Source organism: Xenopus laevis, chromosome 4S (genome assembly GCF_017654675.1).
Source record: "Xenopus laevis strain J_2021 chromosome 4S, Xenopus_laevis_v10.1, whole genome shotgun sequence".
NCBI lineage: Eukaryota > Metazoa > Chordata > Amphibia > Anura > Pipidae > Xenopus > Xenopus laevis.
This window is the reverse complement of record NC_054378.1, coordinates 105,770,347-105,877,952: the sequence shown is the minus strand read 5'-3', so window position 1 is coordinate 105,877,952 and position 107,606 is coordinate 105,770,347. Positions and strand designations below refer to the sequence as shown.

General features: G+C 41.3%; 1 protein-coding gene across 1 annotated transcript; it reads right to left on the bottom strand.

Annotated features, from left to right (window-relative positions):
* Window positions 1–12,715: 12,715 nt before the first annotated feature.
* gnai2.S (guanine nucleotide binding protein (G protein), alpha inhibiting activity polypeptide 2 S homeolog) lies at window positions 12,716–81,104 on the bottom strand. Its single transcript, NM_001097056.1, is given in 9 exon segments — window positions 12,716–16,122; window positions 18,182–18,380; window positions 18,533–18,686; window positions 21,270–21,399; window positions 22,905–23,033; window positions 30,589–30,749; window positions 34,258–34,399; window positions 36,052–36,094; window positions 80,824–81,104. Coding segments are annotated over 8 exon segments (1,068 nt in total). The 5' UTR covers window positions 80,942–81,104; the 3' UTR covers window positions 12,716–16,122; window positions 18,182–18,189.
* Between the last annotated feature and the right edge of the window lie 26,502 nt (window positions 81,105–107,606).

Here is a 107,606-nt window from a genome sequence, read left to right as displayed (position 1 = left end):
AGTAGTAAAACATTAACATTGTGCCATTCACTGAGAAAGGAAATAGCGATTCTTATATTATTATTAGTACTAGTAGGATTTGTGTTATTATCATACAATGGGAGCTAATAAGTAAGATGTGCTATAAAGTATTAAAGATTCTGCAAGAGGAGTTTACAGCACCTTCATACATACTGGGGAGCATAGGATAAAAGAAGAACAATAAATTATTATAATAGGTAGGGGATCCTTTATCTGGAAACCCATTACCCAGAAAGCTCCGAATGATGGAAAGGCTTCATTTATAGACTTCATTTTATTGAAATAATCCATATTTTACAAAAATGTAATAATAAAACAGTAGCTTGTACTTGATCCCAACTAAGATATAATTAATCCTTGTTGGAAGCAAAACCAGCGTATTTGGGTTTATTTGGGGCAGAGACACGCTGCGATTCGGGGAGATTAGTCGCCCAGCGACAAATCTTCTATTCGGGGCGACTAATCTCCCCAAACTGCCTCCCCTGCCTTCCCGGTGGCTAAATGAAAATCCCCGGCGGGATGGCACTCGGAAAGCTTCGTTTTCCAAAGTCGCCTCACTATTATTATTATTGTTGTTAATCTAGTTAAGTCTGCTTTGTGCAGGGGACAGGCCCCACTCCCGTCTCATTGTGATTGGTTGTTGGCAAGCAGCCCCTGGTTTATTTGACAATTTGGCTCCCACGGCCATGTCCAGCAAAACAGAGTAAGCTGCAATCCTGTGTCATCCACTGTCAGTGTTGTTGACCTTTGGATTCATTAACAGATGGTGCCACTTGTGTATGTTTTTGCACTGATAATGCCACACTTAGGGTAAGTCCACACAGGGCGTTTTAGGGAGATTTGGTTGCCTGGCGTCTAATCGCCTCGTTTTTGCGGCGAGCAATCTCCCCAAATGCCTTCCCTGTTCCTGCGCCGGCTAAAATGAAAAAAAAAAACGCCAGCGCTAATCACACGCAGCGTTTTGTTTTCTGAAGTCGCCCGAAGTCGAGGAAACTTCGGGCGACTTCGGAAAAAGAATCGCCGTGTGTGATTAGCGCCGGCGTTTTTTCATTTTAGCCGGCGCATATTCAGGGAAGGCGTTTTGGGGAGATTGAAATCTCCCCAAAACGCCCTGTGTGGCCTGACCCTTAAACAGTAAATAAGGTCCTGCCTATTGTTTTCAGCCAGAAACACAAATGTAATTCTTAATGGCAGTAGGGATCATTTTATTACAGCTCCACTAGTGAGGGAGTACTAAGGTGTGCAAAAGTGTATGTGCCCGATACATATAGGGTTGCCACCTTTTCTGGAAAGAAAATACCGGCCTTCCTATATATTTATCTTTTTTCCCTATTAAAGGGGTTGTTCACCTTCCAAAACACTTTTTCAATTGAGTTTATTTCAGATTGTTCGCCAGAAATAAAGACTTTTTTCCAATTGTTTTCTATTTTTTTACCATTTTTCCAAAATCTAAGTTTAAAGTTGAAGGTTCCTGTCTCTGGTGTTTGAGTCTGGCAGCTCAGTAATTCAGGTGCAGATTCTGAACTGTTACAATTTTAGCAACATTTAGTTGATCCATTTCTCAGCAGTATCTCTGGAATATTAGCAACTATTGTATCACTTCTAACAGCTGCCTGTAATGAAACTCAGGGATTCTGCTCAGCAGGGACAGAGATAAGAAATGTATAAACAAAATTTATCAATTTAGAGCGGTTTAGAGGGTCGGCGACCCCCTTCCCCAAGCTAGTTTTGAAAGTTGAAAAATAAGACTTACATTTCAATATTACAAAATGGTCACACATAAAAAATAGAAAGTAATTGAAAAAAGTCTTTATTTCTGGTGAACAATCTGAAACCAAATGAACTGAAAAAAGTGTTGGAAGGTGAGCAATATTCAACCAGCTAGGCCAGTAAAATAGTGGGCAAGTGGCAACCCCAGGGCTGCCATCAGGGGGGGACAGGGGGGACAAGTGTCCCGGGCCCGGGCATGAAGGGGGGCCCAGCAGTGCTGCAGTTTTGAAAAGAATCGGGCCCCCCTTGCGAGCGCTGAAGCCGTGCATGAACAGCCGAAGGACCCGAAGCCACGAAAACAACCGAACTCCCGAAGTGGTGAAAAGACCCTAAGTCACGAAAAAACCCGAAATTGAAGTCCTGAAGCGGCGAAAAGACCCAAAGTCACAAAAGGAGGCGAAGTTGAAGTGCTGAAGCCACAAGTTCAATTTTACTGAACACCAATGTTTTTTTTTTTTTAATCCCCTGGCCACCAATGTATTATTTTAATATTCTATAGGCCCCTGCCACCAATGTTTTTTTTTAACTTATAAGGGGGCCCTGACCATCAATAGATTTTTATAACTTGTGTGTGGGGTTACTTTTTTAGTGCTAATGTCTGTGTGGTATTTGGGCGGGATGGAGTAGGCGGGATCTGGGGTGGGGCTTGGGCGCTAGTGTGGGCGGGGCCCAGGGGGCCCCGTGATTTCTAATGATGGCCCTGGGCAACCCTATTGTGTAGCGTTAGCGAGTTCAAGGCAGCCCTGCCCTTATGGTTCACTGTGCTCCATAATGTGCATATCTGAATGATGACACCAACCTCTCATGTATATGGAGCTGACCTATGCATGGGAGGGTGATACAGTTTTGGAGCTCAAGGACCTGTGGTGCAAAGAAAACATGGTGGATGGCACCTATTTTCTGCCCTTTGCACCCTGCCCTGCACCTAATAAATTACCCCTGTGTATCTTGAATGAATCAGTGTGAATGGAGCCTTGCAGTACAAAATAATAGGGCCATGGGGGCAGCGTGGCGGTTGTGCAGGAGAGATTTCACATAATATATATATATATATATATATATATATACAGTATATAACCAGATTCAGTGAGAGAATGTTGCACTAAATCATCACTGGGGTGAGATAGTGTTTTACATGGAAGCTGTTAATAATTAATGAACATTTTTGTCATACAGCTCCCATTATGACATAAAGAGGACGTTATTAAACTATCAGAGTACACTATAGGACCCTCATTAATATGACATTGTGTATCACGTACAAACACACAACCGGTTCAGTTCTCACATTTGTGCAAGCGGATCACAATAAAACTATAATGCACCGAGAGTTCCATGCATTCCCTTCAGTCTCCATTCTGGGTGCCCCATGTCTCATATCCTTGGGAGTGTATATATATGTGTGTGGGGAGAGTGACAATAGTTTCTTTTGTTCTTTCAGATGGCTCTGTTCCAAGAGGCAGAGAATAACCCCTGTCCAAGTCTGGGGACAGAGCTGCCCATTGTCACCCTGGGCATGTGACTTTGAACTGCCCTCCCCCACTAGCCTCTTGTCTGAAGGGGAGGTCAAACAACTCTGATAGTGATCAGCACCGTGCCCATATACAGCACTGGGAAACTTATATCCTGCTTGGTGTCAATAACGATAGCCGGACATGCGGCAGCATTGCTAGGATACATACTTTGATCTCCAGACCGACTTATAACATAACAGAAATAATTGCTAAATACTGAAATTGACCAGCTGCACAAAGTAAACTGTATTGGTATTTAGAAAATAGAGCTGGAACCTGTGCATCTCAGCTGTTGCCAAGCTCCTCTCATCCCTTATAGCAGAGTTCTCTTTAGGGGTGGGGAGTAGCGGAGGCTGCCCTCGGTCACAATCTTCATAAGGTCAGAGGGAACTTTGCACCGAGTGCAAAGATTTTGGCAGCACGATGCAACCTAGGACACAGTACTTTCGCCAAACTCCAGCTGTGCTGGAGTTAGGGTTGCCACTTGGCCGGTATTTTACCGGCCTGGCCAGTAAAAATGATGGTTGATCCCAATGTTATTAAAAGGGAAAAAAGATAAATATATAGGAAGGCCGGTATTTTTTTTCAGAAAAGGTGGCAACCCTAGCTGGAGTCTCTTATTAGTTTGGCTTTTTCAACATTTTGAGACACCCTTATGATTTTCAGGTAACTGGAGCGAGGCAAAGATATTAACCAGATCACTAGGCTCCACCTGGATTTATATATATATGTCACAATTTTCCATGTGCTGCCCGCCATTTTGGAGTGTTTGGGCAAGGGTGCAGGATTTCTCAGTAAAGCTACAGCTTTCTTTCCCATTATTCCCACCCATACCCCTGTCTTATGATATCATCCAATGTTGCTAACAATTTCTCGTCTTTCAGGCTTACAACGTGGGCAGGTATGGGATCTCTCCAGAATTATGTCATAGAGAATGCCACCCTGAGAACGCAAATTTGAAAAATATTATTAGTAGTTATTAAAACAATTTATTATATTATTAGAGAACAAACATTTATGTCAAAATGTAGCCATGCAAACTGATATGCCCAGATTAAATGATGCAGATCCCATCATTTTGGCCCCAAGCAAATGATTAGATGACACAGGAGGCTTGTGCAGACCCATGAGGAGTAGTGGACAGCACCCATGGATGTATTCAATCCTCACCCAAGGGGATTTGTCAGCCAAGCTGGGCCAGTATTTGTAGACTTGATCAAGAGTTGGCAGCCAATGTCAACCACGTATGGTTACTGGGAGGTTTCAGCACTGATAGGAGAAAAGCAAGCCTACTGAGTAACCATCATGGCTATCCATATGATGGGTGAGAAAATACAGGGAGAAATATAACTGACTACTTGCTAGTGTTACAAAGTATAAACATTAGTACAGACTGCCTTTATACGATGCATCTATTATGCTAGAACTCATTAGCCAAGTAGTAATTCTAGCCAGGCATGTGATTCTCGGACTGGGTTGTGTTTGCATTCCTTTAATTTCCTTTAGTCTGAAGTTGTAAACCCAGCAGTAAGAAAGAAATGTCTGTTTACCTGGGTGGATTTCTTGGGGATATCAGTTTCCTTGCATCTCTAGTGGAAGAAAGATTTTATCAGGAAACGTCCCCTCTCTGAGTGTAGCGTTCTCAGTTCATTCTGGAATTCATGTAAGATCATTTGTAGAACTTTCTTGCTGCAAAAACTCTGAGGCTAAAACAGTAATAAAACAGTAATCTTGTTCCTTTTCCTTTTGCATGTAAGTTCATGTAAGAAAAGAAGCTCAGTCCCCTGTCCTCTGAAATTTAGGAGACATTTTAAGGGCACGTAAAGGCAAAAAAACAAAAACCCATTTTCACTTTCTTTAATGAAAAAGAAACCTATCTCCAATATACTTTAATAAAAAAAATGTGTACCGTTTTTATAAGAAACCTGACTGTATGCAGTGAAATTCTCCCTTCATTTACTGCTGTGGATAGGAATTGTCAGACGGTCCCTTACTGCTGAGCAGGGAAACAATCATACTTATGTACAGCAGGGGGAGCCCCCGCCTTACTTCCCAGCCATGCAGAACTCAAGCAGCTTTGTTTGTGACGTTCCCTAAGCAGCCCAGACCACACTGAGCATGTGCACAGTCTTAGTCTTGCAAAGATGTTTAACAAAGTTACAAGATGGTGACCCCCTGTAGCCAACTTTGAAAGCATAAATTATTTGTTTGATTAGGCTTGTGGTGCAGTAAGTTCATGTTTATATTTAGTATACAAAATACAGCATTTCTAGCCTTATTCTACTTTAGACTTTACATGTCCTGCCTGAGATGCGCTACTCCTTAATCTCTCTCCCACCCGATCATTAGGGTTGCCACCTTTTCTGGAAAAAAATACTGGCCTTCCTATATATTTATCTTTTCTCCCTATTAATAACATTGGGATCAGCCATAATTTTTACTGGCCAGGCCAGTAAAACACGGGCCAGGTGGCAACCCGATAACAGATAAACAGGTATGTGTTGAGGGGGCCTAGGGGGGGTTGTGGGCCCCTGATGTGAAAGACCGTGTGGGCCTGGATACCCCCATTCCGACATTGAGAACATATAAGGGCTATTTACTATTGCAGTTATGCTAAAATGGAACCAAATGTTGTCCTAAAGCAGAGTGTTGGACTGGGACAACAGGGGCCCACCCAAAAACCTTAGACCAGGGGCCCACTATAAAACCTTAGACCAGGGGCTCACTCTCAGTACTACTATTCTTCATCTCCGAATCAACCTCTATTCTCCTAGTTTATTTTCTTTACATACTATAATCTATCATTCCATCTATTTAGCCTCTTTGTTCCCATATAATAGGGAATGGACTTGAAATAGGCCAAAAGTTTAGCAACATGAGGGCCCACTGACACCTTGGCCCACCGGGAGTTTGCCTGGTATCCCGGTGGGCCAGTCCGACACTGCTACAGCGGCCATATCGAGTGTATCTGATTGTTTGGCCCAAGTGCAAGGGCCAAGGACTTTTTCACTTGATGGGATTTTTAAACCTGATTTTTGGCCACATATCAGTTGGGGAAGCCCCTTGGAGGGCCCTATACATGAGTCAATCATTTGTTAACACTGTCTGCTGGTAACTTTTATTGGCCCATGTATGGCCACCTTTACTGATGCCATTCATATTTGTGTCCAAACACAATTCTTGCACTTTTGTACAGTTGCCTCTTCTGCTGAATTGTGTGCTAATATACCTGTGTGCAAATGCAAGTGCAACACTGGGGAATCCTGGAGTTAATGTCACCCTGAACATGACGGACACATCTCCAGGTTCCCAGACACAGCACACACACAACTTACAATTTACATCTGATTTGAGACAACACTCACGTGCACTTGCATCCCCTTTGACCATTGGGTGCAATTGTATGGGCACAATTCCCTGCTTGGTTGCGATTACACTGGAATTAAGTGGAAAACACTGATTTATAAGAAAAAACACAGCAATTTGTATCTGAAATTACACTCCTATGAGGCCATAAATGACCCTTTATGTACATACTTTCTCTGAGCAATGTCACAAAACATTCAGTATTGTATCATGTTATTAGAACAAGAAGTTCATATTGTCTGCTCCAATATTATCTAATCCATTTAACAAGAAACATTATTTTTTCATTGCTTAATAACATTTGGATGTCTCCTTCCGTATGGAAATTCTCTGCAACAGATTCTCACATCTGTGTAACTGGTGCATTTGCCAATGGGCAAGTTTACATGTAAGTGTTATTGCTTAATCTCTGCATTATCTGAATGATTGTTGTCACTTTGGAAACTGTAGGAATGTGCTTTAATTGTAGAGGAATCTGTGACCTGGTTTGGTTCAAGTAACCTGAAAGAGGTGTTGTCTCTAAGTGGCTTTGTGATGGCATTGTGTTTGCTCACAGAAGTTTCCCTTTACTTTTTGTCTTGGATTTTTTTATTGTTGTAGAAAGGAAGATCGTAAGTCACTGTCTGAATACTTTGGTTTCCTCTGTTAAGGGCTAATCATCTGAATTTAATTGTTCTCATTGTGTATATAATACAAGGCTTTGAGTGTTCCCGGTGAAACTGAGAATCAACCAATGCAATGTGAAGCTCAGCAAAATATTGTATCAAAATTATGTTTAGCAAAATGAAGTTTAGCAATTAGTTTTCAGCAGTCTGGTTGCTAGGGTCCAAATTACCCTAGCAACCATGCACTGATTTGATTAAGAGACTGGAATATGAATAGAGGAGGGTCTGAATAGAAAGATGAGTCATACAAGGTAGCAATAACAAAATTATTGTAGCCTTACAGAACATTTGTTTTTAGATGGGGTCAGTGACCCCCATTTGAAAGCTGGAAAGCTGAAAGAGTGACATGAAAAAGGCAAATAATTAAAAAACTATAAAAAATAAATAAGGCAGATTATAATCAGCCATTCTATAACATATTTAAAGTTAACTTAAAGGTGAACCACCCCTTTAATATGTAACTGCAAACCAATATTCGACTAAGAGAACTCAACCCACACCACATATGTGTATGACATGGTCAAAAAGGGAAGCATAAAGGCCTAATTATAGTCACTAAATAGTATGTAATCATTATCAACAGCAAAGCAGTAATCAGTTCTGCTTCTTGTCTGAGCTGGGATACAGTGGCATATTCTAGTGCAGAGCACCCCCTGCTGGTCTTGATAGAAAAATACAATTATGTCACAGAAACATTGATTTAAGGAACACTAATCTGTTGGAAAAAATTGAATTTGGACGCCAATGACAACTTTTTCACGGCAAATCCGCAAATTTGCCAGCGCCGAAATTTGATGCGAATTCGTGCCTGGCAAAAAAATTCGCCAATCACTAATTATCACTAGTCTATCTGTAGTGCAGTTATGGGACCTGTTTTTCAGAATGCTTGGGACCTGGGTTTTTCCGGATAATGAAATCATGTTAAAATTAAATAAACCCAATAGGCTGGTTTGCTTTCAATAATGATTAATTATATATATATATATATATATATATATATATATATATATATATATATATATATATATATATATTACCCAGGTACAGGGGACCAATTCAGTTGAGGGCAGTGGGGGTGATATGGAAGAACAGGTGTAAACATTTAAAAATCTTTAGGAAAGGGGCAGAGGGTGCTGCCCTCTCTTAAAAATAATCTTTCTGACGGGAGTATCTAAACCCCATTTACCAATCAGCATGTTACATTTAGGCTAAGGAAATACTTAGGGGTTATTTATCAAAATCCGAATTTTTAAGATTTTTTAAAATATAAATGTCCAACCAAATTAGAATACACGATTTGAATTTTTTTATTATAAAAAAAAAACAAAACACGATTTAATCGGATTGGGGAAAAACTCGATAACATTGAGTAAAAACCCGAATCGTATGATCTTTTTCAGAGCTTTTTCCCATTTTTGGGCTAATTCCAGTGCAGACCACAGAAAATTCCAAATAGTTACATAGTTAAATTGGGTTGAAAAAAGGCAAAGTCCATCCAAGTTCAACCCCTCCAAATGAAAACCCAGCATCCATACACACACCCTCCCTACTTTTACATAAATTCTATATACCCATACCTATACTAACTATAGATCTTAGTATCACAATAGCCTTTGATATTATGTCTGTCCAAAAAATCATCCAAGCCATTCTTAAAGGCATTAACTGAATCAGCATCACAACATCACCCGGCAGTGCATTCCACAACCTCACTGTCCTGACTGTGAAGAACCACCTACGTTGCTTCAAATGAAAGTTCTTTTCTTCTAGTCTAAAGGGTAAAAAGGTTCCCTGCTATTTGTCTATAATGTCCTCTAATGTACTTGTAAAGTGTAATCATGTCCCCTCACAAGCGCCTTTTTTCCAGAGAAAACAACCCCAACCTTGACAGTCTACCCTCATAATTTACAGTAAGTCTTCCATCCCTCTAACCAGTTTAGTTGCACTTAGTCTCTGCACTCTCTCCAGCTCATTTATATCCCTCTTAGGGACTGAAGTCCAAAACTGAACTGCATACTCCAGATGAGGCCTTACCAGGGACCTATAAAGAGGCATAATTATGTTTTCATCCCTTGAGTTAATGTCCTTTTTTATGCAAGACAGAACTTTATTTGCTTTAGTAGCCACAGAATAACACTGCCCAGAATTAGACAACGTGTTATCTACAAAGACACCTAGATCCTTCTCATTTAAGGAAACTCCCAACACACTGACTGCCATTTAGTGTATAAATTGCATTTATATTATTTTTGCATAGGGACCTCTCCCATTGACTTATACACAACCTTGGCAGGTCTGAGATGCCGGATTTAGGATTCTGACTTTTTGCTGCCTCAGGGTATAATAAATCTCGAAAAAAAGTTTTCCCACTAAAAATTAGGATTTTATATTAAAAAAAACCTTGAATTTTTTGAGTTTTTAGCATTTGGACTAAATAAATAACCCCCTTATTTAGCATTTGGACTAAATAAATAACGCCCTTAGCATTAACACATTGTCCATCTTTAGACAATGAATAATCTGAGAATATTTGCAATTCTGTTTGTTTGTGCTATTTTTCAGTTCACATTTTTGTTCTGCCTCTCAATTGCACGCTGGACATGGTGCCCACTGGTAGAGACCATTGCTGGTCAGCGCACCCTTATCTGCCTCTCAGCATTACAGTATTAGTGTTAGTAAAGGAATGGGGTAGTATGGTGTAAGACAACTTGCAGTAACTATTTTTTCTTATTAGATAGATAGATAGATATACACATAATTTCTCACGGCCCATCAGCAGTCGCAATTATATCACATATCTTGGAAACCAGTACAAAGTTACACAACTTGCACAGCTGGTAGAATTGTGTAACATAATTCCTTCCCTATTTCACAAACGCCACTGGTTCCCAAGTGTACTAAACTTGTGCTGTTCTGTTCCCATACACTGCTGGTGGCAGCCCATTAATGTGTGCACTTCTGGTGTTAATCCTGCCATAATCCCACAGTCCGGGAGTTATTTTTGTGTATTTGGAGAGGCTCATTGAAGTCATTTTCGAGACAGATTCATACTACCATCATACTACCCCGGGGTCAGTTCCACAAACAATAGCCCGGAACATACTGCAGGATAATCGCAGTGGCAATTTAATGTACAATGAAAACTCCATTTTATATACCCTGATTTTAAGTTTTCCCATATTTTACATAGTTTCTTTTATGGTCCCACCAATTTATAATGCATTTCACTAGGTGTTTTTCCTGGAGTTTACATATATATATACATATATATATATATATATATATATATATATACTGTATATCATCCTTGAAAAAGGTCCCAGTGGTAGATACTATGTAATAATAAAAATTACATTTTTTCACTTAAGGGAGTGCTGGTTTGGAAACTATTGGTGTATGCAAAATTACCGTGCACCCCTCTTTTCTATATTGCCTTGGAGTGCGGATACTCATTGGAGAATTATATATATATATATATATATATATATATATATATACACACTCTGTCCTAATGCTAAAATGCTAACCAGAGGCATACTTTACACTTCATACAGTATTGCACCAATCACTCTGGTGCTTATGAACTTGAAGAATAAGTTGTTTTACACGTTTCCCAGATTTTACATCATTTTTTCCTGCTCCCCTGAAAAATGTAAAATAAGGGTTCTACTGTGTAATATAACAGAACATAACAAGTGAAATTCAGTGCCAGTTCCTTGTAGAATGTCCCAAGAATGAATGGAAGGAAAAAGGCAGGGCCAGCTTTATGTATAGTAACCCATGGAGACATGGCAGGATAAATACAGTGCCAGGTTCATGGATAATACCTCCATCCTGCTTGTGGCAAAAAATGAATTGGTGGTGGTCTGGGGAGGCTAAAGTTGGCCCATACACGTAGAGATCCGCTCGTTTGGCGACATCGCTCCCCGATACACCCACATTGGGCTGATCCGAGCGTGGGCCCTAGGGCCCAATGACCAGATCATAATGTAGCCAACACGGGCGGTCAGAACGCAGGACCACATCAACGAATCGATGCAGGATTTTTAATCCGACTTTCGGGCAGATATCGATCCGGAAAGCCCGTTGATTCTGGCATATGCAGGACTATATTTAGCTTGGATCGCAAGCTCTGGACCCCCATCCAAAGCCCCCTGAAGCAAAACCCTCTTTAACCCATCATGTTATCCATTCTAGATTAAACTAGCAATGATCTTATGATGTTGATCAACCAGTGGATGTACACTCTCTCCTTAACCGCTCGTCTTAAAAGCAGTCACTCACTCACTGGGGAAAACAATATGGAGATGTCCCATGATGCACAGTGGGCTCACTGCACTTAGAATGGATTCACTGCATTCACAGTATTCTTTCATCAGGACTTTTTTTCCCCTTAAAGTTGTATTGAGCATTGCAGCAGCTTGACAACTTGCTGTCCCAGGCCCGGGCATATGTATTTTTATAACAGTGCACACAGAATTTATGCCAAGAGGGGAAGCTTGGTAGCTGCAGCTTTATATACAGATATTTAATTCCGCACATTTGTGTAAAATAAATGACAAACTTTTTTATTTATGCCCCAAAGTTCTAGTGCTGAAGTCACTGTGGCTCATTTATAAACACTGGGCAAATTTGCTACTGGGCAATAACCCATGGCAACCAACATGTTTTCAGTATTCAACGTGCAGCTGACTAATAACAGCTAATCACTGATTGGTTGCTATGGGTAACTGCCCAGGTGCACATTTGCCCAGTGTTTATAAATGACCCCCACTGTCATGGATATGGTTTCAGTTCCACGGTTTGAATTCCCTGTACTTCCGGCACCAAATGCACATTGTAGGCAAACAGACCATGAGCCGAGTATAATTTGTAGTGCCACATAAGAACAGAAATGGTGATACAGGTATGGGATCTGTTATCCAGAAAGCTCCGAATTACGGAATGGCTGTCTCCCATAGACTCTATTTTATCTGAATAATCAATCTTTTTTAAAAATGATTTCCTTTTTCTCTGTAATAATAAAAACATTACCTTGTACTTGATCCCAACTAAGATATAATTAATCCTTATTGGAAGCAAAACCAGCCTATTGGGTTTATTTAATATTTACATGATTTTCTAGTAGACTTAAGGTATGAAGATCCAAATTACAGAAAGATCCGGTATTCCGGAAAATCCCCAGGCCCCCGAGCATTCTGGATAACAGGTCCCGTACCTGTGATAAGAAAATAATAATACAGGTACCATTGCAATCCATTTTCCTGCTGAAATGCTGAAGCTGTAGATAAGGAATCCCACTCCAATGTTCTCCAATGTGTAGCCGGAGAGGAGAAGGAACTGACGGACAAGGAAAAACAAACAGACAGAGAACCAGAGGCAATTTCTACATTTTATTATTTAAAATGTGAACAATTTTAGAGAAAAAGACTAGTGAGAAAAGATACAGGCTGTGGTCCTTGCGAGGGAGTTAAAAAGCAGTTTACATCAGGCGCCGCCCATCACCACAGGACGAAGGCTAAGCTTGTTTCCCCAACAAACCTAATCTGGGAATGATTGGCTTAACAAAAGCAAGTCTACCTGCTGTTCCTCTGCCTCGACGGGCGCTGTTCCCATGGATATGTGTCACCTTTGCTCTGTTACATGTTCCCTGGGTGTGTGTTTTATTTCTCAAACTCTATGAACCATCCCCCCCAAAAAATCCGTAGGGTGTCTCGTAAGACAATGCGAGAGTTAAGAGGGACTTTGTGTCTTTGTGGATATAGCTATTTAAAATTCTATTTTTTTTTTTAGGTTTGTGATACACAGACTAATGATAACAGAACAAAGAAGCCATAGCCAGAAGGCAGTCAATGGAGCAAAGATGAGTTAAAGAGATCCGGTCATGATTTTTATGGTGTAGTTTTTATTTCTAAATTACACGTTTACACTGCAAATAATTCACTCTACCGTGTAAAATGTCATTTCTAACCCAATAAGTGTATTTTTTTGTTGTTGTAATATTGGTATGTGGGCAGCCATCTTAGCTAATTTTGCCTGGTCATGTGCTTTCAGAAAGAGCCAGCACTTCAGGATGGAATTGCTTTCAGGCAGACTATTGTTTCTCCTACTCAATGTAACTGATGGCGTCTCAGTGGGACTTGGATTTTTAATATTGACTGCTGTTTTTATATCTACCAGGGAGCCGTTATCTGGTTACCTAACCAATGTCAGGCCCGGATTCCAGTCTTTGCCGCCCCAAGGCCAATTCGCACCGCAGGGGCTTAGTGCCCTGGCAATGGCGTGCCACGGACTCTTAACCCCCGTTAACATCGCACACAACCCCATGCAGATTAACGCCTTTTAGAATGCAGCTGGATGGCATGCCGCCCCTATCGTCTTGCCACCCTAGGCCTGGGCCTGCCAATTGTTCTGCTGATAGGCTGCTGGGGGGGGGGGAGATCACTCCAACTTGCAGTGCAGCAGTAAAGAGTGACTGAAGTTTATCAGAGCACAAGTCACATGACTGGGGGCACCTGGGAAACTGACAATATATCTAGCCCCAGTGGCATAACTACCGTTAGTGCAACTAGGGCCAGCGCCCGCACCCCCGCATGGCCCCCCCAGCAGATCGTGCGCGCTGCAGCTGGCCGGAGTCGGCTGCAGCCGCAAAGAAAATGCCCACGACGAGGGTGGGTGGGGACGTTTGCCCGGCTGCACGGCACGACCCACCTAGTGTTCTGTTACTGTCTAGCCCCATATCAAATTTCAAAATTAAATATAAAAGAATCAGTTTTCCCATGACAATATCCCTTTAAATCTCCTTACTGCATTTTATTGTTATGGTGATGGAAGGACAAGCGAGTTCTACTCTGTCTGCCGATGGCTTTTTCGCATGGACGAGATAATTAGACTAATTATACAATAAATACAATTCAATGTGCCACTCGAACTGCCTGAAATTTGCTGCTGTGCTTATTAGGTGTGTGAGTGCCATGGAGGTCTATGTTATTTGGTCTTTGAGTAGCGCTGGCAATTGTTACTGTATATGCCCTTTATCTTTATAGAGGACACAGTCCATGTATTAATCTGGCATAGGGAATGACAATAGGAACAGTATAGGCCAGAATAATCACAGCTAAATCAGGCAGAGTCACTGAATACATGTGTTTTATAGAGATCAATACACATCAATATATATAAGAATTTGTTGCAGGGAGCTACAGCTTTAAGAAATTATAAATCACATCAATTGTGTCTGTGTTGTTGCCATGACAGAGAGGCTCAGGATTATGTGGCCTCTCTCTTTTGCAGGACAAACTATATCCAATGATGGGAAAGGTAAGGGCCTGTGGGCTATTTTCGATGGGTTAGGACCACGGACCTGCCATTGCCCCCTCGCCACTATCTTTCTTTTGGGACCTAACAAATCAAATGGGTTTTCTCACTCTGAAGGAAGGAAGGGGGACAGTAAGCGGAACTCAGCATTACATTTTCATTGTTACAAAAATAATTTAAACCAATAAAAATAAAGTTTCCCACATCTTTAGAAACAGTGCGGTCCACGATAATGAGAGGACGGGACAATTTTAACTCCTTTGCTGCCACAAAATCACAGCAGTTTATGTTGGCGGGCGGAAGTGCTTATGGGAGAGAAAAGAAGGAGAGAGTGGAGCCGTAGCGTATTTAGAAGAACAGAGAAAGGAGAATAAGTAGGAAATATAGAAGTAGGAGAAGAAAAAAGCATTAATAAAGAGCTTAATATTAATGAGTTTTTGTACTGAGCTAAAGTTACAATAATTAATAAAACAAAAATAAAATATAATAACACACAGATCAGCCAAAGGCACAAAAAGCTACTGGTGGAAACCTTCTGGGACGGGACCCTCCGTATATCCCCCCACTTTACCAGGTAGAAGGTTCCACCCTCAGCTAATTACTCTACTTATCATTTGCATTTCATGGTTTCCTTATTTATATTTCTCTCTCTCTGAAAAGGAATGTAAATCAGCAGAGAAGAGTTAACCCTTCATACTGTGCCTTCTCCTGCTCTCTCGTGTAGCATTTGGGCAAAAACAAGAATGGAAGGAGTCCTCTGCTGCAGACAATTGACGCTGAGCTGGAGTCTACTCTGGCGGCCAGTAATCAAGTAGAATGTTATGAAGGTAGGAACGCTGGTGGCCAAAGGCTTTTATTGTACTGGATTACTGAAGGCCCAACGAGCAGGGAAAGCCTGAAGTATAGAATCAGATGGGGGGGGGGATCCTTTGCCACTGGTTGGGCCTGCAGATGTGAAGTCTTTGTGACCAAGGAGCTAACAATCACCATTAACCAACTGCATGCACATGCACAAAGAGGCATCAAAAATCAAAGGCTGGTGCTTTTATATAAGCAACATGAACGTGTCCAAAACAGCCCCTGGTTTAAAGGATGTAGGGGTATCCAGAAGTGATATGAATTGCCCACCAGAGAAATAGCATTGGCTGCTGGGATTCAGGAATGATTCAGGATGGCCTTGGACTTCTTTAAAAGACACTGGAAGTTTCCAAAATGCTCCCCCCCCCCCCGGCAGCACAGGCAACATTCCAGGTTTATAAAAAGTGAAAATCGGTAAGAACTGTACACTGTCCAGCACAGGGCCTGAGAAGAACAGCTTTTGAAAAAGTATTGCTCCATTCAGCACACTTTGCTCCAGCAGGAGAAAGGTTAAATTACCAAATGCAACAAACTTGGAATAAAAACTATAAAATCCACAGACGCCTGGAAGGTGCTTCCCTCCCCAATATGCACACATCAATGGCTCAACCCTGCGGAGGCAAAAAAACAGAGATAATAAGCATAACCGGTTAGAATCCCATACCTTGAGGGTTAATCGTAACAGTACAACTGGATCATGCTCAGCAAACAGAGGCATTTCAAAGGGCAAGCATTTGCAGTTTTCTACATGGAGTGTGTATTAACCCTTTCTTAGGGGGTATTTCAAAAACAAAAGAGCAATTTGAATTGTCTGAGTGCTATTTAAAGGGATACTGTCATAGGAAAACATGTTTTTCCCCCGAAATGCATCAGTTAATAGTGCTGCTCCAGCAGAATTCTGCACTGAAATCCATTTTTCAAAAGAGCAAACAGATTTTTTTATATTCAATTTTGAAATCTGACATGGGGCACATTGTCAGTTTCCCAGCTGCCCCCAGTCATGTGACTTGTGCTCTGATAAACTTCAGTCACTCTTTGCTGTACTGCAAGTTTGAGTGATATCTCCCCCCCCCCAGCCTAACAAAAGGACAATGGAAAGATAACCAAATAGGAGTTCTCTAAAGCTGGCCACAGATGCAAAGATTCCGATCAAATAAAGTACAAAAGAACAGATCAGCCAATGTTCTGCCCCTGACAGCAATCATATGAAAGTTATGTCCAACCAGTCTCTCGCTGAAAATCGTACGATCGGCAATACATGCAGAGATATTACTCGACCAAACGACTGATCTCCGCCAGACGAAAAATGACGGTCCGAAAATCAGACGAATCCTCGATTCGTACGATCAGATCTTTGCATCCATGGCCAGCTTAACACAAGATAACAGCTCCCTGGTAGATCTAAGAACAGCACTCAATAGTAAAAGCCATGTCTCACTGAGACTGAATCAGTTACATTAAGTAGGAAAGATAACAGCCTGCCAGAAAGTAGTTCCATCCTAAAGTGCCGGCACAAGTCACGACTGGGGGCAGCTGGGAAACTGACAATATGTCTAGCCCCAGGTCAGATTTCAAAATTGAATATAAAAAAATCTGTTTGCTCTTTTGAGAAATGGATTTCAGTGCAGAATTCTGCTGGAGCAGCACTATTAACTGATGCGTTTTGAAAAAAAACAAAACATGTTTTCCCATGACAGTATTCCTTTAAATTCATTTTATGAAGTTTTAAGTTTACATTTAAAGGAGGTAGCTCACCCCTTTAATTATTGTAGACATACATGTGCCAAGACCATCTGCAATTGGCTTTCATTTAAATTCCAAACCTGATAACTGCAAAAAAAAAAAGAAAAAAAAAAGTAAACTGGTTACTAGGACATAATTACCCCATCAACTACGCAACAGCTTGGTGATGAATAGAAGCAGGTCCAAAAAGCAATAAAAAGTAAGATTAACAATGAAGTTAAGCTTCACAGTCAATCTGTTTTTGTTGCCAAGGTCGGTATGTCAATCCATCAAATATTAAAAGTTCACTTTTAAGTTATGGATTAGGGATGAAATCCTAGCAACTTTTCAATTGGTTTTAATTTCTTTGTATAGATTGTAAATGATTTGCATTCCTCTTATGCTAGCAATTAGTTGTTTTTTTTTGCAGGGGGGGGGTCACAAACCCTGGAAGTCAGAACACAATTTCTCTGTGAGGCTACAATTGTATTGTTGCTATATTAACTAATTTATTTTGAAGATTTAGCTTTCTATTCAGGCCCTTTCCTATTGGTCTTCAAGTCTCTTTCATTTGCTAGGGTAAATTGGACCCTACCAACCAGAATTATAAAAACATGAAAATAAATGACCAATTGCAAATTGCCTGTACACGTGTGCCAAAATCAGTCCTATTGTTATCTGCAGTTGTTTGTTGAATGAGAAATAGGACATTCTATACAGGTATAGGATCTGTTTTCTGAAAACCTGTTATCTAGAATGCTCAGAATCATGGGAAGGCCATCAACCATAAACTTAATTATAATCAAATAATTTAAATTTTAACACCTGGTTTGCTTTTTCTCTGTAATAGTAAACCAGTACCTTGTAGAATGTATCCAAAATGCCAAAAACCCCAGGTCCCAAGCATTCTGGATAACAGGTCATGTATATGCACAGAACATCCATTACCTGTTGGGTTAGAAAAGGCCACAGTCTTTCAGGTTATTCTTGATGATAACGTCCGTCACAGCATCAAACACAAACTGTACGTTTTTCGTGTCGGTGGCACATGTGAAATGTGTATATATCTCCTTTGTGTCACGCCTTTTGTTTAAATCCTCAAATTTAGTCTGGATGTAACTAGCAGCCTCATCGTACTGATTGGCACCTGAAGGGGATACAACAAAAAAAGGAGTGAGGGACATGGCAAAGAATAAAGCAACCAAGGCGAGAGAGGAATTTTACAGCTGTAACAGAGAAAAATGTAATAAAAGAGAGGAAAGGAAATCATATTGTTGAGACCAAACCACAGGCACTTACCAGAGTACTCAGGGAAGCAGATATTCAGAGGGCTGCGGGTGATCTTCTCCTCAAAGAGATCCTTTTTGTTGAGGAAGAGGATGATGGAAGTCTCAGTGAACCATTTGTTGTTACAGATACTGTCAAATAATTTCATGCTCTCGTGCATCCGATTCTGAAAGGGGAAAGTGCATGGGATTAGTAGCAACAAACATGTAATTCTAAGTAATCAATAGTTTTAGAGTTACTTTTAAATGCATTTGTTATGTTTGTTTATCCCTTTCTCAACTCCTGGCTCCGACTTTTCAAACAATTTTCCAAAAGCCAGGTCTCCTCCAGCAAAGACAGGTCTGGTAATCTACTGGCTTGTGCGACATTGTTTTGAAGTCAGAACCAGAAGTGCAGAGAACAGAAAGGGACAGACAAATGATCAGGGGCCCACTCTCAGTACTATTATTCTTCCTCTCCTCACTTAACCTCTATTCTCCTAGTCTCTTTTCTTTACATACTATAATCTATGATTCCATCTATTTAGCCTCTTTGTTCTCAGAAATAGGGAATGACCATGAAATAGGCCAAATGTTAAGCAGCATGAGGGCCCACCGGGAGTTTTCCTGTGGGCAAGTCCAACACTGGTCATCAATGTGTATTGAAAAGCTGCTTAAAACTCTTACTTTCATTATTTCTTTCCTTAGGCATAATTTATTTTTGAGTTAATATCCCCATTGAAAATCAGTGCCAGCAATTTCATATAGCAGGCAGACTCATTAGAAACATATATGTTAGTTGCAGTCAAGCGGGAGAGTTTATAGATCATCTGATTTCTTGCCTGTGATGTCATATTCCAACAGCTCAGCCTTCCAGCCACTGGCCAAGTCTGTTTTAGCTTTGTGTATATACAGCGACTGTCTGTTGGTCTCACTCCTACTTAAAAGTGAATCAGATGCAGGTTCAGTGATGCTTGCTTTAATGGACTTTTACTTGTGTTACAACACCAAAACATTAGAATCACCTACATCATCTTCAATGAACTGGATATCAATTAACATCCCAGTAGAAAAAGCCAATACATTATTTTGGAATTGTTTAAAGACTCTATGGTACCAATTTACAATCTAATATGTGCATGTTCAGGTGTGCCCTATGCCAAGTTAGAAATGTAAATGTTCCAGATGCACCTTGTGAATAATACTTGTAATTGGCATCCACCTACCCACCTATGTGCAAGCCCTTGTATTGAAATGTGTGTGTCTGACAGTGGCAGGTACAAAAGAGCAGGGACCAGGAGCAATGTGGATACAAAACATGGTGCTCTGTACCAGTTCAAATTGGGGAGAAGAATTGGCAAGCACTCCGGACGCCACTCATAGGGTAAAAGACAACTTTATTTCAGCAAATTAAAAACATCTATTGCTGACGCATTTCATATCTCAAGATTAGGGTTGCCGCCTTTTCTGGATAAAAATACCGGCCTTCCTATATATTTATCTTTTTCCCCTATTAATAACATTGGGATCAACCATCATTTTTACTGGCCAAGTGGAAACCCTACTTAAGATACGTAGTCATAGGCATATATGAGTGGTGTCCGGAGTGCTTGTTGATTCTTCTCCACAATTTGCACAGGCACCTTCTGCTACGGGTTCGGGGCGATGCACCCGGGCCACTCGATACGCTGGGTGAGTGCTTTTCCTTTCAATGTCTCAGCTTTTTAAAGATTTGTTTAATACAAAAGTGTCGGACCTGGGGTTTACACACCCAGGTCACAGCAATTACAGGGTGAGCGCTTTTAAGTTTGAGGCTCAATAGCTACAATAAATTGATTGATTAAGTAGCAACCCATTTGAGTAAGGGGTATTTGGCACTGAGCAGCTTTTATTCACAATTTACATTGCTCTGTACCAGTTGTTTACTCTTTGCTCCTTCCCCCACTCCAGTCAATAAGCTACATGCTGTAGTGCAGGGGATCAACCTTTTTAACCGACCCTAACCCAACCCCTGAGAACCTGCACCCAACCCTAACCCTTGGTATGCTCGTAATTATATATCCATGCCCACCCCGCTGTGTCATCACGAAAGGGGGTAGGGCAAGCCAGGGCACAAATATACAAAAGAAGCATGCCCTGCAGAAGTAGGGCACTAGGAGGTTGCAGCTGGGGTGGGTGCAGAGCCTATAACTAAGTATTTGTAACACGAAACAAAAAAATATTTTTCTTTGCTTCAACAACCTGGTGGAAGATTACCTTCATTTGAGTGCCTGCTGTAAAGTATTTTCGATTTATCCGCTCCCTATGCCGAGGGCTCAGGGCGGCACACCTGAGCCTCTTCCCTTAAGTGGCAAGTAACAACTTTAAGATTTGGAGAACACTATTTAAGTTTCACAAAATTTCAGCCCGGCATGCAAACTTTGTACAGCAGTCAACCCAAACCCATCGCTCACAAAAATTTTGTGAGCCATACAAGCATAAAAAAAAGTTCCTGAGGGTGTGATTGACTATTTGGTAGCCCCTATGTGGACTGTCAGCCTACAGGAGGCTTTTTTTGGCAGTACACATGGTTTTTTTGCAACCAAAACTTTAACCAAAACCCGGAATTTAAAAATAAGCACCTGCTTTGAGGCAACTGGGAGGAACATCCAAGAGCTTGGTGAGCAACATGTTGCTTACGAGCAACTGGTTGGAGATCACTGCTATGGAGTATTTGGACACAAGAGGTAAGGTAAATTCTATAATGAAAAGACCACAAAAGTTATTCTTACCATCTCCTCATCCTCTGCCAACACCAGGTCGTAGGCACTGAGTGCCACGCAAAAAATAATTGCAGTCACTCCCTCAAAGCAGTGGATCCATTTCTTTCGCTCAGATCGCTGTCCCCCGACATCAAACATTCTGGAAAGATGAAAGAGAGTCTGCTTCAGTTTCTGCGCAATTATCATTTCCACATAAAGTTTTCTCCTTTACGGCCCGACATAACCATTGACAGTAATATCTAAGTTTATTACTTAGGCAAAGATGGTGCAGCTGTCTTGTCTATAAGACAGGAGAATTGTTTTTTATAAGGAACAAGGATAGATGCTATGAAAGTCCCAAATACCCAGTTAGAGCTTAGAAAGGGATCAGGAGGAGATGGAAAAAGGGAAAACTCAGATTATAAGAAAGGTAAGGTGTTAAATAAATTAATAAATCAATGAATTTGTGTCTGTGCTTAGGCACGGGCCAGATTTTGGTGCTGAAATGCAAAGATTCGTGATGAAATCCGCCATGTGTGCCTGCACCCGGGCTGATGCAATGGTTCTGGTAAAGGCAGGGTAAGGGGCTGATTGCTGTGTAGGAACTGACACTAGGCCTGTGTTTTTCAGCATTTTTCAGCAGGCTGAGTTTCAGCCCCATGTGGCATAAGACTTTAAGTGTTTGTTTACTAATGAAGGACTCACTGGACTAGCATTATGATGTTATTGATGTTGCTTATTTGGAAGTAATTACAGAATGTTATACCCAGTGTAGGTGAAATGTAGTTAACCAAAAAGGAAGGGGAAATTTATGGAGCAGAACACCGTGTGCAGAAAAGGCAGCAATTGGATGATTTTGTTAGACTCTGCACACTGTGTTCTGCCTTTCCTATAATCTGCTGTTCTCTGTGACAGACCTGTAGCCCCTCCCACAAACACAGCACATAGTGCATTAGTGAGAGGCGTGCAAGGTTGGCATCCCACCCCCTACCTGTCCCCTAACTTGCATGTCATTCAGGGGTTGTCTGCACCTTCAGGCCCAGTGCTCATCTCCTTGCACCGGTTTTTCAGTCTGGCGCAAGGAGCAGGGCAGGGCCGGTTCAAGCCGACAGGTGCAAGTAGGCATGCACTATAGTAGAATAGCAGGGAGGGGACAGAGACAAAGGGAAGTGGAGGGACTGACGGAGGTAGAGGGGGGGGTGACGGAGGTGGGGGGGAGTGATGGAGGTAGGGGGAGTGAAGGCGGTAGGGGGGGAGTGAAGGCGGTGGGGGGAGTGACGGATGTAGTGGAAAGGGGGGGAGAGTGACAGAGGTGGGGGGGAATGACAGAGTTAGGGAGGGAGTGACGGAGGTGGGGGGGAGTGACAGAAGCAGGGGGGGAGTGATGGAGGTAAGGGGGTGACGGAGGTAGGGGGAGTGACGGAAGGGAGAGGAGGAGAAAGAAGGGAGGGGAGTAGAAAGAAGGGTGGGAGGAGCAGCTGGGGAGCGAACCACCCGAACTAGGGGTAGGCAGAAGTCCTTTGACCAGGTGCCTGCCCAGTTCCCCCACATCGTTACGCCCTAGGCAGGTGCCTCTTCTGCCTACCCCTAGTTCCGGCCCTGGAGCAGAGTTCAGCTTTACCCAGGGTACACTAAGGGACACCTTTGTGCCCTAAATCTACATACTTGAAGTGCAGGTCTTTGAAGGTGAAGTGGGTCTCCACAATCCCAGTAGTTTTCACACGTGTTCTCAAAACATCTTGCTGAGTGGGAACGTAATCAGACCGAGCAATGCGCTCCAGATCATTGAGATAACTGTGGTGGGAAGAAAATTAAACTAGTTTATACAATCAACAAGTACTAGGAGTAGCCCATAAAAGCATATACAAGTAGAAGTTTATTGGAATGCAGTAGGATCCCAGACTTTTTAGGGCCCTGCATACTATTAAACTAGTTATGCATTTTTTTGTTGTCTTGGCAAGGTCACCAAACAAGCGGATCTTTGCCCAATTTGTCCACCAACATCTGGGTCAAATCAGGCTGATCCATCATTTTAACCCCAGGGGCAATGATTGGATAACAATAGTCGTCTAGGAAGGTCCATCAAGAGAGGACTGCATCAACGCACTGATGTGGTCCTTGTTGGACTTTATTTTTAAAACCAAAATAAAATCTGTCTGGCCAGCTTAAATCTGCCTGTCTAGGGTAAGCTTAAGTTGGCCATACAGATCCTGATAAAGTCGGTATATGTATGGTAGCCCCTGTGATCCATACCAACATCCCTACTATAGCTATAGGTCGGATTGAAGATATCGGACAGTGTATGGTGCTTTGGCAGAAAAAGAAAGTGAACAGGAGTCACAGTACTATTCTGATTGTTCTGGCTGTCCTCCCAAACTAGTGGAAGAATAGAAAAGAAGCCATATTTTGTATGCACCCTCAAAAGGTATCCAACATGGGGATGGGGCCAGCCTGTGTATTGATTCATTGGGGACTTTGGGCAGGACTGCCCATATGAAAGGGTGCATGCAACCAAAGAGACAAAGGGATTGCCAAGGGATTGCTAATTCTTTGCCATTTTGGTTACAAGCAGTGGCAGCTGCAATGGGTTTTGGTAGCTGCACTGGCACTTATTCGGTTGTTTGGTTGTGTGTGTGTATATATATATATATATATATATATATATATATATATATATATACACACACACATACATACATACATACAGTGGTGTGAAAAACTATTTGCCCCCTTCCTGATTTCTTATTCTTTTGCATGTTTGTCACACTTAAATGTTTCTGCTCATCAAAAACCGTTAACTATTAGTCAAAGATAACATAATTGAACACAAAATGTAGTTTTTAAATGAAGGTTTACGTTATTAAGGGAGAAAAAAAAACTCCAAATCTACATGGGCCTGTGTGAAAAAGTGATTGCCCCCCTTGTTAAAAAATAACTTAACTGTGGTTTATCACACCTGAGTTCAATTTCAAAGGTTATAAAGCCATTTCTAAAGCTTTGGGACTCCAGCGAACCACAGTGAGAGCCATTATCCACAAATGGCAAAAACATGGAACAGTGGTGAACCTTCCCAGGAGTGGCCGGCCGACCAAAATTACCCCAAGAGCGCAGAGACAACTCATCCGAGAGGCCACAAAAGACCCCAGGACAACATCTAAAGAACTGCAGGCCTCACTTGCCTCAATTAAGGTCAGTGTTCACGACTCCACCATAAGAAAGAGACTGGGCAAAAACGGCCTGCATGGCAGATTTCCAAGGCGCAAACCACTTTTAGGCTAAGGGCACACTAGGCGATAGCGCCGCGATTTGACTCGCGGCGACTTTTCGCCGCGACTTTTAATCCGCAATCGCTGGGGAAACTTTGGCGCTGGCGTCTATGGGGAATCGCGACAAATCGCCAGCGTAAAAACACACGCGGCGATCTTTTTTCTATTGTCGCTCGAAATCGCCTCGCTAGGCGATTTCGAGCGACAATAGAAAAAAGATCGCCGCGTGTGTTTTTACGCTCGCGATTCCCCATAGACGCCAGCGCAAAAGTTTCCCCAGCGATTGCGGATTAAAAGTCGCGGCGAAAAGTCGCCGCGAGTCAAATCGCTGCGCTATCGCCTAGTGTGGCCTTACCCTTAAGCAAAAAGAACATTAAGGCTCGTCTCAATTTTGCTAAAAAAACATCTCAATGATTGCCAAGACTTTTGGGAAAATACCTTGTGGACCGACGAGACAAAAGTTGAACTTTTTGGAAGGTGCGCGTCCCTTTACATCTGGCGTAAAAGTAACACAGCATTTCAGAAAAAGAACATCATACCAACAGTAAAATATGGTGGTGGTAGTGTGATGGTCTGGGGTTGTTTTGCTGCTTCAGGACCTGGAAGACTTGCTGTGATAGATGGAACCATGAATTCTACTGTCTACCAAAAAATCCTGAAAGAGAATGTCCGGCCATCTGTTCGTCAACTCAAGCTGAAGCGATCTTGGGTGCTGCAGCAGGACAATGACCCAAAACACACCAGCAAATCCACCTCTGAATGGCTGAAGAAAAACAAAATGAAGACTTTGGAGTGGCCTAGTCAAAGTCCTGACCTGAATCCTATTGAGATGTTGTGGCATGACCTTAAAAAGGCGGTTCATGCTAGAAAACCCTCAAATAAAGCTGAATTACAACAATTCTGCAAAGATGAGTGGGCCAAAATTCCTCCAGAGCGCTGTAAAAGACTCGTTGCAAGTTATCGCAAACGCTTGATTGCAGTTATTGCTGCTAAGGGTGGCCCAACCAGTTATTAGGTTCACACAGGTTTGGATTTCTTTTCTCCCTAAATAATAAAAACCCTCATTTAAAAACTGCATTTTGTGTTTACTTGTGTTATCTTTGACTAATAGTTAAATGTGTTTGATGATCAGAAACATTGTGTGTGTGTGTGTGTGTGTGTGTGTGTGTGTGTGTGTGTAATACACAAGAGCTATTAATATCATGTAAATGATATACTTATAAACAGTGCTTAGAGATGTCATCGGTTGAATTGGAGCTTAGTGATGTCATTTCTGTCACATGACTCACTGAAACTTGTGTAATAATAATAAATAAAGTACCCCTTTTGCAAAATATTAGGATATTAGAAGTCATCTCTGAGTTCCATGGCCTGTATATATGGTCATGGAACTTATAATATCCTTATATGTTACAAGAGGGGGTACTTTATTCAATATATATCTTGTAATCAAATCCTGAACCAAGGGGATGTACCAAATCATTTACATAAATCTGATCCCAAACCATTTGGAAATTTGGTTATTTGGATCCAAACACAAGGGCAGATGTCAGCCAACATTTACCCTTATTTTCCCTCCAGTCAAAGATAAACCCTAACCCACATTTCTAATCCTTGGACATCTCACTAGTTCTAAACAAAGTCAACAAACCCTGTTTGGTTTAAATGAAGGACCTGTGTATGTTTCACTTATGTAGGCAAATGAATTGTGCACATTGGATAGTGTATGCGCTGGTGTGAGAAGCTTCAGCAAATAAAACAATTATACACAAGCGTTAGAATACTGTATGTAAACACTTAAGGAAATAATTAGAGAAATATTCTCTGGAGCCGTCACTGCCTAACAAGGTTCTGACTGTACAGTCCCTAAGCAGGTGAGAAAAATCTGCAGGTACCAGTCCAGGCCCCAACTTGTTTGGTATTCAACTGGGAAAACTATTTGCATCAGAGCATCATATCCCCGATGAGCCAATCACTTACTACTGTGCTAATTAATATTGATTTACTCTAATGAGGGAATTATGCAGCTGCTATCTGACTTTCTCACAAATGAAGTTGGAAAAAAATGTTAAGTACTTAGTGCATTAATTTGCAAACAAGACCTTGGGGATCATCTGAGCACTATTACCAGCTGTATAGAACTCTCCTATAGTTCAAAGGTTTCCTTTAAACTGGATGTGGGGGTATAAGAGGTGACCAGTGAATTCATATACTTCCTAGAACATTATCCAACCATTTGATCTTAACTGCTTGTCTATTAGCACCTTAAGGGCAGAGACACACCCTCAGATTCGGGGAGATTAGTCGCCTGGCGACAAATCTTCTCTTCTTCGGGGCGACTAATCTCCCCGAACTGCCTTCCCGCTGGCTAGAATGTAAATCGCCGGCGGGATGACACTTGGAGCGATTTGTTTTCTTTAGTCTCCCGAAGTTGCCTCACACGGAAAATTCCGGCGATTTCAGAAAACGAAGCACCGACCTCCCACTGTCGATTTTTCATTACAGCCGGTGGGAAGGTAGTTCGGGGAGATTGTAGCCCCGAAGAAGAGGCGATTAATCGCAGGGCGACAATCTCCCTGAATCTGTCTATTAGAAGCTTTAGGGCAGAGACACACGCCCAGATTCCGGGAGATTAGTCGCCCGGCAACAAATCTCCTCTTCTTCGGGGCGACTAATCTCCGAGAACTGCCTTCCTGCCGGCGGGTTTTCTGAAATCGCCCGACGAGGAAAACGAAGCACCGTGAGTGCCATACCGCTGTCGATTTTTTATTATAGCCGGCGGGAAGGCAGTTTGGGGAGATTGTCACCCCGAAGAAGAGGCGATTAGTCGCTGGGCGACTAAATCTCCCCGCATCTGCCCGTGAGCCCTTAATTGTCCACTAATTTGCATGTCATTCAGCCAAGAATGTTAGGGAGCACTGGCAGGAGTGCAGTCAGACTCTTTGAATGAATGAGAAGGAGTGAGCTTTTGTACCATGTACTGCTCTAGCACTTACACCCATAATATCAGTAAAAATAACCCCCAATAACTTTAGCCAAAAAATCAAACCTGTCCTGTTATAACCCTTTTTGCTTATACAGAATATCCCACTGGCACACTGCACACTGTAGGATTATTTGAGGCTACAAAGACAATATTTGCAAATGATTTAAGAGCAAAGGATTTCATAATTTTTTTTCACAATTTTAGAAACATAAACAGAGATTTTACAACAGGTAGAAAACAGGCAAGTGTGATTATTTTCCATGCTGCCACGCTGTGTATTTATAACACAGAGAGAGTATGCAAAAATATATATTCCACTGCACCAACTGGGGAGAAATTGCAAATTTTCATTATGGTTTTTTTTATATTTAAGAAGTCTAAAGACAGAACAGACTGGAAGATCCCTTACATGTAGGTCTGAAAACAAAGCTGCCTATGCAAAACTCTGCTTTACATGCCACTTAAGCATCATTCATCTTTTTTTGTTATTTTATGCACCCAAATAGGATGTACAATATTTGAATTGCGGAATCACAACTCATTTTCATTACACATAAATATGGTGATGAGATGGGGCTCTCTCAGGACACGTTAACCCATGGAAATATTGCAATATCTTTTATGGATTCCCACCTCTACAGATTGTAAGCCTTTCTTATCAGGACCCTACATACATTAATGCATTGGTTTGTCTTTAGGTCAGTTAATAATAATAAATAATAATAATAAAAAATCAGGGGTATGAAGCAAAGGACTCAGTATTCATCCAAATTTGCCTAAAATGATAAATATGGAAGACCCCTTTGTGTCCCTCCTGCCACTATCCGTATGTAACCTATAAGCTGAGTAATACTTTCCATTCACCTGCTAGGGAAGGGTTAAAGGTATGTGTATGCTGTTAGATGAAAGTACCCATGATGTGTTTGCAAGTAGAAAACCAGCCCATGCAAATCCACATTTAAATACTTCCCCCTACCTCCATCCAACTGTACACAAAGAAATCTGTGGGTAGCAGCCAGGACACCTGCTACCATTTAAGCTGGACTTAATTTACAATAAGTTTGAACCACAAAACCATAAATATGTACGTCTACATTTGCTGAAATCATCTCTGAAAGCACCGATTCTCCTTAGAAGGCAGAAGACAAAGAACTGCAACACAAATAAAGACAAGTAATTCTAGAAAAATATCTGCTTTCATTGATGTCAGCTTTATGGACTTCTGTTATGGGCCAAAAAAATGGGTCTATAGAAAAGGATTCCGGCAATTTTGATATTTTCCCCAGCAAATTAACAAATACAAACAGACATTATTGGTCCTGTAACAAAAAGGGGTAAGAAATTATGATCTATGCTAAAAATGCGTGGGGTGTGGTAGTAAATAGCCACCAGAGGGCGATGTTGTAACAAAGTCGTTCGTAAACCACTACCCCTGATAGAATATTCTTATTTTCTCCTTACAATTGTTCTACTACTACATTTATAGCCCCCCCCCCCACGTTTATGTTAATTTCTCTGCTCGTATCTCATGTATGTTGTTCTTTTCAGGTTCTAAATAGACAGCCATAGCTCATTACAACATTCAAGGATTAATAAACTTGTAAGCCTCTTGCCACCCATTTTCTGGAATTGGGACTCTGGCAACCTATGTTTTGAGCTTCTGTACCAGCCCAAGGCAACCACAGCCCTTTAGCAGTAAAGATCTGTGTCTCCAAAGATGTAAATCTCACCCTCCATCAAGCTTAGAGAGGCAATGAAAAATTCAGAATTATTCCCTGCTAAACTAAATCCATACTGTATTACTACATATGAGATAAATATGACTTTATCTCATTATTTTCTGAAATATATGCTGACCAAATCTGCACGGGTTATTTCCCCTTATTTATCAATACATTTTTCCCTAAAAATTAAAAAAAAACAACTTATGGAAAATTCAGATCTTACAAATTTTTTCGGATTTTCCGCACAAAACCATAAAATCTTCCGATTATTGCACGAAAACCAGCACAGATCAGGATATCTTTGGGACTTCTTCCATTGACTTATATACAACCTCGGCAGGTCTGAGATGCCGAATTTAGGATTCTGACTTTCCATCCTCAGGGTAATAATAATAATATTAATAATAAATCCCCAAAAAAATTGAGGTTTTTTTTTACTAAAAAATTCAGATTTTATAGTTAAAAACAAATCAAATTTAAATTAGGGATGCACCAAATCCAGGATTCGGCCTTTTTCAGCAGGATTTGTATTCGGCTGACTCCTTGTGCCCAGCCGAGTCAAATCCGAATTTTCTTATGTAAATTAGGGGCGAGTAGGGAAATCATGTGACTTTTCATCACAAAAGAAGAATTTTTTTCCACTTTTTCCTTTCCTGCCCCTAATTTGCATATGCAAATTAGGATTCGGTTCGGTATTCTGATGAATCTTTCACTAAGGATTCGACTTTTTAGATTTTTAGTGGTCCTTCACTGTTTAGGGCAGAAGAGAAAAACTGCAGCACCTCTTATTTGCAAAATGTGAAAATTTATTACAAGCCTGTTACTGACCAATTGTAATAAATTTTAACATTTTGCAAATAAGAGGTGCTGCAGTTTTTCTCTTCTGCTATATATTTGGCCCATGGCAAGGGCCTGTACGCTGCTTTGCACTCTGACCGAAAGGAACTTATATGAGGTGGTTGAAGCACACACATCTGTATACTTCACTGTTTAGGTTGTCCTCAACAGAGTAGCAGCCCCGTCCAGCGACAATACTTGTAAATCAGTCTAAACATAAACTCTGGTCTCCAGAGTTTATGTTTAAGCTGATTCGGCCGAATCCCAAATAGTGGATTCGGTTCATCCCTAATTTAAATAATTAACCCCCTTACAGTCAAGATACAGTCTGAGATCAGCTATGTGGGAATAATAAACAGCTCCAGTTGTATTGCTGCAAAGCCAAACACACATATACAGAGCAGCGGGTACTAACTCAGCCCTCTCATTCCCCTAATGGCCTTGCAGCTATGATTACCAGCATGAATATCATTGTCTCCTTTGAAACATAATGCCATGTAGAAAGGGATGAACATAATACCATGGATGACACTTACTATGCAGCGGAATCATTGAGCTGGTATTCTCGGGATCGGTTAAAGCAGGCCTGCACCCCTGGGTCGGCCCAGAGTCTGCGAATAACCCCAGCCAGGTCTTCCGGGAGTATACCCTGTTCTTCTGCAGTGCTGGAGAGAGCAAATAACTGTCTTGCATCGTCCTGCGGATACAGAGGAGCAGGTTTAGAATTGAGGATATTATGAAAGATAAATAGTAACACATTTCTATAAGAGTGAAACTAAATGCTTAGTTATAATTAATTTCCCACCACTATCTGAATAGAAAGACCAGAAACAAAAAAGTAGCGATAACAATAGATGTGTAGCCTTACAGAGCGTTTCTTTTTAAAGTGGGGTCAGTGACCCCCCATTTGAAAGCTGAAAGGAGTCAGAGTCAGAAGACAAAGAAAAATAATAATAAAAAAAAAACTAACAAATAAATAATGCAGACCAATTGAAAAGTTGTTTAGAACTAGCCATTCTATAACATAATAAGTGTTAACTTAAAGGTGAACCACCCCTTTAAATATTGCTGCCTACCTATCATCAATATTAAATACATAAATACATTATTATATCCAGAGCAAGCTTTGGTCTATGGTATGTATCATTTTACATAGCAACATGTTCACTATTGGTGTGTTAATGCTCTCTGTAATTACCTGTAGTTTATGCTTTATTTGTAAGGTGTTTATTATCAGTGGTTTGATTCTTTCTACAGCTTATACCTTGTATGACTATATAGTGCTGCAGGTTATAGAATGATGATTTATGATGATATAATTCATGATGGAGAAGAGAAGATCATAGAAGGAGCCAGCACTTCGGCACCACTGATTAGCCACAGATGCCGGGTGTTAAAGGGGTTTATTCACCTTTATATTAACTTCTAATACAATGTAGAAAGTGATATTCTTAAACAATGTGTAATTAGTATTCATTTTTTATTATTTGTGTTTTTTTTGTTATTTGGCTTTTTATTCAACAGCTCTTCAGTTTGCAATTTCAGCAATCTGGTTGCTAGGGTCCAATTTATCCTAGCAACCATGCATTGATTTGAATAAGAGACTGGAATATGAATAGGAGAGGCTCTGAATAGAAAGATTAGTAATAAAAAGTAGCAACAACAATACATTAGTAGCTTTACAAAGAATTCGTTTTTTTTAGATGGGCGGTTTAAAAGACGGAAAGAGTCAGAAGAAAAAGGCAAATAATTAAAAAAAAACTATAAAAAAAATAAATAACGAAGATCAATTGAAAAGTTGCTTATAATTAGGTATTCTAGAACATAGTAAAAGTTAACTTAAAGGTGAACCACCCATTTAATTCGATTTTACACTGGCCCTCTGTGCAGCTTGGTCAGCCTTTGGCTAATTGACTCTCCTATTGGATCACGTCTGTATCACCCTGTGCTAGGAAGATTCAAGAACAAGGAAAGTGGCTAAACCACAGCAAAGTGGGTATGTCACTATGTTGCACTAGTGCTGTGGGAACAGTAGGTGTGAATGCACAAAAACACAAATCACAATGAGTCACTGGTACAGAGTCTGTACAGAATTGTTACAGTGTCTATGAATGGAGTTCTTGTACACATGATGTTACCCAGCCCAGTACACCCAAAACATATCTAATGTGAGGCTGCACAGATTTCAGCACGGTTCTGTACAATCTGTTCTGTTTCCTATTCCTGGCATGATGGCATATATATTAAATTGGGGGGCTACATGCACTGGAGGATATATATATATATATATATATATATATATATATATATATATATATATATATATATATATATATATATATATATATATATATATATATATATATAGTATATTCGTATACATATTCTAGAAACACAATAATGCATATGTAGGCACTGGTTCATTGGGTCGTTTACAACCGTCAGGGCAAATGCAGTTGTGATAAATTCCCTGCATTTTGCATTTCTGTATGGTTGTGCTCGCCAGTCGCACCTTGAAAATTTCCAGCACACAATTGTGTTTGTTTTGATGCATCAGCTACAGCTGCGTCAAGTGCAAATGCCCCTGGCAGAAACAACACTGAAATTCTGGAAAAAAAACATGGCAACTGCATTTTGTTCACTGCACCCGTGGCTGCAAATTACCTCTTATGTATAGCTTTACTATACTTTTTATTTTATTTGGGTTATTAAGAGTTTCACTTTTTTTTTTTTTTTTTATAACTGTGTAATGGTAAACGGTTTGTTTCTCCTTTAAGTGGTTATACATGGCTCAATAACAGAGGCCATCTCAGGCCTGAACAAGCATTATGGGGCCAAAAATCAGCCAGACAACCTTGCATCGGGCAAGGAGTGCGATGGTGCCAAACAACACTACTTTCTGCTTTGCAGCTCTCTTAGTTTCCACTGATTGGTTACCAGGCAGTAACCAATCAGTGACTTGAGGGGGGTCATATGGGTCATAACTGTTGCTTTTGAATCTGAGCTGAATGCTGAGGATCAATTGCAAACTCACTGAATAGTTATGTCCCATGTGGCCCCTCCTTCAAGTCGCTGACTAACTCAGAGTTAGTTATTTTTGTATAACTAACTATTTTGAAAACATTTTTTATTTTACACAGCCTATCTATTAACCTCATTTTTATTTTTACACAGAACAATTCCTTTAAGGGGTGAACAATGGCACATATATTAAATTTAGGGGCTACATGCACTGGAGGATATACATATACATATTCTAGGAACACAAGAATGCATATGTAGGCACTTGTTAATACAGAATAAGGTAATTTACAACCGTCAAAGCAATTGCAGTCCAGTCACTCCAGCCTTTATACATTACATTTTTCGATAACTAACTTCTTTAAAAGAGATACGGACATCAGAAATTAAAATCTTTAATTATTTATCATAACATTATCTTTCAATGTTATTTATAATTTTGCCATAAAAGTATTTGCATGATGCTTTTAAATGACCTTTCATACCCTATTCCTCTATGAGGGGGCTGCCATATTTGTGCAGCAGTAGTCCGTTAGCATTAGAAACTCTTACTGACAGGTATAAGAAGGGACAGTCAGTTTGGCAAAACAGTCAGGTTTAGAAACTTCAAGTGACAATGAATTACAGAAGCAGAACTATCAGCGAAAAAAGATCAACATGACCTACAGGTAACTTTTAGTGTAGATTAATATTTTGAAAAGAAACTTTTTAGTGTCAGTATCACTTTAAGACTAATGGAACACAGGGCTGTGTATTGGCTTTTCTCCATCTGCATTTTCTTTGCAAGTGGATCAAAGCCAATATGCTCTCATGCGCTTCTTTCTATATATGCACTGACAGATAAATGTTGGGGAAAGTATGCATTTCCATACTCCATATGTCTGCACACTGGACAACACTGTGTCTGTGAGTGGAGATACAGAAAAGAGCACATGACAGCATACTGGTTTTGATCCACCTCCGGAGAAAACAGACTGAGAAAAGCAGATGCACAGTCACATGTGCCATTAACCTTACAGTATTTTTCTGTTAAGTAAATGAACTCCCTATTCCACGTAAGCAATACCTATGATCTGAATGTACACGGAGGTGTGCTTACACATAGCAATTAGTAATGTCTGTGTAGGATGGAAGGTATAATAGCTGCTCATATACATACATGTAGCACAGTACAAGACACATACCGCCCTGGCAGAGTCTCCAAAGTCTATCTTCAGGTTGCCCATAGCCTTAATAATTGCCATAATGGACTGAATGGTGTTGCTGAAGACCACGGCCCGATACTGGCGACACTCTTCTTCAGAATACCCATCCTCATGAATGATCCTGCAGAAACACCGTTATATTAGAAGACTAATAGATCATAGATAGTTACACTTGGAAGAACTGTATCCGAGCAGCAAAGACTGTGTTGGCTCTGGGTGCAACAGAGAAATGATCTATTATACGCTCAGTGTCTGGGCGCCTGCACCTCATGCACGGTAATACCTCTATATACAAACACTGCAACATGACAGGAGTCTGTATTCACGATTCCCAGTGCCAGATGCAAGATGAACCAATACGTTATACATAATACACAAGACATTGACAGATATTAATTTATTTATCTTGCACTATGAACTTAGCCAGCATCTTCCGACCATCTAAATGCCAAGTCTAGGGGCCAGATTCATTAAACAACATTTTGGATTGAGCAGGCCCGATGAAATTATTCTGGATAAATTTAACTCAGACTGGCCTGATTGGAAGGGGGGTCTGTGGTTTATATTTATACTGATCCAATGCATAAGAATCAAAATACATGTAAGCATTCTCCATAGACTACTGTGGGATTTGAAAGCTCAGACCAGCCATTCTTTGGGGAAAGGGGCCCCCAAGATACTGAATCCTTGAAAGCTAAAGCCAATATAAATTCATTTTAGATTAGGCTAATTTGACAAATTAGATCACAACTCCAGTAAATATCAAATAATTAGGAATCAAGATCTATATTTGATCCTTAAAGAGAACTAAACTTAAAAAAGTGTTGTTCACCTTCCACTTTTTTGCAGTTGAGCTGTTTTCAGATCACCAGAAATAAAGCCTTTTTTCAATTGCATTCCATTTTTTATTGCTTCCCCAAAAGTTTTATGTTCCTGTCTCTGGTGTTTCAGTCTGGCAGCTCAGTGATCCAGGAGCAGATTCTGAACTGTTACAATTTGCTACATTTAGTTGATACAATTAGTTGATACATTTCTCAGCAGTATCTCTGGAATATTAGCAACTATTGTATCAATTCTAACAGTTGCCTTTAATGACACTCCGGGATTTTGCTCAGCAGGGACAACAATAACAAATATATGGTCACCCCCCCTGTGACAAGTTTGAAAATCTGGATCATTGCTGCTATTGAGATGCTGAAGCTTTAGGCTGGTGCAATAAGTTCAGTATATAAAATATGGCAATTTTAGCCACATTCATTTTTAGGGTTTAGTTTTCCTTTAATAAATCTGCCCAGTGGTGTAACACAAGAATGCTATGCTGGTAATATGGAACTGAAAGAATGTTTTTTATAATGCTTTTCTGAAATGACTTAGCTTGGTAGGTCAGTTATTTCAGAACAGTACATTTTTGGAACTCATTTACCAGTGTGGAGCATTCAGTAAAGTGCCTTCAGTAATATTACTTCCGAGCAGGCTGCAGGTAGTAAGCAAGTGCTACGTGCAGCATACTACTTGTTTATGCATTGCCCACTAGGGCGTTAGGACAACCAGCAACAGTTTTTCCCTTGTGCTGGAAACATGCAGATCTTTTTCCTAAGGTGCAAGGCCAGGTGGTGTCCTGTATTTACCCTCCTATGAGAAAAGTATTACTAAATCAGGTTTAGTGAGTGATCTAAGGTGTGTTTGAGTTTTCGCTTCCACCTCTCCATACAGTTTCCTAATAACGACAATAAAAGCAATTTATAACAAATATTGTACAGTGTTGGTTCTTACTTCATCTGCTTGACAATCGTGCTCTTCCCAGATTCACCAGCACCTGATTGAAAACAAAAGCAAATGTGGATTATTACATTCCACTATACACCCATAATTATATGCAGGTAAGAATTAATTAATGCACAGGCTACCCTAGGTTATAGAGCAGGGATCCCCAACCTTTGTTACCCATGAGTCACATTCAAAAATAAAGAGTCTGGGAGCAACACAAGCATGCAAAAACCTCCTGGCGAGCCAAAAAAATTGGCTATTTGGTAGCCCCTACATGGACTGGAAGCCTACAGGAGGCTCTATTTGCAGGACTCTTGGTTTTTAAACAACCAAAACTCCAAGCCAGGAATTCAAAAATAATCTCCTGTTTTGGGGACACTGGGAGCAACATCCAAGGGGTTGGGGAGCAACATGTTGCTCGTGAGCTACTTGTTGGGGATCACTGGTCTAAACCCAATAGCATAATAGGGCCGGATGCCCCCCCAGTCGCAACTGAACAATGCTGATCTACATCTGAAGAAGTGATCATGTAAAGCTGAACATCTCCTTCAAATCGTTGTCTACATTAATCTTTCTCATATAGAAAATGAAACATAGCTGAACAAAAATGAATAGGCCATATGCTTGTAATAAAAGCCAGAGTCGGGAAACTGCTTGGGAAAATGTTCTAAGCTAATGGCTTTTGTGTGTAATTCAGTAGAATATAAAGCACCACTAGAAATTATTAACTGCCTGAATGGTTTCATTGAAGCCCTGAGATATATTCCTGCTGCATGATAATAAATGATAATGGGCTTCCAACGGCACAGCAGCAACATACAGTATATGTATCTAGAAAGCCTCCCTTTAGTGTTTAGCACCATTTTACTTACATCCTTTTATACGTTAATAAAAAACAACATATTTGATTTGTGCCAAGTATTTAAGAAAGTATGTCCTTTTTTTTCTTTTGACCATATTGAAATGGTTAACTACTCTTTGGCACGATTATCTGATAATTTAAAATGGCAAGTGATAATCTGATTATCTCTGATCAGCAAAAGCCTTCATTTCCTGCAGTATTATCTCCCCAAGCCATTTATCATCACTGCACGCAATGCCAGTAATTCCCTGTGCCACTGCTGATTAAAGGGAAAAAAAAGTTACTCACTTGGGAGTGCCAAGTTGTTCCCCAAAGGTATTCTAGTCGCTTAAAGGAAAACTTTACCCCCCAAAATCAATATTTAAGCAACAGTTTATATCATATTATGTGGCATATTAAAGAATCTTGCAAAACTGGAATATATATTTAAGTGAATATTGTTCTTTTACATTTCTTGCCTTGAACCACAATTTCATGATGGTCTGTGTGCTGTCTCAGAGATCACCTGACCAGAAAAACTGCAACTCTAACTGTAACAGGAAGAAGTGTGGGAGCAAAAGACAGAACTTTGTTTGTGTGCACCATGAATCTTACGATCCCAGGGGTGTCCCTTATTTTTTAAAATGGCAATTTTCTATTTATGATTACGGAACGGCACATACTACTAAAAAAAGTATATTATTGTGAAAATGGTTTATTTACATGAAGCAGGGTTTTACATATGAGCGGTTTTATAAAGACCTACATTGTTCGGGGGGGGGGGTATAGTTTTCCTTTAACTGCTACACTAGCCCAGAATATTGGTTGATGAGCAGCACCCTGTAAGTAGGGTCTAGTAGAGTGCATGTACAGTTGAGAGCACAGGGATCATAGGGTAGGGTAATAACACATGGGACACTATTGGGTGCTCTGACTGGCCTGTTTTTAAGAAGCTGAAAAGCATGGCACCAAAGCACCCAAAGCCTAGTTAAAAAAACGCACTTCTGACAAAATTGGTCTTATATAGCTATAGATAGATAATATACAGGTAAGAGACCTTTAATCCAGAATGCTTGGGATAACGTGTGAGAACGGATCTTTCGGTTATTTAAATCTTCATACGTTAAGTCTACTAGAAAATCATGTAAACATGAAATAAATCCAATAGGCTGGTTTTGCTTCCAATACGGATTAATTATATCTTAGTTGGGATCAAGTACAAGGTGCTGTTTTATTATTAAAGAGAAAAATTAAATGATTTGTAAACATTTGGATTATTTGATTATAATGGAGTCTATTGGATACATCCTTTGCATAATTTGGAACTTTCTGGATAACGGGTTTCAGGGTTCTACACTGTCAAAGGAACACTAGCAACGATTTACAAAAAAAAAATATAAAGAAAGAGCAATTATGTGCCATTATATTGTCATACAGATACACAACACAAGATTAGAATTGTGTATCTGTAGTAACAATACTCTATGTGTCTATGACATTAAATACTACTGCAAAAGAGACACCTAAAAGTAAATGGTACAAAAGGATATTGAGGAGGAAATACCCGTACTGTTATTAAAAATATATATATCATAGAAACATTGTGTATGTGTGTGTGTTGGCTGCAAATCTGTATCAGATTAGAGAAACACAATAGTGAAAACACGGATACATTTCCCTTCCAATAATCAGTTTTAGGGCCTACTCCTGAACCATTTGTAAAATGAATTGTCCTTTATTTTTTAAACAGGTTGGTTGGGGAGGTGGATCATGATCAATATGGCTGAAGATCACTTGGTACAGAGATGTTTATGTGGCAACAAAGCACAGGCCGAGTTATTGAGTTACAGAACAGTAAGATAAGAATCTAACAATGGAATTCCAATAGCGTACATACTACACGTACGGCTCTGGCACATGACACCGTTACTTGTGTCGGCAAAGAAAAAGCTTTATTGCACCCGTCAATCAATTGCCACGGACATGAAAGTGAAGCGGCGCAGGTCACACTCTACACAGGGGATTATAGTTGAAAATGTGGTGGCGGACTAATAGTCTGTGCATGGATCCTGCAGAACCTCATGAGAGTCAATGGGAGCAATCCACATCAGATAACAGGCAGTCTGATACCTGCTCATAATGTTCCATAGGCAGTCTGTGCAATGTTTCTATATACCCTTTATATAATAAGCAGCATGAGCAGATAGTACACAACTTGTGCACAGAGCATTATCACTTATCTGGTCATTCCTCCTACAAGGTGCAAGTTTTATTTTTTACCGCTCCAACTCGGTATCAGGTCCAAGGGGGGAGACCCGTTTTAGTAATTTACCTACCATATACCAGATCAGGGTTACTGGTTGTAAAAATTATGTTGAGCCCTTACTTTGAGTCTCCACTGATACCTACATAGTAATGACCTGCCTGACCTGACCTTGGATACTGCCTGTTTTGCATTTTCTCCTCTCAGCAAGATGGATTTTTTTACTGAGCCCAACAAACACCATAATACATACATTTTATATAGTATAAAAAATTAACTGTATGTCCCCTAATGTATTTGGTAGAGCCTGGGAAACCAGACAGTAATAAAAATTCAGCTGAATAAAGGTGGCCATACATGGACAGATCCAATCATTGGCAAAGGTTGCCAAACGAGCCCATCTTGCGCTGATATGCCCACCATGAGAGGGTGATATCGGGCTGATAGGATTGTGGGCCGCCAGGAATGCAGGTGGTGGGATTGAGGACAGTATCAACAAACCAATGTAATCCTTGATACAATGGGAATTTTAAACTTGCCTGTCAGTGGGCCCCATACACTGGCCAATAAGATGCCGATTTTATCTGTCGGCAGCTTTTTCTCGGCCGTGTATGGCCACCTTTTAGCAGAAAGAAGAACGTCTGATCTTGGTCACTACAGTGTAGATAAAAAACAGTGAAACAGGTGATCCAATACACTTATCAGTTTTTGCAAAAAAAATAGATTCATGGCTGTAGCAGAAGTCAGATATACAGTGATCAATGTGATCTTATCGCCCTCTCGCTTAACGTATATTTAGGTGTTTATATACAGAGATATCAGTTAATGGTGTGGTATTGATTGGCAGCTGGTCGTATGCCGGAAACAATGTATTTTTGAGTTGCTTTCTATTTTTTTTTTTCTATTGGTTTTTTAACATTAATTTGTTTAGTTCTTCACTATGTTCCCCAAAAAATATTGTCCCCAATACACAAACTGACCTTCAGGCTGAGCCCACCTTGGCAGCAGTGGAGAAACAGCCTGGGGTGCCATTGGCATTAAAATGTAAATTTAGAACCTTTCTTTGTGGGGGTAAACTGCCCTTTTACGTTTAACTGATTGGCTGAAAAACTCCTTGGTCTCAATAGTATTGTCAATAAGGCAGCACATCTGTAGGGAACACTTCACTAATCTCATACAATCCCAATTGCGTACACACATACAAATTTTATGGGAGCATTGTGAATTTGTATGTGAGTACTTATGTATAGGATTGTATTTGAGGCCTAAATGCACATTTCAAGGAGAAGGAAAGGTGGCGTTGCTTGGGGTCACCACATATTATGTGACTCCCCCATCGATTATAATCACTTACTTGGTACTCCGGGCTGGTGCACCTGTTAGCAAAAAACTGCACTCGCCCAGGTTTCCATTCTAATGTGTATGAGAAGAAGAAGTGCAAGAAGATCACATGCTGCTCCTACACAAGTAACCATTATTACAATCATCTTATAGTCCAGGCTGGTGCTCCTGCTTGCTGAAAACTGCGCTGCTCTGGCCTGGGGTATCCGGTAAATGACTAATTATTGGGAGGTGCCTAAACTTTGGCACCCTCCTAATGTTCACCTTTTCTTCTCCTTTAAGAAAGTATGATGCATGCATAATTTATTAGATTGTAAACTCTAACGAGTAGAACTCTCTGCCTCTTTATTGATCAGCATTTTTGTGCTGGATGTATAGACCTTTGTACGGTATAGCATTGCAGAATGTGCTGTACTCTACATGCTGGCACTTGTATATGTGTTTATTTATAATAATGGGATCAGGGACAGAACTTCCGGGGGAGCAGGGGGTGCAACTGATGCAGTATCAGCACAGCTGCAGTGCGGCAAGGAGGAGTTTTGGTCCATAAGGAGGGGGGGGACAGTGCAAATTTTGCAGCTGTTCTTAGTTTATTTTATAACGCTGGGATGGCTGGGTTATTATTTTATGTGTGTGTGTAAATATATATATCTCATCATATGTAGTCAGTAAGCATCCGCAACCCCCCTTGGTTAACTCTAAGAACCAGAAAAACAAAATTTCATATAGATGAGATCTTTCCCCAAAAGGCCTTAAACAGTTAAAAGAAGACAGGGGATTGGGGAGGAAACATGCTTTAAATCTTGAGAGTGGCCCAAACCACCAGGCAGCCACCTCCCAGAATGTGACAATGCTGGGGAAGCAAGCAATGAGCAGCAATATCATGTAATGAAGAAGAGGATGTCAGCGTAATAATAATGCAGGATGTGCAAGCCCATAAACACACAGCCCTTCCTCACTGACCCCCCTCCATAGGCTTATGCAATAAACCAAGTCTCTTTCTTTTCTGCTGTTTTACTGAATTCCGAGGTATATAAACTCCCGTCCTCTTATCTGCTGTGTAAATAAAGAGTCAGATTTAATGTGATTCTTGCCTGTGCGAGTTCAACAACAACAGAATTTTGAGGTGGACAGTTATTTGTCTCTTGTAATCGTTTAATAGCAACATATAAGATCTGGCACAGAAGGGACACCCCGGGCTGTCACCTGGAGGTCTATGTTTTAATGCAGCGAGGCTGGGTAATGAAGGAGGGCAGAGAGTGAGGGCAGAAAGAGTGGGCAGAAAGTAAGGGCAGGAAGCAGAAGCCCTTCCTGAGCCGCACCCTGTTAACTGCAGGCTGCACACAAACTGGGAGGAGATACAGAGATACCATGAGGGGAGTCTGAATATCAAGACGTCTGCCACTTCTACAAAGACAAATCACAGACTACAGACTGGGGTTTATTAATACTACTAATCAGAGCCTTGCCTACGGCTGCTGCGAGTAATCAGTTAAAAGGGGCAGCAAAGGGCCGCCCCTTGTAACTTTAAGAGACGAATTTCTGGGGTTTAACCTGGAAATTCAGTTCTGCTAGTGCAGAGAACCGTATTGCACTCATTGCACTAGAGATGCCGCCCCCCTTGGACCCGCTCCAACTCGGTATCGGGTCCAAGGGGGGAGACCCGTTCAGCAGCACTCTATCAACAACTAACATGTAGCTCACGATTTTCTAGTACAGGTATAGGATCCATTATCCGGAAACCCATTATCCAGAAAGATGCATATCACGAAAGGCCATCTCCCATAGGCTCCATTTTATCCAAATGTTTAAAAATGATTTCCTTTTCTCTGGAATAAAGCATTACCTTGTACTTGATCCAAACTAAGATATAATTATTCCTTATTGGAAGCAAACCCAGCCTATTGGATTTAATTAATGTTTACGTGATTTTCTAGTAAACGTAAGGCCCCCCCTACACAGGCCGATAAAAGCTGCTGACAGACGGAGTCGGCAGCGTATTGCCCGTGTTTGGGGCCATCCAACGGGCTTTCCTAATCGATATCTGGTTGAAAGTCGGCCCGATCTCGATCGGGGCATGGTTAAAAAATCCCGTTGGATCGCCCGTATCAGATGCATTATGATCCAATCGTTGGGACCTAGGGCCCACAATCGGATCACCCCGATATCGCCCACATCAATGTGACATCGCCAAAACGAGCAGATCTCTACGTCTATGGCCTTTAATGTATGAAGATCCAAATTACGTAAAGATCTGCCATGGTCCCGGGCATTCTGGATAACAGATCCCATACCTGTATTGTTACCCTTTAAAGGGGTTGTTCACCTTCACCTAGTTGTTTTCAGATAGATCAGCAGAAATAACATTATCCAATTACTTTCCATTTTCTATGTGTCACCGGTTTTCTAATATTGAAGTGAAAAGTGTAATTTTTCACCTTCTAAAGCAGCTCTGGGAGGGGGGTCACCGACCCTGTAAACTGTTCTAAATTTATACATTTAGTGGATACATTTCTTATCTTTGTCCCTGCTGTGCAGAATCTCTGGGTTTCATTACAGGTAGCTTTTAGAATTGATACAATAGTTTCTAATATTCCAGAGAAGCTGCTAAGAAATTTATCAACTAAATGTTGCAAAATTGTAACCGTGTAGACAGAGTCTGCACCTGAATTACTGAACTGCCAGACTGAAACATCACAGACGGACATTAAACTTAGATTTTGGAAAAACAGTAAAAAATTAAATAATCGAAAGTAATTGAAAAAAGTCTTTATTTCTGGGGAACAATCTGAAAACAACTGAACTGAAAAAAAGCATTTGGAAGGTGAACAACCCCTTTAAAACGTAAAAAATGCTCGTGTTGGCAATAGGAGTGCAATAAAAATCTTCCACTTTAAACGACTGCGCTTGTAAAACAAAGAAGCTGTAAACTGTGCCTCCAAACAACCTTATAAACTCCTTGAACTTCAATGTTCAGAAAGAGTATTTTAGTGGGGATTCCCAGAAACCATCACTGTACTCTCTGATATGATAAGTTTGCCAGTAGCTACAGTTGCCAAATTATCTTTTAAAGGGCTTGTTTGTCTATGCAAAATGTTTTTAAATAGTACATCACAAATAATACGTTTTCAGTTTTCAGGGCAGTGGGGGCCAGGAGGGCCCTGGTCAGCAGCCCATGGTGGGCCCCGGGTCCCCCAGTCTGACCCTGCCTTTAGCTGTAGTGGGGGACTAGAGGAGGCAAATTAAAACAGTGAAACAAAGAAAAATCTTTTTACAATGCAAAAGGGATAGGAGGGAGGCGTGGCACTTACTGCGGGAGTGGGTCGGGTGCAATGTTCCTTCTAATTTCCTCTCGGCTATGTGCGCAAAAAAAATATTTTGCACGCAGTTTTTAAAAACTGTGGGGTATATATATCAAAGAATGAAGTTAAGCTGGCCATAGATGTTGAGATTTTTAAAAGATACGATCGTCATTGTGAGACCGCGATTATCTCAGAACGATCGTACGAATTTACCATCAACTAAAAAGACCAATTTGCCAGGAAAACAAAGGGTTGCTGCCTGCTTGGCCCTGCAAACATAGATAGATTGCACTGGGACCGACAAAGATTTTTTAACCTGGCCGATCGATTTCCTGACAGATGTCGGCCGATTTTTCGGGCGAAAAATCGCAAGATGTTCAATCGTTCGAATCCCACTAACCACACGATAATTTCGAAGGATTGGTCGGACTTCGCTAAAATCGGTCGTTCGGCAAGAGAAATCTTTGCGTCTATGGGGAGCTTTAGAGATCACCACAGTCCACTAGAGTGAAATTCCGCTCCATTACTATGGGATTTTTAAAGGTGTATTTATCAATGGGTGAAAGTGAAAGTTCACCAGTTCACACTAGTGGACTGTTCCGATCTTTAACTTCACTCTTTGATAAACATACCCCAATGTGTTTAGGTCAAAATTGATACAAAATTTTAATATTTTCACAAAAAAATTCCTTGTGCGCACCACAATTTGTTGTGTGCTCTGGCCTCAAAATTTGTGTGCATACACAAACGTACACCTTAGAGGGAACATTGGTCGGGCCAGAACTAGGGGTAGGCAGAAGAGGCACCAACCTAGGGCGCAATCATAGGGGGGCACTGGACAGGTACCTATTTAAATGAGTTTGCTGCCCTCTGTCAATCTCCAATCCTCCCCTCAGCTATTGCACATTTACGTGAACATCGTGGTCGGGATTGCAACTACATGGATATAAGAAGCGGTTATGACCCGAGTTTAGGGTACGCGAGTACGAGTTAGGTGCGGGTCTCTAATTGGCAGATCTTTTGGTTGGGAGGGAATGTCCTGAAGAGAGGGAAGCTACTGCCTCTATGGTCTGTATCAATTCCTATATCAAATTATTAGGGATGCACCTAATCCACTATTTTGGATTTCGCCAAACCCCCAAATCCTTTGCAAAAGATTCGGCCGAATACCAAACCAAATCCTAATTTGCATATGCAAACTAGGGGTGGGAAGGGGCAAACATTTTTTTTACTTGCTTGTTTTGTGACAAAAAGTCGCGCAATTTCCCTCCTGCTCCTAATTTGAATATGCAAATTAGGATTCGGTTCGGCCAAGCAGAAGGATTCGGCCAAATCCGAATCCTGCTGAATCCTGGATTCGGTGCATCCCTACAAACTATAACAGTTTAGAAAGGCTCCAACATGACTTGCTGAGCTGCTGCTGGAAAGTGTCTTTCATTTTTTGATCCAATGGCAGTTTTGGTTGCACGCTGGCAAAAGGCAGAATGGAAAGGCCAATAGTTCATAAACTATGAAAATACAGGGCAACTAAAACTACTAAAACGTCATCAGCAAGCAATTTCCCCTTTAATTTTCTTTCACGTGTTTGTTACAAGATTACAGCAGGACACAGCTGTAGATCTTTCTGGCCTAGTTTATATAATGGTGACAATAAATTGCAGACAATTGCCTGTAGCTGCTGAGGAATAAGATGGTCCTGGATGCTCATGCACACAATCCTTGGGTTTATACGTCCCTATGTATACCTGACTTTACTGCTGAATAGAGGGGTACATTGAAATAAAAGATGTACTGTGATAATGTTTTCTTTGCCGAGTTAAGAAGTTTCCATGAAACAAGTCAGACATTACTATGGAACCCTACTTGTGGCACAGGCTAAAGTCCCAAAACGTACCCGCAACCTGGACCCACATTCTTTACCGCTTGGACCCGCTACCCGACCTGACTCGCAAGCACCTTATCCACAACCAGGACCCGCTGACCATCAAGAAATGGGAAGTGAAATCATCGGAAGTAGGTGTGATCAGAGAAAAAAAAGGAGTAAAACAGGAAGTGCTGTCATTTTAAACCGGACGTGACATCATCAGAAGTAGGCATGATCAGAAAAAAGGAGTAAAAATCACTATTGAGAAGACCCGCAACCCGATTTTATACCAGCACCCGTAACTTCTACCCGCAACTCGCAGGGTACAGCAGGTTTTTGTGGGTAACCAGCAGGTACCCGACCCGCTGCAGGACTCTAGCACAGGCTACTATGTAGTATTCTCTCTGTATATATCAGTCCTTTTCCACTGGCAGAGAAAAGTCTACTTGTCTTATTTGTAAAAAATAAGTAATTGTATTCAACGGGGTGTCTTAACAAATTGTCATCCCCAGTTAATATTACTTTCCTTATCCTTGTTTTTCCTTATCCCTATGCTTTTCCAAGCAGTCTACATACCTCCCAACTGTCCCGTTTTTCTAAGGAAAGTCCCGATTTTGACAGCTCAACCTGCAGTCCCGGATTGTTACTGAAATGTCCCAACTTTCTCTTTGATCTCCTGCACTGAACAGCCAGAAAAAGATACAAAGTTTCTAAAACTTAATTGGCTTTTGGCAGAGAGCCCAGAATATGTGGCAGGTGCACTTAAGATACATTTGAGATAAGCAGGTCTCTTGGGGAAACTGATTTGCAGCTTAAAGGGCAATTTTCCTCATTAGCAAAACTGTAATAATGCAAAAAAAAAACCCAGAAATGTGTTCAAACTTTCATAACCTGCCAAATTTTGTAAAATGAACATGGCAATTAGAGGGTGTGGCCACAAAATGGGCATGGTCAAACAAACCATGGATTTCTTACTTTGCATACAATGAAACTGCAATTATAACAAATTATCCTTTACATGTGAAAAGGAAGGATATGTGTGTGTGTGTGTGTGTGTGTGTGTGGGGTGGGGGTTGAAAAAAATCTGCAGCCTTGGTGACTTAAATTCAAACCAAAATACACGGTTTTGGGAAACAAGTGAATCGGCTGTTCAGATGTGATTTATTTCCCTTTTTCTTTCTTTGCAGAAGCTAAGAAATGGGACATTCACTTACCAGACACCCACAGAGGCGCAGGCTTCATTACATAGGATATCCTGTTCATAGGGTTCATGTTTATTAAACAGAAAAGGAGGAAAAGCTTGGGCTGCCGTGGATTTTGAATCATTGTGCTCTGGACGGACCAAGAAATCCAACGTTCAAAATATATTAAGTGCAAAAGTATTTGCTATTGAACACACAGTAGCACTTTCTGTTCTTAAGTCAAATGGCAAGGGAACCGTAGGACTGTACTGAGTCATAATGTACAAACTTCTGAATAAACATGGACTGTGTTCACAGAAACAAGAGGACCCGGTCTCTGTACCACAGTTGTGGGATACCAGGGGACATATTTATCAGAGAGCGAAAACCACCACATTTCTATTTAATTGCAAAGGATATTTAAGGGCATATTTATCAAACAATGACTGTAGAGCAAACTCTATTTTCACTGCCTTATAAATATACCCATGAATTCCTATAAATGTTAATAAAGCACTTTGACGTTTCCTTCTGTAGAGCTCGAACTCGTAGATAAATATGCCCTTAAAGGGATACTGTCAAAATGAATCAGTTAATAGTGCTGCTCCAGCAGAATTCTGCACTGAAATCCATTTCTCAAAAGAGCAAACAGATTTTTTTTATATTCAATTTTGAAATCAGACATGGGGCTAGACATATTGTCAATTTCCCGGCTGCCCCAAATCATGTGACTTGTGCTCTGATAAACTTCAATCACTCTTTACTGCTGTACTGCAAGTTGGAGTGATATCACCCCCTCCCTTCCCCCACCAGCAGCCAAACAAAAGAACAATGGGAAGGTAACCAGATATCAGCTCCCTAACACAAGATAACAGCTGCCTGGTAGATCTAAGAGCAGCACTCAATAGTAAAAACCCATGTCCCACTGAGACACATTCAGTTACATTGAGAAGGAAAAACAGCAGCCTGCCAGAAAGCATTTCTCTCTCCTAAAGTGCAGGCACAAGTCACATGACCAGGGGCAGCAGGGAAATTGACAAAATCTCTAGCCCCATGTCAGATTTCAAAATTGAATATAAAAAAAATCTGTTTACTCTTTTGAGAAATGTATTTCAGTGCAGAATTCTGCTGGAGTAGCACTATTAACTGATGCGTTTTGAAAAAAACATGTTTTCCGACGACAGGATCCCGTTAAACATACAACTGCACACGTCACTATGTGACCCGAGCAGAACATGTAGGTACTAACCAGCAGCTGCAAATCACAAACCACTACATGGATTTGAAAAGTTGCAGAGCTGCACATTTTCTTAGAAGGGATATGAGAAAGAATCTTTTTAAACCTGGACATTAACTCAATCTTCCTCTTTTCTATCTGAACTTCCTGCTTCTCACTGCCTTGACTTGAAGGAGGGGAATTCCTGAAGCAGTTTGTGTCTCAGAGGGGAGTGTTGCAGTTCAGGGTGGGGAGGCAGCAGGCACCTTTCAATGTGGGTTAAGTGCTAGGAACTAGTGATGTGCGGGTCGTGTTTTTCTCGACCCGTACCTGACCCGGACACATGGGGAATTAATACAGGCCACTTATAGAAATTAACAATGACACATTGTTTGCATGACATGTTTTCAGATTACAATTGTGTTGGTATGTCCTTCTTGCTGCAGTTTCAGAGTTCAGAAAAGTGCTCTGCACATCAACCATTTTTTTTTTTAAAGATGTACAGTATACACAGGGGCTTTTTTTCACGTGCTTTTGCCGTTTGTACCAGAGATGCTGATTTGGTGCATCTTTATTAGGGATGCCACCAGTGTATATGTGTGTCAATGGCAGTGTATGTGTGTCTGTGTGTGTAAAATTAACTGTTCATGTTAATGTGTGTGAAATTGTGTGTGTGTTATAGAGACTATAAATGAACCTGTGTTTAGCTGTGTAACTATATAAATTATTGAATCTTATCGGTACAGGTTGGCTGTGGGTTTTGCCTACAACCATTCTCTCTTTGCCACAAAGCACATTAACCCCTACAGTTCCTTGCCCTGCTGCTCCATTGAATCCCCCACCTATCCATGGCCTCGCTCTATTCACTCTTCTATTTTACCCTTTCCCTTCTCATTCTGCCGAGTCACCCCCACACTCACCTCTCCATCGCTAATAACCCTCTGCCTCACTCTAAATATTTGTATAGATAGAAATATCTATAATATTATAAAATATATTTTTGCACAACGCCCCCTCTCCTTCTCCTGTATCCACCTCATTGTTTATTTTTGGACAACTCTTTTAACCTTCCTGCCACTCTGGGAACAAAGCAGCTTTCCCCTAGACTGAAAAGTGTTTTTAAAATCAGAATAAAAGGCAGAATAAATGTTCACTATAAGTTCATAGTGTGTATACTGCTCCTTTAATGTATGCGTATTATTTTCCCAGTAAGGTTTTACCTTTTGCAGTTGTTACACCGGTGAATGTGCAAATTTCTCATCATCATTACCAATTATCTGCTTGAACAAATCCCTTCCAGGCATAAGTGAGCATCTCAAAAATTATTTTCAGAGCATCAGCTCATACCTGTTCAGAATTATTGTCTACATATTAGACAAACCTGAGCTTAATTACATTTTTCATGTGGGGGCAGCGTAAATATGCACACAGAATATGCTATAATATGGCATCTATCATGTGCCGGTTGGGTATAAATGGATGGGATAGATTATCACTTGCAGAGAGCCCCAAAGTATGGGAATGCCATTTAATGTCAGGACAACGGCATGTGGGTGGCACGGATTCTACAACCTGATCCACATCCATAGAAGTACAGGACTTCTACCCGATGTTTTTTTGTTCCACTATCATTTGGTAATGGAATGAAAACAATGGCTATGTTGTTTGTTATTTCTCTAGCACGGACACATTTATACATTGTGTTTTAACTGTTGAGCCTTAGGTTACCATCACTCTACATAATCCACTTATACAAAGTACAAAGAGAGCAGAGCTGACTTGGTGATATGCCAGAGTTTCTTACATCATGAGCTTCATGCCCAATTCTGCACCTCAAGCAAGTCTAAACCCTAGCAAAGGATGTCTTTTATCATGGGCTGTAAAGCACCCATTACATCAGCTATGTGTCAGTTGCAGGCTTGGGGCTGCACATATAACTTGCATTGAGTTTGATTAGGGAGATGTGCTAAAAAACATTTTGTCATTTCACTAAGTACACTTTAAAGATGACCAATGCTGGTGGCATAAGTAAAACAATCAGTACTGGCTACACTTTAACTGACCTGTTGTACCAAGAGACTGCTGCAATTTCGGCAGTAGTGAATTGGTTACAGACATCAGTCTCCATTGGAAGATAAATTGCACCTGCCACTTTATAGATTTGAAGAATTTGTTCCAATATACATTAAGCTGTCAGACCAACAGGCCTGAATCATTCTAACTGACCACATAAGGATAACCACACTGCAGTAATCCAATGTATTAACCCGTGGGTCATTTGGGAGTGCAGTCAATGGATCTCTGAGCTGGCCTATGACTCAATACACCATTACATCCATGAACAGCTGACTCAGCTTCATCTTTGGTTGTTATAAATTATTCTAAAGGGCCACATATGCAGACAATCCTGCAATTCAATCAGTGCACGTACAACCCACTCTGCATTAGACAGCTTCACTGCATTGAAATTTCTGATTCCACTATAGGTTCACAATTAAAAACACATTCCAACACATTCATTTTTCAATGGCTTACTGTCACTGGGCCCCTCTGCTGCAGAAACACCAGTATAAAGGGTTTGAATGGTCTAAACTCATCTGAGTCAGGAACTAAATGAACACCTAAGCCAAATGGTGCTCTGGAATTCCAAACACAGTGTAGCATCTGGAAGTAACTCAATACTCCAATTTGGAACACTAGCAGGTTATATTTTGCTTAAGGATTACAAAGAATTTGGGGGTTGATGGATGGGGGATAGTGTCAAGTGTACTACACTCGATCGGTTTCCTTTAATACCGCAAACAGTGCTCGTATTTCTGAACATAAGTGACAGCATTGTTCCCTTAGGAAAAGTTCATCTTACCCTTTACAAATGTAAAACACCTTGAACCAAAAAAAGGTTTTGATGTTTAAGCAGCACAGATCACAACTGCTCCATAACATGAAAAATAGAAACAGAGTAAATTATTATAATTTTAATTATGACCTGGTATTACACTGAATAAATAAAACAATATGTGTGTGTGTGTGGGGGGGGGTATATGGTGAATGAGTATGACGAGAACACATCTCCTTGGCTTGGGAATAATGGCTGCTCACATGAAAGGCTCTGAGTCTGTCTTGTCCACTGAGTTTCGCTTATCCTTTCTGCAGAAACTGGTGGCCCTACAACCTTTATACTCGTTTCCTAAAATCATAAAATCCCATACATAATATGCCATAAGAACTAGATAGCCAGAACTTTCAGCTATTACTGGTAAAGAAGAATTCCCCAATTTATTGCAAAAGAAAGCGCTCAAAAAAAAGCGGTGCAGCATTTCAGGCTGAGACTTGACTTTAGAGTAAGTGCCATGAATGGATGCATCATTACTTATAGCCAACAGCTGCAATAATTGGGGTCATTTCAGTTAATTAGGCAGATTAGAAATCCAATTGCTGAGGATCCCTTGGTGTTGATGTGACCTCTTCCAAGGCCCCTATTATGCATCTTGGGCCAGACACCTACATACTAGTGATGTGCGAATCGGGTTTTTCCCAGACCTGCACCCGACCCTAACCTGCCCTCTCTCAGCCTGCGCCCGTCTGGATCACAAAACCGTCTGACATCACAAAAGGGGCGGGTGAGCAGCTATAAAGCGGAAAGTCCCGCAGGTATCGGGCCAGCCCGCACATCACGTACAACCTCCAGCCACCCTTCGTTAATACTAATTAGGGATGCACCGAATTCACTATTTTGGATTCGCCGAACCTCCGTGAAAGATTCAGCCGAATACAGAACCAAATCCGAATTTGCATATGCAAATTAGGGGTGGGAAGGGGAAAACCGTTTACTACCTTGTTTGTGCCAAAAAGTCACACACTTTCCCTCCCACCCCTAATTTGCATATGTAAATTAGGATTCAGATTCGGTTCAGCCGGGCAGAAGGATTCGGCCGAATCCTAATGAAAAAGGCCGAATCCTGGCCGTATCCTGGATTCGGTGCACCCCTAATACTTATACTAATCACTGCTGAACACAGGCTGTGTTCAATTTCTATTTTCTTCCCTTGTGGTTCTGACTTTTGAAACAATGTAGTAGCGGCAGTTTACAGTCTTGTAAAGAAAAAATGCATGGCTTCTGCTACACTATTTCACGAGACAAACCAACAGTGCAGAAAGGGGCAGACCAATACTGCATTAAATAGCAATTGCATACACAACTAACTTTATAACCACTGAAAAGGTTGAATGAACATATATGGGAATGTTGCTTGGAATTAAATTTCCTTTGTTAGTCAAAATCCCTTTCCTTTCTAGCCTTATCCAGAGATCTGTTATTGGAAGCAGCACAACTTTGCCTTCAGATTTGTACTCCGCTAATCTTTGAGCCCCCCTCTCTGTCCCAGTGAGCACCTATTCTACTAATGGTAGCTGCTTCAAATTAATCTGCATTTCCTGCAATTCTGCTCTGAAACTCAAAAAGGGAAGCGAGTGATCGTGCAGGAAGGGGAGAGCCCAGACACTTGTACTCGCCTTACAGCCTCCTGACATGATTAGCTGCTCTGGGCAGGAAGGGGGAGGGAGTGAGGTTAGATGCAAATAGTGTGTCACGGCCGGCACCCTAAATCCAGAACCAATGCTAAGCACCCTGTTCTCGGCTCTTCCTTCTGCCTTTAACAGCCGCCTTTCACCTCGGGAGGAACCCTCGGCTAATCGGATGCCGCCAGGTCTTATAAGAGAGGTGCCAAGCAAAGGGTTCTGGACAAGCAAAGGGGCACAACTGAAAAGTAAAGTAGCAGTACAAGGCGTAGGCAGAAATCGGAGTCAAATCAGGCCGGGTCGTGGCAGGCAGCGTACAAGCGGAGTCAAACAGGCAAAGGTCAAACCAGGAGATCAATCAGAAGGGATTCGATGCAGAAGAGTTGATTACCAGGCAGGGTCAGGATATAGAAGTCAGAATTGTCAGAAGCAGGCAGGGGTCAAAAACAGGCAAAAAGATCACAGAATACTGAAGCTTAGAAAGGACAGAGGCACCAGGAACACACAATGTGGAAACCTTTAACGGGCAAAGAATACAGGGCAAAGGTTCCCTTTAAATATATTCAAATTTCTGCTGACATAGCACACCAGCGTCAGTGTGAACAATAAATCCGGAAGTGCGCGCCCCTAAACCAGAGGACTTCGGCCGGCAGACAAGGCAGCACCACGCGGCGGGCTTCCCCGCTGCCCCACCAGGGTGAGTTTTCATCACATTACCCCCCCCCCCTTGAGGAGCGGCCACCGGACCTCCAGGTGTCTCAGGAAATTTACAATGGAACTGTTTCCTGAGACGGTCAGCCCTTACATCACAAACAGGAAGCCAAGAATTCTCCTCAGGGCCGTAACCCTTCCATTACACTAGATACTGTAACTTACCCCGCACAAGGCAAGAGTCAAGGAGTTCTTGGACTATAAATTGAGGCTGGCCCTCTACCAACACTGGGGGAGGAAAAGATTGTGGCCGGACCTGTGAAGCTGGTTTCAAAAGAGACACATGAAAAGAATAAGATATTTTAAAATTGTCAGGTAATTTGAGACAAACGGAAGAAGGATTGATTATTTCAGTAATGGGATATGGACCAATAAACCTGGGTCCCAACTTGAGTTTGATGTTTTTTGTGGATAACCATACCGGGTCTCCTACCTGATACTTGGGTGCTTCCCTATGAGACCTATCAGCTGCCTTTTTTTGAGCGGCCGTAGCTGCAGAAAGGGAATCATGCACCCCAGACCAGATCTTGGCAAATTGTTTGACAGAAGAATTGACAGATGGTACGGAGGATAATGAACCAGAAAAAGAAAATCCTTTTTGATGTAAACCATTAACAATAAAAAATGGAGATTGACTAGTAGAAGCATGAGTTGCTTTATTGTAAGCAAATTCTGCCCAGGGTAATAGTTCAGCCAATGAGGATTGGTTGTCAGACACATAACACCTTAAAGGTGGCCATACATGGAGAGATCCGCTCATTTGGCGATGTCGCCAAACGAGCGGATCTCCCTCTGATATGCCCACCTTGAGGTGGGCAATATCGGGCTGATCCGATCGTGGGCCCTAGGGCCCAACGATCGGATCCCAATGATGCCTAACGGGCGGTCGGATCGCGGGACCACATCAACGAATAGATGCAGCCGCGATCCGACGGAATTTTTTGTCCCATCCGATTGAGATCTGGCCGACTTTCGGTCGATCGTGAAGCCCGTCGGGGGGCCCTATACATGGGCCAATAAGCTGCCGACACGGTCTGTCGGCAGCTTTTATCGGCCCGTGTATTGCCACCTTAAGAATTGCTCAAGAGACTGATTAACCCTCTCAGTCTGTCCATTGGTTTGTGGGTGGTATGCAGTAGAGGATGACAGATCAATCCCAACCAAAGAGCAGAAAATTTAGAAACTGTATCCCTCTGTCAGAAACAATATTGACTGGAAAACCATGTAATTTGAAAATATAAGAAATAAATAACTCAGCCAAAGTCTTAGCAGATGGGAGGTGTGGGAAGGAAATGAAATGACTAATTTTGCTGAACCTATCCACCACCACCCAAATCACTGTTTTCCCTTGAGATGGAGGGAGTTCAACCACAAAATCCATAGACAGATGGGACTAGGGTCTGTCAGGAATAGGTAATGGCTTTAGCAATCCCTGTGACAGGTTTCTAGAAGACTTTGACCTCTGACAGACAGGACAAGAATTAACAAAGTTTTTGACATCTTGTTTAAATGAAGGCCACCACACATTACGAGACAATAAAAACAAGGTTTTAGAATTTTGAGCCTCACTCAGAACCTGTTCCCTTAAGTCCTCAGTTACAAATAACCTCCCATAAGGAGAATCTACAGGGGCAGAGGATTGTACTGACGACAGTAGTGTGGCAAGATCTGATCCCAGAGCTGCCACCATCAACTCACCAGGAATGATGGGAACACACTCAATAGGTTCAGACAAATTAGATTCAAAGCTCCTAGAGAGTGCATCTGCCTTGGTGTTTTTGGAACCAGGCTTGTATGTGAGGGAGAAATTAAACAGAGTAAAAAATACTCTAATTCAACCGTTTAGCAGATTCGATGTATAACAGGTTTTTGTGGTCAGTAAAGACCATTATAGTATGTTTAGCCCCCTCCAACAGGTGTCGGGGATGCAGAAGAGTCGGTTACCAGGCAGGGTCAGGATATATAAGTCAGAATTGTCGGAAGCAGGCAGGGGTCAAAAAAAGGCAAACAGATCACAGAATACTGAAGCTTAGAAAGCACAGAGGCACCAGGAACACACAATGTGGAAACCTATAACGGGCAAAGAATACAGGGCAAAGGTCCCTTTAAATATATTCAAATTTTGAGCTGACATAGCACGCCAGCGTCAGTGCGCACAATAAATCCGGTAAGGAGTGCCACGCTCGCACCTAAACCAGAGGATTTTGGCCGGCAGACAAGGCAGCACCACACAGCGGGCGTCCCCACCGGAGGCGCGGCGGGTGTCCCCACCACCCCACTGGATCACCAGGGTGAATTTTCATCACACAGTGATATGGAGAGGACAAGTCACACGTACTACTATCCACAGCCTATACATCTGTCAAGAATAACGATCAGCCGGGCTCTGGCCAAGTATGGTTTAAATGCACTGTACTGCAGCATGACAAGAACTCCTGCACAAAAGAACAGCACTACAGCTACAAATCCTAATTAAACATTGGACCACAACCGGTTGCTAATAATTTATCTCTAGTAATGGCATGCCAAACTTAAAGGCGAAGGAAAGGTTAAAAGTAAGTGAGCTTTATCAGAGAGGTCTATATAAATACACCAGTAAACCCTCAAAATAATGCTGCTCAGAGTCCTCCGTCAAACGAAACACAGCATTTCTTTCCTTCTATTGAGTATACATGGGCTTCTTTATCACTTCCTGTTTTCAACATAAACCTCCAGGGCTAGGGCTTGAGCATGTTCAGTTTGCTCCCCTCTCCCTCCCATTTCCCCCCTCCCTCCCTGCTGTAATCTGAGCCCAGAGCTATGAGTGAGCAGGGAGAGACTCAGGCAAGAAGTGATGTCACACCAACCCAATTTGGCAGCTGCTATCCTAAACAAACAGAGAGCTTCTACAGCCGTTTACTCAGATATGGTGAAGTATTCTACAAAACAAATATAGCGTTCTACCTTGCACTATTGTGGCTAATCTATTGCCAATAAAATGCCTTGGTAACTCTACTTCTCCTTTAAAGGGCACAAAAAGGCCAAATCAAGTGGGTGTGTGTGAGGTTCACATTATGACTAAAGCTTGACATAGACTTGCAGATTTTAGTCTTGTAGCCAAAGAACGATAGTACGTCACAATCTTCTGACCTGCCACTAACCATTTAGATTAAATAAAGTAGTAAAAGAACAAATCAGATGAAGTTCTGGCCGTGACTGCAATCATACGAAGGTTATGTCTGACAAATAGTAGCGACAGCCACCCATTATCGTCAGATAGGTAATACATGCAGAGAAATTATCGTTAGCCGACAGAAATCTTCTAAACGACTGATCTCCATGGTATGAAAAATTTTGGGATGAGCCATACACTGTCCAAAAATCGTACAATCCGCCTATTCATGTAACTTTATCTTTGTATCTATGTGAGGCAACTTCGGGCGACTTCAGAAAACTAATCGCTCCGAGTGCCATCCCGCAGGCGATTTACAGGGGAGTACAGGGGAGCCAGTTCGGGGAGATTAGTCGCCCGAAGAAGAGAAGATTTGTCGCTGGGCAACTAATCTCCCCAAATCCTGTGTGCCCTGACCCGAAGGGTGAAGACACACAGAACTATTAGTAGCAGCTACTTTTTCTGGCTACAAAATTCTCTGCCAAAAACAATACTGAAAATTGCCTCTGCTAAAACACATGTAACAACTTAGCAAAGCAATTATTACTGTTTTGTCTATTTTGCAGCTGTGACAAGTAGCTGCTACTAGTAGCTCTTTGTGTCTTCACCCTAAAATATTCTGCATTTATACTAATGGATATAGGAGTATACAAGGGGTTATCAAAAGCTGTCACAACGGATAATGTAAGTGCTGAGAAACATAAAATGTTCCTAAAAGATGTGATACAGAAGTACATTAAAAACACAGTTGTCAGATTTAATGGTAATTCAGAGAAGTGGTAGGTAAGTTAGTAGCGAGAGAAATGCAAAGCTTAGGGGTTGACGCAAATCAAAAAGCAGATAATGAGGTTGGCCTGTCATCTAAACCGATGCTACAGTGATGATTATTAAATTCTAATGCTAATTGCACTGGCTTCTGTGCTGCCATGTAGTAATTATCTGTATTAATTACTAATCAGCCTTATATTGTGACATTTCTATTCTATGTGTACTGTATATTGTGAGTGGGTCCCTAAGCTCAGTAAGTGACAGCAGCACAGAACATGTGCAGTGTATCAGCAGAAAAGAAGAGGAGGTGCTACTAGGGCATCTTTGGAGGCACAGATCTTTACTGCTAAACGGCTGGAGTATAGAAGACCAAAACAAAAGGTGGCCATACACGGAGAGATCCGCTCGTTTGGCGATATCACCAAACGAGCGGATCTCTCCCCGATATGCCCACCTTGAGGATCCTAACGAATAGTAATGTTGTCGGCCAGATCTCGATCGGGGAAGCCTGTCGGGGGGCCCCATATACAGGCCAATAAGCTGCTGACACGGTCTGTCGGCAGCTTTTATCGGCCCGTGTATGGCCACCTATAAAATGTACAGTATTTCTACCCTCCTTTAGTTAAGCTTTACTTTTCCTTTAAGCAGGCCACACATTGTAACATCTGCTTTTTGGCAGGGTTACCAAATGAAGACACCTTTATCTGATTTGGCCACCAATGCAGTGAGGCAAATCATGATGTCGTCGTCATTTGGCCCCCGGGTTAACTATCGTACTACAGGTATCTGACCGGTTTCTGGACGTCTAATAATGCTGAGCTTTCTGGATAAAGAGTTTTTGGATAAGGCACCCCATGCCTGTATAATGAGGGCCTAGGGAACCTCTCATTAGAGAACCCCAGCAATGCGTGGATGGGATTTTCTAACTTGCTACATTTTTGGACAGTTTTCAATCAAACAGGCTTATGGTAGGGAGCATGAGCATTCCAATATACTGCCAACTCAGTCGGAGTGGGGGGGGGGGGGAGTCATGAAGTCAGCAGCTTTTAGCGGTTGCTGTCTGATACTATAATTCAATGATCCCCAACCAGTGGCTCATGAGAAATAGGTTGCTCACCAACCCCTTGGATGTTGCTCCCAGTGGCCTCAAAGTAGGTGCTTATTTTTGAATCTGGCTTGGAGGCAAGTTTTGGTTGCATAAAAACCACAGTCCACATAGGGGCTATCAAACAGCCAATGACAGCACTTATTTTGTAGAAACATTTTGTTATGCTTGCGTTGTTCCCCCGGCGCTTTTTACATTTGAATGTGACTGATGAGTAAAAAAAAAACAAAAAGGTCAGGGACTCTGGCTCTAATCCATCCAACTGACAACCTGAACAATCAGAACTGAAGGAAGAAAAGAGCAGGTGCGGTTCTTTGCTTGTTCAGTTTACATTTTTAGACTTATCCCCTTATTTAATCTTTAGTTCAGGACTGTCCAGGTGGAGAACTTTGACTCAGATGTGGCCCTCCAAAGGATTTTTATAGCCTCTATCCCTCAAAGCGGTACAGCACTGGTCTACATAATAACATGGCCAATTACATCTGTTTTGGGCATCAGCATGAAAAGAAAATGTCTTGTATAAAGACCACTAATTATGTTGAGAGTTAAAGAGCTATATATAGATATAGGGGCAAATTCACTAACAGCCGAAAATTCACCAGCGATGGCTTCGCGCACATCGCAACACTTCGCCAGGCGTAAATTCGCCTGGACAACGCTAATTCATGAAGATCCGAAGTTGCGCACAGGATACCGAACGCTGGTGAAATTACGCCAGCGAAATTAGCAGTTCGACGTTACGCTAGCGTTAGCGAATTAGCATACGGCGTGCAGTTAAAGTACAATGGCCGTATATTCTGCAGCAAATACTTAAATTATATAAAGTTGTTATATTGCCCTACACATGTGCCTACAATATAGTTTAGGTGCCATATGTTATCAAGTGTAGGAGGATACCCGGAAAAAAAATTTACAATCTTTTTCAGTCTATCACCCTTTAAATAGGAAAAAACACCAGCGTTTTAAAAAAAATTTTAACTTTTTTTGGAGGAACTCCTATCTACTCTATTGCACTTCGCCTGGTCTGAGGTGGCGAAGGCAAGCTTGGCGATAGAGGTAAGGCATACCTCCCAACATTTTGGAAGTACAAAGGAGGGACAAAAAAATGTTTTCGCACGTAGCGCAGCAAATTTTTTTGACCATGCCCCTTTCTGTGGCCACACCCCCTAACTATCATGTTTGTTTTACAAAATTTAGCAGGTTATAAAAGTTTGAAAATATTTCTCATTATCTAAACTGGTTTTTTTGTGTCTCAAAATTGTTACAAAGTATCTTATTTGCACCTGTTGGCTGTTCTGTGCTCTCTGCTAAAAGCCAGAGTTAGAAACTTTGAGTTAGAAACTTTGTTTCTTTTTCTGGCTGTTCAGTGCAGAGAAAATAGGGACTTTCCAGTACAAATGAGAGACTGCAGGTTGAGCTGTCAAAAGAGGGACTGTCCCTCCAAAAAAGGGACAGTTGGGAGGTATGGGTAAGGGTCAGTAAAATCAAAAACTTGAATTTGCGTAGTAAAATGGCTATGGCAGCAGCTGCAGATAACTGTAGCTGTGTATCTGAAGTTGAACAACAATACAACCCTGAGATCAAAAGGTTCCAAGAACCCCTCCCAGATCAGACACATCAGAGGGTAAAACTCTTCCCCCACCCAACTGGGTATGAGCCTGGCAGAATTGAGACGCCACCGGCTGCCAGGCTCACCACAATTACAGTGATCCATAAATACAGGACACTACGTGGTGGATGGGAGGAAAGGTGGGGCTGCGAGGAACTGGCATTTTTAGCCAGTCCGTTTCACTGTGATTAACCCCATAATCTGGTTAATAGATGGTTCTCTCCTCGCAGACGTGTGACTTCCTCTTTGTAAAGAATCCAAGTGATAATTGATCGCACAGCAACAACTTTTTCTGTATTAACCCCTTTGATCACCACACTGCTCATGAGGGGATTGTCAGCGCTTCTAAGAAACTGTATTTGTGCCATTTAGAACAAATGCTGCCATCTGCACCCAAGCTGTGGCAGTAATCACTAACACCCAGTACTTAAAGGAGAACTAAAGCTTAACTAACAAGTAGGGTAGAAATGTTGTACATTATGTTTTGTGCTTCTGTACCAGCCCAATGCAACCACAGCCCTTTAGCAGTAAAGATCTGTGTCTCCAAAGATGCCCCAGTAGCTCCCCATCTTCTTTTCTGCTGATTCACCGCACATAATCTGTGCTGCTGTCACTTACTGAGCTTAGGGACCCACTCACAATATACAGTACACATAGAATATAAATGTCACAATATAAGGCCAATAGTAATTAATGCAGATAGTTACTACATGGGGCATCAGAATTTAATAATCAGCCCTGTAGTATCAGCTTATATTACAGACCAACCTCATTTTCTGCTTTGATAATTAGTGAGGACCCCTAAGCTTAGCTTCTCAACAGCTGCTCAGAGCCCACTGAGCATGTGAGTGTCACAGACACTTTCCAAGATGGTGACCCCCTGTGACAAGTCTGAAGTCCTGGATCATTGCTGCTATTGGCAAGCTGAAACTTTATGCTCGTGCAATAAGTTTAGTATATAAAATGTGGCATTTTTCGCCACCTTAATTTTTAGGGTTTAGTTCTCCTTTAAAGAGATTCTGTCATGATATAGTTTTTATTTCTAAATTACACTGTTTATACTGCAAATAATTCACTCTACAATATAAAATTTCATTCCTGAACAGAAAGTGTATTTTTTTCGTTGTAATATTGCTGTGTAGGCAGCCATCTCAGGTCATTTTGCCTGGTCATGTGCTTTCAGTACATAATTCTGCTGGAGCAACACCATTAACTGGTGCTTTTCCCATGACAGTATCCCTTTAAGGAGTGTGTTTAAGGAAAGCCAGGGTTGCACTTGTTGCCAAAGCAGAGGGACAAATGAACGGAATTGCCAGTTTCCCATAAATTACACAAAGGCCTATTTTTTGTGCGCTCTTACATAAATGCTCTGGGCCATGTTAACAAGACATGGGAATAAGGGCTGTGTCATCATTTGTATGAATAAATTCCTCTTCCTCTGAGCCATGTCAATCTCCTGCCACTCTCTGTCAATCCAACACAGATTTCTAGAGGTCCTGCGGCTATTGCTAGCCTACTAGTGCCAGTTATGCTGCACACGGCGAGAATGTGCCTGCAGCTTTACTTAAATATCAGCTTATAGGTCATCCCTATACGCTCCGTCGCTCTCTGCAATGTTTTACTGATACAAAATCTGCAGCCACGCATACAATTATAATTCATGTGAGATGCAAACAATAAGGGGCAGATTTATCAATGGTCAAATTGAAAACAAGAATTTTTTAATGGTCAAAACCATCAAATTAGACTAAGGAGTAATTCAAATTCAACTCGAGTTTTTTTGAAAAATTCTAACTCGATTTTTGAGATTTATCATACTCTGGCCCTTTGAGAAATCATTCTACTATTCACCACCTAAAACCTGCCAAATTGCTGTTTAAGTCAATGGGAGAGGTCCAGGGATCAATTTTGAGTTGTTTGCAGCCTTCCTGACATTCGAGTTTCTTTCATTTGAATCTAATTTGATTCGAGTTTACAGGTTGATTTAATTCATCCGAGTTTTAAAAATTAAATTTGACTAATACATTTCGATTGGTCGAATTTTGAATTTATGGGAGTTTATAAAAACTCACATGAATTCGAACTTCGACCCTTGATAAATGTGCCTCCCCGTGTGTTTTTTTCTAGCAATGCTGGCCACAGCTGTCGCTACTATCTGCAGTGTCCGTCTATGGATTTTCCTGTGAGTGCGGTTTTTGTACAGTATTTTTGGTCTATATATATATATATATATATATATATATATATATATATATATATATATATATATATATATATATATATATATATATATATATATATATATATATATATATATATATAGACCAAAAATACTGTACAAAAACCGCACTCACAGGACACAGGTGCAAAAAAGATCTGTTTATTTTTTACGACGTTTCGGCTTCTATTACTGAAGCCTTTCTCAATATATATATATATATATATATATATATATATATATATATATATATATATATATATATATATATATATATATATATATATATATATATATATATATATATATATATATATATATATATATATATATATAACAATATACAACAATCCAATATGTTGCTTCTTGTACCTATACTCAAAACAGTACAAACTGATCCTTGGCTAACACAGCCTTTATTATGTATGTACAGATAATATCGAACAGTCATTGCTGGCCCGTAGCTTTGCTGCAGAACTTAAACAATTTAGTGGAGCCACAGGTCAGGGTCTAGTGCAGGGATCCCCAACCTTTTGAACCCGTGAGCAACATTCAGAAGTAAAAGGCGTTTGGGAGCAACACTATGTGGATTTTCAACCTACATTGAGGCTCTGTTTGGCAGTGCATCTGGTTTTTATGCAATTAAAACTTGCCTCCAAGCCTAGAATTCTACAATAAGCACCTGCTTTGAGGCCACTGGGAGCAACATCTAAGGGTCAGGCCACACAGGGCGTTTTGGGGAGATTTGGTCGCCTGGCGACTAATCGCCTCGTTTTTGCGGAGACCAATCTCCCCAAACGCCTTCCCTGAATATGCGCCTGCTAAAATGAAAAAACGCAGGCGCTAATCACACGCGGCGGTTCGTTTTCTGGAATCGCCCAAAGTTTCCTCATGAGTCTACTTCAGAAAACGAACCGCTGCGTGTGCTTAGCACTGGCGTTTTTCATTTTAGCCCGCGCAGGAACAGGGAAGACGTTTGGGGAGAATGGTCGCCGCAAAAAAAAAAAAAAAAACGATTAGTCACAAGACAACCAAATCTCCCCAAAACGCCCTGTGTGGCCTTACCATAAGGGGTTGGAGAGCAATATATTACTCACGAGCTACTGGTTGGGGATCACTGGTCTAGTGCAACTAGTGTTATTATGCAGGCTGTGTTATTTTTCAGGCCCCCAAAATGTCTAGAGGTTGACTTGTTTTACCAATTGGACAGTAAGCTCCACTGCACAGACTTAAACTAACTGCATATTATGGAGGAGATAATCCAGTCCTGTTCTTTTAGGCCTGAATTCCTCTTCACACTAAAGGATAACATGGAATAAGGTGTCATAAAGGCCAGGAGTGGATCATTATCTCTCTCATGGCATGGGTCTGACTCACATCTCTGCACTTGAGCTGGGACTGTTGCGACTACTGCACAAACAATCTTACTCACTATGGCAGCAGGGATAACACCAAATGCAAAAAAAAAAAAAAGCCTTTAAATGTCTTTATAGCATTAATCTCTGTCCCCACGAGTATAGGTCTGGCTGAATGGGATTACATTTCTTTATGTTTAGCTGTTGAGTTGGGCTGATAGAGGCAGGTAATAGGTAAATAAACAGTCTGCTGGAGATTCTCTTTAATACCATATATTTTACAGAAGCGTCTTTTACCGTCATTCCAGTTTTCACAGAAGAAAAGGCAGGCTACTCTCCTTGTGAGTTCATACATGTGATGAAGTAGGGAATATACGTGTGGGAAATGCAGGTTGTGATGTTGCTTATGCCATTAACAAAGGGAGGCTGGCCGTGCCATATCCGTGCCGAGCGTGAGAGGAAAGTGGCACAGAGCTGTGTGTCTGTGAGTGGGAGGATGAAACTATCACTGCCCATATTGTTCATATGTGCAAAGATAATCACTGGCACAGCACAGAATAAAGCTGAAGATGGTAACGTACCGCCTGTGTGGTATATGATTTTGTGCGAGAGTAAGGCTAGTAGTGCAGCCTGTGCCATGTATGCTCATGAGGACTGAATCTTATTATCATTTAAAGGGGTGGTTCATCTTTGAGGTAAATTTTAGTATGTTATAGAATGTTCACTTCCTAGCAACTCTGCAATTGGTCTTCATTATTTATACTTTTTGCGTTATCTGCCTTGCTGTTTTGCCTTGCGCCAGCTTTCAAATGGGAGTCTCTGACCCCTTCTAAAAACAAGGCTACACGGTAAGGCTACATGTTTATTGTTATTGTATTACTCATCTTTCTATTCAGACCCTCTTCTATTCATATTGCAGTCTCTTATTCAAATCAATGCATGGTTGCTGGGGTATTTTGGACCCTAGCAACCAGTTTGCAGAAATTGCCAACCGTAGAGCTAAAGCTAAATTACTCAAAAACAACACATAATAAAAAATGTAAAAAAAATTGCAAACTGTCTCAAAACATCACTCTGTACGTCTTAATTTAAAGGTGTACAGCCCCTTTACCATATATTTATAAAGTGCAAGCATATTCTGCAGCTCTGTACTACAGAAGGGTAAACATATTGAACATATACAGTACATTACTTATAATTACAAGAGATAAAGAGGGTGCTGCTTATACAAACTCTATGATGGGTGACAGGGCCGCCATTAGAAATCACGGGGCCCCGTACAACAAAATTTTTGGGGCCCCCTGGGCCCCGCCCACACTGACGACCAAGCTCCACCCCATATCCCGCCCACTCCACATCGCAGTTAAAAGACCACACAGACATCAGCGCTAAAAAAGTAACCCCCCCCCACACAAGTTGTAAAAAGCTATTGATGGTCGCCCAGGGCCCCCTTATAAAAAATTGGGGCCCCAAAAAAAAAAAAATTTAAAAAAAAACTAAAAAATAAACAAACATTGGCGGCAGGGGCCCCCTTATAAGTTAAAAACAAATTGGGGCCCCAAAAAAAAATTTGAAAAAAAAATTTTTTTTTTTTGAAAAAAAAACTGGTGGCAGGGGCCCCCTTACAAGTTAAAAAAATTTGGGGCCACCAAAAAGAAAATTAATTTTTAAAAAAAAAAAAAAAAAAAACAATGGTGGCAAGGGGCCCCTTACGAGTTAAAAAAAAAATTGGGGCCCCAAAAAAAAGTTTTAAAAAAAAGATTGGTGGCAGGGGCCTATAGAATATTAAAATAATACATTGGTGGCCAGGGGATTAAAAAAAAAAAAAAACACAAACTGGTGTTCAGTAGGATTGAACTCATGGCTTCAGTACTTCAACTTCGCCTCCTTTCGTGACTTCGGGTCTTTTCACCGCTTCAGGACTTCAATTTCGGCTGTTTTCGTGACTTCGGGTCTTTGCGCTGCTTCAGGACTTCGGCTTCGGCTATTTTCGTGACTTCGGGTCTTTTCGGCGCTTCGTGACTTCGGCTTTTTCCGTGACTTCGGGTCTTTTCGGCGCATCGGCTTCGGCTTTTCGGCACTTCCGCATTGGCAACGCAAGAGGCAAGACGTACGGCTCGGGCGCTCGTAAGGGGGGCCCGGATCTTCAAAAAATGCAGCGCTGCCGGGCCCCCCTTCATGCCCGGGCCCGGTACGCTTGTCCCCCCCTGATGGCGGCCCTGATGGGTGAGGACAGCAACATCAGGCTATGGATGCTCACAAGGATAAGCTGATACTGCCTATATTGGGCGAGGGTGAGGCCAGCACTGTCAGTGCTACGTATGCTTATGAGGAAAGACTGGCATTATTTTTAATAAGAACAGCAATGCTAGTGCAATGTATGTTCATGAAAAAAGAGAAGGCTGATCCAGCATTGCTAGTGTAAAAGTTGGCCATACACCTTGAACTGGGCGATATAGGGCTGATCCAAACCTGGGTGCCAGGGCCCAATGATTGGATCACAACGAGAAGAATAAGGGCGGTTGGATCAAGGACCACAAGAACAGATGTGGTCCTCGATCAACGGGGTTTTTTTTAAACCCAACTGATCTACATCTGGCTGACTTTCAGCCTGATATCGATCGGGGAAGCCCATCGGAGGGCCCCATACACTGTCCAATAAGCTGCCAACTTAATCGGTCAGCAGCTTTTATCGGCCTGTGTATGGCCACCTTAAAGGAGAAGGAAAGTCTGTTTGCACTTGGGAGTGCCAAATGTTAGGTACTCCTAAGTGATTTTATTGACTTACCTGAAACCCCGGGCCGGTGCTCCTATCAGCAGACCGGCTGAAAACTGCACCGGCCCAGGGTTATTCCAGTGAGCACCACATAGAGATCTTCTTCCTGCTTCCGTCTTCTTCACACGGTTGCGCATGCACAGTAGAGCAAAAAGCCGAACTTTAACTAAAAAAATCGCTATTTCATTCAACTACGCATGCGTTTTCCCTGGGAAATTTGAAGAAAGAAGAAGCCGGAAAACGATCTCTCCGTGGTGCTCGGTAGAAAACCTCTGGGCCAGTGCAGTTTTCTGCATGGTTGCAGGTAAGTCAATACAATTTGGCACCCCCAAGTGCAAACAGACGTTACTTCTCCTTTAAGTAGAATACATGTAGGAAGAGGATAGCAAAGCATAGTTGTATACTGACCTGGTTAAGGGGCCTGCAGGTACCTAGATATACAAAATATCCCATCACGCCGACATCTAAAGCCACCTATGATGAATATATAAATCCTACAACAGAGCGGGCGTTTTTGATTATGCATATTAATGAGGGGACAGAAGGAACAAAAAAATGAGAAATGATGACAAATTCTGTTTGGCTCAGTCTTAGTGCAGAACCCTACAGTATATGGGGATGGCGAAGGAAACACACAGAGACATGGGGTTTTCTGAAAAAAATCATGCTCATATATTATGTGAGTAATGACATATACTTATACTGAAATTTACATCTTCCATTTTAATGGCTGCCATGAATTATACTGCTGAAGTGAAGATCAGCGTGCTATTGATTTTCATCCTTTATGCCCAGTCTAACTGCAGAAAAGCCGTCTGACAGAACAACAAGCAGTTTTCCGTTGCTATTTAATAGTAACTGTACTGCAAAGGGTTAATCAGCAGAATTTCTTTTCCCCTAATTCTCCTCACTGCACTCATATAGTCCATAGCATTGAACATTTTGTCCCCTTAGACGGGATGCCATTAACCCTTCAGTAGCAGGCACAGCCTTCCCATCAATGAAAGGGTGGACTTTGCCCTTAGGCAGAGCCTTTTTTGTTACTAAGTGCAGGTAGAGAGAGCTATTAAACCTGCTGCTAAGATAGAAATGAACCGGATACAAACTGGGCCCTGGTTAATAATAGAAATATGCATTTGGGGGGGGGGGCTGTCTAAATATCACACTGGTGCTTTAAATAGGGTCTGGCCATCTGGAGGCCTGTAGGGCAGGTATGGGCCCCCAAAGGATTTTTATGCCCCTGGCCCTCCCATAGGCAGCAGACGTTTTTTAAATATAACATTATTATTTGAAATAATAAGGCATATGAACATCTGGTATATTAAATAATAGCCCAACACTGCAGGAACATTGTGACAGCAGTGAATTGCCTGGTCCTGTGACTAGCGGTCACTTTATTTTTGGAAGCAGTAACAAACCTGGTAAGACTAATTGCTTCTGGTAAAAATAAATGCAATACAAGAGCCCCTTTACTGGCACTTTAAGGGTTCAGTGCAGTTAAGACACTCCCACCCATTCCCTCTCCAAGTTCTGAGTTGAGGCAGCGTGGGAAGAAACAACGAATAAAAATAGTACATTCACTAAAGGGATTTTGGAGAATCCCGAGTGGTTGGGGAGAAATTTTCCAGGGTTGATGAAGGTCAAAAAACCGCCAAGGGTTAAAAGATGCATTGGTCCCAGCAATGGTTTAACAGGAACTTGAATTAAAGATTAAAAAAAAAAAACAGGAGTTTATCAACAAATGTGGGGAAAGAGACAAGGAAAGAAGAAGAATATACCTCTATATAATACACAAAAGCCATGAATATCTTGTAAATTATAGCCTTATAAACGGTGAGTACGGATGTTATCAATTATAAATGGTGAGTAGTGATGTCATTTCTGTCACAAGACTCACTGAAACTTGTGTATTGTAATAAATAATAATAAAGTACCTTATATTCACCATTCACTATATCATTTACTAAGGACTACAAAAGGATGTACAGACACCAGTACTTAGTAATATGTCCCTCTGAACACAAGCCTTTTAATTTTCCTTGTTATCTTGGCCTCTCCATTACTGCTAAGGGTCTGGCCACACGGGCAGATTAGTCGACGGCGACAAATCTCCTCTTCTTTGCGGTGACTAATCTCCCCGATCTGCCTTCCGCCGGCTAAAATGTAAATCGCCTGGGGGCAGGCACACGGAGCGCTTCGTTTTCCAAGGCCCGTAATTGCCTCACAAGGAAACTTCGTGTGGCCAGACCTTAATGGGTAAAGCAAGGCCTGGGCAGAGCCAACCAGAGCAAGTTTAGCAGGATTTATGTAGTGATATCCCTGGGGTTCTCTCATTACAATGCCTCAAGCCATGCTTCTGGGTGTGCAGAACAGCAAAGCACAGTTGCCCTTTAAAGACAATACACAGATTTCCGATGCGAAGAAAAGGGAACCCGCAGGGATTGCATTAAAAAACAAATAACGATTGCTAGTGAATGCAGCTAGCTCAAGGATGTCACAGACAGCTACAAAGAACATTCTAAGCTGCCCCCTCAGCGAGTGCTGCCATGTGCCAATGCCCATTTCAATGAACACTTGTTATCCGCATCTGCAATAAGACAAAGCACCACTACACTAAAACTCCAGCTGAATTTTAACAAACCACAAATCCCAAATCCTCCAGTTCACTTAGTGCTGCCATGTCACTTCACATATATATATATATATATATATACACACACACATACACAGAATATATATACATTGCAGTCACAGTAAGCTACAAGGGGTTAATTATTCTATTTCTGGTCTTCGGAACCAGTAAAAGCTTTTAACTCAGTTACTCCAGACAGAATTGGCATCCTATTGGCCCTGTTCACTCAGAAAATTGACCAGATATTAATTTAAAAATCCCATCAGATGAGGATACCATCACTGCATTGATGCAGTCTCTGTCCAATGGCTCCTATAGGTCCCACTGGATGATGTAATATTTGGCCCTAGGGCCAACAATCAGACCAGCCCAATTTGGCAGAGTATGCGGGTCCTTGCCATACATTTCACCACCAATCCTGTGTTGTATTCATGCAATGATTAATAGGCTGCCATATTTATTGCAAAAACGCATGAAAACTCCACTATTTTGGAACTCCACCAAAAATTGATTTTGACTCATGAAAGAAAATGCCATTCTAAGCAACTTTAACACATTTCAATGGCATTAATATAATTTCAGTTGAATACAACATTTATTCTCTGGCTTTGATGCTTGGAACAATGTAGCAAATGTCAGCTCTCCTCCAGGTCTAATAATCAGCTGGCTTCTGCTACACGGTTTCAGCCCAGAAGCAGTAGCACAAATAATTTAAATAGCCACACAGATTCTGCTTTGAACAGTGATTACATTTAAATATGTAAAACCACTGATTTCACTGTTAATTTGTTTTGGAGAGTTTCTTATAATTACATGTATAACCTATTTTAGGTGGAGTTTTCTTTAACATAAAAACAAGGCTCTGTAGCTGCACATAACATTTCACATGCTGGAAGGATAGTCATATTTTTCAAGTGACAAGTGGTTTCTAGGTAATATGGTAGCAGAAGAAGGGTTAACATTAAATCTTTTCTTCCCCGCTGCTAAATGCCCCAGCAAAGTCTGGTTACGGCACATCTGTGTATATACAGGCATTTATTTATTTTTTTAAACTTAATTTTTATTTGCAATAATTGAAAAGAGAGAAATGGTCATGCATTGAAAGATACAGCTGTTCAGTATTATATTTTCTCTTTTAGATGAAATACCATAAGTCAAAGTATACATTTGCAGATAAAACTAACATCAAACCAATTAACATAACCGCCATCAGTAATAAAAAAGGAAGAAAAGCAATAGGTCAGTGCAATCTCAATAGTCTATCAAGGTTGGGTATATGTATCCATAAAGGTGTACCATTCACTCCAAATTTCCAGATGCAGGTCTAGTTTGTTGTCTCTCTCTGCTGCCCCTTTTTCCACACTACCTTGGATTTTTATTTGGGTTATGCATTCCTGCAAAGTAGGTGTTGTAGCAGTTTTCCAGTACTTGGCTATGAGAGTAGTAGCAGAATTGAATATATGAAAGAATAGTTTCTTGGTGCTTTTGGCTAGTCTTATTGGGTAGATTTGTAGGAGGGCTATCTCTGGTTCTTAAGGTAGATGTTGTTTGAGTAGCTGTGTTAGCATTTGAAAGATGTTTTTCCAAAAAGGTGAAATTGTATGACAGTCCCACCACATATGTAGTAGCGTGCCCTAATGTCCGCAACCCCTCCAGCAGTTCTTTGGGTAAGTAGGTGTAATTTTGCCAGTTTATCCGGGGTTAGATGCCCCCTGTAGATCAATTTAATGTGGGCTTCTCTATGATTGGTGCATTTGGTGGCTCCTTGTGGGGCAGTCAGTACTTTCTGCCATTGCTGTATAGTAAAACTTTTTTGGAGATCCTGCTCCCATTTGATCATATCCGGTAGTTTGTCGTCTAGATCTTGTGCTAACATTTGCTTATAGCACTCTGAAATAAGGCGTCTCCCATTCCATGTTTTTTTTGCATAGGTATTCCATGTTGGTTTTGTGTCTACTCTTTTTATAGTCCTTATTTTGTGAGTGTAGCCAGTGAGTTATTTGAAGGGAAGTATAGTTGTCCTGTGGCCTTATGGAATATTTTTCTGATAGCCTTTCAAATGTTTCCAGAGTGTTTGCAAAGTACAGGTCTTGGAGCTGTTTGATCCCTGCCTCAATCCAAGAAGAAATCTGAATTTGTGGAATAACCTTGGGCAATGCTGAAATTGGGAGCAGCGGGGAGGGGAATATCCCAAAGTTATGTTTGCTAGCCATTTTGTGCCATGTTTGCAGGGTGCATCTGGTGGTGGGTAATACGTTTATGGGGGGGTCTAGATTGTTTGTTCAGCCAAATGTATTGCTGTCGTTGGTCTGCATACCCTGCCTCTAGATCAATCCATTTTTTCTGTCCTGTTGGGGCATGGAACTTGACTCTGGGTTGCTTGTCTTGCCAAATGAACCTGTTAATTGTTCTTGTTTTGAGGAAGATGGGGGGGGGCAATTGGAGAGTCCTGAATAGGTACAAGATCTGGGGGAGTAGATCCATTTTTACTGCAACTATGCGGCCTAGCCATGAAATGTGTTCTTTTCGCCAGTAGTCTTGGATTATCTTGTGCAACAGGGGTTGATAGTTCAACCGATAGATAGCTTCAGGGTCTTTTGGCAACCTAACTCCTAAATAGGTAACATAAGAATCCATCCAATCAAAATCAAGAGATTGTTTGAGAGCATCTAAGGCTGGTTGTGGTATGTTTATGGGTATTACCTGAGTTTTAGAAGTATTAATTTTGTACCAGGAGACCTTCTGGAAGAGTAGAAGTTGTTTCAGAACATTGGGTATCGTCGGGTTGGTCAATGCCAATAAGATGTCATCAGCGAATAGTCCAATTTTCTGGACTCCCGACTGAGTAACCAGGCCTTTTATATCAGGGTTTGATCTGATAATTTGTGCCAGTGGCTCAACCATTAGGGCAAATATCAGTGGTGAAAATGGGCACCCCTGGCGTGTACCATTAGTGATGTTGATGGCGTCCGAGGTCACCGGGTATCCCCAGCGATACGGTATATTATTTTGGCGGAGTAAAACTGTAATCTCCTGGAATGCTTTACGTTTCAGAAGCGTGGCTTTGGAGAGATCAGTATAAATCTCAATTTGTTGATAATTCGCAGGCCAGTTTTCTTTTCTTCCTGGCAGAGGCCAATAGTTTGTCTTTGGTTTGGAAAAACAGAAGCCGCACGAGAACATCCCTAGGAGCTTTTTCTGGTGCTGCCTTTGGTTTAGGGATCCTGTGTATGCGGTCTATAGTAAGTTCCAAGGCATGGGCATCTGGCATTATCACTTTTAGCAGTTCTGTAAGGTAAGTCTCTAGGTCTGTAGACTGAACGGACTCAGGTATACCTCTCAATCACAAGTTGTTTCTACGGGATCTATCTCCGCGATTGCTTACCTATGTGGGCTGTGCGCTCACCGATATCCTGTATTTCCCGTCTGACATCCTTCACTAGCTGCTTTATGTCTCCCTGGAGTGTTGTTCTCAACTCCGTCAGCATTTCTCGGAGTTGCTGTGCTGAGGTGGGAGCTGCGTCTGGCTCTGGTGAGGACATAGCCGTCTGCGAAGGAGAGGGATCATGCAGTTGCTGTTCCAAAATGGCGGAGGGTGAGCTCTGTGGAAGGGAGCGTGACCACTGTGTAAAGTATGCGGTAACCCTTTTGTTCTCTTTTTTCGGGTTCTTTTTTTGTCCCATACCGGGGCAAGTTGATTGCACGGGGTTTTCTCACCGCTTTGCTGTTGTGCCTTTCTTGGCTATTAGGAGATGGTCTCGGTTAACCGGAGCGCAGTTATTATGCGTCCATCTTGTGAGCTGTCAAGCTCCGCCCCCCAACAGGCATTATTTTTAATGTAAATATTATTCCTATATGGGCCACACAATACTGCAAACACAGGATTTCCTCTTTATATTCCTTATACAACTTCCCTAGACAAAGCCATGTGATAACCCTTACACTGCCAGGAACATTCTGTATTCTAGTTTAATGCAATAAAATAAAATCCTGGGAGTTTAGCTAAACAGCTAGTGATGGAATTTGGACCCCATCTGCCAATGCAAATGCCAAATTGCTTGCAATCTGATATACTGCCTGCAAGTTGTGTTGGCAATTTACTTGTGTTCATGGGGGTGTGAAACACGTTATTGTGTTAAAATTTGAATCATTAGATTGAATACAGTTGCATATATAGGTAGATTTAAAGGGGGTCCTACAAATAATACCTCCTAAAGACCGGTGTTTAATTCCAGGATACCCTTGTGCACTTTCCTTTGTGCCTTGCATAGCACAATTTTGTACGTGCATTTGTAAAAGACCCATTTATTCATAATGTAACTGGTTTGCTATGAGACTGGACATATTGAGAAGAGTGGGGATAGCTGTTTCCCTCTCTGGTAGAAATGGCCTAGAGTTAGAAAGTACGGCAACCAGACAGTTAACAATAGCTGACGAAAAAGGGGAAGTGTGTAAAACAGTTGACGTTTAAAGACATGCAGAATGAGGAATCAGGAAGCTGCCCATATCAAACCAGTCAGAAGAGTCCACTGGGTGAATTGTTCCCCTACAATAAGGATTATACAGGAATATGCGCACAGTTTGGATTGGATTTAAAAGGAATTGTTCAGCATAAAAATGAAAACTGGGTAAATAGATAGGCTGTGCAAAATAAATAATGTTTTCAATATAGTTAGCCAAAAATGTAATATATAAAGGCTGGAGTGACTGGTTATCAGGCAGTGACCAATCAGTGACTCGAGGGGAGGGGACATGGGCCATAACTGTTGCTTTTGAATCTGAGCTGAATGCTGAGGATCAATTGCAAACTCACTGAACAGAAATGTCCCATGTGGCCCTCCTTCAAGTCTCTAACTCAGAGTTAAGGTGGCCATACACAGAGATCTTTCCCCAATATTCCCACCTATTGGGCTGATCCGATCGTGGGCCCTAGGGCCCAACGATCAGATCATAACGAATGGTAATGGGCGGTCGGTATGTGGGACCGCATCAACGAACAGATGTGGCCGCGATCCGATGGGATTTTTAGTCCTGTACGATCGACATCTGGCTGACTTTTGGCCAGATACAGTATCTATTGGGGAAGCCCGTTGGAGGGCCAATACATCAGTCTGTCGGCAGCTTCTATCGGCCCTTGTATGGCCACCTTTCAAGAGCTGAAAAGCAGGAAGTAGTGTTCTGGCTATTATGTTATAGACATCCAGTCACTGCAGCCTTTATACATTACATTTTTGGCTAACGAACTACATTAGAAAAATGTTTTATTTTGCACAGCCTGTTTATCCAGTTTTTATTTTCCCACTGAACTGTTCCTTTAAAATAGCTGTTTTTTTTTTTTTTTTTTTTAAATCACTCATGCTGTGCTACCTAGGGATGCGCCCCTTACAATGGTTCACTCTTCTGAGGTTAGTGTGCCCATAGTAGCAGTCATATTGTATGACTTTCATTACATCTGCTGTCCCAAATCGGAGACTTGCCACCTGGGCAATCTCACAGACAGGCACAATTGGATCCTGCAAAGTGAGGATGTGGGCGAGTGAGTGTCAAGGTTACAGGCCCAGATTAAAAAGGTAGGGAAGGAGGATGGGGTGGAGGCAAGAGGCAGAGGAAGTGGTGGGGAAGCAGCTCAGAGATACTTTGCCGATTTCAACACAGGCTGCAGCGGAGACTGTTATACAATGGTTATACAACACAAGCACATTGGGCTGATTTATGATCACCAGGCCAAAAGCAACCCAACTGCAATTTGTTTTGAACAATCGACTACAAGCTAGCATTAAAGCTGGCCATAGACGCAAAGATCCGATCGTACGAGTCAACGTACGATCGGACTTTCCCATCTCCCGACCTGCCACTAACCATTCCGATCAAATAAAGTAGTAAAAGAACAGATCAGCCAATGTTCTACCTCTGACAGCAATTGTCCGATAGTTATGTCTGACAAAGCTAGTGACAGTGGCCAGCTTAAGTATATGTCATTTAAAACCTTACAGTGGCATATGGTACAATTCCATACAGTTTCCCACCCTAGTGTTATCCACTTCATGAGTGGGCTTCAAAATGCATATAATTGCCCCTTATTTGTCCCTAAGGAACATTAGCCTGTGTTTTTCAGCAATAATTGCCTGACCTGTGAGAGCACCCAATGGTGCAAGAAATTACCATAGTAATGAATGGGGGGGGAACAACGCAGCAACTCCAAGCTTTTTGTTGTCAATTGAGCAGGAAACGGTGTGTTATTACGCTAAGTATCCACCCGCAGGCCACTCAGCTTCCTAAATACGAATATATTAGGAATAAAATACCCCCACTGCAAAATATTAGACGTCACTAAGGAGCTTGGTACAGATATAACGGCCTAAGGCAGCATGCTGAGTGTTTCCTAATAGATACACGCTTCCCTGTGACAAGCATTAAGCACTTCTACACAGTTTATGATTAAATATTTTACAGGTTATACCCTGATCTTTTGAATTATAAGTCTATCACTAACTGGTTGAAATGAACCGAATACAGGATTCTGTTCGAAATTCGGCCATTTTCAGCAGGATTCGGCCGAACCAAAACCTAACATGCATATTTGCATATGCAAATTAGTGGCAGGGAGGGAATCGCGTGACATTTAATCACAAAACAAGTAAGTAAATAATGGTTTCCGCTTCCCACCCCTAATTTGCATATGCAAATTAGGTTTCGGTTCGGTAAAAAATAGTGGATTCGGTGCATCCCTACTAACTAACTGCAGCTACTACTCCCCGTGTGTCCCATTGTTTAGTCATCGCATGGACAATACAGGAAGCAGAGTGGTTCACACAGATTTATATCCCATTACTGCTTTGCCAGTAACTCAATCTGTGCAAATATTTGGCCTAACAGAACCAACTACAGTACATACCCTTGGTTATCTTGAGAAAATACAAAATCCTTTTCAGAGTAGTCTTTCTCTCTCTGTTTCTTTGCTTCTTTTTCTGACTGCTACATTTGTTCATTATTGAAGAAGCAAATACTAAGGGAGTATGCACTGATAAAGCCTGTGATAGTGTAACATTTTAACAACTATTTTATTTAAAATGGATACATAGTTTATTGCCCCAGTGAGAAAGCTTTGTTTTCCTGCAGAACATGTTCTACACATTATAACTTATATTATCAAGGAGTCAAGGTTATTTCTGTTACAGTTCTCTCCAATAAACCCCTGAAAATGTCCCAGAGTTCTCACCTACAAGTTATCTGCCTCTGCAGAGGTTAAACTGCAGCAATAAACAGGAAAGAGGAAATGGACGGAAGCACATAGTAACCTGTTTGCTTCTTACAACATTGCATTGTTCTATGAATGCAATTTGAACACCCCTCCAATTGGGGTGGGGGATTTTTCCAGTTAGGAAAACTAAATCTTAAAGTCAGTATAAGTGAAGCTAGAGCCCTAAGGCTGATTATAAAGAAGTCTCAATGTATAATTAAGGGATTACCTAAGAAACATTTTGTAGCCATTGTGGATTTCAAAACAGGAATCAATGAGTCTTTAAAGGAGAACTAAACCCTAAAAATGATTATGGCTAAAAATGGCATATTTTTTTTACTGAACTTGTTGCACCTGCCTAATGTTTCAGCTTCTAAATAGCAGCAATGATCCAGGACTTGTTACAGGGGGTGACACTCACATGCTCATTGGCGCAAATTATCCATCAGAAAATGAGGTTTGTCTGTAATATAAGTGGATGCTACAGGGCTGATTATTAAATTCTGATGCTAATTGCACTAGTTTCTGTGCTGCCATGTAGTAATTATCTGTATTATACTGTGACATTTATATTCTATGTGTACTGTATATTGTGAGTGGGTCCCTAAGCTCAGTAAGTGACAGCAGCACAGAGCATGTGCAGTGAATCAGCAGAAAAAAAGATGGGGAGCTACTGGGGCATCTTTGGAGACACAGATCTTTACTGCTAAAGGGCTGTGATTGCCTTGGGCTGGTACAGAAGCTCAAAACATAATGTACAACATTTCTAGCCTACTTCTTTAGTTAAAAGACCAGAAACATAAAAAAAAAAAAAAAAAAAAATTCATTAGTATAGAACGAAATAAAAACATCAAGACAAATTAAACTTTAAAATAGAAAAAGCCTTTATTAAAAAATAACTTAAAGAAACTCCACTTCCTGTCCTCTACAGAAAAGGCGAAAGGGCGACAACCATCCATCGTGCTGTGCTTGATTTCTTCTCCCATTCTACTGACAGCATGTGTTCAGAGGAAGGCGGGCTCCCCATTAGCTCCCACACTGAAATGCTCATCGAATCTGACAACCACAGCCTTCACCTCGGGGTCCGTCTCCACCGAAGCCCAGTCCTTGGGGGTGCCGGTCAGAAGGTCAGCTCCGCAGCCAAAGTGAGGGATCCCCGCGGCCCCCGAATTCCTCGCTCAGCGCCCGACCTCCAATTAGATAAGATTTTTCCCTGTGCTCGGCTGTGCTCTTAGTTGCTTGCCCAAAGAACCTGCCGATTCCCCTAAGGCGGAATCCCCTGTGTATTTGACCCGGCTGGAGCACCTGAGGGCAGGACCTATTTCGGCTTGTTCTCAGTTCCATTGCGGGGGGGGGGGGGGGTAGGCTGTGCCCATCCAGATCAGTGATCTCCAAGAAGAAGACCCGCTGCATGTATGCGGAGAAGCTGGGGTCGGCTGGGATTCAAGGCTGACCCGGGGGAAGTGTTCGGCACCGCGTACTGTACGGCGATCTATCTGCCATAGTCTCTGCCTTGAGGAAACGACACGCTGGCCAGGTCAGGGAAGCTTGTGCCCCCTTGTGCATTGTGCCCGCTGCAGCCGTGTCGCAACTCGCAACTTTGTGACAATCGCATCCAGCCATACTCGCATTCCCTGTCAGCCTATGAGGGACTGCGCCTGCCTGTGCACCTGTGTGAGAGAGGCTGCCCTTTGGCTTGACAGCCAATTCAAGTAATGCCCCTCTAAGTGACTGACCCCCTTTTCCAAAGCTGCACCGATGCCACGGTGAATTGGGGGTCGGGTGTTGAGCGAGGAGTTCGGGGGCCATGGGGATCCCTCACTTTGGCTGCGGAGCTGACCTTCTGACTGGCACCCCCCAAGACTGGGCTTCGGTGGAGACGGACCCCGAGGTGAAGGCTGTGGTTGTTGGTTCCGATGAGCATTTCAGTGTGGGAGCTAATGGGGAGTCTGCTGGCATCGCCTTCCTCTGAACACACGCTGTCAGTAGAATGGGAGAAGAAATCGAGCGCAGCACGATGGATCGTTGTCGCCCTTTTGCCTTTTCTGTAGAGGACAGGAAGTGGAGTTTCTGTAAGTTATTTTTTAATAAAGGCTTTTCTATTTTGACGTTTAATTTGTCTTGGTGTTTTTATTTCGTTCTATACTAACAAATTTTTTATAACATTATTTGATGTTACTGGTACTTTAAGCGTTACTTCTCCTTTAAAGGGGCAATGCAATGGAGAATAAAAGTGGATGACACTCTTCTGTATCGCAACCTTTCTATTTTTCAGTTCATTCAGGCCGACAGAAGGAAGTGAAAAGGAGCTGCGGATCATCTTCACTTCCCCATCTGCTGATGTATCATAAGCAGGCCAACATGATACTCTGGCAGACACAATTTTCTAACCTGCCCAACTGACAAAGCAACCAATATGTTCAGAATGTGGACACGGGTCAGGCAAACGTACATGTAGTAAAAATATCAACGATATTAAATTGTCTGTATATGGAAATTAAGCTGTGCTTGATTGAATGTAAGGGGAATATGTATACAAGTAAAAGTGTGTGTTGAATACAGTTTCCCAAGTGAAGCCACACAGGTTGCCACTCAAGCTACACAATCTCTCCACTGATTATTGATCCAACACCTTTTTTTCCTTAATGGAAGTGTCATAGGAGAGTTTTTCTTTCCAAGAAAATGATGTTAGGCCCACCTTCCAACCCACACATATTTGTGTTTGCAATCGCTACAGCCATTGGTTGTGAAGGAATTGCTTATGTAGGGCCATAAAATGGATATTCCTGCATTAGTATATACCAGTCGATAAGGTGCAGCAGACGGTGGTCAAGTAATGTTATAGAGTTAATCTGGACTGAGACTAAGGACTTGTGGCCTTCTGAGCTACAACTCCCATCAACCCCACTCCACCCAAAACGGTCAGTGGTATGCTGAAGGTTTCATTTTAACTAGGAATGCAGAGAATCCAGGATTCGGTTCGGGATTCGACCCTTTTTAGCAGGATTCGGCCGAATCCTTCTGCTCTGCCGAACCGAATCCGCATTTGTAAATTAGGGCTAGGGAGGGAAATTGCGTGACTTTTTGTCAAAAAACAAGGAAGTAAATAATGTTTTCCCCTTCCCACCCCTAATTTGCATATTCAAATTAGGATTCGAATCGGTATTCGGCCGAATCTTCAGGGGTTCGACCGAATCAAAAAAAGTGGATTTGGTGCATCCCTAATTTTAACAATGGCTAGAGGACATCCCTGATGAGTAAAGAATGGAATAATTTTAAGGGGCCACTGAGTTACTCTGCCTTGCCACAAACACACTGTATACAACACACATAGAGGGCACATACAGTTCTACATGTAACATACAGCAGAGTAAGTGGTTCAAATGATTCAACATTTTAGAGTATATCCACCAATACTTACATGAGATACAGTAATAAGTAACAGCAATATGAGATCCCGATGTAGCACAATAAGTCTAAATACACAAATGTAGCTTCCTGCAGGGCCAGAAGATCTGGAGGTGGGTGGGTAGGAAATGAGACAAATCAGAGATGTCCCAGCTACAGCTTGCAACATGCATGTCAGAGGGAGTTACAGTTCAACCACAGCTTGGGGGGCTGCAAGCTGGACAGGGATATTAAATGATGAAAGCCAACAATTGTCTCATAGTATAATACATCCTTTGTATCCTTCTCTCTATTTTGCACCTATGGGTGCCCTGTGCTGCTGAGGGTGGGGGGTCCAGGTTAAATGTCCTTTCTACCCTGCCCTGAGCCCATGTGATCTGTTCTATACAGGACTAGATGTATATAGGTGGATGTTAGCGTATATAGGTGGATGTTAGCGTATATAGGTGGATGTTAGCGTATATAGGTGGATGTTAGCGTATATAGGTGGATGTTAGCGTATAGGTGGATGTTAGCGTATAGGTGGATGTTAGCGTATAGGTGGATGTTAGCGTATAGGTGGATGTTAGCGTATAGGTGGATGTAAGCGTATATGGATGTTAGTGTATAGGTGGATGTAAGCGTATATGGATGTTAGCGTATAGGTGGATGTTAGCGTATAGGTGGATGTTAGCGTATAGGTGGATGTTAGCGTATAGGTGGATGTTAGCGTATAGGTGGATGTAAGCGTATAGGTGGATGTTAGCGTATAGGTGGATGTTAGCGTATAGGTGGATGTTAGCGTATAGGTGGATGTTAGCGCATATAGGTGGATGTTAGCGCATATAGGTGGATGTTAGCGCATATAGGTGGATGTTAGCGCATATAGGTGGATGTTAGCGCATATAGGTGGATGTTAGCGCATATAGGTGGATGTTAGCGCATATAGGTGGATGTTAGCGCATATAGGTGGATGTTAGCGCATATAGGTGGATGTTAGCGCATATAGGTGGATGTTAGCGCATATAGGTGGATGTTAGCGCATATAGGTGGATGTTAGCGCATATAGGTGGATGTTAGTGCATATAGGTGGATGTTAGCGCATATAGGTGGATGTTAGCGCATATAGGTGGATGTTAGCGTATAGGTGGATGTAAGCGTATAGGTGGATGTTAGCGCATATAGGTGGATGTTAGCGCATATAGGTGGATGTTAGTGTATATGGATGTTAGTTTACATATGAATGTTAGTATATATACACACACACACAGATGTATCTAGGCAGTAAGTAGATAGTTACCCAGCAGCAGCAGTTTCACCTCCCTGGCCGCCTTCTCTCCATCCTCCCTCAGGTTTTTATCGATTATTTTCGATCTCTCTGCCGCCGCTTTGTCTTCGGCGCTCGAGGTGCAGCCCATGGCAGCGATATGTCGCGACACAGCCCCGGAGAGTGCGCTAGATCGCGAGCCACGGCCCCACCCGCCGCTTTTCCCTGGTACCTCCACGGCACAGGCTAAACTGTAAAATTTCCCAAAAAGAAACACAAGGGTGCAGCCCCTGTGCCAACAGAGCGAGAGAGAGAGCGAGAGAGAGTGATAGCGATGGAACACGATTCAGCTCTGCTCTGTGAGGGAAAGAAAACTGGGACCCGCCCACATTTGCCTCCCATTATCCATCCCAGAGCCCGCCCTGAGCCTCCCACACATAGACAGACGGGGGAGGGGACTCAGGCAGCGGGGCAGGGCCATTGCGGTTGAGTGCAGGGCTGGCTCAGTGGGATAAACATGTCGGAGAGGCTTTGGGTATAACATAGAGAACATGTGCCCTGGCTCCTGTACCTCAGGGTGACGCTCTGTAACGTCACGGATGTAAAACCTGCGGCCCTCCGTTCTAAACAAGGCAGCTTGATGGTTAACTCCTGTTCTGGTTATACATGACACATGTGGGACTCTAAAGAGGTTATTTACAATCAGTTAAACAGTAAAAGTGTAAAAAATAAAAGGCCCAAAGGTGCTTTGTTATCCCTGTGCACACTGCCTTCCTTGAATGTGGAAGGTATGAGCCCACTCAGCCCAGAGACCTGTGTATTCATGAGGGAAGGTCTCCCACCTCCTGCTCATCCTCTGGGGCAAGAAGATGGCGGCCAGACTGTGAGAAGAAGTAGTTGCTGAACTGGCATTGAGGGTTGTGCTTTTTGTGCCCCTTAGTGCTTCTGCACTTCTCCCTAAGGGGTCAAACTAAACAATCCCTTGAGAGTTTTCATTAGCTTTGTCCATGACCTTATACAGGACAGGGGTGTATCTGCGGACCTTGCCATCCTTTCAAATGCACCCCCCCCTGCTCCCGGATCCTACCTTTTAGTGCATTAAAAGAGATTGAGGGTCCAGCGCTAGAATATCTTAAATATCAGGAGCAGCTTTTGGTGTCCCTGGTAACTTGGGGGCTGCTGCTGCCTGAGGTAAGTTTCTTAAATCTCCTCATGGCATCAATGCCCTTGACCTTATAGGTATTTACAGTGTCGGACTGGGATGCCAGGGGCCTAACAGAAAACCTTAGACAGTGGGCCCACTTTCCAAACTATTATTCCTCCTCTCCTCAGTCAACCTCTTTATTCTGCTAGTCTTTTATATCTACGTATTATACTTTATTCTTCCATTAAGCCTCTTTTTTGCCATAAAGAAATAGGGAATGACCATGAAATAGGCCAAATGGTTAGAAGCAAGGGGCCCACTGACATCTGGGCCCACCGGGAGTTTTCCTGGTATCCCGGTGGCCCAGTCCGACACTGGGTATTTAGTACAACAGGCCTCCCTGACGAGATGTGGTTTGCACCTTGCACCAGATATAAAAAATCTGGTATGAGGTGCAGATTGTAGGATCAGTGGCGAAGGCCAGCCCTGCCATAGGATAGGCAGCAAGGACGTGGCACTTTTGCATTTTCTGCTGCTCTGTAATATGTACGACTGCATGGGGAGGAAACCTACCTGATTCCTCCAGCTGCCTCCACAAATATAATGCTGAACACCGAACAGAGTGTTATATTCATGAAGATAGGGACCTGGGGGCCCAGATGAATGTAGGTCATTTCTGGCCTTTGGTGAATTGAGTACATGTGGGCCAACTAGCCTGTTTGACCTAGAGCAGTGATCCCCAACCAGTGGCTCGTGAGCAACATGTTGCTCTCTGACCCCTTGGATGTTGCTCCCCATGGCCTCAAAGCAAGTGCTTATTTTTGAATTCCAGGCTTGGAGGCCAGTTTTGGTTGCCTAAAAACAGCTGTACTGCCAAACAGAGTCTCCTGTAGGCTGCCAGTCCACATAGGGGCTACCAAATGTTCAATCACAACCCTTATTTGGCACCTCCAGGAACATTTTTCCTTTTACATTTGACTGTTGCTCACAGGTAAAAATGGTTGGGGACCCCTGACCTAGAGCAATATCAGATAATTGGCCACTTAGTCTACACACTGTGATAGTCTCCCTGTGAAGGGTTTGGTAAGGGGGGTGAGAACGAGCAGGTTCAATGTTGTAACTTCAAGATAGGTAGGGCCAGAGAGTGGGAGGGTAGCATCCACTGCAGAAGAGTCCTATTATTTGAGTGACACTCAGGCCCAGACTGTATATTCTGTAAACTGCCAGAGGCGCTGTTGTAAGATGCCATAGACAGTCACTAATTATTGGGCCTGTGGGGGGCTGTTTGGGCCTCTGTGTATTTGAAATGCCAGGGCCTATTTTAAATCCCAGCCCAGGCCTGGTGACAGTGCACTGCACAGAACTTTAATTAACATGCTGTTACGAGTAACAATCATCAAGCTATCAGATTCCATGCAGATTCCAGTCAGAAATTGGGCTCTATGGACCCATGTAAACTAGAAGATGTTCAGCTTGTTTGACCCACAATAACAGTGACATGTGCCTAGCTTCCATTTGCTGTGTTAAAGGCTGAAGTCACAGTATAGTTTTTTGATGTGCGGGCCGGCCCGAAACCTGCGGGACGGAGCGGGTTTACCCACAGGTCATTTGGGTTCGGCCGACTCCTGCACAAAATCTTCGGGTTGCGGGTGGGTCTGGGTCGAGCTATTCTCCTGCTCTACCCGCATAGACTTCTGCCGCCCGCAGTGATATCACAAAAGGGGTGGGCAGCAGTGGGCCCAGGCTGGGTGCGGATTGGAAGGGGGCGGGTTAGGGTCCGGTGCGGGTCGAGAAATTCTCTACCCACACATCACTAGAATAGTTATACTTCCTATGATGGCAATTTGGTGAGTGTACTGTAGGAACAATTTCACTGGAGCCTCAGCCTATATAGTTGTCTGGTCTCTACCTTGCTTGAATACTTTTAAATATCTATTTTTTAAATGCTTTTGGCGGAGCAATCAATGGCCTCACATTCTTCTAATCTAAAGGATTATAGGCAGTGGCATAGCTAGATGTTACTGGGCCCCACAGCAAATTAATTTTAGGGCCACCAATTTATCCAAAGGTAGATTTTCATATGAAATGACAGCAGTGTAGGAATGAATTCAAGCATGCCGGGGTGGAACTGTAATCACTCACTAGGATGACCTTCAGTGTGAAGGGTGAATGTGTTTCAATGGCATATGGGTGATGTATGCCCAAAGAGATGTTGGTAAGGAGAACATGTGCTCAAGGTATAGTCATGTGCAAAACCCGAACCAAACCCACAGTCTGCAACCCGAACCGCAACCCACATATTTACTTGCGTGGATCTGCTACCCGACCCACAACTGCCTTATTGACAACCCAATCCACAACCTGCCGACCACCATTAAACAGGAAGTGATGTTGCTACAAACTGGAAGTTACATCATCAGAAGTGGGCAGAGACAGAAAAAGTTTTGTAAAATTGTAAAAGGAATAAAATATAGACAATATAACATAATATAAGAAATATAGATCAGACCTGCATCTACACCCACACCCCTCCTACCCTCATCCCGCAAATTATCCACTTTTTTCCGCGGGTAACCTGCGGATACCCAACCTGCTGCAGGACTCTATCTCAAGGTACTAGCCGGTGTAAGGGCTATATCTCCCGACCACTAACCATTCCGATCAAATAAAGTACAAAAGGACAGATCAGACGATGTTCTGCCTCTGACAGCAATCGTACGAAAGTTATGTCCGACCAAAGCTAGTGACAGTCTCCCACTGAAAACCAAACGATCGGCAATACATGCAGAGATATTACCCACAGCCAACAGAAATCTTTTAACCTGTCCAATCGACCAAACGACCGATCTCTGCCGGACGAAAAATGTCGGGACTCTCCACACACGGTCCGAAAATCATACAAATCGAACATTCAGAACATTCAGATCTTTGTGTCTATGGCCAGCTTAAGGCAGAGCTATAGAACCTGTGGCTCTTCAGTTGTTGCTGATTTACAGCATCAACGATGATGATGCTATCTTTATTTTTTTACTGGAAATACTGACTAAAAGACTGACAAAAAAACAAGTCCATAATATCACATCCAAGAAGTAGTAAATTTCAGTTGACTTGAGCAACTGATTGGATCACACTTATATCTTCTGTAGTACAGTTATGGGACTTGTTATCCAGAATGCACGGGACCTGGGATTTTCTGGCTTTCCGTAATTTGGATCTGCAAATCTGAAGTTTTAAGACTAAAAAATTATTTAAACATTTAATAAACCCAATAGGATTGGTTTGCCTCCAATAAAGATTAATTATATTAGTTGGGATAAAGTGGAAGGTATTGTTTTATTATTACAGAGAAAAAGACAATCATTTTTAAAAAATTAAATTTTTGATTAAAATTGAGTCAATGGGAGATGGCCAATCTGTAATCGGATACTAAGAAAAGGCACACTGGCACACAAGATGTGAATGCAGGTGAAAACCTTGCAAAATTTTATTACCGGAAGTGCAACGTTTCGGGGCAAGCCCCTTTGTCAAGCATAATGGATCTGTGTAAGATGGTACATTTATAGGTGCATCAATCAATTAATTAACAAGTGCATTCAATTAGTGAAATTGAACCTTTGTTTTAAAAAAATCTTTAGTAACTGTGAAAAACTAACGAAAAAACTATGACAAAAAACAATAAGCATAAGTCTTTGATTCGTTCTCCATATAATAAAGTTCATAGTCCAGAGGGAAAAGATATAAGTGCAATACTTCAAATGTAGCAAACAATTCAAACAAAGTTGCAGTACCTATAAAACAAACATGGACATAAAAATGGTTACAATGTGTAACTATATAATCTTACCCTGTCTCTGAAGGAAAAAAATAGAAGAATACCTGTCCCTGCATCAGGATTTTGTACATAGTTTTCTTATCTGAAAAGATTAATTAAAGATAGTTAGATTAACCAAGGTAAAGTAAATTCATAGATAGCAAGCCATACTGAACTCTTCATTAAGACCTTTAGGGCTAGTCCACACGGGGAGATAGCGACGCGTTTGCGGTCGCGGCGACAAAGCGCCGCGACAGTCGCCGCGACCGGCGCAGGCGACAGTTTTGTATGGGCGCCTATGTAAAAACGCCTGTGCTAACCACACGAGGCGATGCGCTTTTCAACAGTCGCCTGAAAAAGCCTGGCGAGGCATTTTCAGGCGACTGTTGAAAAGCGCATCGCCTCGTGTGGTTAGCACAGGCGTTTTTACATAGGCGCCCATACAAAACTGTCGCCTGCGCCGGTCGCGGTGACTGTCGCGGCGCTTTGTCGCCGCGACCGCAAACGCGTCGCTATCTCCCCGTGTGGACTAGCCCTTAGGATATTTAGTCTGGAGTAACCAGATCCAATAACACTCTCTCTGCAATAAAATTCTCTTTTTAGCCTGTCCTTGTTGTGTTTTTTTTTTCTCTAGAACCTGCCAGCGGAGTTGTGCTACTCTGTGGCCATTTGTGAAAAAATGTTTAGCAAGCCATGTTTCTTTTTTATATTTACTTGAGGCTGTTGGTTGAACATTTTCAATTTTTTGAGGCTGATAGTTGCGGATAGTCGATTTATGTTCATTTAGCCTTGTTTTTATGGGTCTTGAAGTTTGCCCTATATAGGCTAAGCCGCATGGGCATTTAATGCAATAAAAACGTCTCAACTATCGCATGTAAAAAATCCATTCATTTCATGTTTCGTACCCTGCTGTGGATGTGTAACTGTGTTGCCCGATATTATTCCATTACAATGTCCGTGAGCAATCACCAATTTGTAATTCAATCTGTAATCGGAGCCACTCCATACCTGCAAAATTGGCTGTTCGGTGCTGGGGGAAACTTTCAAAGGTGGATTTAAAAAGCCATGGTTAGTTTTGGCAAATTAGTTATTCTTCTGCTGCTCAATATATAATTGTAAATCTAAGGTGTACCCTCTTTATGAGCTTGCAGGCCCTCACAGACTTGCAATTTCAACACATTTGTGGATTAACCAAAGTATTCTGCACATGTGAGGTTTCAGTGCAATGTCCAAATGACTATTTTCCGGTTTGGATATGACAGTACACTCAAGGTGATGATTCTTGTTTGGTAGCATAGGTATAAGCAAGAGAACCATTGGCCCTGTAATCGTGGTGGTTCATTCTTTTGGAAATGCTTCCATGGCATCATGGTGTCAAGATTCATTTATATTTTTACTACAATGGCATCAAGGGTGCTTGGAATCTCCATGAAATCAGAATTATATGAAAAAACTTTTTTAAAAATGTGGAAAATAATAGAACTTGTACCCATTGTTCTTCTTTTTATTTACCCAGCTTTGGCATATTTCACAGTGCTTTGCATAGATTATACACCTATCACATCAGTCCCTGCCGTAGTGTGTTTATCTTTTCCAACATAATAGAAGCCCTTTAAGATTGATCGTCAGGCTAAAGTTGCAGCATGCCACAAGTTTGTTTGGACAGTCAGTCTATGCATTATTCAGAATGTTTTTACTGAGGTCACAGGACTACAGAGATCTGAGGGAATGTAGAAACAATATCGGTCCTTGGTCCTGCCATCACTGGGTCAACCCTGCTACTTCCCGACCTCCATTTTGTTATTGGTTTCATGCTGTGCTGAGGAGTCAGTGTTTTTTGATGAAAAACACTGGGAGGCACATTTATCAATGGTTGAATTTCGAATTGATGTGAGTTTTTTAAAGCTCCCATAAACTTCCATAAATTCGAAATTTATTAATAAAAGCAAATTTTCACAGCTCAGACGAATTGAATTGACCTGAAAACTCGAGTCGACTTTGATTTGAATTAGAAAAACTCAATTCGAGTTTTTTTCTTAGAAAAAACTCAATTGTCAGGAAGGCTGCAAACATCACCAAATTGATCCCTGAATCTCGCCCATTGACTTATATAGCAATTAGGCAGTATGATAAATCTCAAAATCTCGATAAAATCATAAAATAATCCAAATCATGCAATTTTTTCAGATTTTCTGTCTGACTTTTTTTGAATTATCACCCTGAAAACCACATTGTACAAAACCCAGCGTAGATCAGGATATTTTCAAAATGTCAACGGGACATCTGCCATTGACTTCTACATGAACTTGGTAGATCTGAGTTGGAGTACTTTTTTATTCTGACTTTTAACACAATCGGAGTATAATAAATCTCAAAAAAATCTAATTGGTGTTTGCTTCTGCCTCTGTTGATACAACATGTTGTAATGCAGCACTGTACTTGTAGCACAGAGGTTGTTTCTATTTGTTCATTTATCGAATGTAATTGATCTCCCCTTCTTATTTTGCAGGAACAGAAACCAAAGCAGAAGGGAGGTTTGGCTGTGTGTGGCTTCTAATAGCAATGAAACAGCAGCTACTTACACTGTGTCCTATTCCTCTCTGAAAAGAAGTGTATTATCACACCTTCTGCTGATCTTTTGACTAATATCTGCCATACAGGTGAGAAGATGATCCATTATATGAATATTTCTTATATGTGGTGCCTCTTTTAAATTTTTTTAAATTAAACCAGTTTTAAAAATATAATATTCTGGATCTGTACTAACTTGCTATAAAATAATATCTGGGAGAGAAAATATGTTGGATCTCCACATTGAGAGAACTGGAAAACACTTTATTGCAATACCTTTCTGCGCCTCAATATTCTGTTTAAACTGACATTATAGTTCCAGGTCTGGACTGGGAGTCAAAATAGACCCTGGCATTCCAAGTATACAGAGGCCCTAAAAGCCTCCAACCAGCCCACTAAATAGTGACTGTCTATGGGACCTTACAGCAGCCCTTCTGGGATTTACCAGAACCCACAGATTTCCATTCCGGGCCTGTATAGTTCCCATATGCTGCTATATTCATTTTTGGTCCAAATGAGTTTGTAGGTCCTGCCCTATCCCATTCTTCATATCAGGTCTGGACTGAGAAGCAAAATAGGCCCTGGCATTTCAGGTACACAGAGGCCCAATCAGCCCACATAGAGGCCCAAACAGACCCCACCAGCCCACTAAATACTGAACTTTCTATGGCACCTTATAGCAGCCCCACTGGCATTATGAGTATGTTGTTATGTAAAAGCAAAGTCTTTTTTGGTCAACATTTTAGTGGCAATTGGCATATAGCTTACTGAAGGACCAAACCAGGGCAGTTGTTCAGTACTATCTGAAACTAGATTGCCAATATGGATGAGCAAGGCCAAGGAGAAACCAGCATTACAGACCAGGGGGTAAGATAGATTGACCACATATAAGGCAATATCTACCTGGATTTTAGGACTGTTGATTTTTTGTGGGGCTTCTGAATAAATATTTTATTAATAACACTTTGTTGTGAATGCATAAAACTTAATTGGTCGATGAACCAACTGGTGCTTCTACTATTTAATCGGCCAATCCAAAGTATTATCTGTCTACACTCGATTATCAGAAATATTTAATTTTGTCCATCCACTTGGTTCACATGCTGATCATAAACTCGCTTTATGCCAATTTATTATGTGTAGTCCATATATAGTTTGCAGCATAAACAGCCTAAAAGGTTCCCAAGCCTCAGGAAATCTATAACCACTGGGCATTTTGTGACTGCCAAGTGGCCCTGTGTGTTAAACTGTAAAGATATGCTTTTCATTGATTTTACAAGTACATTTTCTAAGAATATTTTCATCTTACTACACTAAAGCATCAGACAGCTCTGATCCGTGCAAGGAAATCATTCAAATGATGTAGTGTTTCTATAGTACATGGTGAAACAAACCACTCCTTCTGTCTTGTCCAATTGTCAGTTAGAGATCTGATCAGACTGTCAGCAGGACAGGATTTACATAGCAGGCGCCTTTAGGCCCAGGTCCGGACTGAGAATTAAAATAGGCCCTGGCATTTCAGGTACATAGAGGCCCAATCAGCCCACACAGAGGCCCAAACAGCTCCTACCAGCCCACTAAATATTATCTTTCTATTGCACCTTATAGCAGCCCCTCTGTAGTTTCTCGCCTGTCCCCTCCCATTTATTCAATCAAATTCTCATCATCGGGACCAGAGCAATGGGGAATTTTAAAAACTATTGTATCTTCTGCGCCTCCCCAATGCTTCCGAACCAATGCAGATGTGGTTGGGCAGCATGCCGCCCCCTAAAATCCTGCTGCCCTAATTTGAACCAAATTAAGATATACTGTAATTAATCATTATTGGAAGCAAAGCCAGCAAATTGGGTTTAATTAATGTTTACATGATTTTCTAGTAGGCTTAGGGCAGAGATACATGCTGCTATTTCGGGAGATTAGTCGCCCAGCGACAAATCGCTTCTTCATTGGGTGACTAGTCTCCCCGTACTGCCTTCCGGGTGGCTAGAATGTAAATCATCGGCGGGATGGCACTCGGATCGCTTCGGCTTTCCGAAGTCATCCGGTTTCCATGTTTGGCAACTTCGGGCGACTTCGGAAAATTAAGATTTACATTCTAACTGGCGGGAAGGCAGTTCAGGGAGATTAGTCGCCCGAAAAAGTATCGATTTGTCGCTGAACGACTAATCTCCAGGAAAAAAAAAGCTGCTTAACTGAATATTGGTGGTGAAACTATCTTATTGTTTCATGTTTAGATGTTTTTTTCGTAGACCTAAAATGATAGGAAAACCCCATGTTATACTTGATGTGGTTTCAGTATTTATTGTCTTTACTTGGACAGACCAGTAAAATCAAGTTTTCACTTTAGTTCAGATATCAAAGATTCAGCTGAAATCAAATTTTGCAAAAATCATGGCATTTGTCCAAATTTCGATTTTGTGCATTCTGTTTTTTGGTTTGGATTCAAAGAAGCAATTGTATTTGTCCTAAAGAGTTGATACAAGTTTAAAAGGAAACAGAACCAGACATGCAGAAATCTAACTAAAACCCGGCCTGGCTGATAAAAATTTTAAATTGTGCCAGTATTATTAATAGAACATCATAGAACACATAACATCTAGGATATATTTTATACACATACATTCAGGTGGGCTATTTTACAGTGGTATTTTTGGTTTCAGATACGATTCGTTTTCTAATAGGTTTTCTTTTAGTTTTCTAAATGTACTGAATACAATTCATGTGGTCTTGAGAAAGTTCCATCAGAAGTTGAAATGTTGTGTGCTATGCAATTGCAAGCTCAATGTGACAGCTTTTCTTCCTCTCATAACACTGATAACTGTGCCTTATGCTTAAATACTCTTAATTTGGAAAAGGCACAAATAACATGTAAAATGTATTATGCTTAGGAATGTCATTAAAAAACTACAGACCTACAGAACATCAGCATATTGTACCTATTACCACCTATGCTTTTACATTCTTATGTAATTACCTACAGCTGAGCGTATAGATCCACTTGTGCGGATAAGTTCAGTCATTTCATCTCAGTTTGGATTCCACTTGTGTGATTGTGTCATACTTTTTTCACTGGTAGATATTTACAGTAAAGAGGTTGGGGCCAAATTAAAAACATTCAATAATGGTCACTTATTGGGGGAAAATGCAGTGGGTTTCACAGAGTGATTCATTCTAACTCCATAACTGAATTTAAAGATTGAAAGGGAAAAATGGTAGTCTACCTCTCATTCACAAACCATTTTCCATCCCTTAGCGTGTCAGTTGGGGGGGGGAGTGGCACAAAATAGCACAAAGCAGCATTCCAGCAATTCATGTCACTCACAAGCAGTGCCAGGCCAATGTACTGAGATGCCCAAGGCAAAGGCTCTCACCTACCACCAACAACTCCACTGGCAACCAAGTGGGGAGTCGTTTGTACAGGATCTACTAACTAGGGGTAGGCAAGCAAAAGATATGTGCCTGGCACCCCCATAACATCGCACCCTAGACATGCCTACCTCTAGTTCCAGCCCTACTCACAAGAGATTTCCAAGCTATCCACCTACTACTGTAAAGTTAATGCCATGTATAGTAACTTCTATATATGGAATAAATGTCTAGCAAAATTAAATTACTGTGCCTCTCTTTTAATCATGAATGCACTGCATTGTATTATTATGTGTGTATTATAGTTATCTTGTGCAAGTCAGGTTGCAAGTTTTGCCCTGATATCTAGACAGATAATCAGCATAACATGTCATGTCAGATAAACTGCATTTAATAGTCACTGTGTCGTTGTGACCTGCTGAAATCTAAATTAAGGAATGCCTGGGATGCATACAGAGAGAGTTTAAAGAGTATAAAGAGTTTCTGGCTGTTTGCTTCAAATGCACCCTGTTGGCAATATATTAAAGTTATCTTATCAACAGAGAATTTAAACCCCAGTGGAATAGAAAATAAAAAAAAAATCATATTGCTTCTTTAATAATATTGTCATTTTATATGATTACCACTTCACTACTGAAATGTATATAACAGTGATCCCCAACCAATAGCTCGTGAGCAACATGTTGCTCTCCAACCCCTTTGATGTTGCTCCAAGTGGCCTCAAAGAAGGTGTTTATTTTTGAATAAGTTTTGGTTTGCAAGTTTTGTTTGTATAAAAAACAGGTCAACTGCCAAACAGAGCCTCAATGTAGGCTGACAATCCACATAGGGGCTACCAAATGGCCAATCACAGCCCTTATTTGGAACTCCAAGGACATTTTTCATGCTAGTGTTGCTCCCCAAATCCTTTTACTTCTAAATGTTGCTCACGGGTTCAAAAGGTTGGGGATCCCTGGTATATAAGGTAGGAATTCTCCCATGTTATTCTAATGAAGGAAGGGATACAATCATGTTGCTTCTTTAATAATAATATTATCCTTTATCATTACCACTTCACTACTGAAATTTATATAAGGTAAGAATTCTCACACGTTCTTCTTATGAAGGAAGGGTCCATGTCTATGCTTTGAATGGCAAAGTGTAATATATAAACTGCCAGTCTATACCTTGTACATCACTGACATATAATGCATTGCTTATCAGAGGGTTATACACACAAACTTATAAGAGAGCCGCCTGCTACACCTCACCCCTGTTTCGTACCTTGTGCTTCCATCACAAGAATATATAAACTAGCAGATAGAAGATATGATAAGCCTCAGTGTTAACAGCCCCCAGTGTCTTTATTCAGAAGTGTGCCAGCTGTATGCTAATAGATGCTCCATCCTGGCTTTGGAAATTACTTTGGCATTAATCCCCCTACTTTAAGTAAAAATGCTAATTTTAAAGATCATGAATGAAAGAGCCACTGCCAAGATCTCCCGAGTCTAAAGCTGGCCATAGATGTTGAGATTTTTAAAAGATCCGATCCTCATCGCGAGACCATGATTTTCTCGGAAACGATCGTACGATCATACGAATTGACCATCAACAAACAGACCAATTTGCCAGGAAAACAAAGGGGAGCTGCCTGCTTGGCCCTGCAAAATAGATAGATTGCACTGGGACCGACAAAGATTTTTTAACCTGGCCGATCAATTTCCTGACAGATGTCGGCCAAAAAATCACAAGATGTACGATCGTTCGAATCCCACTAACCGCACGATAATTTCGAAGGATTGGTCGGACTTCGCTAAAATCGGTCGTTCGGCAAGATGAATCGTCGCGTCTAACCTGGCCGATCAATTTCCTGACAGATGTCAGCCGAAAAATCGTAAGATGTTCGATCGTCCGAATCCCACTAATAATTTCAAAGGATTAGTCGGGCTTCCCTAAAATCGGTTGTTTGGCAAGAGAAATCTTTGCGTCTATGGGTACCTTAAGGCAAGAGATTCATTTATAGAGCAAATGCAGATGCCAGTTCTTCATCTGACATGTTCACAAATCCATTGCAAATCCTTGTCTTTTGTCTTCAGAATGTTAAGATCTTGTATTTGAAATTGTAAATACTGATCACAGGATGAGAGAGAATGAAAGCAGATATGTGGTGTGTCTCTTCCAATCCATATCTCGTGAAGGTTCCTGCTGTCTCTAGCTGGTCTTGGGCTGCGTTTTATAGATCATTTAGGATTTTAACCTGTTAGGGATAGTTTTTTACAATTAAATTAGAATTTAGTGGAAATTTAAATTTTATTTTATTTTTTTATGAAATTTATTATACTCCAAAAATCCGCCATCTCAGATGTGCCAAGGTTGTATATAAGTCAATAGGAGAGTTCACTAAACTATTTGGAAGTTTCTGTGGTCTGTGCTGGAATTAGCCAAAAAATCTGACTATTTCAGTCTTTACAGGGAAAAAATCAGAAAAATGTGAGCTTTTTGGAAAAAAGCCCAGAAAAACCGAGTGATTTGGGAAAAAAAAAATCAGAAAAAAACTATATAGAGTACAAAAGGGGGCGTTGCAAAATTTGTGATATATTATGCCTTGAAATATAATAAGACCGACTTAAAAGTACCACTTTCTATGCTGTCTACTGACAATTGTAGATGGGGAGAGGGACTATCTGCTCTATATGTCAAAACCTTGATTTTTGGGACCCTGAAATAGACAGAGTGTCACTTAACTCTGACCAGGGGCGTAACTACAGAGGAAGCAGACCCTGCGGCTGCAGGGGGCCCAGGAGGTATAGGGGGCCCCATGAGGCTCAAATTCATATACAATTTCAATACATTTTGGTAAAACAGGACAACCTCTGGATATGTTTGGGGCACTAAAATTAATTTGCTGTGGGGCCCAGTAACATCTAGTTACGCCACTGACTCTGACTTTCAGTCTAAATCCATCTAAAGCTCTTACTACCTCATAACAGCTTAAAATAGAACATTAATGGCATTTATAGAGACTTTATAGAGACTTTTCAAGTTGTTCATAAAGGAGCTTGCTGCTAAGAAAAGAGTAAAAAAAATATCTGAGGGAATGTTGTGTAGCTGATGTCCATTGCCAAACGTTAGACAGATGGTTGGCTACAGAGCAATAACTACTGGTGCACCTATCACGATAAACCCTCCTATTATATGAGCCCCATTATGTACTAATGTGGAAAGTGTGGGTTAAAGATGAATCTGGTAAAACTATTATGGCAACTATTAAGAGCAGTTTCAATGGTGGGCTAATGCACTATTGAGTCACAACATGTTGGTAGACCCAGGTTTTATTGAACATCCTTCTGTCCTAAAACACAAAGTACAACCCAATGTCCATGGGAAGAGGCACATCCCATAAACCTTTCTGACAGTCAAACCAAAATCAAATTTCATATAAATATGAAAAATTCATACCATGCCAAAGTTTCCTTTATACCATTGTTTGTAGAGCACAGTTTATCCATCCCTGAGGTGTAAACTGCTGAGTATTTTTCTGCTAATGGTAATTTCCTGTTTCCTTTGAGTACTATACTTTGAACAGTTCTCTGGATTTCCTTGCTTTGTTTTGCTTTACCTTCTTTATTTCTTCTACTCTGCTACTAATTTCTTTTAAGCACAAGACCACCAGGGCCAGCTTTGTGTCTGGAATAAAATGTAGAGATTAACTGCTCAATTTTTTTATACATTTCTCCTTACTTCTACTAAATACACAAGCACATATAGTAATAGCCGATTGCGATTTAAACTTTTAGAAGAGTGGGGCAGAATCACCGTTTGTGTTTAACTACTGGTCCAGGGCAGATACAGCAGATCAAGCTGCTACTGGGACGGCCAGAGGTAAAGAAGTTGCTGTAATGTATTTTGAAGAGAGACATACTATATATCACATTTTGGGGGCTTGTATATTGTTGCCACCCGTCTGGTTTTGACCCGGACAACCCAGTATTCAGAAGGGCTGCCCGGGTCAAGACAGTCTGCCTGGTTTTCCAAATAAGGAGAACCGGGCATGATTGCCCTCGATTGACAAGGCGATCACCAAATTGCTGCTTGCCACTGTATAACCCAACCCCATGACGGTTCTCGCCCAGTGATGTCACCGCCCGCCCTTGTTGGCCTGATTTAAGTTGCCAGTTCAGCCCCTGGGGGCCAAATGATCGGATCAGAGCCTTTTGGTAGGTAGCCAAATTGGAATTTAAAAGATACACTCATTTCGTAACCTCTCCAAACAAGCAGATCTTCAGGTGTTTGATAGCACCTACATACTTTGACATTATCAGAGGCCTCTGCATGTATCAAAATAACAGTTGTCATTCACTCACTAACAGACGATTACTGATCTTGCCTGACTCATATTTTGTAAACCTATTTAGAATCGCAGTCACAATGCAAGACAACTGTTATTTTCTGACAGATAGGAAACTAGATGAAATCATATGAATACCAGGAAATAAGTTTCCCATGCAGATTGCACAAGTGACTATAACAGTTTCAAAAGTCAAGTAGACACTCAATTTACCATAAATAAAAAGCAGCATACATACAAAAGGGCTTATTTATGGCCACTGAGTTCAGTTGTGGTTGCATGAATTTTCTGTAGTCAGTAAATAAAGCACAATGCTTCTATTGATGCAGGGGAGCCCTGCAGCTACTGCTACCTCTGCAGTTAAAGAAACAGTTCAGTGTAAAAATAAAAACTGGGTAAATAGACTGTGCAAAATAAAAAATGTTTCTAATATAGTTAGTTAGCCAAAAATGTAATGTATAAAGGCTGGAGTGACTGAATGTCTAACATAATAGCCAGAACACTACTTTGCAGCACTCTTGGTTTCCACTAATTGGTTACCAGGCAGTAACCAATCAGAGGACTTGAGGGGGGGCACATGGGTCATAACTGTTTACTTTTGAATTTGAGCTGAATGCTAAAGATCAATTGCAAACTCACTGAACAGTTATGTCTCATGTAGCCTCCCTTCAAGTCGCTAACTAACTCAGAGTTAGAGAGCTGAAAAGCAGGAAGTAGTGTTCTGTTCTGCCCTGTTAGACATCCAGTCACTCCAGCCTTTATACATTACATTTTTTTTTTAAAAAAAACTTGTTTTTTTATTGTAGATGACAAAGTATAATCACAACAAATATTTATACGTTTCCATAAAGCGGAGAGTAGCAATTGTGATTACGATTATATAGTAGTTCAATAACATTTTAAACATTCAGCTCAATTATGGTTTATAAACTGTTAGTTTGATGACTTCTGGGAGGCGTGGTATCAGGTCTTGATGGTTCTTGTTGTAAAGTTGCTAGATATTGGGATGATTCCATGATCAAAGGATGATCCTTGAGAACTTCCATATCATACCATGACGTATGTCTAAAAGTGTAGATTGTGAGGCATTTGATGTGTTGTGGGAGGTGTGCTATGTAGGTAGACCAGGTGTTGAAGAATTTTGATGTGTTGTGTTCTTTCCTGGTTATGGTTTCCAGCCAGTCCATATGGAAAATATGGTGTAGTTTTTTTTTCACCAACGTCATTGATGGAGGGTCAGTGTGTAGCCATTGTTGCAGTATCGCTTTCCTGGCAGCTGCTGCCAATCTGCCCATGAGGTGTTTTTCAGTTTTCGTGATTTGTGGAAATGAATTAAGTGTAGTGAACAGAGCCCGTGCTATGTGTATTTGGAGGGGTTTCCCTATCATCTGTGCACCATATGAAATTACTTCTTTCCAAAAAGATTGCATTAAGGGACAAGACCACATGGTATGTATCAGATTTGCTTCAGGGGTGTGGCATTTTAAACACATAGCTGAGGAGAGGTTACCCATTTTAAATCTATACATTACATTTTTGGCTGACTAACTATTAGAATTTTTTTTATTTTGCACAGCCTATTTACCCAGTTTTTATTTTTACACTGAACTGCTCCTTTAAAGGTTCCGGTAAATCTAGGGTTTCCAGAGTGGGCTTTGTCAATAGATGCACAGACACAAAAGTGTGGCCCTATTCACTTTCTCATGATGATACAGCATGCACACACTGACAAGGTGCATCAGCCCATGAAAGTATGTTTGGGCAGATCTACTTTAATTCTATGGAACATTCTGTTTAAACAAACCCACACCATACTTGCCCAAACAGTTAGGCCATAAGGTTGTTATCAGCCAAATGATATGGCCAAAACTAAGCAGGTGTGGGCTGCATAGCATTTGATCTCATATATCACTCTTCTAATATGCCAATATAGATTAAGCTCTCACAAGCTGATACAGAGGAAGCAAAACCTCTGGTGCTGGAAACTGACCATTTCTTCTTTTTTCTCAAAATAAAATTTCTCTTTACTAAGCATTTTCCCTTAGGTTATGTTAGTCATTGTCTTATAGCATCTTATAAAGAGCAGATTACCCCAGGGCACAAGTGCTTCTTAAGTGCCCTAGCAGTTGCACCCAGTGGTAAAGTAAATTACCCATCTATCTTATTACATTGTATCTTATCTTCCTATTTGGGATTTTTACAATCCATCTCCCAGTCAAACTGGTGCTGGTGCTCCCACTTTTCTGTTGCTAGGAAAAGTGGGAGTTTAAATTCCAAACTGCAGAGCTGTAGACCAAGTATCAAGTTGTGCAAGACACAAACATTTTTTATAGCCTTCATCCTTTGCAGTCCTTCACAGGGGCGTAACTATAGAGGAAGCAGACCATTTATATAGTATATTTCTTTATAGTAGTTGTTACATGGAGTGCAACAGAGCAGTTTGTGCTTTAGTAATGGAGTTTCTGTAGAGATGTTTGACATTAAATGCTAAATGGGAAACCCTACATTTTGCCTTGTGTTATCCATAGCTGTATTCATAGTTTAATTCATGCTCACAAGGCTGACCTGTCATGATCAATGTACTTTTTATTGTTATTTTTTTTATAGACAATATACTATGCACTTATAAGCATTCCATCCCTACACCAGGATGTTTCTTCTTCTTTCTTTCTCTTTCTATAAAAAAACATTCATTAACAGACAATTCAGGTATTTAGGCCTAATTAAGTGAACTGGTACAGCAGCTAAACAACAATTAGTTCAGTCTATGATATCCTCTTGGGAGAGTTACAGTTGCAGCCACCATGTTTGGCAATATCACTTCTGTTTTCAGGCTCCAGGCCAGTGATCATCAACCAGGAGCATGATCACTGAAACCCAACTCATGGTCTTGGCCTAGTGTATATGCTCCTCTTGGGATCTTAAAAACAGAGGGTAGAAATGGAGGTGGCATGGCCAAACCTATCTGCAATGAAGTCCATTGGTCAACCCTGCAGTTTGACACAACCTAAAGGCAAAGAGTTGACTTTTAGGCAATATTGATGTGGTTGGGATGGGTTGCAGGGTGGACTGTGCAGGAGGTTAGCGGGAAAAAGGTGAATTATTTGAGTTCAGTTTGGTTCTCATAAATTTAGAGAAGTTAAAGCTATTTATAGCAAAATCTTCCCATAACTCATGTGTTTAGATTATTTAGTTTATTATATTTTTGTAGTCATTTAAGGGGGGCATTTTTTTGTGTGGGTCTCACTATCTCTCAGTGTGTTAGTTCTTGGTTAATAATCATCCAAGGGGATGGTACTTTTTTGTTTTACCTGCAATCTTTTACAAGTTAGAGAATGAAAGCAACAATCTGATTGGTTGCTATGGGCAATGGCACTTGTGCAACTTAGACTCTCTGTTAGTAAATTATCCCCTTTGCTCTTTGGGGGTGCCTTGCGAGTCTTGTTTTCAATCTCTCTTTTTTATCTTTGAATCAGGCAGCTTTTATTATAGCATGCCTTCTTTCTTTAATAATGCATTGGCACTGTCCTGGCCTTTACTCCTTTGTGCCATTTAAAAAAGGGAGGCAGCAAAAGCATGTGCAGTGATGCTCCTTATCTTTGTAACTGCCTATTTATCATAATTCTCCTTTCATATTTACCTATAGACATGTTTGCCTAAGCGAGTGTTTTGTGTTCTTATGAATGACTGGTTTGGAAGTGAGTGTGATTGGAATAAGGAGCCTCTGAGGATTAAGGATGCATGACCGATCAACTGGAATTATACCACCAGCTGTACCCTCCCTCTGCAACAATTAACTGGCTTTGGGAAAGGGCAGGGCCAATACGCTTAGATCATTCGGCTCATTCTCAATTATTATTAGCAGCAAGGGTAATTCCCAATTAAAATAATACACATGCACATCAGTATCCTTGCATGTAAATATTTTAGAGAGATAAACAGAATTGTATAACCCTAAAAAAGGGGTCACCCGAACAACATTTCACAGGCCCACACTGTTTTTACTATCTGCTTGGTTAATCTTTTACTACAGCAGCAGCCACATTTGACACTGAAGAAATAACATTCCTAGTGTGTGTGTGTGTGTGCTAAGTGCAAAAATAACCATTTTCTACCGACAATGCAGTGGTTTCCCAGAAGTCGGGAGCACAGAGTCTGCTAAATTGTATAATCTAAACCTATCCAATGGGGATGCAAATTACCATCCATACCCTAATTTTTTTTCTCTCTCTCGGCAGTGTAGGCATAAAAGGCTTCATTTCAGGCGCCCTGAAATGGAAATAGTGTGATATTCATTAGCTGCAAGTCATTGCATGTATAAGTGCAACATGCAAAGTAAATACCCTCTTCAAGACAGGTTTTCAGTCCAGTACAGGTCCCCTTTGTGTTTGTGTTCCCTTTACTTTGCACTTTGTGTTCTATTTATCAAATCAGATTCATTTGGCATAGTGCTAAATGCAATTTGTAACTTGAGTTTAAAAATGAGACCTATGTAGCTTTGTAAGACATTTTCTGATGTCATTACAAATTTATGAAGAATTGACAAAGATTAAAAAAGTGCTAGGAAACAACTTCTTGTGCTTCTTCTCGTACTTTCAAATATAAGTCGTTTTATTGTTGATTGATTGCTTGTTTCATCCTACTGTCCTTCATCTCATCCAGTGCAAAGTGTTATTTTCATCTCCTTTCACCAAATATAAATCTTTGCCATTACGTCTTTCCCCACTAAACACTTCAGCTTCTGCAACTCTTTTTTTTTTACCACTATGCCTCTCTCTCAAATTCATCAGCCTCCGCATATATTTAGTTTAGCCTTTTTATTACTCATCCATTGGTACATCAGGTGTTCCAGCTGATACCAGAAATGTCAACTAATTATCTCACTAAATATAGCAGCTGTATCCTCTCCATATACTGTACGTCAGTCTGTACTCGCATCCATCAATCTCTTCAGTCATAATAATATCAGAGCATCCCAGATTAAATAGTGCTTTAAAATTGCTTTAAACAGGGTACAATTTGAAAATGAAACTAAAGTCACATTCTACTTTCTGATCCCAAAAAGCAGTCAACAAATCAGGAATGCACTTAGTAAAAGAAGCCTTAGGGTCAGTCCACACAAGCAGATTTGGGGAGATTAGTCACCCCACCTCTTCTTCGGGGCGACAATCTCCCATGAACTGCCTGCCCTCTGCCGGCTAAAATGAAGGTCGCCTGCAGCAATGCACACGCATTTTCATTGTGAGGAAACTTCGGGCGACTTTGGAAAACGAAATGCCGCGTGTGCATTTCATTTTAGCCGGTGGAGGGCAGGGGGAAGGCAATTCAGGGAGATTGTCGTCCTGAAGAAGTGGCGATTTGTCGCTGGGATGACTAATCTCCCTGAATCTGCTCGTGTGGCCAGACCCTTAGTATAATGAGTTATTCTTTATCTAAAAAGATAACAGGCTGTTGTTGGGGTAAAGGTAGGGGTTTATTTATACAGGGGCTTCTCAGTGGGCTGCTGGTTTCTTTGACTTTGCTCTTTGGGATCAGGAAGTAGAAAGTGACTTTAGTTTCATTTTCAAATGTTGCTGGGTTTAGAGCAATAAATCAACAAACCACAGATAAATCCATTTTAAAAGAATAGGCAAAAATGTTGTGCACCAAAAGCCCTATACTTGGACCCAATGTTGAATAAGGGAGTATACTCTTCCTTTAGGTGTAACTTGTGCTGTCTTCTGTCCTGCCTGCAAAGTCTCTGGCTGTTATTGCACATCCAAATTTAAAGCACAAATGTAAAACATTGCTGCCTTGTGTTGATAGGTATTGTCAGTCAATTGGCATGATGCCACACACCAAGTCTACAGAGTACCTTCTCCAAATTAGCATATGGAGCCAATGATAGTCATTGCAAAGCAAAAGTATGCAGTGCACACAGGAAAGCTTTCATTTGTGGCTGCAAGGGGACAGAAAGTGTCTCACCCCTTTTCCAAACACACACCAAATTTGCAAGTGTATTTCACATATGCGGCTGTTTCACTACATTAGTGTCATTCAGACGGAAGACCCAAATCCTCTGTTAGTTTTCACCAAGAGGTTAGGAAACTCAGCAATTTGGCCAGGGTCCATCCCCTTAATTAGAAAGTCAGCAAACTGCCTACCCCACCATGTGTTTATATATGTACATGCTCTTGTTTATGTCTGAGTGCTCCTTAGAGGAGCAGTAACCATAAGGCAAAGTTAAAGGGTACTATAATATAAAGTGTTTAAGGCATGTTTTATTGCTGCTGAGAAGACAAATGTTTGTTTAAAGTGTAAACAAGAAGATTATTTAAGTGAAAAAGATCATTGTGAGTGTATCAGTAATCTGAATGTTATAATACACTTTATCATACAGTTATTGGTTTGGTAATGTCGGTTTACTTTTAAATGGTGGTTCACCTTAAGTGTTAGTCCACACGAGGGAATTTCGGGGGCACTTTGGGCGACTTCAGAAAACGAAGTGCCGCGTGTGCTTTAGCGCAGGAGACTTTTCATTATAGCGGATGGGAAGACACGCAAAGGCAGTTCGGGGAGATTGTCGCCCACAAGAAGAGGCGATTAGTCGCCAGGTGACTAAATCTCCCTGAATCTCCTTGTGTGGACTAACCCTTAAACTAGGGGTGTCCAAACTTTTTGCAACGAGGGCCAGATTTGGTGAGGTGAAAATGTGTGGGGGCCGACCATTCAGCCTGACCTCCATTATGAGGTAGCTAGCTTGTGATCAGGTCAATCACTCCTGGAGATGGGCGCGCACGTGTTTAGGAAGTGGAGTCTGTTTGGACTTTTTCTCCGCGCCTCATTTAAACAAGAAATTGCGTAGCAGTAATATTTGGGAACATGATTAGTGAAACAATCGTCTATAAGAAGTATGTGAGAGCAGTGCGTCTATTACGTGTCTATTACTAACACCTTCAGCACACAGGCAGCAGTATAGACCAAGTGGCAGATCATTTCACTAATGTGCCCAAATATTACTGCTACGCGATTCCTGATCGCACTGTGCTGGGGGCCACATTATTATTAATTTCATGATGTAGGCTGAGGGCCGGTGTAAATTTGAAAACGGGCCGCAATTGGCCCTCGGGCCTGACTTTGAACATGCCTGCCTTAAGATAACTTTTAGTATGTTATAGAATAGTTAATTCTGAGCAACTTATGAATTGGTCTTCATTTTTAAAAATACTTTTTAAATTATTTTCCTTTTTCTTCTGACTTAGAGACTCTTGTTTCAGAATACCTCTCTCTACATTATACTAAAAGTTAATTTAAAGGTGAACAATCCCTTTAATTGAGAGTCAAAAAAGTAAGATAATGCTTGACTCCCAGGTCCACCCTGAAAGACAGCTGCTGGTTTAACCTCACAAGAGCTACATACATCCTTTACTCCAAAAATAGCTATTGGCAGATCCCTACCTTTCAGCCATGCTGTTGCAGTCAAGCTATATGCAGTCTTCATCCTGGACTTCCATTGTCATTAAACATGGAGGGGAAAGGCCAGTAATTAGAGCCATGCCTCTAAATTGTTCTTCCCCAAGAATGCCCCATTTTGTCTAGATGAAGAACATATCAATATAGTTTAAAGGGGATGTTCACCTTTAAATTAACCTTTAGTATGATGTAGACTTGTAGAGGGTGATATTCTGAGACAATCTACAATTCGTTTTCATTTTTTAGTATTTGTGGTTTATGAGTTTGTATTCAGCAGATCTCCAATTTGCAGTTTCAGCAATCGTATTGCTTTGCTTTGACCATGCATTGATCTGAATATAGAATATAAAGAATATAAATAGTAGAGGGCCTGATTAAGAAGATGAGTAATAAAAAGTAGCAATAACAATACATGTGTAGCCTAACAAAGCATTTGTATTTAGATGGGGACAGTGACTCATATTTGAAAGCTGGAAAGAGTCTGAAGAAGGAGGCAAATCATTGAAAAAACTATACATTGAGGGCCAATTAAGAAGTAGCATAGAATTAGCCATTTTTCAACATACTAATAATTAACTGAAAGGTGAACCACCCCTTTAATACCAAGCACGTACAGCCACAAAATTGTACCACTTAAGTGCACAATTAAAATAATAGTAACATTAACATCAAAAAATGTGTCCTAAAGTAATGAAAATATAAAATACTGTTGTACTGCACTGGTAAAACTGACATGTTTGCTTCAGAACATTCAACTGCTTCAGAAATTCAACTATATATTGAATATAGCCATTCAAAGCTGAAAACGGAGAAAATACACAGGATACACAGTAGATAACAGATACTCTTTGTTGTATACAATGGGTTTCTTCAAAACGTATCTGTCATCTCCTATGTGTCCTTTGCTTGAATGGCTGCCCCCATGGCTACACAGCAGCTTGTTTATATAAACTATAGTTGTTTTTTTGAAGCAAACACACCAGTTTGAACAATGCAGGGCAACAGTACATTATATTTTTATTCCTTTAAAACACTTAAATTTTTTTGCCTACTGTTCCTTTAATGCCAGGATTATACAGGTGGTAAATACAGGGTTGCGGATGTGCCTTGTGATGTGCCTAGGGTTGCCACCTGGTCGATATTTTACCGGCCTAGACGGCAAAACACCTGCCAAGGCCTGGGCGGTATTACAAATTTACAAAGTAGTTGCCGGTAATTTGCAATACACTTAAAAAATCCCTTGGCCCACCCCCAATTCACTCAGAACTTACCTTTTCCAGGCTTCTGGCTATTGTTTGTGTGTTGCTCTGCCCCCTTTTGCGTCACTGTGAGTGGCTCCACCCCGTTTTGCATCATGGACCGCCCCCTTTTGTTCCCGCTCCCCCACCGGCCGGTAAAATTTTTTTAAAAAAAGGTGGCAACCCTAGATGTGCCTTGTGAATAATGCACAGGTATAGGGCATCGCCAAAAGAACACTGACATCCTACCCATGTGTCACCCCTCCCTAACCTGGTGGGTGCAACTTTGAGCCATAAGTTTGCCATTCACAGGCACTAATCTTTAGATCTCTGGTATGTGGTGCAAAGATTTACACCTGAAACCAGCAGGCACTGCATTGCAGGCACAAATCACGACCCTTTGTGACTTTCAGGCACTTTGCACCACTTTAGTAAATGAGCCTTTAAGAGCTTCTCACTTTGGAGTGAAACAGAACAAACCATTTCAGGAAACAGCTGAATGCCTTTTTAGTGAGAGCAATTTAGTAAATGCAGTGCAATGTTGATCATTAGGGCTATGCTTCTGCTATTAGAGTCAATAGATGTCTCCCTTTTGCAGTAAATGTAAGAAGATTTCAGCTGGAGTATTTCTCAATTGCTTTGGAACAAAAAGTAGTAGAAATTAATATAGGCAATAGTTATTTGTCTTCTTTTAACCACAGTTACTGTGTTATAGAGTTTATCTATACATTGATCTCAAACTCGGAATGTACAATAAACAGAAACATCTCTCTATATGACTTTTTATTTACAATTGCTTCGAATTGAATGCCAGTTCAGACCTCAGTGTTGTAATTACTTTGTTTAACCTTCTTCGTTAGGCTAATGGCTAGGAAGGCACGGAATCCAGGATTCAGTTTGGGATTCAGCCAGATCCCAGTACTGAACCTTAAGCTGCTTAACAAGTCAGCAGTTTATTATACTGTGGTTTGGACCCTTGTGAGGACATTCCTTCAGTCGTTCAATGTGACTGGCTACAGTATCTTACAGCAGCCAGTACAGGCCTGCTGACTATATCTGGCTGAACATGGGCTTATATCTATTGAGACGCTTTGGAAAACCTCTTGAGTGAGGACCACATTGATGTGTTGAGGCAGCCCTTGAAAGCCCATTTTATAATCCAGTTGTTGTCCACAAAAATTAAATCCGTTGGTTTTGGGCCTGCACAAGGGTGGCTGAATTGCACAGAGATCCGCTCATTCGGTGCCCTTAAGCAAATCTCATTTCCATGTATGGCAATCTTATACATATCCTTAGTGCTTAAAGGAGAACTAAAGCTTAACTAAAGAAGTAGCTAGAAATGTTGTACATTATTTTAGGCTTCTGTACCAACCAAAGGCAACCACATCCCTTTAGCAGGGAAGATCTGTGCCTCCAAAGATGCCACAGTAACTCCCCATGCTCTTTTCTGCTGATTCACTGCACATGCTCTGTGCTGCTGTCACTTATTGAGCTTAAGGACACACTCATAATAAACAGTACACATAGAATATAAATGTCACAGTATAAAGCGGATTTATAATTAATACAGATAATTACTACATGTCAGCACAGAAACCAGTGCAATTAGCACCAGAATTTAATAATCAGCCCTGTAGCATCAGCTTATATTACAAGCCCAACCTCATTTTCCACTTGATAATTTGGAAATACCCCTAAACTTAGCTTCTCAACAGCTGCTCAGAGCCCACGGAGCATGTGAGTGTCACAGACACTTTCCAAGATGGTGACCCCTGTGACAAGTTTGAAGTCCTGGATCATTGCTGCTATTGACAAGCTGAAACTTTAGGCTGGTGCAATAAGTTCAGTATTTAAAATATGGCATTTTTAGCCATATTCCTGTTTAGGGGTTAGTTCTCCTTTAACTGGATCTAATAAGAACCCTTCAAACTCTTTTGATTGAAGTTGACAACTTGATTTTGGCATTTGGCTGAAACATTTGTAGTTGGACTATAAGAGTAGGAGTAGTAAATAACTGCAAAAAGAGTTTTTGGATCGTATGCTCTAAGACAAAAATGCTTATTTCACGATAACTCAGGAACTGACTCTACTTTTGCCTGTGATATGAATAAATGAAGTAGACACCTCTCGGCACACAGACTGGTAACACAGTGGTTCTCAAACCTTTTACACCAAGGCCACATGTAGTCATCATAGTCAACACCCATGAGAAACATTACTACCAACATGACAGCTAAATGCTCCTGCAAATATTGTTGCTAAAAAATTATCATTCCTTCCAAGCAAAGAATAGAACTAGCAACAGTGTGCAGAGTGCAAGTGTAGAGGAGGCAACACTACATGAAGAGAAGCAGTAGCAGCACTGTTGTGTCTTGAATTCATGCACCTCTGAAGCTCATCAGCTTCCTTATCTGTCTCTTCCAATTCATAAACCTTTGCCTTTTCCCCAAATGCACCAATTTGTTTCCATTTTGTTTCCATAATTCATCAGTCTCTGTCTTTTTCCTTCTCATTCTTTCTCCAGTTCATGTTCATCCTTTGGGCTCTCTCAGTCCACCCTTTCTTTTTCTCTCTAACAATGACTTCATCCTAGGCACTCTTTTGCTCCCCCCAAATACATTATTCTGTGCCCACTGGTCAATATTTTGGTTGTTTTCTCACCAATACTCTACATGTTCATTCTCTACATTAGTCTCTGTCTCATCCCCCCCCAACTACATTGGCCTGTTCCCCAACAAAGAAGTATCTGCAAATCTCTTCCCATCCCACCAAATCTGCCAAATTTATCAGCCTCTAAAACTTTTTGGCTAACAAATACTCTAATAGCCAACAAATACCCATAGGGGCAAATTCACTATTTACGCCATCTCAGACCAGACGAAGTGCAATAGAGTAGATAGGGATTGC